The following is a 121,896-nucleotide window of genomic DNA, read 5'->3' as shown; positions in this document are numbered from 1 at the left end:
AAGTTCTCACCTTTAACTCTAACGACATGTATCTAGGCGACTGGAAATAAAAGATGTTACATACAGTTAGACAGCTTCACAACTTTAATACTGATTCTAATATGAACCACAGATACAATTTGTAGAAGGTTCCTTATAGAGACTGTGAACAACCAGATAACAATGATAACTATAATATATGATAACTTTTAAATGAAAAATGGTCAGGAGAAAACCATAAAAATCCAATGGAGGCAATTAAATGTTTTTGCAGATTTCAAATAGAACCAAGTTAAAAGAAGTAGAATTTAGAAATGCAAATTTTTGAAAAATGTATGCTCTAAATTCAACATTATATCTCAATTTTCATAAATTGACTATATTAACATGAATTTTAAACCACAATTTCCTCTTGTATTTATATTACATTCAAAATGTTATGCATTTTTAAAGGGCCTTAATGCTTACTGAAAGGCAATTTACAATGGGTTCTGCATGATAAAATAAAGTTATTTCTAAGCTCTTAGTTTTATGGGATGAGGATCACACGCATTCTGCCTTTTAATAGCTAGATGTAGATTTGCAAAGTCTAGAAGATGCTTAGAATATGCAATACAGTAAACTTTCCACCAAATATTTGAATCCATAAATGAGGCAATGACTTAAAATTCAGAGAATTGCAATTGCAGAACATCACATTTATTCCTTAAAAATCCAGTAGAAATTCGTAAGTTTCCCATTTACTGTTAGATTAAATGCTTTTTAAAGCTCAATTATTATAGCAGACCGTAGTTTTCTAGAATTAATAATGGTTTTGGTCCTTTCCCCATTCAATCTATTATCTGATAATTAGCTACTGCTGTAATTGTTTATCCCGAAGACATGAATCGCAGCAAGACAAATCCTATTTCAGTAGGCATCCATTTAAAAAAGGATTGCAGGAAGAAACAAAGGCAAAATTAAAGAACTCAATCCCTTGTGGCTCATATTAGATTTCTGCCCAAATAAAGGCACGTGCTAAAATCGCACTGAAGACAGATTTGCTGTTCTTATGTACACATTGCCGGGAAGTTTTGCAATTGCTGTCAACCTGATAGAAATAGCTTGGGATGTTCTTTTAATAAGTATCAGTATTTACATTGATAATTACTGCTCCCAGATTCTCTTTCTGGAAAGAGAAGATGTAGTAGATTTGTTATTGTCATTTACAACTGCTCTTGATCTAGTTTCTTTATTTATAGAATACTTACAGTGTGGAAACAGGCCAACAAGTCCACAGCAGCTCTCTGAAGGGCAACCCAACCAGACTCACCCATGCTATAACCCTGCATTTTCCATGGCTAATCCACCTAACCTACACATCCCCGGACACTAGGGGTAATTTAGCATGGCCAATCCACCTAACCTGCACATGTTTGGACTGTGGGAGGAAACTGGAGCCTCCAGAGGAAACCCATGCAGATATGGGACGAATGCGCAAACTCCACACTGACAGCAACCTGTGTCTGGAGTTGAACCCAGGTCCCTGGCACTTTGAGGCAACCGTGCTAACTACTGTGCTACCTTAATAAAATAAAGAATTATGGATGCTGTTAATCTGCAACAAAAACAGAAATTGCTGGAGAAACTCAGCAGGTATGGTAGCATCTGTATAGAGAAAACAGTGTTGATGTTTTGGGTTCAGAACCTGAAGAAGGATCACCGGACCTGAAACATTAACTCTGCTTTCTCTCCATAGATGCTGCCAGATCTGCAAAAGTGTTTCCAGAAATTTCTGTTTTAGTTTCTTTATTTGTCTGATCGTGCACCACCACACACTTTTACCTTGCACAATCACTCTGTTGTCAATTAATCATTAATAAAAATAGAAAATGTTGAAAATCTGACAAATATTGATCTAAAACATTAACTTGCTTTCTAGATACTGTCAGCCCTGTTGGGTTTTCCAGCATTTTCTACCTTTTTCTGTCAGACTGACAAAAATATTTTGCTCTAATATTAATCTCCAATAACTTCCACCTTCTTTTTTGTTTCCTTCCTCCCCGTAACACCCCCACCCTCCCACCCCCAGCCTTCTCACAACCCCAACACTCTTCCTAAATTCCCACCACCACCTTCCTTGGCTTTGTACAAACTGAAAAAAATATTATTCATTAGAGTTTCTAGTCTTGACCAAAGATCGTTATCTTGAAGCGTTGAGCAATATTTGAATGGTGAAAGTGGGTCAGTTTGACCAATTAAAGATCTCATCCATTTTCTTTCCACAGAAGCTGCCAAATGCATAAAACATTTCCAGCATTTTCTGTTTTTATTTCTGATTTTCAGCTCCTGCAATATTTGTTTGTTTTTTACATTGTGCCTTGTGTTGCTTTCTGTAACTCTCACCATTGAGGTTGCTCGACATTCAAGAGTAATTTATATTTTGAATGTTAAGAAATCTGACCACTTAGGGCACAAAGCTGGTATGATGGTCAATGCGAGTTAGAACATTTCATAAAAGACAAAACAAACAAGCTTTGGATTTGCAGCAGGAGTACAAATTGGTTGGAGTGGGAAGAATAACTTCGATTTTGATGGAAATTTAAAACTAACATTGAAAAGAACCGATTATAAGGAAACTATTTTGTGCCAAATGGTTGCAATAAAGTGCATGAGGTAATAACTTACTGCTGATTGTATGGTAGGCAGGCAGGTAGGGACCTTCCACCTCTCTGCATTTTGTAAGGAAAGGTCTTTGCTTCAAGTCACTGCTTTTAGTGAAGTTATTGCTTTCCACTGTAGGTAACTCAATTTATAATGCTGAATATAGCTACTGGATTGACATTCAAGTGAATTACAAAATTTTGATATCAAAAGCAATTTAAAGCAGCACCTTTGAAGTTCATTATTTTTGCTAAGACTGCCTACAGTAGACATTGTTGTCCTTGCTCTTAAAGATTATTAAGAATCCTTTCAAACAATGTTTCTCTGTTGCGAATGCCATTTATGAATGTCTTAATTTTTCCTACTCCAAGTCAACCAACTGAAAGTTAGATTCTTCATTTCCAGGAAAACGCTGTTGAGTTTTGACTGAAGTTGTTCGTAGATGACTGTTGCAGTCTCGCTACAATACAGCAACATGATCATCATCAGACTCAGCAAAATGACGATCAATAATTTACGAAGCAATGCCGGCAAATGGGAATTACAGCTGTTAGCTGGCAAAAATACAAATAGAACACAAAAATTTAATGTTACATCATTTCATATAGAGTCATAGAGATGTACAGCATGGAAACAGACCCGTCAGTCCAACCGATCCATCCCAACCCAATCTGGTCCCACCCGCCAGCACCCAGCCCATATCCCTCCAAACTCTTCCTATTCATATACCCATCCAAATGGTTTTTAAATGTTGCAATTGTACCAGCCTCCACCACTTCCTCTGGCAGCTCATTCCATACACGTACCATCCTCTGCGTGAAAAAGTTGCCCCTTAGGTTTCTTTTATATCTTTCCCCTCTCACACTAAACCAACGCCCTCTAGTTCTGGACTCCCCCATTCCAGGGAAAAGACTTTGTCTATTTATCCTATCCATGCCCCTCATAATTTTGTAAATCTCTATAAGTTAACCCCTCAGCCTCCGAAACTCCAGGGAAAACAGCCCCAGCCTATTCAGCGTCTCTCTATAGCTCAAATCCTCCAACCCTGGCAACATCCTTGTAAATCTTTACTGAATCCTTACAAGTTTTACAACTTCTTTCCGATAGGAAGGAGGCCAGAATTGCACATAATATCCCAACAGTGGCCTAACCAATGTCCTGTACAATTGCAACATGACCTGCCAACTCCTGTACTCAATACTCTGACCAATAAAGGAAAGCATACCAAATGCCTTCTTCACTATCCTATCTACCTGCGACTTCACTTTCAAGGAGCTATGAACCTGCACTCCAAGGTCTCTTTGTTCAGCAACACTCCCTAGGATCTTATCATTAAGTGTATAAGTCCTGTTAAGATTTGCTTTCCCAAAATGCAGCACCTCGCATTTATCTGAATTAAACTCTATCTGACACTTCTCAGCCCATTGGCCCATCTGGTCCAGATCCTGTTGTAATCTGAGGCAACCTTCTTCACTGTCCACTACATCTCCAATTTTGGTGTCATCTGCAAACTTACTAACTGTACCTCTTATGCTCGCATCCAAATCATTTATACAAATGATAAAAATTACAGTAATCTTCAAATGTCAGAAAAATAAGCATCTTGACAAAGGTATTCATGATTAGAATATGCATTATCATGTCAGTTTACATATGACTAAGCCAACACTTTGCTAGCAGGTGATGGAGAACTGGAGACTGACTGAATTCAACCATTGATTTCTAACCAGGCTTATGAGTTCAGAATATTCAACTTAATAGTATTAATTCTATTTTTCTCTTCTGGTTTTAAAGTTAGGGGGTGTGGCACAATGCCTCGTGGGGCTGCATGGTGGCTCGTGGGGTGGTACAGTGGCTCAGTAGTTAGCACTGCTGTCTCACAGCATCAGGGACCCGGGTTTGAGTCCAACCTCGGATGACTGTCTGTGTGGAGTTTGCACATTCTACCAATGTCTGCGTGGGTTTCCTCTCACAATCCAAAGATGTGCAGATCAGGTGAATTGGCCTTCCTAATTTGTCCATAGTGTTAGGTTCATTAGTCAAAGGGAAATGGGTCTGGGTGGGTTACTCTTCGGAGGATTGGTGAGGACTTGTTGGGCAAAGGGCCTGTTTCCACACTGTAGGAATCTAATCTTAAGTGGAAACCTGACAGGCAGTCTGACTTCACCTCAGGTGCTTTCCTCTCTCTCTTATAACTGTGTCGTGGCAAAATTATTGCTGCTGTAGAAAGCTGCATTGATAACATTGGTCAATTGCACACAATTTCAATGTAGTTATTTAATATGTTTCACACATTTCCATTAAAAGTAACACCAATGCTGAGCCATGAAGAATAATACAGCAGCACAATGAATTGTACACATACACGTGGAATTAAAAATTGTATCAGCTCTGAGGAATGGAATTCCTTCATAACATCTTTGTAATGCAACAAAATGCAAAATAAATTAATTTGTATCTTCTTTCCAATGCATTGCAATCCTTTTACTTAATGTTTAATCAGTTTATTCGGTGTCAGTTATGTTCTAAGTAGACAAATCATCACCAACTTATTTACTCATTGGTTATTCCTATCAGTTTTAAATGTGCTTTAGGTGATGCTGTCCAGGAGAATTGAGAAGCTTTGCTACTCTTTGTGGATAATAGAAGTGGCTTTTATTTATATAGCACCTTTCACAGTCTCAGGGTTTTCATGCACTTTGCAGCCAATGAACTATTTTAAACTTGTAGCCACTGTTGTAATTTAATAAAAGCAATGGTTGATATATGAACATGGAACAAGAGTAGACCTCTTGGACCTTTGAGTCTGGTCTGCCATTCAGTAAGATCATGACTGATCTGATTTTAACCTCAAGTTAACATTCCTGCATACCCCCGGTAATCTTTCAACTCCTTGGTAATGAAGAATCTATCCACCAGTGCCTTAAAAATATTTAAAGATTTTGCAACCACTACATTTTGAGGAAGGGAATTTCAAAGGCTCAAAACTCTCTGACAGAGAGTTCCTCATCAGTTTTAAATGGATGACCTCTTATTTTTATACTGTGACCTCTAATTCTAGATTCTCCCACAAGGAGAAATATGCTTACAACATCCACTCAGTCAAGTCCCTTTAGGATCCGATATGTTTCAATTAAGTCACCCCTGACTTTTTTAAAACTCCAGAGGATACAGATTTAGCCTCTCTTGCCTTTCCTCAAAAGACAATAAACTCATTCCAGATATTGGTCTAATAAACCTTCTCTGAGCTGTTTCCAATGCAGTAACATCCTTCTATGAGCACTGTGACTAGTATTACACACAATACTCCAGATGAATCTCACCTGTATAACTGAAGCATGACTTCCTTACTTTTGCATTCAATTCCTATTATAGCATTAGCTTTCCTGATTTCTTGCCATACCTACATACTGACCTTTGATTCATGCACTAAGACATCCAGATCTCTCTGAATCCTCTCACCATTTAGATCATATGCTTCCTTTTTATTCTTTCCGCCAAAATGGTCAATTCATATTTTTCCACATTGTCCTTCATTTGCCATGTCTTTGCTCACTCATATGATTTATCCATATTCCTTCCTGGGTCCTTAATGTCCTCTTCACAACTCACTTTCCAGCCTATCTTTGTGTCATTCCAAAATTTAGCTACTATCCTTCAATCTTTTCATACAAATCAGTTATATTAATTATAAAGAGTTGAGACCCCAGCACCAACTCCCGTGCGGTTGACACTCATGACATCCTGCCAGCCTGAAAAAGACCCATTTATTCCAACTCTCTGCTTCCTGTTAGCTAGCCAATATTCTGTGCCAGCCAATATGTTAATCCCCACACCATGAGCTTTTATTTTTTGCAATAACCTTTGATGTGATATTTTATCAAATACCTTCTGGGAATAAATGCAGAATTCCTGGAAACATGGCATTTCAACAAGAACTCTATCAACAAACACATCAAGTTAGACCCCATCTACCACCCCCTGAGAAGAAGAACAGAAAATGACATAATTACAGGAAATGTTGTCACTGCAGGAAATGACATCAGCAACCCAAAGAAACCCAAACATATGAATAGAAAGCAGGAATTATCAACAGTGATTTGCTTGGAGGCCCACTGAAGATGTTACCTAGCAGGGTGACGAAACATCTGGAAATGAACCTTCCAGCTCAGTGAGCAAATCTACATCCAGAACCACAACCTGAGCTACAAACCTTCTCAAATCTCGCTACCTTCTGGGAATCTAAGTGCAATACATCCACCGGTTCCCTTTGATCTACAGTACAAGTTACTTCTTCAAAGAAAGCTAATAAATTAGTTCAATATGATTTCCCTTGGATAAAACAATGTTGGCTCTGCCTGATTACTTTATGGTTATCCAAGTGCCCTCCAATACCGTCTTTAATAATAGCTTCAAACATTCTCCCTATGACCAATGTTAAGCTAATGGGCCTGGTGTTTCCTGATTCCTGCCTTCTTCCTTTTTGAATGGAGGAGTTATATTGGCTATTTTCCAATCCAAAGTAAGCATCCTCAAATCTAATAGGTTTTAGAAAATAAGAACTAATGCATTAGCTATTTCACTGACAACTTCTTTTAAGACCCTAGGATAAAATTTAACAGGACCTGAGGATGTGTCATTTCACAATTCCAATAATTTATGCAATATTACTTCTTTGATAATTGTAATTTTCTTCAGTGCCTTCCTCCATTTCAATCCCTGATTCATAGCTATTTCTAAGGAGCGAATTGTTTGCTCTTTAGTGAAGCCTGATGCAAAATATGTTTTCAATTCATCTTCCATCACTTTATCCTCCATTATTAGTTCCCTAGATTCATTTTCTATAGGTAACTTTTAGTACTACCACTATAATTAGATTAGATTAGATTAGATTACTTACAGTGTGGAAACAGGCCCTTCGGCCCAACAAGTCCACACCGACCCGCCGAAGCGTAACCCACCCATACCCCTACATTTACCCCTTACCTAACACTACGGGCAATTTAGCATGGCCAATTCACCTGACCTGCACATCTTTGGACTGTGGGAGGAAACCGGAGCACCCGGAGGAAACCCACGCAGACACGGGGAGAACGTGCAAACTCCACAGTCAGTCGCCTGAGGCGGGAATTGAACCCGGGTCTCTGACGCTGCGAGGCAGCAGTGCTAACCACTGTACCACCGTGTTGGTAATCTCCTATTCATGTTAATCCAAGCAACATATTCCACAGAAGGTCAAGTTCTGTTGAGTTGGATATCTTGAAGTTTATTTATAATATTACCTACTTACAAAATTATAATATCATAGACTTAAACATATACGCTGGTTCTATGCTTTCTGATGTTACTGTACCTTAACTGATTGATTACATAGACTCCATTAGACAGATAGGCTGATTGAAGCTGAGGTGGGTACTTTTAATCCAAAATGTCTTATGTCGTGATATCAGGTAACTGTCTTAAAATTACAGCTCTGTCTGTTCTGGAATATATGCCATTATACAACACCTATTTCATACATTCTTAAAACATATCTTTAGCTCTACAGAATTTAACTTTATTTGCATACTTGTAGCAACATCCTGTAAATAACAATGTAGTTAAATCTTTCACCCCATACCTTATTGAGTAGATTATATTTAGGGGAATCAACTGGTTACCTTAGACATTCCATCTACTACTCTTTTCTGAACTTTAGCAGAACTTACATCAGGGTTTTGCTAGCAAGAAACTAACTGAGGTCCAAGAAGTGTTCTACAAATAACTAATGACAGCAACTTATTTTTTAGGAGTCAATCATTCACTCTGACAATATTGTTTAACTATAGCATTTAAAACATTGAGAAGGAAATTAAAATACCTCATAAAATGATTCTGTGCTTAAAATGTATTAGTACACAAATATAAACCAACAGGAAGCATAGAAGAATTTATTTCGCAAAAGATTCAGACTATGGAAATTACAGCAGCTAATACAACTTATGGGAGAAGTATGGAGGCTTCACATAGCAAGATAAAATAAATTTTATGCTCAGCAGTTTATTTTGCATGAATAATGACATTGAATTTAGTGCAGACACTGTGAGATTATGGCTAGGATATTAGCTCAAGGCCATCTGGACTGGCTTCCATAATAAAACCAAGTTGCTTTTTAAAATGATATGCAGAGCCATGAGCACAGTTACAGACAAAAATTAATTGCAGAAAGGTGTTGTGTTGACCAGGCACTAGAAAGACAGATTCACGCATCTGGAGTGGTAGCACCAGAGGGCCTTTAAAAGAGAAAGAAAGCAAAAGGCAGAACCAGGAAATAAAATGACAAACAAAGAGTAATGTTACCCCTGAGAGCACAAAATAGATTAGTTTGAAGGAAAATACCCCTGTGGAGTAGTGAATTCCAAATGAAAATCAATAGTCAGCAGAATATTATATCTCTTTAAAAGTTATTCAAATTACATGCTGGAAGGTTACCTCATATTTAAACATAATTCTAATGAGCTTCCATTCAAGCCACTCCTTTCAGAAATGCTCTTATTGCATGCTATGCACTATTAGCATTTTAGTTTGTTGCTTAAAACAAACAATATTTCATTGTCACTACTCCCTATGCATATTGCTAACAAGAGGTTAGAATTCCATCATCTCAATAGCACAGAAGTAATTTAACAAGGAGGATGAAGAAAGTTCAGATCTATTTTTGCCACTCAACAGCTTCATACTGAAAGAAGGCAGCATTTGAAACATGAGATTCAGAAAGGATCTATGATCAGCAACAAATAGCTCATGCCTGAAACTTTAGAAAGTAACTTTGAGAAGAAGACACTTTAAAATGGCATGTGTAATATGCATCAGTACAACTGGGATTCCCATCATAAGTAATGACATTTCAGAAGCACAAACAAACAATCATCTTAAGTCATCAACTAAAACACCAAAAAATACTCATTACTGTGAATTTGATTAGTGTTACAAGAGTGGTTACAATGAAGTATTTTTATTACTAGCAGGAATTTACTAAAAACTTTAACATTTCTCTAATTTCAAATGGTAAGAAAAATATCCAATTTTGATTGAGATCTTGCTGTGCATTTTGATTTGTATTTTGTCTTTAATTTAAATTCTCTTTTTTAAACTGGCTGACTTAGATGAATCATGCTAAAATTCTGCTATTAATTGGAATTGAAATTCTGGTTAATGATCCAGATTACAAGATGTTGAGGCTAAATATTTTGGAATTTCTTCCTGCTCGAATTGTTTTTATTCAATGGATTGTGACCATGATTTACATCAGTAGTGATAAATTCAGGATTGCTGAATACAGATGGATGATAATATGCTTGCAAGAAAAACAAGCTGGTAATGTGGACCATTAGTAGGTGAAAATAGGTTGGCTCTATTGAAACTAGGCCATGTCATGACAGGGCCTGGAGTGTGGGGATATCTAACAGACATAGAAGAAGGTGTTAAGGTTCTAATATTATTGAACTCAATAAGTCCTGAAGGCTGAAGGTTCTCCAAGCAGAAAATGAGACACTGTTCTTCCAGATTGGACTGTGCTTGACTGGAGCACTGCAGCAGGCATGAGGTAAAAATGTTGACCAGGGAGCACAGTGGTGTGATTAAAGTGGTAGGCGACTAGAAGGTCAGGGTCATTTTTGTGGACAGACTGTAGATGTTCCTCAAAGGGGACACCCAGTCTGCAATCTCCTCTACTTCCCACACTCTGTCTACAGTATATATATATATGACCTTTTCTGAGTTGCTATCAGTTCTGAGGAAGGGGCAGTAGATTCAAAACATTAACACTACTTTCTCTCCATAGATCCTGCTAAACTGCTGAATTCTCCTGCAATTTGTTTTTTTTTTCAGATTTTCAGGATCCACAATCCTTTGATTTGTTTTACACTATGGTTGAGCTTATTGGAACAAGGACAAAGCTGAAGCAGATGAGCTGAGGAAAGGATGGAAGCTCGTGGTTTTAAGGAGGTAGAAGTAGGTAGCCTTGGTGATTAAGAATAAGAGTTCGAAAATTAATTTCAGTGACAAATAGGACATGAAGATTGTGAATGATTTAATTCAGCCACAAAGAGTGACCAAGGAGAGGGATGGAATCAGTGGCTAGGATAAATTGAGTTTCACCTTCACATTTAAGTTTTACATTAGTTAGTTTAATCTGAAATTAGAAAAGTCTTCTTTCTTACAAAAGTCAAAACACTAGAACAAGTCATTTGTCATTAAGCTCCACACATTTCAGCAAGTGCTGCTTCCCTTGTAAATCCGTCCATTGCTTCTGGAAGTTGAGACTGTATCATGATTGATGAACCATGGATATGTCCAATTGCTTATCATAAATCAAGTACAGCATCCTGCCTCTATGGTAGTCTAAACCTTGATCATTGTCCTACTACAATTTCTACCATGTTAATATTCATTGTGAGCATCCCAGTTGTGCAGATGCATCTTCCATACCATTTCTCAGTCTAACCTTTTAGACACTAGCTGCATTGTTACCGATTATAGAACCTTTCTGAATTTGATGTTTCAGATGTTCTCTGAAAGAAGTTTGAAGTTGGGTAAGTGAAAACGGATTTGAACTGTCTTTGACCCTCCTCCTTAATTTGCTATTGCTTTTGAGATAATGGAATTCAAACCGCTTGTTAGAAATATGCAGAGTGGATGAGAAGGATGAAATACTGATTTTCTTTAAATCCAAATTAAATTGTAATTATGCATAAAGACTTTAGGCAATGGCCTTGGCTTTCATAGGAAAATAGGAACAGGAGTGAGCCAAACAGCCCATTAAGTCTGAACAACCACTTAATACTACCATGGCTGATCAAACACTTCAGTGCTTTTAACTCACACTATTTGCATAACTCTTTATGATCAGAAATCAATCTCTGCTTTAAACATACTCAAAGACTCAGCTGGTGGCACCCTTTTGAGTAGAGAATTCAAAAACTTGACAAGCCACTGAGTAAAGGAATTTCTCTTTGTGCTATTCTTTTTATTTTTTAAATGGTACCCTTGACTCCTCACTGGGGAGAATGATCTTATCTACAACTACACTGTCTGTCTTTTTATATATTTTGTAGGTTTCAAAGAAATCACTTATTATTCTTCAAAACTCTTGTTGTTCTCCCTGTAGGTAATACCGTCATTTCTGAGTTAAGGAGACCAAGACTACACACACTATTCCAGATCCTAACATTTAGTTGAAGGAATATTTTATCATCCATTCTGGATATCAAACAAATCCAATTCAATTGATGGATTGAAAGAGATGGTGGTGAAGTAGAGCTGGCAGTCATCATGTGTAAATGTGGAGCCTGACCTTGTGTTCCTGGATGATGTTGTCAAAGGGCAGCATGTAAGTGATAAACGGGAGGGCTCCAAGATGGATCCTTAAGGGACACAAGAGGCGATGGTGAGGGAGCTGGAAGAGAAGATAATTCATTGCTAGGAATGCAACCAGACAGGGATAGTCCGACTCAACAGGATAATAAAGGAGAACCATTAGAGGAGAATGGTGTGGTTATCCATTTCAAAGGCCACTGTTCATTGAGAAGAATGAAAAGGAATAATTTATCAATGTCACAATCACAAATGATTACATCTACCAGAGACTGGCCACTCTTAGCTCAGAAAAGCTCCAAAAAAGGTCATTAACTCCCAGCAGCATTATTTCAAGTACTTCAGTTGCAGAGAAGTTCAATTTCCTTTCATCTACTATTTACTTACATTTTAACTTACTTTCATTTAGCTTAAGTAGAAAAACCTTCTTTATAACAAAGTCAAAATATTAGAACCAGCAATTCATGATACAGTCAAACCTCACAAACTGTATCAAATTGGTTTTTTTAAATTGCAAAAATATAGCTTATTCATAAAAAGAAATCTTTGGGACATTTACAGTTAATGAAGCCGTTCAGATCTATACTCTCTTTACTTACAGAAAACAAATTAAGTCTTTGATGTTCACCATTCTCTATATTTACAGTCAACCTCTTGGCATTTAGCTGAGGCATCTGTGGGGTCCAATTACTGAATGGAGCCCCAGTTATTCTTCAGCAGAAGGACCTTACACATAGTCTTTCCCCACTGCACCTTGATAGCAGTTGTTCCAAGCTTTAGAGTGTCCCTCAGCACATAGACCTGGATGTTGGAATGTGCCAGGTTGCAACACTCAGTTGGGGTCAACTCCTTCTACTGGAAGACCAGCAAATTTTGGGCAGAACAAAGAGCGTCTATCACCGAGTTGATGGTCCTCCAGGCACAGTTGATGTTCAACTCAGTGTCAGTCTCAAGAAACTGACCATAGAGCACGGCGTCCAATACATTACTCTCCAGACTTCATTTGCAGATGCACATTCCCGAAGGAGGTGTGCACCAGTCTCGCCCCCTCCACAGCCACCTCGAGGGCAGCGTGCGGTGGTACAGAGAGTCCGGGCATGTATAAAGGATCTGTCTGGCAGAGCCCTTCTCACCATCAGCCAAACGATGTCCTTGTGCTTGTTTGAGAGTTCGGGCAATGAAGCATCCAGACAGTCTGTGCAGGAACCGCTCGACAGGATCTGTCGTCTCCTTTTCCCCAAGGGTCTCAAAGACTACGTGCTGACCACTTCCTGATGGATTTGTGGTCAAAGGTATTTTCCTTCACAAATTTCTCCATGATGGACAGGTGATATGAAATGGTCCAACTACTTGAAGCATTCCATGGCAGCAAGGCCTGGCCCATCCTTCACAACAGCAGGGACAGGCAGAACTCAGTATGTAGTGACACTTAGTGTTTGCATACCAGGGATCCACTCACAGTTTGATGCAGCCACACACAAAGGTGGCCATCAGAGTGAGGGTCACATTGGATGTGTTTCTCCCTCTTTGTACAGGTCTTTGTACATGGTGTCCCATCGGATACAGTCCATCTTCGATCTCCACATGAAGTGAAAGATGGCCTGGGTGACTGTGGTGGCGCAGGTTCAGGGAATAGGCCAGACCTGTGCCATGTATAACAACACTGAGAGCATCTCACACCTGATGACCAAGTTTTACCCGCCTTGGAGAGCAACCGGTGCTCCACATGCCCAATTTCTGTCCCACCTCAGTGACATGCTCCTCCCAAGACTTGGCGCATGCCCCAACCCCTCTGAACCAAATACCCAGCATATTCAGGTGGTCAGTCCTGACGGTGAAGGGGATAGAGGATTGTCAGTCCAGTTTTCAAAGATTTACCTTGGCCCCGAGGCCTGTTCAAACTGGTTGCAGGTGCACATGAATCTGTGCACTGACAGTGGATCCGAGCAGAAAATGGCAACATCGTCCATGTACAGGGAGGCCTTAACCAGTTCCTGGCCCCCGCTACCAGGAATAGTCACCCCTGTCAGGCTCACATCCTTCCTGATGAACTCAGCAAATGGCTCTAAACAGCAGCACACACTAGGCAGGAGAGAGAGGGCAGCCTTGCCTGACTCCTGGTCTGATTGGAAAGCTTTCTGATTCCCACCCATTGATTGAGACTGCACTAACAATGTCGGTGCAGAGCAGTCGGATACAATTGCAGAAATTCCCCAGAGCCCATTTTGGAGAGATCATCTCTCATGTACGTGTACGAAATCCTCTCAAAGGCTTTGTCCTGGTCCAGCAGGTGTCCACCCCCTGTCCTGTATGTAGGTGATCGTATCCCTGAGGAGTGCGAGACTCTCAGCGATCTTCCTGCCTGGAACAGCACAGGTTTGGTCGTGGTGAATCACTGATCCCAGAGCAGACCTGACCCGATTTTGTAGCCCATCTTTAGCAGTGAGATTGGTCGCCAATTGCTAATTTCCTCCCTCTCTCTCTTCTGTATGTAGATGAGCATGATGATGCCTTTCCTCATGGATTCACTCATGGTACTTGCCCAAAGCAAGCTGACATACACCTCCAGAAGGTCCTGGCTGATCAAGTCCCATAGAGCAAAATAGAACTCAACTGATAAGTCATCACTTCCCAGAGTTTTCAAAGGACTCGAGGGCCTTGGTCAGCTCATCCAGAGATAATGGCTGGTCCAGCCTCTCCCGGGTGCTATCATCTAAGACCTCCGTGATAGAGGACAGGAACGACTGGGAGGCCACGCTGTCGGTTGGCTTCGTGTCATACAGATTGGCATAGAAGGATTTGCTGATCCTCATGATGTCAGACTGAGATGATGTTACTGAGCCATCTTCTTCCTGCAGGCTGCTGAGCATGGAGCCCTCCTTTTGCACCTTCTGGAAGAAGAAATGTGAGCATTTCTCGTCCTACTCCATGGAGTGGATCCTTGGCCAGAAGATTATCTTGGAGGTCTCCAAGGCAAAGAACGAGGCTTGCTGGCCTTTCATCTCCTGAGGTGCTTCGTGATATTGACCCTCAATCATCTGCAGCAGGAGTAGGTTCTGCATACCCTTCTGAATATTTGACAGTTTTTCCCACCTCTCTCTCACCTTCTGCACAGCTTTGAGAATAAAATACTTCTTGATGTTCACTTTGACTGTTTCTCACCAATCCACTGGAGACTCAAAGAGGAGCTTCATGGTTCTCCAACCTGTGCAATACCTTTGCAGCTCCTCAATGTTTTCTGGGGCTAACAACTCCACACTCAGCTTCCACGTTCCCTTGACCGCCGACTGGTGTGCCTGTAGGTGGCAGTCAGCCAGCAGGAGGCAGTGGCCAGAGAAGAACACCAGATTGACGTTGTTGGATCTGAGCGGGAACGCTCAGGACACAAACTGGAAATCTCTCCTTGAGCAGATGGACCTGACTGGCCATGACCAGGTGTATCTATGCTGCGATCTGTCTGCAGGGGTGTTGAAGATGTCATGCAACTTGGCATCTTTGACCGTTTCAATCAGGAATCTGGACGTGGCATCCAGTTTTTTTGTCCTCCCCACTGGATCGTCATTCTGCATCAATGATACAATTGAAGCCTCTGGTCAGAATGACTGGCCTGGATGTAACCAGCAACAGTGGAAGCTAACTCTTTCACACTGGGGCATACGCATTAATTAGTCTGAGGGGAGCGTTTCTGTACATAATGTCTGCTATGAGGAGGCCCCTGCCCACGACCTCCTTAACTTCAGAGATGGTGAAGTTGCCTCCTGGCAGCAGAATCCCCAGGCTAGAGGAGTGGTTATCATTTCCCCGCTGACCAAATTGAAGGCCCACAGGCCCACAAGCTCAATCATCTCCTGTAGCTGCTGAGCTGCCTCTCCTGTAACTGCCTCTCCTGTAGCATCAAATGCTCCCCACACTGATTATGACAACAAAACTGGGAAGGGGAGAAAATGAACCACTCAGTGGTCACGCAACATTGTCCAGGTGGGGAAACTAAACCAGTAACATGAGATCAGGTTTACTGAAAGTTTTACAAGACATTTGAAAAAAAAATAAGGATTCTGCTGACAGAAATTTATGTGGTCCTAAAGCCAGCTGGGAAAACCCAATCAGAAAGATAATGATATTCAGGTAATATACCTCACATGTTGATTCCTGACTAATGTGAGCCTAGAATCTTATTTTTGTTAGACACTGAATAAATTCACTCTCTATCTCATGACAATGAGAAGTTTTCGAAATGTAAGTTTGTCAGGTGCAATAAATCAACCCTTTCATCATGTACTAAACTGGATGTAAACAATTTGATATCAATAGAGGTGGCAAAATAACAGAACTGAGAATGTGGGACATTTTGAACAAAAATAAAAGTTTGGGAAGTGAACACATTGACCAGCATTTGAAAAAGAAAGATGTTTTGGATGTGACACATTGTTAGACTACTATAAATATTCCAACATTCTGTTTTTATGATAGTAGGTGGAATTTGCTTTGCATACATATGTGCACGGCTAGAAGACGGAAGAGTAACCTATTTTGTTCATGAAATTTAGAACAGCAGCAATAGGTCTGCTCAAATAAACATTTATCTAAAAAGTTAACATTTAGGAAATGTTTGGAACATAACTTATTGAGTGCTCTATTCTCAATGAATAATCCTTTTCCTGATCATAAAATTAACTCAAATTAAATTCTGAAATTCTAAGCCTGAAATAGCATTATACAAGAGAAGTTGGAGTTGAAAATAATTGTTCAGCTTATTGAGGCTTGCCCTTTGTTACATAGGAATATAGGAACAGAGGAGTAGGCTATGAGTTGGTATGGTGGCTCAGTGGTTAGCACTACTACCTCCCAGTGTTAGGGACCTGGGTTCAATTCCAGCCTTGAGTAACTGTTTTTTTTAAGATTAGATTACTTACAGTGTGGAAACAGGCCCTTCGGCCCAACAAGTCCACACCGACCCACAACCCACCCATACCCCTACATGTACCCCTTTTTACCTAACACTATGGGCAATTTAGCATGGCCAATTCACCTGACCTGCACATCTTTGGAATGTGGGAGGAAACCCACGCAGACACGGGGAGAATGTGCAAACTCCACACAGTCAGTCGCCTGAGTCGGGAATTGAACCCGGGTCTCTGGCACCGTGAAGCAGCAGTGCTAACCACCGTGCCACCCACAATATTAACTAATATTCTGAAATTAAGAAGTGAAATATGATGAACAAGGTTAGCCTCCATAAGAACGGAGTAGCAGGAGCAACCAATAAATTGCTCAAGCCTATTCTACAACTGATGACCATTTACAGTCAGTAACTTATCTGCACTATCCACAAATCCCTTCATGTCATGATTATCATCAACATGTCACATGAAGACCTTCTGGCAAAGTCAATAATTCACTACCTCTGCGCATATTGAAGTCTGATTGATTTTTTCTGCCTATTCTAAGATGACCACAAAACCCAGTGTGCAAATAAAATATTGGCATGGAACAAACTGCAGGGTAAAATTAAGTACATACAACTGTCTATGTGGAGCTTGCATATTCTCCCTGTATCTGTGTGGGTTTCCTCCCACAATCCAAAGATGGTGCGGTGAATTGACCATGCTGATTTGCCCATAGTGTTCAGGTTAGGTGCATTTGAAGAATGGGTTTGGGTGGGAGGATCAGTGTGGACTTGTTGGGCTGAAGGGCCTACTTCCACAGTGTAGGAATTCTAAGAGTCCATTGAACCTGTTTCACCATCTAATTCACTTTCACAAACACTTCAATGCCTTTATCTACGCAACATTTTATACCAATGGCAATCAGAAATTTATCAACATTTACTTTAAATATACTCAAAGGCTAAGTTTTCACAGCCCTCTGCAGTACATAATTCCAAAGATTCACAACCCTCTTTTTTAAAGACGGCCCATTGCCTATGTACAGTAATGTTTTTTTAATGTATTATTCCAATTCAGTTCAATCAATTTGTGTTAAATGCCTTATAATGTCCCTTATTCAAATGTGACTATCTCAATTTCAAACATGATGTAATATTCTACAATATTGTAGTTCCACATCCCAAAAGGTTAGCTCAGTTGGTGCTCCAGAATAGTGCCAACATTGTGGGTTCAGTTCCCACTTCAAGTGAAGTTACTACAAAGATTCCACTTCCTCAACCTTACCCCCATCTGAGGCATGATGAGCCTCAGGTATAAATACCACCAGTTATCTCTCTGTAATGAGGAAGTGGGACTATGGGGACTTTATCTTTACTGCTCGATTGGCTTGTGCAATCTACATTCAGATTGAGGTTACTCATATTTGTTGCATTTCCTATGCTACAAGCTTCTCTCATTTCCTGATTAATGCCTCTCTTCCCTCCCCCCCCCTCCCCCCCCCCCCCCCTCCTCTGCATCCCCCCCCATCTGTATTTGGTGGTCTATAAATAACTGTAAGCAATGTCTGCTGCACCTTGCTCCTTGAGCTCCACTCACACAGATTTCTCACACTGATCTGAGGTTCTCCCTTACTAATGTACTGATCCTATTTTATATTATGAGGGCAATTCCATCTCTTTTACCTTATTGTCTGTCATTCCTAAATATCAAATATTCAGTTCCAATGCTGATTGTGATGCAGCTAAGTTTCTGTCATGGCAATTAAATCAGAACAATTTACTTCTATTTGTGTCTTTTGATCACCTATCTTGCTGAAAATGGTGTATGCCTTTAGGTAGAGTGCCCTTAACTTTGTCTTTTTGACATAATTCTGTTTTTGAAGCATAATTGATGCTTTTTTCCTCCTGTTCCATAGTCCCCCCAGCAGCTTTTCTATTTACTGTTACCTACTTTACTTCCCTCAATTTGGGTTGTCCCTCAGGTTCCCATCCCCCTGTAAAGGTACTTGAATCTCACCCCAACAGCACTATCAAATCTCCCTGCAAAAATATCATCCCAGTCCTGTGCAGCTCTCTATAAACAAAACTTAATGTTGCTATCCATTTGCTTTATATAATATTAGATGGTCAAACATACTGTCAAAAATTATTTCATCCAATTCTTGAAATCGAACTCTTCGTTCAGCTCTTGCTCTGTGAGAAACATAACCATCTGCATTTTGTGTCATTTTGGATTTCCTCCTCAGTATAGATGCTGGACATTTAAGTGCAATCACCTGGTGGTTTAAAAATATTATTAAACTATCTCTGTATTCACCAAAATATTTAAAATCTCTAATTCTCTATTTGTGGTAGATATGATTTATTTTAAAAATATAGAGTTTTTAATCAAATGGCTGTAGATAATTAACTCCAATTCAGATATCCTTCCACTGGATTCCTAGATTTCTTTTCTCTCAGACTTCATGTCGTCTGTACCATATTGTTAAATTTTCATCAAAAAAGTAATTTTCAAGGAAAACAAGGTCAATATTGACCTTTAACTGAACTCTCGACTAACTGAAAAGATCTGATCAAGAAGCTAAGCGCTATTGAATCTTGTCTGATTTTTATTTAATGATGGGTATAAATATAAGTGACAGCTAACCTAGTCTGTAAGACTAGTTCATCTTCCTTAATGATAAGTTCAGAAAGACACAAATGTCCCACTGAAACACACATTGACATGCTAAGATATCCTACCTCCTGTGCATGACACATTTGTGAAGGTAATGTGTTTGTTTTAAGCCTTCTGACGTCTGGAGAGTTTTCAAATCTCTGTGGCAAAACCTTATTTGAAAGATCGAGCAGTCGATCAGCAGTAGAATCCTGGGAGACAGCTGAGTTATCTGTTTGTTTTGAATCTAGAAAAAGTTGGCAGATGTAATGTCACGTTTGTACAAACTTCACTTTTATGACCTTACATTTGTGTGTTTACTGTAGCTGCAAGCGCAGTTGTGCTAGTATGATGCTGAACTGATACCATGGGATGATCTGTGTGTTGACAGCCTGTGCAGCATGTGGAAGCAAGAGGAACAAGGTGTATACAGGACAATAGGTCCTGCTGACATTATTGGCATTTACCTTGCAACATTCCTATTCTTTCCCTGCTCTCTGCATCTAAATTTGTTGGTATGAATGAGGTGGTCAGTGATTTAGTGCAGCAACGTTCACTGCAAATAGGGAGACAATGCATTCAGGTTGCCAGGAATGAGGGACCCCACACCTCCCTGAATTGTACAGTACATGGGCCATTGTGCATTCTTTCCCCTTATAGGTCCTCCCATTCATCGGTCCTGCAGTCCCCTCCCTCACAGATCAAATCACCAACCCTGTCCACTGGCACGCTATCAACTTACAGCATAATGGAAGGTGACAGTGTACGCTCCTTGGCCAGTGTCTTGCAGCCTCCTCCTCTACATGTCAGTGAAGCCCTAAACATCCATACTCCGCAAACCCCAAACTCTGCTTCCCCTAGCCTTCAGCTCCAATCCTGAAGAATAGGCTCCCTTATCTACCACCAACATCCCCCTTTCTCCTTAGACACTGAGGATGGACTTGACAGACTTGACTGACCTAACCCAACAATCCTAGATGAGAAGTAGCCAGACCCCTGACTGGTGGCTGAACATTTCCCTGACCCGGTTAGCTCGACTCCTGGATTGGTCACAAAGGACTGACTATGACCCACTCCCCAGACTACAGGGGCATAGATCCTCTTGCTGAGAACATCCTGTCTGGATTGTGGACAATCCCCTGAACTGACACACACTGCCCTTAACTTACTGTGCTGTGACCCCTGACTGGCAGATGCCTATATGGATTAGGTGAGGACTAATGAGACATGGCAGCTTCCTTGTATTACATACAGTGTGTTTGCTGCATAAGATGCTGACACAATGTGCTGGTGGTAAGATTAATGTAGCTGTGATACAGCAAAAGTCTTCTCCCTTCACTAAGGACTGCTGTCCAGCAATGTAAGCTGCCTGATTGTGGCTGTACGAATTATCACAGCAAGGCAAGGGAAGGCAAGGGAAGGCAAGGAAAGGCAAGGCAAGGCAGAGCAGGGCAAGGCAGGGATGCTGAAGCAGGCAGGTGCTAAATGAGCAAGTGCTAAGAGAAAGCAAACAGCTCTGAGATGTAGCCTGGTCCAATCCATGCATTTAGCACCTGTGTATAAAGTGTCCTTGCAGCAGCATTTCAATGTGAGTTACAGGTCCATGCAGCAATGCAGGTCTGTTCTTCCAGAGTACTCCTCAAGTGTAGCAGCGAAATGCCATGACGGTTATGAATGCTTGACAAATTCAGATGCCAACGTCTATGGATGAGTGGTGCATGAGGCTGGTGCCCACGGATTGTGCCCTGAGGTGATGTTTCACACCGAGCAATACGGAGGTTCCTCACAGCAAACATTGAGCTAAAGTGGCCAGGTGTCCATTCTGACTTCCATCTCGAGGATTTTCCACATCTAACTTAAGAGATGTTCTTGGTAAAATAGGAAGCTTTCATCAGTTAGAATACAGTGATAGTTTCACTTCTTTCATGTGTAAATCACAAAACCCTTTATTTTAAAGTTGCATTCTCGGGTTAGCTGTTAACAATGGTGATAGCTAGACAATATGTTGAAGGTGTTAGCCCCCTGTGTTTTCTATCTATGACCTGATGTTTAGATTAATTCCAATCTAAAAAGTGAGATAACAGAGTTTTACATAAATTCATACAGTTTTTGAGCTCAGAGTTCTACAAGAATGTATGTGGTTTTTGAGCAAAGTGCAATGTAACTCTGAAAGTACCAAAAAAATTCACCACACAAAATATATGTGTGCATGTGGGTCTTTGTCTGTCTGTGTGTGTGTGTCTGTCTGGGGTGGGGGTTGTGAGTGTGAGAAAGTGTGTGTGTGTGTGTGTGTGTAGTGAGTGCAGAGTGTCTTAAGTCTGTGAAGGGGGTGCATGTGTGGAAGTCTGTGTGTCTATAAGGGTGTGTGTGGGTGTCTGTGTGCGCATCTGTGTGTATCTGTGTCCATATGTATGTGAGAGTGTGTGTACATGGCAGGTACTCATGTGACTCAGCCAACATTGTCTACGTTGCAGGCAGGGATGCCCGGAGCCATGGTACATTGGGGAAACCGAGCAAAGGCTACGACAATGGATGAATGGGCACCACACAACAATCAACAGACAGGAGGGTTCCCTCCCAGTTGGGGAACACTTCAGTGGTCCAGGGCATTCAGCCTCGGACCTTCGGGTGACCATCCTCCATGGTGGACTTCGGGACAGGCAGCAGAGGAAAGTGGCCGAGCAGAGGCTGATAGCTAAGTTCGGTACCCATAGGGAGGGCCTCAACCGGGACCTTGGGTTCATGTCACATTACAGGTGATCACCATTGCACTACACACACACACACACACACACACACATATTCCTACACACACACACACTCACATATACACGGATACAGATACACACAGACGCGCACACAGACACCCACACACACCCTTATAGACACACAGACTTCCACACATGCACCCCCTCACAGACTTAAGACACTCTGCACTCACTATATACACACACACACACACTTTCTCACACTCACAACCCCCACCCCAGACAGACACACACACAGACAGACAAAGACCCACATGCACACATATATTTTGTGTGGTGAATTTTTTTGGTACTTTCAGAGTTACATTGCACTTTGCTCAAAAACCATATACATTCATGTAGAACTCTGAGCTCAAAAACTGCATGAATTTATGTAAAACTCTGTTATCTCACTTTTTAGATTGGAATCAATCTAAACATCAGGTCATAGATAGAGAACACAGGGGGCTAACACCTTCAACATATTGTCTAGCTATCACCATTGTTAACAGCTAACCCGAGAGTGCAACTTTTAAAAAAAGGGTTTTGTGATTTACACATGAAAGAAGTGAAACTATCACTGTATTCTAACTGATGAAAGGCTTAACAGACAATCAATTCTTCAATGTATAATTTCAGTTACATCACACTGCAAATTTTTGCTATAAATTCTGTATTACGATCGAGCCGTCCACAATCACCTGATGAAGGAGCGTCGCTCCGAAAGCTAGTGTGCTTCCAATTAAACCTGTTGGACTATAACCTGGTGTTGTGTGATTTTTAACTTTGTACACCCCAGTCCAACACCGGCATCTCCGAATCATGACATCGAGAAAGGCTTTGTCAGGTTTCTTATTCAATTCTGCCACAAATCTCACCATAGCCCATATAGCTCAGATCCCAATAAGATTCCACCCCTTGCTTTTAATTAGGGTGGAGTCCAGGACAAAGAGACAATTCTTCAATCATGAGGTGATGTGTGTTTACATGCCAGTGAGAGTGAAATAGAAATATAGGCCGGCACCAATGCAAAAATGACAATTATTGTGACTGGTTAGAAGTGACTTTGAGAATCAGTCTGGAGTTAAAAATCAAGGTGATAGTGTATTTTATAGCGTTTATTATGAACACGCAGTTTGGATGTACTTAATGCCTAACAGACAGTCAGATTAAGTATTAGGAGCCAAGGGTAATGTTAAAGTGATAAACCTAGATGGTGTTGGCTGTCACTGAATAATAACATGCAAATCAGGGAGGACTGAATACAAGTTATTGCATCTTGTCACAGCGATAAAATTAAAGAAATATTTCACTTTACTGGTTACAAATTAAAATAAAATAATATAACAAAGTTCAGAAAATGTTACCTTTATATGATTTATCAATTCGAATTAAGTAAAATGCATGGGTTTTAACCTTTCCTTAAAGTCCAAAAACACATGAGAAGGGAACAGCGTCTCTTCAATGGCATTGCTGAGCTGTAGCAGTAAAGAGAGCCTAGTTACCTGTTTTATCGACCATTTTCCATTCGGAAGTCAAGAATTCAAGGCTTCTGGTAATAACTGGACTTTTAATACAAACACTTTCTAATATAGAGAAAAGAAATGAAAATTAAGAATTAACCCAGGTCACTCCTTCCATAGGTCATCTAAGATCTACTTATTAGATTCTGCGCAACCCATTTAATTTCCTGAGGATTGGTTCTGAAGAGTTTCTCTTTGTTCTTTCTCCCTACTTAATTCTTTCAGCAGCTGTGATTGTCACCGGCAAGGCCAGTATTTGTTACATCTTAATTGCTCTTGAACTGTGAATGGCTCACTAGGTCATTTCCAAGGGCAGTGAACAGTAGGACAGATTGCTGTCTATCTGGAACCACATACTGTCCAGAACTTGGAAGGATGATAGGGGTGGCACGGTGGCTCAGTGGTTAGCACTGCTGCCTCACAGCACCAGGGACCGTCTGTGTGGAGTTTGCACATTCTCCTTGTGTCTGCGTGGGTTTCCTCCGGGTGCTCCGGTTTCCTCCCACAGTCCAAAGATGTGCAGGTTAGGTGAATTGACCATTCTAAATTGCCTGCAGTGTTAGGTGCATAAGTTAGGGGAATGGGTCTGGGTGGGTTGCTCTTCAGAGGGTCGGCGTGGACTTGTTGGGCTGAAGGGCCTGTTTCCACACTGTAGGGAATCTAATCGAAAGAACATTAATAAATCAGATAAGTTTTCTTTAAATCAATAATTGATAATAGTTTAATTGTAACCAATATTAAGACTAGATTTCAATTCCAGATGTATTAATTGAATTTAAATTCCACCAATTACTGTGGTAGGATTTGAACCCACGTTTCCTGTGCATTGCGTCCCCTATAGTCCAATGGCATCATCTTCCCCTCAGTACATGAATTAGTTAAATTTAAAGCTTCTCCCCAACAAAACAAGTTCATCACAGAATTTTTCTTTGTAGCTTAGAATCAAAATCCCATTAAGAGGCTTGTTATCCTCTTTGGAGCATGTTCTTTGGAAGGTAGGATGCCCAAAAATGCACACAAATTCAAAATGAAGTATCACTAACCATCTTTGCAAAGCTCGAATAACTTGCTTTGAGCTGAAAGGTAAATATTGTGAAGCTACACTCAAAGATTTATCCTGCAGTCAAACTGCTTTGGTCGGAATCCCAGTGCTTCTTTACCTTTGTTGGTACAGCTGAAATTGACTTGTTACTCTCAACGAACAGCCACAAATAACTTCCAAATTTAAATTAGCTGCTTTTGCTGGATGCAGAACATAAATAACTCTTTTGTTTAGCTTATTTGGCAGATGCTGTCAGATGTTTTAAAATGAAGAAACACAGACTGCTGTGTTGCATTCCAAAGCAAGTTGTGACCTAGAAAACAAACAAAATTTAAGAAGGAAATAAGATATTGACTGAATCGTATGTTGTACAGAACTACTCACAAGGAATCACAAGAACAACAATACTGATAAAACTGATTGATAACATGAATGTTATTAAAACATAGATTCATTGGAATGTGCATTTGTCCATGACTATGCTTTCATTTGTAAATAAGGAAACAATGCCTATTATTCAATTCTCACAATATCAAACACTACAGAAAATTAATACCTCAATATGTTATGACCATTGTGTTCCTCATAATATTTCAGCTTGTACATCGAGATGCTGAAAACCTCTTTATTCAGAATCATAACAATGATGTCGAGAGGCAAAAGTAGCTGAATTACCATTACCATGTATGTTATTTTATATGTATATCGATACACACACACAGGTGCATACTTACATATTGAAAGCATTTTAAATCAAAATATAGGCAGTTTTTAGATATTTAAGCAAAATCAACTGTAGGACAAGCAATCTTTCCATAAATTGAGAAATCCTCTCTCACCTATTCCCCACCATTTTTCCCAGTTTGACTTTCCATAATTTTGTATCCATCTTTGTATCTAATGCATACCCACATGGCTTTTTTCACACTGGATTCGCAAACTTTGGGGTGTGGGGGTGGGGGGGGGGGGGGGGGGGGGGTGTGTGGGGGGTGTGGGGGGAAGAGAGAGAGAGAGAGAGAGAGAACATCCTGAGTGAGACATTGCATGAGTAAGAGTGTGTCTTCAGGAATTTGGAGCACCGTGGGAATTCGGTGCAGAGACGAAGGGGTGATTTTTGTTGTTTGTTGATTCATTGTTTGTAACTTGCAACTTTTTAGCAGAATAAATTAAAGCCCAAGACTGGATGCCCAGCGCAAAAAAAAAGTGTCATTGCAGGAAACTAAGGTCATTGACAGCTACAACCAACCAATCGATTGAAAAGTGCTTTCAGATTAAAGATAAATAGAAACATTTTACAGACTAAACAAAAGTTGGAAATTTTAAAGAAAACAAATTAAGCAGTGAGCTGATTGGATGGCAATGCTCTACCTTGACAGGCTAACCCCAAATAGCACTTATTTAAAAAGTGTAAAATCACTCTTGGATTAAGTGAAATGCAGCAGGGATAAGCAACAGTAAGAGACTAAGAAAAGGAAACTTAGTATAGGGATTTTTTTTGATTAAATAATTAGAAAAATTAGCTAGAATAAGTTAGTTTAATTATCATTCATGGCAGATGAGGGCAACCGAGTGGAATGTAGGATAAGTCACATTTGGGAAGTTATGGATTGAAGATGACCATGTGTGCAGGAAGAGCTCCCAACTGCAGAACCTTGAGCTCAATGCTTCTGCTGGAGACACTGCGTGTCACATTCATGAGGCTGAGAGTCATGGGGATAATATAGAGAGCTGGTCACACTGCAGCTTACAGAACTGGTGAAAAGAAGGGAGTGAGTGGCCATCAGGCAGTCCAAAAGAATCAGGCAGGTAGTGGAGGAGTTCCCTGGAGTCCTGTTTACAAATCAGTTCCCCTTTTCGACGTTGATTAGGGTGCCAGTTCCTCAAGGGAGTGCATACAGAGCCAAGCTTCTGGCTCCACAAGCAGCCTGACTATACAGAGGGTGAGGAAGAAGAAAGCAGGAGTGATAGCAATAGGGGATTCATTAGTTCGGGGAACTGACAGACATTTTTGCAGCCACAGATGTGACTCCAGGATGGTGTGTTGCTGCGCTGGTGCCAGGGTCAGGGATGTCAGTGACCAGCTGCAGAGCATCCTGAAGGGGAGGGTGATAAGACAGAGGTTGTGGTACACTTTGGTCCTTTAGGATTTGACCTGCTTGATCAGTAGTGGTGCTGCTGGGCCACTCTTGGAGGTAGACATTGAAGTCACCCATCCAGAGCATGTCTGTGCCCTGCACATTCTGGAACTAATGACAGGACATTGGAACAAAATTAGAAAGTGCCAGAGAAACTCAACAGGTGTGGAGAGAAAAACAGAGCTTTCATTTCAAGTCCAGTGACTTGAATCAAAATGTGAGCAGGTTTGGGAATATTTTATTGAACTCCCCTATCAAATGCATCCTGACTATACCTTACCCCAAGTTCTGGGGAAAATTGTCTTTGACTTACCAGGGTTTTGCGTAGCCTCATTTACCCCTTTGTATTATGTGGCTTAAACCAACTTTGAGTACATGACCTAACTTGGCCAGCTTCTAAGATTCTCATCATCACAGAAGCCACTCTTCAGCCAATTCCATCCATCCCATATGATATCTAAAAGCAACTATGTGCACTGAGAAGAACAAAGGCTATGGAGTTTGACATCATTCATCTGAAGAATCTGAGCTAGCCATGCCTCTATCCAAGATGTTAGGACAGCTACAACATTCTGACACTGCAAAAAACTGTCCAGATGTGTCCATTCAAAAACTGCCAATTACTGCTCCTTCAACCTACTTTCAATCATCAGTGGAGTGATAGAGGGAATCTGAAACAGCACTTACTCATGGTCTGCTGGGTTCAATTAGGATGACCTAGCTCCAAACTTCATTCATGTTACAAAGATGGATAAAAGAGGTAAATTCTTGAGGTGATATGAAAAAGACTACCCTTTATTTCAAGGTAGTATTTGATTGAGTTTTCATCAAGGAGCCCCTGTAAATTTGAAGTCTTTGAAACTCAGAGGAAATCTCTCTGCTGCCTGGTGTCATACTTAGCACAAAGTGAGGTGGTTGTTGTTGCTGGAGACAAATGATCCTTGTCTCACGACATGACTGCAGAAACTCCATGGGAAAGTGTTCTACATCCAACCATTTTCCGCTATTCCATCAATGACTTCCTCTGATGATAAAGTCAGATTCAGAGATGTTCATTGATAATTGTAGTTGTTCAGATAATGAAACATTGTATGCACAAACGCAACAAGATCAGGGCTTTACTCAGGCTTGGGCTGATAAATAGCTAGGAGCATTTCTGAAATACAAGTGTCAATCAATTATTATCTCCAACATGGCAAAATCTAATCACCTCCTTTCACATATAACATTACAATTGCTGAAGGAATGCACTTAAAACAAGGTGCTGTTGTGGTAACGGCACTGATGAGTAATTTGGGCCATGGCGTCCAATCTAATCTCCACCGTCAGCTCATACTGAGGCTCCCCTGATCTCTGATGGTTAAATTTATATTCAGTCTCATTAGATTAGATTCCCTACAGTATTGAAACACGCCATTTGGCCCAACAAGTCCACACCGACTCTCTGAAGAGTAACCCACCCAGACCCATTCCCCTACCCTATATTTACTCTTGACTAATTCACCTAACTATTCCTGCTCAATTCCTGAAGGGCTTTTGCTCCTCCGATGCTGCCTGAACTGCTGTCCTTTTCCAGCACCCCTCTACTCTAGACCCTAATTCACCAAACACTATGGGCAGTTAAGCGTGACCAATTCACCTGACTTGCATATCTTTGAATTGTGGGAAGAAACCAGAGCAAACCCATGCAGACATGGGGAGTATGTGCAAACTCCACACAAACAGCTACCCGAGGCAGGAATCAAACCCAGGTCCCTAGTGCTGTGAGGCAGCCGTGCTAACCACTGAGCCACCATGCCACCCTAGTCAGTTGAAAAAATTGTGGCATTGAAAACTCATCCCAGTCATAGTGACTGCGAAGTTGTCATTCATTGTTTTAAAACCTCTCTGGTTTACTAATGTCCTTTAAGGAAAGGAATTTGTTATCTTTACCTAGTTTGGATTACATGTGATTCATAGCATGATTGGCTCTGAACTGTTCTCATAGAGCCATTAGGGGTGGATAATTTTATCAGTGATACCCACATCAAATAAAAGAACAAAAAGAAAATCTCACCCCATCATTCTGAAGGCCACCATTGACCAATCAATTAATTGGAGTAATAATACAAATGCTCTGGCCACAAAAGCAGGTTAGAAGCTGGGAATTTGTTGGTGATTAAATCACTTCCTGACTTTCAAGGACTCTCCACATTGACAAGAACAGGTCAGGAGATGGGTACAGCTACAACAACACTCAAGAAGCTCAACACAATCTAATACGCATCATGCTTGATTAGGATCCATCCACCATCTTAAACATTCACTCTCTCCAGCAACTCCAGGCTATGTTACCCACAAGGCACACTTCAATAATTTGCCAAGAACTTTTCGAGAGCATTTTCCCAACCTGCAACTCTGCCATCTAGAAGGACAAGGGCAGTTTTGGCAAGAGAAAAAAATATTCATTTGCAAAGTTCCGATCCTGACTTCGGACTATATTACCATCATGTTGAGTATGAAAGCTGAAATTCCCTAAACATATTGTGTCTACCTACATCACATAGACTTCAGTGGTTCAGGAAGGCAGCTCACCATCAACATTTCAATAGCAATTTGGGATCAATGATAAATAACGATCTTGTGGAGAACCAAAAAAAGACAATATGTATTGTAAATCTATTGTACAATTTTGTCAGCAGATATGTAAAAGAGAGTATGAAGCAACCAGGCTAGAGAATGGCAGTGGTGATAGAAAGGGCAGGCATAGAATTGTGGCTACATTGTTGTTGCCCAATTTCTAGTCCAGGCTTACTTCTTTGCTGACAGTGCAGTTACCCTTTACACTGGGAATTATAAGAATTTCAGTAATGGTTGCACACATGCTAGCAATTGCTACTGTTTGTAGTCAATAATTTGATGACAGCATGTACAAGTGGCACAGAGGGCTTACAGCTGAACCTCACACATTGCATGCTGGCTACAACAAACTGCTGCAACTATTCATCACATTTTAAATAAACAAGGCAATTTTCTTCAAATCTTGAAGAGAAGCTGCAGACATTTCTATCACTGAAACATAGGCTATATTTCGTTTGAAAGACAATCATGCCAAATTAGTACAAGTCAACTAATAGAAAATATGATTAATAAATAAACACCAAGTCTAATGTTTCCTGTTATGTGAAAGAATATCTAATCTCTCGATGAGAGTGATTGGTTTATATTTACAGTATTTATTATTTAAATTGGCAGCATGTTCAGCACTGTCGGTTTGCTTACTTTGTATCTGCAACACATGATGATTATTGAAAAGCAATCTAAAAAATCATTTTGTATCTGAAAGTAAACTGTAATTAACTTTGTAAATAATTGTCCTTAGTGAAGCTATTTCACTAAATTCAAAGAACAAGTTTGATCCTCTTTGTCTTTAGAATTGGCTAAGTTTAAAGAGGTAAAACTACCTCAGAGATGATCATTTCACATTATAGGGTAGGTGTATAACTAATTTGTTCCCACAGAAATGTTTAGCATTCCTTCAGAGAGTTTCTTTGTGTAGACATTTAAAATAAGGAAGTTTAGGGTGACAGTGAAAGTTCGATACAGAGAAGCAGATTAAATACTTACATGGAAATGACAACAGGCAGAAATTACACTGTAGGAAGAAAACAAACATGTTTAATGATGTAAGATAATGTTATAAGATCTTGGTTCTGAACACGTTGATGTTTATGTTACATTCGCTCCACACATTCTACTGATGGCACTCACAGTCTAGTCTAGCTTTCAGAGGTAGCAGATGGATCTGTATCTGTTCCCTAAGATCATAGTGATTATGCCTGACCAAACGTAGAAGTATAAGTTTCTATAATGCAATAAACCTTTCTGTTATCTAAGATCAGCGTCTCTTACGTGCACTCTGTAGTAATGTATCCTCTACCATTAATCATTAGTAGTCTCAGATGAAGTAAAGACAGAAGAGAATTGGTGACAAGTGACTGGAAACAACACACACTGGTAAATGTGGCAAATACCACACATTGCTGGAAGTAATTGTCCGGTAAAATACCACAGTTTTTCCGATAACTCTTCTGATAAGGACTAAGACCCACAAAGATTGCATAAAACAACATAAAAAGCTTTAGTAGTTGAAATCGAACAAATGGGTTCACAGATACACAGAAATGCTCCTTCTATAAATCTAAAATTGAATTTTATTGCCAATTCTTTGGGTGATAATTAATCTTCCTTGCTATGATCTATAAAGATTCCAAAAATTATTCCCTAATGTTATTAAGTACAATTTGATAAAGTACTAGATAGCAAGATTTCATGATCATGTTGTAAGCAGAAATACAAAAGATGATGTTCAATGCTGAGAGATCAGAAGTAATGTATGTTGAAAGGGTAGCATAATAAATGTCATGATTTGGAACATTGTGCATGAGCAGAGAGATCTGGATGTCACCTGCAAACTTTTTAAATAAGGCAAGGTGAGTTAATTAGATGGTTTAAAAAAAGAAAAACCTGCAAATGCTGGCAAACTGAAGTCAAAATGGAAAATGCTGGAAATATTCGGTTTAGATTTTTTGCAAAGGTTTATAGCTCAGGTTGTGGTTGAGGTGATAGATTTGTTCTTTGAGGTGGTTATTTAGTATCTTTGTAGAGAATAACCGAATTAACCTTTTATTGATTAAGCTTGGATCAAAGCAAATTAAAACAAAAGTTACTTGAGTTCAGAAGTAGAGGTATAAAATATATAAAACAAAGAGGTCAGGTTATAATTTTATAAATCACTGACTAGGCATTAGCTGGAATATTGTAAACAGCTCTGGATACTATACTCCAGCAAATATGTAAGGGCCTTGGAAACGTACCAGAGAAGGTCAATAAGGAATTTACTGAAATGAGGGACTTCAATTTTGATGAGAAGCTAGAAGGGGTATGGGCAGAGAAACTCAATAAATGATCTAATAGAGAATTTCAAAGAGGATGCAAGGCATCATCGACCACGTGGAAGGGGAAATTGCCATCTTTGAAGAAGGAGGTTTCCCGCACCTCCGCCTGGTCGATGATGTCCTCCAATGTATTTCATCCACCTCCCTCATCTCTGCCCTCGGACCCCACTCCTCCAACCACAACAAGGACAGAACCTCCCCCGGTCCTCACCTTCCACCCACCAACCTCCGTATACATCGCATCATCCTCTGCCATTTCTGCACCTCCAGGCAGACCACCAGAGATATACTTCCCTCCCCACCCCTGTCTGCATTCCGTAAAGACCATTGCCTCCGTGAGTCCATCGTCAGGTCCACGGCCACCCCCCCCCCCTCCCCCCCAACAACCCAACAACCCACCCTCCCCTCCTGGGACCTTCCCCTGCCACCGCAGGAATTGCAAAACCTGCACCCACACCTCCCCCCGACCTCCATCCAAGGCCCCAAAGGAGTCTTCCACATCCATCAACGTTTCACCTGCACTTCCACACATGTCACTTACTGTTACCATTGCTCCAGGTTTCCTCTACATTGGGGAGACAGGGCGCCTACTCGCAGAGTGCTTCAAAGAACATCTCTGGTACCTCTGCCCCAACCAACCCCACCACCTCGTGGCCGAACACTTCAACTCCCCTTCCCACTTCAACAAGGATATGCAGTTCCTGGGCTTCCTCCATCGCCACTCCCTTACCATCCGACGCCTGGAGGAAAAATGCCTCATCTTCCACCTTGGGACCTTTCAACCCCACGGCATCAATGTGGATTTCACCAGTTTCCTCATTTCCCCTCCCCCACCTTATCCCAGTTTCAACCTTCCAACCTGGCACCACCCTCATGACCTGTCCATCTTCCTTCCCACTTATCCACTCCATCCTCCTCTCCAACATATCATTACCCCCACCTCTGTCTGCATATCTCACTCTCAGCTACCTTCCCCCCATGCCCACTCTCCTCTCATTTATCGCTCCACCCCCTCGGCTCACAAGCCTCATTCCAGATGAAGGGCTCTTGCTCGAAACATTGATTCTCTCGCTTCTTGGATGCTGCCTGACCTGCTGTGCTTTTCCAGCACCCCACTTTCAACTCTGATCTCCGGCATCTGCATATGAACAAGGAACGAGAATCTGCCTCTCAGCACTTTGAACCTGATCTTCTATTTCAATAGCTGATACATGGCTGATCTGATTCCAACCTCAACTCTTTATTCCTGTATATCCCTGATAATCTTACATCCCCTTCGTAATCAAAAACCTACCTATCTCGATGTTCAAAATATTCAAGGTTTTGAATTCACTGTCTTTCAAGCAAGGGAACTCTATGGACTAAAACCTTCTGAGGGAAAACATTTTTTCTTCATCTTGGTCTTAAATGAGCCACCCCTTATTGTTAAATAATAACCCCTCATTCTGTGTTCTGTCACAACTGGAAACTCACTTTTAACATCCATCCTGTCAAATCCCCTCAGGATTGTATATGTTTCAATGAACTCACCTCTGATTCCTCTATACTCCAGAGAATACACGTCTGGCCTGTCTAGCCTGTCCTCATAAGGCAAAACCTGTTCACTCCAAGTATTATTCTAATAAACCTTCTCCGAACAACTTCCAACATATTAACATCCTTCATTTAATGTGGTGACTAGTACTATAAAAGGTACTCCAGATCTGGTCTCATATTGCCCTGTATAATTGAAGCATAACCTCGCTACTCTTGCATTCATCCCCTCACAGTAAAACATAACATTCTATTAGCTTTCCTGATCACCTGCTGTATCTGCATACTAACCTTCTGTGATTGGCACACTTGGACTCCTAGATATCTCTGCATCCCAGAGCACTGTAACCATTCACCATTTCAATATGTTTCTCCTTATTCTTTCTGCCAAAGTGGAAAATTCACACTGTCCCGCAATATACTCTATTTGCCTCATCTTTGCCCAATCACTGAGCCTGTCCTTGTGTCAGCAAATTTTGTTACCATACTTTGGTCCCTTCATCCAAATCATTTTATATAACTTGTAAAGAGTTGAGGCTCCAGTATGGATCCTTGTGACACACTACTCATGACATCCTGCCAGCTTGAAACAGACCCATTTATCCCTACTCTCTGCTTCCTGTTAGCTCGTCAAACATCTACCCATGACATCACTGTGAGCTGCAATAACCTTTGATGTGACATCTTATCAAATTCCTTCTGAGAATCTAAATACTATATATCCACTGGTTCCCTTTTAGCTACATAAGTTACTTCTTTAAAGAACACTAATAAGTTAATTAAACATGATTTCCCTTTGTTAAAATCATGTTGGCTCTGCCTTATTACTTTGAACTTGTCCTGACATCCTGCTATAACTTCTTTAATAATAGCTTCTAATGTTTTTCCTTTGACAGGTGTTATCTTAACTAGCCTGTTATTTTCTGCTTTCTGTGCCCCTCCTTTTGAATAAAATTGTCACATTTGTGAATTTCCAATCCAAAGGAACCTTCCACAAATCTAATGAATTTTGGAAAATTCAAACTAATGCATCAGTCATCTCACTTGCTATTTCTCCTATGACCATGGGATGAAATCCGTCAACTCACAGTTCCAACAATTTACTCAATGTTATTTTCTTGTTAATTGCAAATTTATTGAAATCCTTCCTCCCCTTCAATTCCAGATATATCGCTATTTCTGGGACATTTTTTGTATCTCTGCTGGTGAAAACCAACACAAAAATCTGTTCAATTTGTCTGGCATCTCCTTACCTTTCATTTCTAATTCTCTGGGCTCATTTCTTTTTACAATCAACACTTGCCTTTTTCACTTTTTTAAAAAATTTAAGAGACATTTCCTATCTTTTTTTATATTTTTGTCTAATTTTCTCCTGTATTCTAATTTTTGCATCATATTAATCTTTTCCTGTTTCTTTGCTGGTTTTAAATGTTCTGTCCAATTTTCTGATTAGCCACCTGTCCTTGCACGATTAAATGCCTTTTCTTTGTGTTTAAGAGTATCTTTCACTTTATAGTTAACCACAGAGTGCAGGTCTGTCCTAATACTTTTATCTTGTTTTTTGGAATGTAGTTATTCTGCACTTTCTGGAATATCCCATTAAATATTTGCCACTGTTTCCACATCCCTAATTCTAAATTGCCAGTTCACTTTCTCTACTGACCCGGGTTCAACTCCCACCAGGGTAGACAATGGAACTCAAATTCAGTGAAAATCTGGATTTTGTCATTGGCAATCACCCACTAGTGAGTATGATTGTCCATCTAGGAAATTCCATGCCACTAGTCATGGGTTTTGTAGGTCCTTGTGGGGCTGATGGACCTGATCTTCGAGCCGCATCTTCAAATACACATTTGGCATATGTTTCCAAAAGGTAGAAGTCATCCTTAGCCTTTGCATTGCATTCCTGTCTCCAGTGCCTTTACTGTACTTCCTTTTGTCAACTGATGGTTTTGAAAAATTGTTTCCATTCAAACAGGAATTCTCTCCAAGTCATTTCCTTCTGAATGATGGTTTCCCATGCGTTGACATCAATGCTGCATTCCTTGAGGAAATGCTTCAGATAGTCCTTTTTCCTTGGTCCTCCTCTCATTCGAGTGCCATCATTGAGCTGAGCGAAGAATATTTGCTTTGGCAGTCGAGCGTCTTGACTGTTGCTGGAGCAGCACCCACCCAGGCAAGTGGAGAGTATTCCACCTCATTCCTGACTTGTGCTGTGTAGATGGTGGACAGGCTTTCGGGTGTCAAGGTGTGAGTTACTTGTTACAGTGTTCTTAGTCTCTGGCCTGCTCTTGTAGCCATGATGTTTATGTCATGTGTCCAGTTGAATTTCTGGTTAATGGTAACAACCCTCCTTCCTCAAGGATGTTGACAGTGATGGTAACACCATTCAATGTCAAGATATGCTGTTTAGATTGATTCTATTGCAGAGTTTCATGCCTGGCATTTGTGTGTCACGAATGTTACTTGCCACTTGTCAGCCCAAACCTGGATATTGTCCAGATCTTGATGCATTTGAAAATGGACTGCTTCAGCATCTGAGGAGCTGTGAATGGTGGTGAACATTGTGTAATCATCGACAAACATCCTCACTCCTGCGATCATGATGGAGGGAAGGTCATTGATGAAATACCTGTAGATGGTCGGGCCCTAGGACATTACCCTGAGAAAGTCCTGCAGAAATGTCTTGGAGCTGAGATGACTGACTTCCAACAACTCTAACCATCTTCCTATGTGTCAGGTATGATTCCAAGCAGTGAAGAGTTTGCCCCCTGATACCAATTGATTCAAGTTTTGTTAGGACTCCTTGATGCCACACTTGGTCGAATGCAGCCTTGATGGCAAGGGCTGTCACTTTCACCTCACCTCTGGAATTCAGCTCTTTTGCCCATGTTCGACTCATGATTGTAATAAGGTCAGGAGCTGAGTGGCCCTGGCAGAACCCAAACTGGGCATCACTGACCAGGTTATTGCTGAGCAGATGCTGCTTGATAGCACTGTTGATGACACCTTCCATCACTTTATTGATCTCTGAGAGTAGACTGATGGGGTGGCAATTAGCTGGTTTGGATTTCTCCTGTCTTGTGTGTACAGGACATACATAGACAATTTGCCACATTATTGGATAGATGCCGGTGCTGTAACTGTACTGGAAGAGCTTGGCTAGGGGAGTGGCAAATTCTGGAGCACAAGTATTATTGTAAGAAAGTCGTCAGAGCCCATTGCCTTTGCAGTATCCAGAATCTCCAACCATTTCTTCATACCAGTGGAAGAGGCCAAGATGGATCACCCACTGGGCACTTCTGGCTGAAGATTGCTGCAAATGTTTCAGCCTTATCTTTTGCACTGATGTGCTGGGCCGTTCCATTTGTGGAGCTGCCTCCTTCAGACCGTTGTTTAACTGTCCATCTTCATTCATGACTGGGCATCACAGGACTGCAGAGCTTAGATCTGACCTGTTGATTGTGGGATTACTTTTTAATTCCCTTGTGCGGTGAGCTTTTCTGACTGGTCCACATTTATTGCCTACCCCTAGCTGAATGGCTTGCTAGGACATTTTAGGAGGAAGTTGAGAGTCAACTGCATTGTTGTGGGTCTGAAGTCACATGTAGGCCAGATCAGGTGAGGATGGCAGATTTTCTTCATTATAGGACATTAATGAGCCAGGTGGGTTTTTGTGACAATCGGTAATGGTTTATCAGTAGATCCTTAATTCCAAATTTTTTTTAAATTGAATTCAAATCCCACTATCTGTCATGGCAGGATTTGAACTCAGATCCCCAGAACACTGGCTGAGTTTCTGGATGAATAGTCTAGCAATAATACCATTGAGCCATCACTACCCCACTGATGTGGAGAATCCATCTCAAACAATGTTGATAGGAACCATCGCAGGGTCTTCAGGTAAAGTTCAAATTTCAGAGCCATACTTACTGAGGCTACTTAAGCAGGTCAAAGGTTAGGAATTCTGTAGTGAGCAATTCACCTTCTGATTCCCCAGAACCTGTCCACCATCTACAAGGTACAAGTCAAGAGTGTGATGGAATACTCCCCACTTGCCTGGATGAGGGCAGCTCCAACAATACTCAAGGAGCTTGACACCATCCAAAACAAAGCAGCGTCTTCATTAACACCACATCCACGATCATCCACTCCTTCTACACTGATGCCCAGTAGCAGCTGTGTGTACAATCTACAGCCTACAACCTTTATGCCATGGACAGACCCTAAAACCATTCCCCTCTCCTTCCACACAATATGTAGGGCCCAATGTATTGAGTCAGTGTGGCCCATTCCCTGATGGACTTTCCAGGCAGACACAACTGACTGCAGCCTATCTTTCGGACTGAATTTTCACCCTGACTGAAAGACGAGTTAAACCTGGGCTCATTTTGCTTGACTGCCAGGACTGAACATGACCAAAATCTGAGACTTTAATCACTGGGATCCTGGGCCTTGTATTTGAACAACTACCTTATCAAATGTCTTTAACCCCAAACTCAAAATGACCCAGCGCTGCCTTCTGCACTAAAGCTTCTCTCTCAGCCACAATCCACGTGCCTTGCCTTCGACACTAAGGTACCACTGTGAGGCAATTTCTTCTGCCTGAGTACACCCACTAAGTTGCCATTTGAGAGGCAAAAGCTGCTGGTTGAGCCTGTGCACTGAAGTGCCACCTGAGAAGTTGATAGAACATAGAACATAGAACATAGAACAATACAGCACAGAACAGGCCCTTCGGCCCACGATGTTGTGCCGAACATTTGTCCTAGCTTAAGCACCCATCCATGTACCTATCCAATTGCCACTTAAAGTTTGGCAATGATTCTGACTCTGCCACTCCCACAGGCAGCGCATTCCATGCCCCCACCACTCTCTGGGTAAAGAACCTACCCCTGACATCTCCCCTATACCTTCCACCCTTCACCTTAAATTTATGTCCCCTTGTAACACTCTGTTGTACCAGGGGAAAAAGTTTCTGATTGTCTACTCTATCTATTCCCCTGATCATCTTATACACTTCTATCAAGTCACCCCTCATCCTTCTCCGTTCCAATGAGAAAAGGCCTAGCACGCTCAACCTATCCTCATACGACCTATTCTCCATTCCAGGCAACATCCTGGTAAATCTTCTCTGCACCCTCTCCAAAGCTTCCACATCTTTCCTAAAGTGAGGCGACCAGAACTGCACACAGCACTCCAAATGTGGCCTAACTAAAGTCCTGTACAGTTGTAACATCACTTCACGACTCTTGAATTCAATCCCTCTGCAAATGAACGCTAATACACCATAGGCCTTCTTACAAGCTCTATCCACCTGAGTGACAACTTTCAAAGATCTATGAACATAGACCCCAAGATCCCTCTGCTCCTCCACCTTACTAAGAACCCTACCGTTAACCCTGTATTCCGCATTCTTATTTGTCCTTCCAAAATGGACAACCTCATACTTGGCAGGGTTGAACTCCATCTGCCACTCCTCAGCCCAGCTCTGCATCATATCTAAGTCCCTTTGCAGCCAACAACAGCCCTCCTCACTATCCACAACTCCACCAATCTTCGTATCATCTGCAAATTTACTGACCCACCCTTCGACTCCCTCTTCCAAGTCATTAATAAAAATTACAAACAGCAGAGGACCCAGAACTGATTCCTGCGGAACTCCACTTGTAACTGGGCTCCAGGCTGAATATTGATGCTGGTGCCTTGCCATTGCCCATCTAGGTAAGGTTATGGGCAAGGGGTACATTGTGCCTTCATCAACATTGAGGCACCTATTGCAATTGTAGCCATTCCAGCAAAGGTGAGGAGATGAAAAACTTTCAGGTTTCAGTCAAGGAGTGAAAGCTGTGCATTCTCCTGGACTGGAAGGATAGGAACTAATCTATCAGTTACACACTTAGTTTATAGAGTTAGCTTCTGAAACATTGAGTATCCAGATTAGACAGAAGTTCATGAAAGGGGAAAGTTAAATACAGTGAGTAGGGTAATTGATGAGATCCAAATGCATATATATAATTTCTTGCTACCTAATGGTGATAAACTGAACTCATCATCTAAGGAAGGAGGACTGAATTGTGAAAGGTAAAGTAGATGGCAAGGATTTGATCATTTGTACTCTTGCGCATTTCAGTCATCATAATTGTTTTTCCGTTCCCCAGTGAGGGGAATGTTCCATACAATTGTCGGGATCTGGAATGCCTGAAAGGTGCCTCAAATCAATTCTACATATAATTTTAAAAGGAAGTTGAAAAGATCACTGAGGATAAGAATTTTATAAATGTTATGGATAAAAATGAGAGTCTAGCTTCAAGTGTGACTTGTTTTTCAAACGACTGGCATGTTTGAAAGCCAGCCGTTCAAAAGACCACGTTCTATACCATTTTTGATTTTAATCCCATGCCTTCATTGTCAGGGCTGTGTGATCTTTCATGTCAGTGCAATGTATTCATTAGTGTAACAAAGCTGAATGTGCAGTGTAGAGTGCTGATTTAACAGAACCTGACAGTTAACGTTGACAGCAAGACACATTTGACACAATGACCTTCAACCTAATGCTGTGTAACATTCGGATTAAAGTTCTCTTGAAAAACTGTTGTGGTACATTGCAGTGGGTTTTAAAAAAAACTTAATGACTAAACAGCTGCTTATTTTATGTTACTGCGTTATATAAGTGGGATTATTTCTACTGAATCCAAGTAAACTGAGATTTATTGCAGTTTTTTTTAATTATAAAAGAGGAATTTAGTTGAGTCTTTTTGATTTAAAAAAAAGCAAATTCTTAACTTTTAATATTTCTGAAATATTACAAGGGAACAATGATGTTATTAAATTAGTAATTCAGAAGTCTGAATGAATGCTCTAGAGACATAAATACAAATTTCACCTTGGCAGCTGGAGGAATTTATATTCAATTAATTTATTTGGAATAAAACAGTATTCTAATAGTTCACTCGTGCCTTTCAGGGAAGGAAATCTTCCTTTCTGAGCCAGTTTTGCCTGTATCTCACTGTCGACACACATCAGTATAGTTGGCTCTTAACTGTGCACTAAAATGGCCTAACAAGCCACTCACCACCTGTTCACAGGCAATGAGGAATAGCCTTACTGGTAATGCTGACATCCAAAGAATAATCAAAAATAAGCAGCGAAAAGGATGAGAGTGGACAACTGGATCAATTTTGTCCTTTTTTTGGTTCATTCACAGGATGAGGGTATCAATAGCTAGGCCAATATTAATTGCCCAGCACTAATTGCCCAGAGGTATCTAACAGTCAACCACATCGCTGTGGATCTGGAGTCATGTAGGCCAGACCAGATAAGAATGGCAGTTTCCATCTCTAAAGGAACTTAGTGAACCAGATGGGTTTTTCCAACAATTGACAATGGTTTCATGGTCATCACTGGACTCTTAATTCCAAATTTTTATTAAATTCAAATTCCTCCATCTGCAGGATTCAAACCTGTGTCCCCAGAACAGTGCCTGGGTCTTTGAATTAACAGTCCAGCAATAAAACCACTAGACCAGCACCCCCCTGTTGCAACCTTAATGAGCAGTGAGATTGCTCAGGCCTCCACTCGAGAAGGCATCCTCACTATTGCCACTTGCCATCTGACATTCCAAGGAGTGTTAATTGAGATGAGATTGATGAGATTTTCATCCCTCACTTGGGTGGAAGGCCAGCCTCAATATTGCTAAAGACCAAACTAACTGACTAGCTACTCCCAGTTAGAAGGGCAGCAGGAGGAGGCTAATTTGATGTGCACCCCCTGACAATCTGACGCCTTACCACTGTTTCTCTCTCAGCAGTTACTGCCAATCCTGCTCAAAAGTTCCAACATTTTCTGTTCTTATATGATGCACTAAGTAGATGCTGTTTTAGACTGAGTACAAGTACAATGGATTGAATGGACTCCCTCTGTATTGTATGATTCTATGATGAACATAAACATTTTTTTCCTCTCTTACATCTTCTCTTTGGAAGATTTTGTTATCTTGGTGGGATATAGGTTTAGTATGCAGTGTTTTTAATTCAGAAACATTACTGCAACTGCTAATGGGGACTATTAGTAGATGACAATGGGTAGTGTGTGGTCGCAGCCCATGTGATGACAAGGCTTGGTGTGTGTGTGGGTAGGGGAATGCACAGGGAAAGGTGATCAAGCCCAAGAATCGTTGAACTCATTATTGAGTCCTGAAGGCTGCAGGGTGCCCAGGTGGAAAGTGAAGTGCTGTTTTTCCAGCTTGCCCTGAGCTTTGCTGAAGCACCAGGGAACAAGATGGTGTGTTGAAGTGCAGGCAACTGGAAGCTCAGGATTGTTTTTGCAGGCAGAACGTAGGTATCTTGTCAAGCAGTCACTCAGCCTGCACTTTGTTTCCCCAATGTAGGGGAGAATACATTGCAAGCAGCGAATGCAGTAGCTTAGATTGAGTGAAGTGCAGGTAAAGTGCTGCTTCACTTGGAAGGTGTGTTTGGGGCGTTGAATAGTGACAAGGGAGACAGCTCTTTACTGACAGTGGTGGAATTCCCTGACTGACAACTGTTCACCTTTTGACTTGACTGAAGGAACATTCCCTGGAAACTTGGCAACAGGATCACTTGGCTGAAGCACATGCAATGTGTTTACCACATAAACTGTTGGCGTTGTTGTAGGTGTGAGATTGATCTCGTATGGTGCTGTGCAGCAACATGTTCACCTTCATGACTGATCACATCTAATCACCATGAATGGCTGCCTGGCTTTCTGTCTGTGCTAAACAGCAAGGAAAAACAAACTACTGTGAGCCTGTAATTCTGAAAGAGGCAGCAAAACTGCAGGGAAGGGAAGGCAAAACTGAGATGCTGTGACCATCCAAGTAATTGTGAAGTGAATTAGCACTATGAAAATAAACCAAAAGGTGCACCCCACTCCAATCCGTTAGTTGGGCACAGTGCATAAATGGCTTGGCAGTAGCATTCCAGTAAATGCTATTAGTGCATTCCTAAACAATGCATTCAAGTGGATAACTGCATTCTAAGTGAGTCAGAGATGTGCCTGAAATAAGTCCACAGAGGCTGGTATCTCATCATTAAGTCTACCTTTATTTACACTTGAGCAATCTGACTTTAGTACTGCTGCATTCAGAGTGGGTATCAGAGTGTCAGTATCTCTGACACTCAATCTTTTTATCTGTCAGCCAAGGCTCCTTGATTTGACCAGATCAACAACCCCAATCAAGGAACTCACACTCTATGATGTCCAGTTGGCTGATCTCATTACAATCACCACAGTGCCATGCTGATGTGCTAAGGCTGCTGCATGACTGATGTCAACATGGACGGATGGGGAGGTGCAAGCAGTCACTGGTCATGCAGCACAGCCATGATGTTTTTGAGATTTCAATATGGGGCCTGGAGGAACAAGTGGTGAAGGGAGCTGGCAGGCACCCACTCTATCATGTCAATTATTGTCACTGGCTAATTTCTGTCCAGTGCATAGGAGAATAGCAAACTGCTCGTAACTGGGTTGGGAATAGGTAATAATGAAATGTAAAAGACAAGCAAATAGGCTTCTCATTACTAATTAGTGAGTTGAGTGGAAAAATGCAACTTTCACTTCTTGATGTTGACAATCTCATTTTTCCAATCTTGATGTGTTTTCTCTACTGATGTGCCACTGCCTCTGTTGTTCAGAAGCTGGGAAAATTCAGTTTAACATCTCATCTAGAAAACAGCATCCCTGACAGCCTAACACTTCCTAAGTTGAGCTAAGTTGAGCTATGGATTTTAACCATTTTCATTAAAACAATGTATTATACACGTTACATAAGAATACTTCATTCACATTTTCTTGTCAATACCTTTGTACAAGTCCCTGTAATTTCCATGATTATCCTTTTTCCACTAGATTCTCACAGCATCCTGATTTTCTCCAACATTTCTACACTTTAATGCCAGAAGGATTGAATGTGATACTGCTGTATAAATTATTTAGAAACTGAGCACATTCTTTCCTACACTTGACATTTGTTAGCTTTGTCTAGCCAACAGTGACTGCACTCTATAAAATACAGCACACTACTGTGCAATGTGAAAACATCATTCTTTTAATTTAGGAAACACACTTTATTCCTAAAAATAACTTCATATACATACATAGTCACTAAAGTAGTTTGGTTCTGTACAGTAGCATATGAAGAAACAAATCAACATTGGAGTTTGTTATATCCAACAAACAATCCAAAGACATTTCTTACTTGTACAAGATTATATTTACATATATTTGAGGCACCAGGAGGGTCCAAAAACTTGAAAAGACACCCATTTACCTTCACCAGAAAGACTTCATTGTTATATAGGAGCTGCAGACTGAATGCATTCAATTCAGCAGCAATAAAATAAATAAGCTTAGCTTGGATTAATCATTTTTATCACTTGTTCAGTACCTTATCTTTTATATTATCCCTTCCAATTTTTTATATTTATTCCCTTCCCTCCTGTTTCTCATACCTTAAAATTAGTAATGCATCATACATTTCCACATGTAGCAGCAGCATACATTGATTTTACCCATACGTGGATTTCTCATGGATATTGAATTATTAGTCAACATCACAACCAATGCATATCGGTTTTAAACACAAAACACAAGCACCCTTCCAACAGGACTGGGCAGTGAGTGACAGGAAAGAGAACCATCATCAGTTTCCCAGCTCCCCCAAGTTTGTCCTGAAGGGAGGTTATCACACTCTGAATACTTGCCTGACTGAAACCAGAGAGAGTTCTACTCCCTTGTTCATTACCATTTTACACATGCAAATTCAACTTTTATAAAACTTAGGCTCTAGGATTTTACCTTGGCAGTACATCTTTCATAGAGTCATAGAGTCTTGTGCTCTGATCAACGCTCAAAGAGTAATAATATTTTTTGGTTAAGTGGGTGGGGTGAAAGATAACAAATGGAGCATGATAAAAGCAACAACTTCTTCATTTGAGAACAGTGAAGGTAAATCTCTATCCAAAACACCAAAATACTTTAGACATGAAGTATTCAACGGCTTATTAATTTATTGTAACCGTGTAAAGGATATTTAGTAAGTTGAGGCCAATTTAACTTCTAGCCAGAGTACATCACATGCCAAAGAAAATCAAATAATTTCAATCAATGACACTACTTATTCTTAAAGTTGACCAACTTTGGAAGGTTAGTCAGTCTTTACTACTTAAATATTTAAGTAAAACCACAAAAAAGCAATGACTGGCATTAGCTAACTTACCTCGGAAACTATCTCCTCAACAAGTGCAAAAATTCAACAATTTATATTTATAAAGCAGTGCTCAACAAGTTCCAAAAAATTTGAAGCTTTTCAAACAGGTATCTGTAGTGCTATATAAATAAAGAGTACCTTTGTATCAAAACAGAAGCCTGGAAATGCACAGCAAGTCAAACAGCACCTGTGGAGGGACAAACAGTTAACATTTCAGGTCCAACAAATTTAGATGAAAGATCATTAGCCCGAAAGGTTAGCCTGTTTCTCTGTCTACAGATGCTACCTGACCTACTGAGTTTTCTGTTTTTACTTCAGATTTCTAGCATTTCTGCATTATTTTACTTTTGGTCTTATAAGTTGGTATCATGGGGTGGACGATATTCATAGGCATGTACAAATGGATAAGCTTACAGGAGTGTGAGCTGAGGAAGTTAAACCGAAAATATTAATGCCAGTTCTCAGATATGGAAAGCCAATGGAGGTTGATGATAATCTGGACATTGTGTGAGGGAGGACACAAGTCTAAATGTTTCAGATGAATTAGTATTTGTGAGGAAACAGTGGAGTGGCCAAAAAAGTGATCATAGGAAAAATAACATTCTTAAAATAAATAATGGTGCCTTTATATCGTAGCTAGCAGTATGATGTTAGTGCTAGCGAGTGACTATCCTACTGGCTCTATAGTGGTCTATATGAAAAGAAAGCAGAGCTGTGAGCATACACATAAATGCTCATATAAAACTTTGGTGCTAAGGTTCCGGTGGAATTATAAATTTTTTTTGTGTTACAAAGTGTCATTGTTACCAAGATAAAATTGGATTTTTTATGTAATTGCTAATAAGCTGATGTATTAATGTTGTACTGCAACTTGTAAGAATCGCAAACAGATTGAGACATTGCTAAAGTACATTCAAATACTGGTTACAAAAATACTTATTGTGCAACCACAAAATAGAGATAAATTGTGTTCCTTACATCAGTTTAAACACTGTCCCATCAATGCAAAAAATACAGTTTAACAAGCTACGAAAAGCTTTTCAATTGCCGCTTATATTTGTAATGCTCACAATATAACAACTGAATCAGATTTACAGATACTGGCCTGTCGAAATCATAGCAAAAGATGTCTCCATTATGTCAGTAACAATTTTTTAAAAACACCAAAAGTTTAAAATTGTAACGCCCTGCTGTTCTTTAGCCTTACCTGTTACATATGAAGCAAGGTTTGCTCAGTTTCTCATAACCTTTGGTAAGTTGGGCCTGTGCTGAAGACTGATCTCTGGAGTTCCAACTTTGTCCTTCATCTGAGGCTATTAGAAAAGTCTATCAAACTACGATGTCATTAACTCCGTTCTCAGCTGATAGGAAAAAGAGATGCCAAAGATTGGCATATTGCCACGTTAGATAAACACCAAAAGCTGAACTGGAAATGCCTGTAAAGGGCTCTATATTTAATATGTAATGATGTAATAATTGGTAACTGGCATTTAATGATAATCCAATATCTGAAACATCTGGAAGAAAACAATGAAGAGGTATTCAATAACTTAATTGACACAAAAGAACTGTTTATGTTTGTGAGCAGGAGACAAATGCTAAACTTAATGTTTGCTCAAGGTAGGTGCAGTTAAGCGTAGAATAATGGTCAAGCCCCATTTTGGTAATTTAGCTTCATTATGCTATTGAACAGTATACAGCATCAACAATACCTGCTGATATTCTCACACATTTAGAAGTAGAACTAGAGGGGCAAGGTTCCAGGAAAGTTACTCCTACCTTATTTTATATCTAGTTTATATCATTGATGAAAGATTCCTGTTCACTGGTATGAAGACTGACATGGCTCTCTCTGTACCACTCTAATACAACCTCACAATGTGGTGGTAGTACTAAAAGTTGACAAAATCTTCCTTTAGAGCAATGGGAGTGATGCCCACCACTGGCACAAACATTGAAAACAAAGGTGACGGGCAGCTGTTAGGTTCCTACTTTGAAGCATTAAGTTAGATCAGCACCCTTCAACATGTGAGACCCCAACAACAGTTGAAAAGTAGGCAGTGCTCCAAGAGACGACAATCATGGAAAGGCAGACCTTAACATCTGCACATTAAAATGCAAGCTACAATAAAAGGTCAGCAACAATAATCTGATCACTGGACTGACTTTGTGGAGTCGTCAGGGGCCCAGAAGAGCTGAGCAGTGGCCGAGCTGCCAGACATAATACAAGACTGAAAGAACATCACACCAAAAACACGGGTTTACGCTAAAAAAAATCCCCAACTGCTCTTTTACAGTCTCTCAAAGCAGCATTTAGAGGAAATGCAGTTGGAAGAAAAGCTCTGCCACAAGCTATGTCTGTACTAATGAAACTCCTCATTCATCACAGAAGATTCTTGATGTAGGTTTGCTTGCTGAGCCCTACTAGGTAGCATCTTCAGTGGGCCTCAGGTGAAGCACTGTACATGATTCCTACTTTCTATTTATATGTTTGGGTTGGTGATGTAATTTTCTGTGGTGATGTAATTTCCTGTGGTGATGTCATTTCATGTTCTTTTTCTCAGGGGATGGTAGATGGGGTCTAACTCGATGTGTTTGTTGATAGCGTTTCGGTTGGAATGCTGTGGTATTCATGGGTGGCGGAAAGGTTATGATTGCCTCTTTGTACTCTAGAACTGCCACTTTTCCTATTGCCTGAACCACATGGCTCAAGAATGCGTCTAGGAATTCTCGTGTGTGTCTCTGTTTGGCTTGTCCTAAGGTGGGTGTGTTGTCCCAGTCAAAGTGGTGTCCCTCCTCATCTGTATGTAAGGATACTAGTGACAGAGGGTCATGTCGTTTTGTGGCTAGTTGATGTTCGTGTATCCTGGTGGCTAGTTTTCTGCCTGTTTGTCCAATGTAGTGTTTGTTACAGTTCTTGCACGGTATTCAAAACTCGCTGATCACAGAAGATTGCTTTAGAAACAAACATGACATCCTGTAGAAAAGACCCACCTTCAATGTAAAATCTGGCTGTTAGAGAAATTATTGGCCAGGATGATAACACTGAACCTCAGAGATTTCCATCAATGGATACTACACACATGTTATTTGGATATAGGAGGTGCAGTTATTCTGTTGTTTAGAAGGCTTTACATAGCTGAAAGAAGTTACCTTCCATCTTGAACTTTCCAACTAATTTGGCCCTGGATGATAGAACCTTGTGATAAATGGCTAGCTTTAGGAAATGTTATGGCACAAAGGCAGACAAATTGTGGAAATACTGAACATTTTTGAGAACCAGCTATTTAAGTTAAGAATAAAGTCACCATGATCCCAAAGGCTGCTGAGTTTAAACTGAGGGACCCACATCATAACCTCAGCTAGTGCAGGAATTGAACCCACATTGTTAGCATCACCCTGTATTACAAACTAACCATCCAACCAACTGAGCTAGCCAACAACTTAACTACAACTTAGTAGGAAAGCCTGAACGGCTCTCAACCTCATCCTTCAGGCAAACACAGCTGTCAGCTAGTCAACCACAGTGAGTTTAGATAACAGTTTCTGAAGCTCTTCTCATAGCTCAGAAAGCTCAGTGCTGTGTATCACGTCATACTCAAAGCAGATGCCAAACCCTTGTGTTTGTTCACACCCAGGGAGGATCCACATCCACCTTGGTCAAGGCAAAAGAGAAGATTGAGACAATGCTCAGGAAGAGAATGATTTCAAAAGTCTATCAGCTGGTGATATGGTGCTCAGTTATGGTGTCATTTCCCAGAACGGAGCGTTTTATTCAAATGTGTGTCTTATACATTTGAATATTGCAGTGCATTGTGAAGTATATCTAATGGTATCTGTAGATGAGAGCCTGATTAATCTTGCTCAGAGCACACTTTTCACTAGGTTAGATAGCAACAGTGGCTTCAGGAAATCTCTGTTAAATGAGAACATCAAACTGCTCACCACATTCATAGCTTGTCATAGACATTATTGCTTTAACCACCTGCAAAATTGGTGTCATATCCTCAATCTGAGAGTTTTCAGTAGACAATGTTCAATATATAAGAAGGCATGAAAGGTGTTACATGTCACATGGACAACATTCTCTACTACGGATCCACTAAAGATCAACATAACAAGACAGCATGGAGAATCTTGTTGCATAAGTTACAGGATGCTTTGATGTCACTCAATGACAAGTATGAGTTCTCCAAGTCTACAATCAAATTATTGAGCCATGTGGTTCAGGCGATAGGAAAAATGGCAGTTCTAGAGTACAAAGAGGCTATCATAACCTTTCCACCGCCCACGAATACTACAACATTCCAACAGTTCATGGGAATGGTGAACCAGGAAGGGAAATTCTTACCTCATTTAGCCCAATGAATCTCAGACAACTTCTGAAGGGAGATCAGATCTGGTATTGATGTGAATATCAGCAAAACTTGATTGATCAAATAAAAGAAATGCTCATTTCATCTCAGGTACTTGCAAATCATGACCCAGCTCTTCCAGCTGTAATAGTGGAGATGCAACATCCACAAGTCTAGGAGCAGTCTTATTTCTGATCCATGATGGGATCAGATGACCAGTTTACTATGCTTCCAGTACTCTTGCGGAGCGTTTCAGAGAACACCTCTGGGACACCCGGACCAACCAACCCAACCACCCTGTGGCTCAACACTTCAACTCCCCCTCCCACTCCACCAAGGATATGCAGGTCTTTGGACTCCTCCATCGCCAGACCACAACAACACGACGGTTGGAGGAAGAGCGCCTCATCTTCCGCCTAGGAACCCTCCAACCACAAGGGATGAACTCGGATTTCACCAGTTTCCTCATTTACCCTCCCCCCACCTTGTCTCAGTCAAATCCATCGAATTCAGCACCGCCTTCCTAACCTGCAATCTTCTTCCTGACCTCTCCGCCCCCATCCCAGTCTGACCTATCACCATCACCTTGACCTCTTTCCACCTATCACATTTCTGACGCCCCTCCCCCAAGTCCCTCCTCCCTACCTTTTATCTTAGCCTGCTGGACAAACTTTCCTCATTCCTGAAGAAGGGCTTATGCCCGAAACGTCGATTCTCCTGTTCCCTGGATGCTGCCTGACCTGCTGCGCTTTTCCAGCAACACATTTTCAGCTCTGATCTCCAGCATCTGCAGACCTCACTTTCTCCTTCCAGTACTCTTATACATATAGAAGAAACACATACCTTTAATGAGAAGAAAGCATTTGCAGTAGAAGAGTTGTGTAAGAAATTCTTTGATTACCCCTTAGGTTTGCTGATCAGAATTGAAACTGACCAAAAGCTATTGATAACTTTATTAAACACAAAAGAATGGGTAAAGAGTCCCGGGATTCAATTTGCAAATGATGCAATATGAAACCATCATAGAGTACATAGAAGAACAACAACAAAGTAATAGTGATGCTCTATCAACACTCCTGACGAGGACAAAAAATGTCATTCTTGCAGTTGAGACCTTCACAGCCATAATCACTCACTGCTTGTCAGCCATATTGAAGAAGATGCCGGAATGTTGAGAAGCTCAGTTATGTGGTGAACAATTTGTAAAGATCTGTATGATCTATTTGGAGGTTTGACCAGAGTATGTTCCCAATAACCCAGTCATATGGAGGTATTTGAAACAATGCAGTTCCATCTGCATTATCATCAATGTTTAGTTGCTCAATGGTGTACAATGTTGGTAGTCTGCTCCTCCAGCTGTCAAAACCCTCCAAGTTCCTCCAGATCTGGAATTTCCTTTTTACATCTTTCTCTCCTTTACAATATACACACACAAAAAAAAAATCTTTTTGACCAATTTCTCTTACTACATTCTGGATTCCTATCAGGAGACTCAGACAGTGGTGTGAGCCGTTTAACTTTTCCAGAGTTCCAGAAATGTATCAATATGGACATTACCAGGTAGGCAGTAATCTTCTCAGAGTGGAAGCTAGTATGGATAATACGTTGGTCTATGTTTGTGAGAACACAATAAGAAAAAACAAGCAAATCACAATCAGAATCTAATGCAAATGCTAGACAGAGCTTACCAGATGAATTGGAAGCTGATTAAGATTCAATTGAAGATGCCTGAAATCAAGTGTACTGACAGCAAAAAGACTTCACCTGAATCCTGGCAAGGTAAGAGTAGCAGCAGTGAGGCAGTAACCAAAAGATATAACATACAGGCCACTTCATAGCACCATCCTCAAACTGCTCCTATCTGTTACAAAGTGTCTTGTAGTGATTGTAACAAGTCAAGTGTATCTCCTGGATTACGAGTTCTCTGAGTGGGGCTGTTCATCTGCTCCAATTGGGGAGCCCTGGCAGACAGTTATAAAGAGGAGTCTCAGAGGTTCTGTTCACTCTGAGAGCTGGCTCTGAGGGAGCAGGATCAGTGTCCAGGACTCTCCACATGAAAATAAAGGGTGACTAGGTGACGGAATACTGGCCTTTGGACTTATTTCATATCTGTTATTTCATTTGCAGAGATATCAATGAGACATGATATACAAACAAGGAAAACAGATATACATTTCCTATAAAGAAACTTTAGAATGCTAGGACAGTTTGAGATTCAATAAGAAGCAACAGTTTACTATGTATTGGTCAATCCAGCAGAGACATTGACTCTGAAAGTCTTACTTAAAGCAAGCAAATTATCAAGGAGATGCAACTCTTGCAGGAAGTAGTGATGAAAGGATGTCTGAAAGCATTGAGACATACCTCTTGCTATGCAAGACTATTGGACATAGAAAGTTGAAGTTAAAGCTCAAGATGTCATCTTTTTGAAGTAAGTAGAGTTATTATCCTTAGGAAGATGTGGAAAGAGATGCTGTGAAGATAGTCCACACAAGGAACTCAGACTTACCTGAGGAAGGCAAAAGAGTATTCAACCGGCTAAATATGAGTAATGAGATTAAGGAGCATATTAACCAGTTGAGTGCTTTATTGAATTCCAAGCCAAGCTATAAAGAGCTACTTCTGACATGCACCATCACAGACAGACTACGGAAGAAGCTCTTCACAAAGCAACTGCTTAACTTGTCACCATCAAGTTCTATTTTTTTTTTAACCACCTGCACACACCTCTGGAGTAGGTGGGACTCAAAACTGCATACCCTGGGCAACGTCGATTTTCCTGCTCCTCAGATGCTGCCTGACCGGCAATGCTTTTTCAGCACCACTCTAATCTAAATTCTGGTTTCCAGCATCTGCAATCCTCATTTTTGCCCCGTGGGATACTACCAGTGCAGCACAAGAACCCCCTACCATCAACTCCTATTCTGACTCCGAGGAGTGAGGCCAGCTGACTTCAGTGACCAGCAGTGTGACTGAAGAATCCAGTGCATGTGCAGAGAGAAATGAAAGTGGACTAACAAGAGTTGACATTCGCTTTGGTAATGAATATTAACTTTCTGTGACCATGTACATTGACAACTCATATAACCTGTAACTGCAAATTATATTGTATGCATTTTGTTTTAAAAAAAAGGGCAATGCTTGAAGAGCAATGCACTTAGTACACAGGCTGACTTGCTGTAGTTATGTGACCTCTGCCTCATCGGTAAGGACATCCATGTGCAGTCTGTGGCAGTCATTTAAATACACATCATTTGAAACCTCCCACAAACGTTCCCTGTGAAATAACTCTTGATGTCCTAACCTGCTTACCAAATTCAGAGTCAAAAGGAGGTTTGGCAAGGGAGGGAAGGGGGGTGTGGATGGGTGTAAAGAGAAATATTACTGGTTAAATATTAATAGGAAATAATAGTGATTTAAAGGGCAAGAAGAAAAAACTTGAGAAAGGAGTAGAATAATGGCTAGGTGAATGAATAGTAAACACCACCCGTTATGTCTGCTGATGTTCCCTTGCATTTGGAATTAGGAAAAAGCCAGCATGGTTCGAGGAGTTCTCTCTCATACCTAACTCTGTATGTCATGCATATAGTTAATGAAAGGTTCCTGTTTACAATTGTGAAACATGACTCGCTTCTCTCTATGCAACCTCAGTAAGACCTCACAGTATCAAGGAAATGCAGTCTTGTTTATTTTTTTATCCAGTGGGAATAACGAGCTGGCAAGGATGCAGACAAAGTTTGGGGATCCCAAAAATAATTCAAGTTATCACTGAGATTGTACAATAACAGTGCCTGGTAGTTAACTAAGTTCTTAGGAGAGGAATTGAGAGTATATCTCAATCGGGGATGGGGAAGGGGACCTCAAGTTAGGAAAAACTCAAATTTCCTTCCTGGGCTCCACGGGAGCAATCCTGCTCTTATTGCTCAACAAGGAAAGAGAAAAACATTTTAAATAGCCTGTGACTCTTGACCTCTCATGGCCCAGGATCAGTTTTATTGCCTGTTAGGCTGATCTGGTTTACTAACACAGGCCTCAAGTTCAATGTTCAAGATGGAGGCAAATCTCCATCCTTAAAGAAGGGCTGTCCTGTGCCAATTGCTTGGTGTTATGCTCACCTGTTCAGAAACAGATGAGGATAGCAACCCACAATAAAACAGCAGGAACACTGGAGATAAATTGCTGTAGCTATTTCAGCTTAGATGTTTTGTAGGTTAAAATTGGGCTTAGCATTTTAGCAAAGCCTGACCAAAGGGATTAATTTACCCTGATGGAGAATGCAGGAAGTGGGATAACGCTATGGATTTAGAGTTATTCTCGACATTATATAACTAGTGAAAAGGCTCTATTATGAATATAAATTATCTTGTTTTAATAGGACTTCCTTACTCATACTATTGAGTACAGAAAGCGTTTTCCTCCATATAATTCTCTTGTTGACAATGAGCAAAGCAGAGGAAATCTGCTGATAAGACTTTTAAAGATCATATGATTTTCTGGCCAGTGACATTCCTGTGAATGTTTGTGAGAGTGAGACAAAAATAACATCAATTCTCATGATACGTCTGGTGTAGACAGACACAAGCAGGAATATATAAGAGAAAGAGATGGAGGCGGAGGCAAGAGAAAGACTTTGCTCATCTGTTATTCTTTCGAAATCTGTAAGCAGCCATGACTAACCTGTTAACTCTGCTTGACTTATAGAGTCCAATGCCTTGGCTCCCTTGTGTAATGCCATGAGAGATGAAATAATGCCTTTAAAGTTTGCTTACAATGTTCGTGTGCACTACAGGCACACATTCATTTTATATCCATAATAATAGAAAATCTATACGTCAAGATTTCACAACCTGAAAGCAGCTAAACTATGCAAAGTTGCTGAGGCCACCAGAGAGATTTGGGTCCAGGAAAGCTAACCATAATCATTTAATACATTTTGTATTAACCACAATTAACTTTAGTGTCTGAATTATTGAATGTTCACTTCAAGTCATTATTTGAAATCTACGTTGAACAATCATAAAAAATGAAATGTAAAGTTGCGCCTGCAATGAAGTATGAGATAATCAACTCAAATTTTATTTGATAAAAATATCCCAACTGTGTAACATCAGAATGCTTTAAAACTAAAGTTTCAAATACAATTATGAAATCAAAATGCATTTCTTGCAGAAAACAAGTTATAAATTCAGCATGTCTTGTACAAGTTGAAGGCACTGTAAGGAACTTACCTAATTCTTCCGTCATTGCAGAGAGATTGAGCAAAGCTGCTTCATAGTACTTTCTTCAGCTGAACTAACTTCAGAGCTCAGTTATCTGTTTATTTAAGGGCGAAGTTCTTTAACCCTGGTGTTACTTGCCATAAATTTATATAAAAATAAATCCATGCCCACAAATCTCCTTAACAACTGACAGATTAATGATACTTTTCTGTACACATAGACATCTGTATTTTTCGTAGTTTACATACATAGAATTTTGGTCTCATAAATTGATTAACTTTACAAAACTATATGCACTTCTAAGAAACACTTTGTTCTGGGTTACGGTTTGGCAGGGTAGGACACATCAATTCCTATAATGATCTTTAGCTTCATAAAGGGAATGAAAGAGGGAAAGAGAGAGCAAACAAATTAGATTGAGAGAGTGACACATCTTTTCAAGGGCGATAAAGTGCAGCTTAATTTTATATGGTGACAAACATCAACCTGGAAGCAGTACAGTTAGGCAAAGCTGGAATTTCTTTAAAGGTGTGTAGAGTGTGTTCTGTGTTTTAGAAGCTGAATCTTTACATTTGTTTTGAATTGCATTGAGTTTTTTGGGAGGGATATTTGCTACATGGCCTAGTAAGTTCTCTAGCTGCACATTCCCAAACTCATTACATGAATTACCTGCCTCAGTGATGTCTTTCATGCTCGATTCTGGCTCCATCATTTTCAGAACAACTTACCACTCAGCAGCAATGTTCTCTCGAAGCTGTGTGGCTATGCGCAACTGCTGTAAGGCTCCGCACTCAGCAATCGGCATCTGCACACGGTTCTGGAAGTTGTTTGCGTTCATTGACCTTGGAAGTCTGGGCAGGCAGAAAGAAAATCAGAGAGAATACTGCTCCAGCAGAAATCAGCATGCCATGCACCCACATCATCTTTTAAAGGCCTCTGTACACCCAAATAAGCACTGGCAATCCGACATTGTCCCTCACTGCCCACTTACTGGCAAAGCAGCCAGAATCCATTCTACCCATGACACAGATGACATGACTAACACTCCCTCTTACATACAATCCCTTACTAACACCCTACTCGCTGCGTAACCACCAGGTCACACACATTACCTGTTCCTAGCTACATTCTGCCTGAACACCCTCTATCTCAGTGCTACCCTGTCCCCATAACCAACTGTAGACCTGCAGCTCATCACTGTCCAGTAGAGGCCTCTACAAATCATTGGTCAGACCACATTTGGAGTTTTTTGTTCAGTTCTGTGCTCCTCCTTTAAGGCTAAAGCCCTGAAGAGAGTGTGAAGGAGATTTACTAGAATAATGTGAGGAGTGAGCGATTTTTAGGTACAAGGAAAGCTCAGAGGAATTAAGTTTATTCTACTTGGAGCAGAGAAGATTAAGAGGTGACCTTTTTTCTGGTGTTCAAAATTATGAACAATCTTGACAAGGTAACAAGCAATCCAGTGACAATGCCACTAGGTCATCACCTCCCCTAATCTTGGCAAGTCAGTAAGATTAGGGGAGGTGATGATGGCCTAATGGTATTGTCACTGGATTGTTAATCCAGAGACACAAGTAATGTTCTGGGGACCCAAGTTTGCCATGGCAGATAGTGGAATTTGAATTCAATAAAAATCTGGAACGAAGAGCTTAATGATGATTATGAATCCATTGTTGATTGTCAGGAAACACCCAACTGCCGTCCTCACCTGAAATGGTTTCCATGTGAGTCCAGACCCACAGCAAAATGGTTGCCTCTTATCTGCCACCTGCGATGGGCAATAAATGCTGGTCTAGCCAGCGATGCCTCATCTTGTGAATGAATTAAAACAAAAGCTGTGTACTTCTTTCGGGATGGGTTGAATGGCCTCCTTCTGTACTGTAAATTCTAAGGGAACATCACATTCAGACAAGGAATCAGACAAATATAAACATGAGCTTCCATTTACAGGCAGCAAAAGACTGAAGCTCACACCCACAACATATATTGGTTTTTTGGCAACATGATCAAAAAATATTTTGTAGTCCTCAAATTTCCTTGCACCCAGCTCTCACCTACTGGAAGTGGGAATCAATCCTGTCCTGCCTGGCCCATAGTACCAGGCATGTTCTGATATGGGTAATGCCAGCTTTCTCCTCCCCGCTCTCCTCCTTGGTAAGCTCCTCTCATCTCCCTGATTGCTCAGCATCCAGCACATGGCCTTGTTGCCTGCTCCAATCTTGCTGAATAAAGCACACCAGATGATGCAGCACTCTCTGTCCTGACTATATTGGAGGGCTTGCCCAGAACGCTCCATGCAGCAGAACCACATCTGCAGCAGCCCTATCGTCTGCCCATCAATGGCCCTAGATCAAGCCTGGGTAGCTCTGTATCTGTGTTCCCCTCAGTTTGGGGGCTGCGCAAAGAAGTCATGAGCCCTGGTTACAGAGAGTATCTCTTGTCCTCCTGCAGTCTGCTTTGGACCCTCAAATACACCAGGTACTTGCGAATGTTCTGGTATTTATAAGTCATGGCAGCTTCCAAGGTAAGGGGCACACACCTCCTGGAAGTGTAATGGTGATCACATTTGTCATGTCCATTAATGGAATGGAATCCCGTCTTGTTGGTGAATTCTGTAGGGTTCTGATATGTCTCATCAGTGCCACACGTGAGCAGCGAATGGCGCCCTGCAAGCTGAATCCCAGGGCCCGGTCTGCATCACTGACCCTAGTATCGGGAGAATCAAATGACCCGGGGTGGTTATATACAGGTGTCATTGTCCTGATGCATTTGGGAGAACTCAACTGCTAGATTCTGCAGAGGTTTCCTGTTGCTCCCTGGACGGAGCCAGTCATATAGACATTTAATGTCACAGTGACTTTCATAACCACTGGGAAAGGATGGCCTCCCTCTTCTCCAGCTCTTCGATCCCTCTGCAACATCCAATACAGTACCATCACAGTGCCCTGAGCCATACGAAGCCTGCGTCTACATGACACCTCACTCATCCTCAGGAAATGGGAGTCAGGGAGACCAACTCCATTCAGGGGGGCCATGTGGCAGCAATTGCCACCTGACTGACTACTCCCCACCCTCCACACTAGCCTGCTGCTGCTCCTGGGCTTGCCACAGGTCTTGCTCCTCCCCCAGGCAAAAGTGAGGACTGCAAATGCTGGAAATCAGAGTCCAGGTTAGAGTGTACAAAGTTAAAAATCACACAACACCAGGTTGTAGTCCAACAGGTTTAATTGGAAGCACACTAGCTTTTGGAGTGTTGCTCCTTCATCAGGTGATACAGGTCAGGCAGCATCCGAGGAGCAGGAAAATTGACGTTTCGGGCGAAAGCCCTTCATCAGCTCATGATGGACACTCCCACCACTGCGCTTGGACTGGTTACGAGGCATTTCCCCAAAACCCCCATGTCCCCTATTATCTTGCACGACCCACTTCCACTCATTCCTCCCAGATTGGGTTCCACCATATTGGATCTTATCTCCCACTGTTCTCCCTGCCCCCTGAACCCTGGAATTGCAGCTGAATGTTGGCCATGCCATTCCTTAATGCTCTCCATGTAGGGAGTAGTGGTGGTCACTGACAGGAAGCAAACACTTTGCTTGGGCATACTATTGACCTGTGAACTATCAAGGCGAGACAGAAAGACAGGTTAGCAGGCAAATCTCAGAGAACTGAAAAATAATTGGGTAATAATGGTAGGAGATTTCAAATTTCTCAATATTAACTGGGATAGATAAAATGTGAAAGGCTTAGACGGGTAAAATTCTTAAAATGTGACTGTGGTACTTTTAAACAGCACGTAGGAAATATTACAAGAGAGGAATGGTGCTGGATGTGAGCACTTCAATGATAGGGACCATAATTCAGTAAGATTGGAAGTAATTATGGATAAGAACAATGATGGAACAGAAATAATGGTTCTGAAGGTGGTGGAAAGCTAATTTTAATAAGACAGGATCTGAAAAAAATGTAACTTATGATAGATACTGAAGGTTTAAAACAGTGGATGCCTTAGAGAAACACAGAGTGTTGCTTAAAAAGAAATTATCAAAGTGAAGGGAGGACATGAAAAAGCATTAAAGAAAATTCAAAATCATTTTATAATTTTATTAGGGCTAAGACATTAACTAAGGAAAAAGCGGTTTTAACTGGCTTGAAAGTGGATGAGTCCCCCTGTCCAAGATTAAATGTATCCTAGGCTGCTGGGGGCAGCAAGGGGAGGAAATTGTTGGAGCTCTGACATTAGTTCTCAAGCCAGCTCCACCCTCAGGAGGAATGCTAGAGGACTGGTGGACAGCTAATGTGGTACCATTGTTCAAGAATGGTCGGAGGGATAAACCAGGAAACCACAGACCAGTGAATCTAACATCTGTGCTCGGGAAACTATTGGAAAAAAAATCTAAGGGATTGAATTAATCTTCACTTGGAGAGGTAAAGATTGATCAAGGATAGTCAACACAACTTTGTAAGGGAAAGATCAGGTCTAATAAATGCGATTGATTTTTTGAGTAGTTGGCTAGGTAGTGCAGTGGATCTAGTCTACGTGGATGTCTGTCAGGCTTTTGATAAAGTCACACATGACAGTCTGGTTAAGAAATTAAGAACCCATGGCAAATTGGACCGAAATTTAGCTTAGTGGCAGGAAGAAGAATGTTATGATTGAAAGATGTTGTTGTGACTGGAAGCGTGGGCTAAGCTGGGAGGCCAGTCACAAGCCAGAGCCCAGAGAAGGGAACAAGTGAGCACGGTCTGAACTGGGAGGTTCAGTGCTGGCTCCCTTGCTGTTTGTTGCTTACATTAATGATCTAAACATGAATGTAGGAGGTATGAACAGTATGTTCCCAGATGACATGAGACCTGGGGGTGTGGTAAATAGTGAGGAGGAAAGCCTTAGACTACAGGACAATAATGGAACAGAATACAGTAGCCTTTATTGGCACATGCACACTCGGTGGTAACTTAGGGATAGGATACCTAGGTATTGACACTTTAATGTTCTCACAAAATTGAGATTGTAAAATAAAGGACCAACATGGCAATGCAGAGTTTAGAAGTCTAGAATGAGAATAAAAAGTTATAGCTCTTTTCCACTGAGTCTGTGACCACTGGGCTTCAGAACACGAGGCCTCCCAGCCTCCATGCACTGGCTTTTAATGTGAACTCGCCTCCAGAACCTGAGCCCCAGCCAGCCCGCTCTCGCTTTGCTCCATGTTCTGGGCTCTGACTTGTGACTGGGCTCCCAGCTTGGCCCACGCTTACTCTGCTCCCTCCTCTGGGCTCTGGCTGTGACTGGGCTCCCAGCTTGGCCCACGCTTACTCTGCTCCCCCCTCTGGGCTCTGGCTGTGACTGGGCTCCCAGCTTGGCCCACGCTTACTCTGCTCCCCCCTCTGGGCTCTGGCTGTGACTGGGCTCCCAGCTTGGCCCACGCTTACTCTGCTCCCCCCTCTCGGCTCTGGCTGTGACTGGGCTCCCAGTTTGGCCCATGCTTGCTCTGCTCCCCACTCTGGGCTCTGGCTGTGACTGGGCTCTCAGCTCGGCCCACACTCGCTCTGCTCCCCACTCTGGGCTCTAGCTGTGACTGGGCTCACAGATCGGCCCATGGTCACACTGCATCCCACTTCATGCCCTACCCTGTGACTGGGCTCCCAGCTCGGCCCACACTCACTCTGGTCCCTGCTTCGGACTCCAGCCTGTGACTGGAGTGAGTCACAACCTTGGCCTACACTCACTCTGCTCCCCTCTCTGGGCTCTGGCCTCCCAGCTCAGCCCTCGCTCACTCTGCTCCCCTCTCTGGGCTCTGGCCTGTGCTTGGAGTGAGTCACAGTCTCGGCCTATGTTCACTCTGCTCCCCTCTCTGGGCTCCAGCCTGTGACTGGCCTTCCAGCTTAGCCCACACTCACTCTGCTCCCCTCTCTGGTCTCCAGCCTGTGACATGCCTCCCAGCTTAGCCCACACTCACTCTGCTCCCCTTTCTGGTCTCCAGCCTGTGAGTGGCCTCCCAGCTTAGCCCACACTCACTCTGCTCCCCTTTCTGGTCTCCAGCCTGTGAGTGGCCTCCCAGCTTAGCCCACAGTCACTTTGCTCCCCTCTCTGGTCTCCAGCCTGTGACTGGGCTCCCAGGTCAGCCCATGCTTGCTCTGTTCCCTGCTCTGTGCTCTGGTCTGCAACTTGGTTCCCTTCATTGAGCCTTCATTCTCCAGATAGGGTAATTTAAAAAGTTAAAAGTTAGTGGGATGGGGTGGTGGGGTGGGATGGAGGGGAAATGCAAAGGATTGGAAAGACCTTGAAGACAGCAGGACAGGTAGATCAGGCAGTTAAAAAGGCATGTGGAATACCTGCTTTCCTTAACGGAGGAGCTGTATATAGTGTTAGTTGGGCACAGTTGAAGTGTGTGCAGTTCTGGTCACCACACTATAGGAAGAATGTGATCACATGGTCTCGTTTAGATGCATACATTTTTGAGAGGTATAGATATGGTAGAAAGGGAGAAATGTTTCCTCTTAATAGAGAGGCCCAAAACCAGGGGAAACAGTTTTAAGAAGCAGAAGGTTTAGAGGGGATTTGAACATTGTCACCTAGAGAGTTGTGGGTATCTGGATCTCACTGCCTGAAAGAGTGATGGAAGGGGAAAATTCTCAAGATATTTGAGATTTACTCAGATATACCCTTGAAATACATTGCATTCAAGGTTACAGGCCCAGGGCTGGAAAATTGGATTATAACTGTTTGATGCTTGGTCCAAACATGATGTCATGCTGTAAAAACTGGATGAGTCTTAGGAAGCCATGTGGTCAGCAGACACAAAAGGAAGCAGCCAACACAAACCAATGCTAGAACAAGTCACAGTCATCAAGTTCAAAGCATCTTTCTGAGCAAGCCGAGTTTTCTCTAAAAGGTTAGTATTCTTTGATAATCAGAACAAGATTAAAATTCCAGAAGCTCTTGGTGAAGTGACGTGTGACAAGTTAAAAGGCACTGAAATCCAAAAGTGAAGTTGTTTAGGCACGAAATATGCTGACAGTTTGTATCAGATGACCAAATTATGAGCCATTGACTGGTCAGCAGAAAAGAATTCTTAAAAAGCTACGCCATTGGGAAAGTTTAGAGATCATATGTTTCCGGAGTTGTCTTGGAAAGTTGGCACTACATTGGTACAGAGAGTGATATAGGTGCTTGTAATTGAGTGAGGTTGCAGGGTCTGTTCATCTTTTGATGATCATTTGCTAGTTGATTCATACATCATTTGTGTTGGGTCTGATCATTTTAAAATAAACGATACAGGAAGTAGAATCCTGTTTGTAATTTCTTCATGTAGTGGTCATTCAGTGAATGAATACTTTTTAACAGTTTCAAGGACTGTAACAATCCCTGTAACAGACCATAACTTTCTCATGGCATCTGAAATGCCCAAAAATTAATTTGAAGCAAAGTACTTTTGGAGTTAATGTAGGTTCTAATGTTTTGGTCCAATCACTTTTAGCAGCTTCATCAGTGATCTCTCCTCCATAATAAGATCAGAAGTGGAAATTTTCACTGAAGTTTTCACATCAGCATTCGTGATTCCTTAGCTACTGAAGCAACCTATATCCATATACAACAAGACCTGGACAACATTCTGTCTTGAACTGATTAGTGGAAAGTAATATGTACAACACACAAGTATCAGGTAGTCACCATCTCCAACAAGAAAAAATGTAAGTTTCTTCCTTTGACATTCAATGGCATTATCATCTTTGAAACACTACTATCAATGTCCTGAGATTACCATTGAACAGAAATTGAATGAGATCGTTGATATAAAGAAGATATCCACAAGAGCAGGTCAGGTGCTAGGAATTTTATGGCAAATAACTTATCACCAAATGACACAGTGCCTGTCCACCAAACACAAGTCATAAGTCAGGAGTGTGATGGAATACTCACTACTTATGAGGATGAATACGGTTCCAATAACACTCAAGAAGCTCCAAACCATTCGAGACAGAGCAGCCTGCTTGACTGGCACCTTTCACACCACTTTCAACATTCCCTCCCTTCACTACCAACACACAGTGGTGATAGTGTGTTTCACCAAAACTCCTTTGCAACCTTTCAAACCTGTGATCTCTTGCCTTAGAAAACTTGTTTTCTGTACTTGCAAGGGCAGAAGATACATGGAAACATCACCATGTGCAGGTTTACTCACCATGCTGCCTTGGAAATATGTCAGTATTCCTTCAGTGTCAAAACCTGGGAATTTGTTTCCTGACAGTACTATGGATGCCTCCAGACTACAGAAACTCACAAAAGTACCTTTCTCCAAGGCAATAAATGTTGGTGAGCCAGTGATGCCCACATCCCATGACTGAATAAAGAAAATGTAAGTGCTCATCTGACTGCCAACTGCAATGTTCAATATTTGGTGCTCATGCCAAGGGAGGAATGCTTGCAAGGACAGATGGAGAACTTCTCTGTTATGTGAATAGTGCCATGGGGTCTTTTACATGCACCTGAACAAGAAGCTAAGAGTTAACATTTCCTTTGAAAGATAGTACCTCAGGCAACACAGCACTATCTTAATAATGCAGTGAAATATCAGCCTAGATTATGCCCTCAGGTCATAAGCACAAGAAAGGAATAGGAAAGTATGACCCCCTTGTTAATGATCAATTTCAAATTAAATCTCATCTACTCAATGTTTTAGCTGCCCTTTTCGTGTTTCAAATCCATTAATTTAGCTGATCAGTAAAATATTTTTGATTTTAAAAAATTAAACTTAAATTATTTATATATCAGTGAATATAGATTGAAAATGTGACTTGAAGCAAAATATTAAAGACATGAAAGGCAACCTTGAAAAATTATACATATCGCAGCCATAGATTGTGCACAAGTACCTGAACTGCACATAATGAGTTTGTAAAAGAAGATCAGATTGGTTATTTGACAAATCTGAACAACACCTTTAGTTTATTTACTTCTCTATTAGCATTGTAAACTGGTAACAACATGGGCAGAATTTGGTTGCAGGTAGCATTAAGCATCACAATAAAACATTACTGTCATTGTCTTAGTGATAAATTTCGATCTGAAAACGAAAAGGACTGTTAGTGAGTGTTGATTTTCCATAAAAAAAGCAGTAACCAACTGTCAATTAGGCAAAATTGTCTTTTTCCCTAAAACAAGTTCTGCCAATGAGTCTAAAATAAGAAACTAATTTTGGAAGATTTTTTGCTGCATCAGACATATTTTTGTGTATTGGTAAATACTATAATGGGTTCTTCAGTTTGCATCCCATTCTGAAGTGCAATTATGTGCTCTGCTAATCAATGACTATAGACTTATGACTTTTCTCAATAAAACAAATAAGTATATTTTTATATCTGATTATTTCACTGATACATTTAGGGGTCGTGTTCATTTACCAATTAGGAGGTTGAAGTTTTACTAATCTACATAGTAATTGGATGATTACCGAAGATGCTGAAGATGACCAATGGCAGAAAACTCTATTGCTATTAGCATTAATTTTTCCTTGACTTTGCAATTTTGAATACCATAATGGACATTATTTTAAATAAATGTTTTGAATATAGTGTGAGTAATACATTTGTTTTGCAGTATTAGTAAGCTTTGAAAGAAGTTGTCATGAGTGGATGTCATGTCTTAAAGAAAACAGGTAATAGCCAAAACATTTTGTTATGATATTGGAAAGAAACAAAAGTAAGTTCAATAATGGTCCAAATGATGATCTTCACCTGTGGATTTCCTGTTCTCCTATTTTGGCTAATGGTTCCTATTGAGTGGAGCACTTTAACTGTTTTATTGCATTGTCCTTTTTAGTTTTTCACTCTTATAAATCCGTCTATTTGCATCATTCATTCATTATATTGAGGCCAGACTCTTAAAATTAGTTCAAGCTTTCAGATCATTCTTGGTAAACTAATCTGATACAAATGTGTCCCTACAAATGTATGTTTTATAACTGCTTTAATGTCACTGTACTGTCTTTATTGCTTTGTTTTATCACTTGCTTTATCACTTAACCACCTCCACAAGCTCTGCCTCGTGATCATCCACAAGCATGACTCTTCGCAGATTTGAGCAACAGCTCCCATGTAGATAAAAGGAAAAGGAGCACAGACAAGAATATGAAAAATGTTTATTTTCACCTGTCAACCTCTATTTTAACCTCAAATGATTGTATATGTCCAGTATAATATTGCTAGAAAGAAAGTGAGGTCAGGCTCAATTATGATATTAATCACAAAGCATATAATTTTCTTTAAAAATGCAATTTAATGATTATTAACAGATTCAACAACGTGAGTTGCTGCCTTCAGGGCATGAATAGGAGAAGGGTTTTGAAAAGCTTCACTTATAGAGTTATCTCACTTATATCTAATGGGAAATATTTATTGCTGAATGTCTGCTTTGTGCTATATACAGTCATTAAGCACATTTTCCAATGAATGTAATGTTCTGCAGAGACAATGTAAACTAGCAATTGCTTTAACAGCAGAGTAAAAATCAATTTACCTCCTTTGCCTTTGATTAATGTCTTGATTGCTCATGTTTCTCAACTGTACTGCACTGATTGGTGTACATCTGAACTGAGAGGACAGCTCCAGAGCCTTGAATCCTCTGACTTGACATGGTTAATCACTGTTAAATGCTCAAGAATAATGAGACATAATAATCGGCCATTATGAACTGCTTCAATTACTATACAGATTTAAAGTCATTCTCAGCTTAGACAGTATTATCAAAAAGGTATGTTAATTAAAATTAACATATCAGAGAAGACAGAGGGTGGTGGTTGATGGGAAATGTTCATCCTGGAGTTCAGTTACTAGTGGTGTACCGCAAGGATCTGTTTTGGGGCCATTATAGGAAGGACGTGGAAGCATAGGAAAGACTGCAGAAGACGTTTACCAGGAAGTTGTCCGGTTTGGAGGGAAGCTCTTATGAGGAAAGGCTGAGAGACTTGAGGCTGTTTTCATTAGAGAGAAGAAAGTTAAGAGGTGATTTAATAGAGGCATGCACGAAGATCAGATGATTGGATAGGGTGGACAGTGAGTGCCTTTTTTCTCAGATGGTGATGGCTAGCATGGGGGGACTTAGCTTTAAACTGAGAGGTGATAGATATAGGACAGATGTCAGAGGTAGTTTCTTTACTCAGAGTAGTAGGGGTGTGGAATGCCCTGCCAGCAACAGTTGTAGACTCAAATTTTGGGAAAAGGTTTGTAGCTTGGGTGCTCGTTGTTGTGGTTCTGTTTGCCGAGCTGGGAATTTGTGTTGCAGACGTTTCGTCCCCTGTCTAGGTGACATCCTCAGTGCTTAGGAGCCTCCTGTGAAGCGCTTCTGTGATGTTTCCTCCGGCATTTATAGTGCCGGAGGAAACATCACAGAAGCGCTTTACAGGAGGCTCCCAACCACTGAGGATGTCACCTAGACAGGGGACGAAACGTCTGCAACACAAATTCCCAGCTCGGCAAACAGAACCACAATAACAGTAGTAGACTCGCCAACTTTAAGTTCATTTAAATGGTCATTGGATAAACATATGGATGAAAATAGAGTAGTATAGGATAGATGGCTTCAGATTGGTTCCACAGGTTGGTACAACATCGAGGGCCAAAGGGCCTGTACTGCGCTCTAATGTTCTATGTTCTTTAATGGAATAGTGTAGGTTAGATGGGCTTCAGATCAGTTTCACAGGTTGGTGCAACATCGAGGGCCAAAGGGCCTGTACTGCGCTGTATTGTTCTATGTTCCATGTTCTGTTTTGATGTATCAACTAGCTTACTTTAAATAATTAGGAAAAACTTTCTTAATAGTCACATTAGAATGTGAAGCTAAACAGCATGCAGTCGTCACTGGTAGAAATATAAATTATGAATCAACATTACCTGAGAATAACTGCCTGAGGATTATAAATGGTTCTTCTATTTTAGAACTTGTATATATGTAACACATAATAGGGCTTGATTCCCCATCACCAATCATGAATGAGCAAAAACAAGATTAACCTGATGTATGCAATTTACATTCCTAACTCATGTGTCCTCATTTTGCAGTGTACTGATTAATGCAGTTACTCTTAACTTCAAATATTAATGTATGCTGAAATCTAATAACAATGGCAGGACATGGTCATAAATTACGTTTTGGACTTTTGCATTTGTCTTATAGATGCTAGTGAATCTTTCCCTGTATTATTTATGGAAAGTCAGTTTGTGGTTTAGATAGGGAGATGAGGAACACAACAGGCAGTAGGTAGTATGGACATGGGAGATGTGGAGTGGAGCAGTTATGTGGGCTCATGCACTAAGCTATATGGTGCAGAGATCAAGCTGAAGAATAAGTGGAATACAGAAAACATAAAGTCTACTTGGCACTGGCATCAACGCAGTGTAGATTACTAGAAGGCTTTAGTTGCCGAGAGAGAGGAGACAGAAGTATTTTTAGGGTATGAAATAAGAAACAACAGTGTTAACCGGGGAAATATTGGTTGTTTTTTTTTAATGCAATATGAGTGTTGAAAATTTAACCTTTCAGCAGCCTTAAAAAATGACTCTAATATACATTGAACAGAAAGTATTGTACAGATGCCACAAGCTTTTTCCTCATGGGAATGTGATGACATAGTAGTGACATCACTGGATTAGTAATCCAGTAGGCTCGGGTTAATGCTCAAGAGACGTAGGTTCAAATTCCACCACAGCTGATGGAATTTAAAACCAATTAATAAAAATCAAGAAACAAAGACCTGTTTTAACAGTAACCAAGAAAGCATTCCTGATTTTCATTTAAAAGATCATTGGTTCACGAATGCTCTTTAAGGATGGAAATTCGCTGCCCACAGCAACATGATTGAATTTTGAATGGCTTCACAAGCCACTTGATTGAATCAAATTTCAGCAATGACGAAAATGAATGAAACCAGAATGTCTACCCAGTATTGGCCTAGGAACCTGAATTGATAACACAAGCACAGTCCTGTCAATCCATTGAAGCAATATTAAAGATGTAGTATACATGGAATTCCAAAAAAAATTTCCATCAAAGTTAAGGCCCATGGTCGAATGGGAATGAAATCAGTTGCATAATTTACCAAGGGTCCTTAGACCACATTTTCCAACCCCACAATCTCTACTATCTGGAAGGACAAGGTGGCAGATAGGATGCATCTCATCAGGTCCTTGGGGCATAACAGTCTTTATCCCATTAGTTTCCCTAGCACTTTTTCTCAAGTGATTGTTTCCTGGAAAATGCAAAGGCAAACCCAAAGGGTTTATAATTCATGTTTAGAATATATTATTCTCTTACCTCTATCAAGACTTATATTTGACATTGAAAAACATCAGAAAGAGAATAAATAGCTGGATCAGAGCATATCAGAGTCAGCTGGAGCACTTTATACAGATGGCGGTGTTGATCCAGCAGACAGAGTTGCAAATGTAGCAAAGTGTACACATCTGCTAAAATTGGCACACCTTATTTAACTGGCATAATCAACAGGGGCCACGGCAGGAACTAATTATAACTAACCCTCATTCTTTCAACATCGGCAAAACTACACAAACTTTCCTGAAAGCTACAGGCCCCCAAATCTATTAAAATGCATCACTAACAAAATGGCATTGCCGATGACCATGATTTCATTGTCCTAAACTTTGCTGGATTTATACTTTTAGAATTATGATATTATGATTCCCATCTAACTCATGTGCATAAACATGATGATCATTCCTGAAATAATTATGCAGAGTCAAATATTCTATTTACGAATAAATAATGGTTGTAACATATGAAATATGATAAACTATACAAGCACAATAAAGATAGATACTTAACATATTACATTAAAAAGCAATGTCATTAACCAGAAGATAAGATCCAGCATTTCAGTCCTAACGTGGAAACACTCTAGCATATATTATTCCATCCAAAATGTTTGAGTGCTGTTTCAGAGAATATTTGATCATATTTGAATACTGTTTATTTCTTGCTGATTACAAACCCCTGTGCTATTGATTTCTGTAAACCACCTATATTGCAGCTGAACAGAATTTTCTCCTACAACACTCCAAATTGGCAGTAAGGAGAGGCATATATGTTTGGAAGCAGGTGCCTTTTCCCTCCTCATAACAAAGAGAAGAAATCAGTCCCAAATGAACACTCAAGTCAGTCTGAGCAGTACTGCAAAGTCAGACATATTGGGATTTCAAATACTGTGTTGTTGTAATGCTTAGGTTAAATTACATTAAATGTTACAGAACAGAAATCCACTCAAGCATACATTTTTTGCATTGAGTGCCCAGTAGGTGAATTGCTTCACGGAAAATTCTGGGAAGCTATGCTTTAAAAAAAATTTGAATTTTATCCACCTATTCAATACATGTCATTACAGAAGAGAAAGGTCCTGCAGAAGAGAAAAGGATGAACTGGTTATTCATCCCATTCATTCCTTGTTGTGCTTTGTTGCCACGTGGTAGTTACTCCTGTTTTGTTTTTGATAATTAACTCAAAGCAATTATAACATTAGAACTTGCTAAATGCTTCCCATGCCATTTTGTTCCTTTTTTAAAAATATTCATTCATAGGCTGCTAACAAGTTTTAGTTTATTCCCCATTGCAATACCAGCAACCTTTGAAAGCATTCTAAATTCATAGAAAGAGATCCATGTTACAAAATATATGAGGTTAATTGATGTTCAGAATTTGAAACATTTGGTAAAATGTTTTCTATATCAACACTTGGTTACTAAAATGAAGCAATTGTCAGAAACAAGCTGAAAATCTTAAGTTTTAATTTTATTCTAACCACATAGGGTTCGAAATTATTGTTAGAATCTTCTCATTCACAATTAAATTTTTGACTTATTTAAGATTGGAGCAAATCTTTCAGCAATATATGAATGTCTTGGATGTGGTGATAGAAAATATTACAGCCAAATTTTCAGATGACACTAAAATAGGTGGTAAAGAAATTTGCAATGAAGAAATAAGGAATGTACAAACAGATACGAATAAATTAGGTGAATGGGTCAAAATTTAGCAGATGAAGTTTAATGCAGATAGGTGTGATGTAATCCATTTTGGTCAGTGGAATAAAAAGCCAACTTATTATCTCAATGGAGAGAAATGTCAGATTGAAGAGGGATTTGGGTGCCCCCTGCACAGTACTGGTGAGACTGCGCTAGGATTATTGGATACAATTTTGGTCCCTTTACCTGAGGAGAGATGTAGTTGTATTAGAGGCAGTTCAGAGGTGATTCATTAGACTGATTCCAGGGATGAGGGATTTGATTTATGAAGAGAGATTGAGCAGTTTAGGCCTATATGCTCCAATGTTTAGAAAAATGAAAGGAGATCTAATTAAGGTACATAAAATGCTAAAGGCAATTGACAAAGATTTCATAGAATCCTTACAGTTTGGAAGCAGGCCATTTGGCCTATTGAACTCACACCAATTCTTGGAAAAGCATCCCATCCCCCCCCGCCCCCCCCCACCCCCACCCCCACCCCCACCCCCACCCCCAGTACATTAGTCCCGTAATCCCACATTTAACATGATTAATCCATCTAACCTACACATTGCTGTGGACAATTTAGCATGGCCGATCGACCTAACCTCTGCATCTTTAGACTGTGAGAGGAAGCCGGAGTCACCCAAGGGTGGAATCAAACGCAGGTCCCTAGCACTGTCAGGCAGCAGAGCTAACCGCTGGGTCACCATGCCCCCTCTGGAGAGGTTAGTTCCTCATGTGAGGCATTCTAAAACCAGAGGTCATAATTTTAGGATAATGGATAGCAGATTTAAAATAGAGATGAGGAGAAATTATTTAATAGACTTCCTACAGTGTGGAAACAGGCCATTCAGCCCACACTGATCATCCTTGGAGCATTCCATCCAGACCCATCCTATTCCTGTATTTTCTAACTAGCCTACACATCCATGAACACTATAGGCAATTTCGCATGGCCAATCCACCTGACTGGCACATCTTTGGACTGTGGGAGGAAACCCATACAGACACAGGGAGAATATGCAAACTCCACATGGACAGTCACCCAAAGCTGGTATCAAACCTGGGTCCCTGGTGCTGTGAGGCAGCAGTGCTAACCACTGAGCCACTCTACTTCTCACAAAAGGTTGTGAACCTGTGGAATTCACTAGCCCAAAGTATAGTGGATGCTTGGATATTGAATAAATTTATGGGGGAAGTAGGAAGATTGAAAGGTTATAAAAAGCAGACAGCAAAGTAGAGTTGAGGCCGAGATGAGATAAGCCTTGTTTGTATTAAATGGTGGAGCAGACTTGAAGGACTGAATTGACTGTTCCTAGTTCTTATATTCTTATTAGTGTGCAGAAAGTGGCACATATGTACCGTATGGATGTACCCATTTTGTATTCAAAATGAACAGTCAACATTGGTGAGATCATGGGAACTGGTATTAATTTAAAGTGTACACACATGACAAGGGATTTTTGCCTTAAGTGCACTATTAGAAAATATTATCATCTTTCAGAGGAAAGCATGGATCACTTCTTCATTCTTTTGAAAAACTGGTAACAGAGAAGTACATACGCACGCGTGCACACATATGAAGATACCCATGTGTGTATATGCACAGACATGCACAGACACAGACAGACATGCAGTCACACCAAGTAAAATCAGGGGTTAAATTTTCCAATTTGCAATAAAAACGTGGTGGTAAGTCAAGTTCATGGTACCTGGCCAGTCTGTCATGGCTGGGATAATTTTTTTGTGCAACCTTCCACTCTTCACCTCATTAATTATGCAACTGAACTATTGGATGTGTTTTGCCAGAAATCTCAGGGTGAATGACAAAGAAGTGGTTGGCATGGCTGGGATATTCTGGTTTGCATACCTCTGACACTATATTTAGAGACTAGCTGTACACCATTCAGATGCTGCAAACCAGGAACTACCTCTCCAGCTCCAGTGCTTGACTCTAAAATTGTCACAAAGGAAAGGAATGCTCACTCCCTGCTTCCAGGTAAGGAGGTGGAGGTGCTGATGGACGGGAAGTGAGAGGAGGTCAGTCCTTTTTCCAGCTAACTGCCAAAGCAGGCCACATCACTGGTCCCTGCCAGCTGGATCAGAAATTACAGCATGGATCAGTGCTGAGTCCCATGTCTAACAGATACCCAGCAATCCTGCACCACCAGGGTGCCATGTCTAACAGATACCCAACAATGTTGCATTATTAGAGTGTCATGTCGAACAGATACCCAACAATGCTGCACCATCACAGTGCCATGTCTAATGGATACCCAACGATGCTGCACCACAAGTGTGCCATGTCTAACGGATACCCAATGATGCTGCACCACAGGGTGCCATGTCGAACAGATACCCAACAATACTGCACCACCAGGGTGCCATGTCTAATGGATACTCAACAATGCTGCATCACCAGGGTGCCATGTCTAATGGATACTCAACAATGCTGCATCACCAGGGTGCCATGTCTAACGGATACTCAACAATGCTGCACCACCAGGGTGCCATGTCTAATGGATACTCGACAATGCTGCATCACCAGGGTGCCATGTCTAATGGATACTCAACAATGCTGCACCATCAGAGTGCCATGTCTAACGGATAACCAACAAAACTGCACTACCAGGGTGCCATGTTTAACGGATACTCAACAATGCGGCATCACCAGGGTGCCATGTTTAATGCTGTGAAATTTGAAAGGGTTCAGAAAAGATTTCCAAGGATGTTGCCAGACTTGGAGGATTTGAGCTAAAGGCAGAGGCTGAACAGGCTGAGGCTGTTTTCCGTGGAGTGTCGAAGGCTGAGGGGTGACCTTATGGAGGTTTATAAAATCATGAGGGACATAAATAGGGTAAATAGACAAAGTCTTTTGCCTGGGTTGCAGAAGTCCAGAACTAGAGGGCATAGGTTTAGGGTGAGATGGGAAAGATATAAAATAGACCTAAGGGGCAACTTTTTCGCTCAGAGGGTGGTATGTGTATGGAATGAGCTGTTAGAGGAAGTGGTGGAGGTTAGTAAAATCGTAGCATTTAAAAGGCATTTGGATGGGTATATGAATAGGAAGGGTTTGGAGCAATATGGGCCGGGTGCTGGCAGGTGGGACTAGATTGGGTTGGGATATCTGGTCGGCATGGACGGGTTGGACCAAAGGATCTGCTTCCATATTGTGCTCTACACCACCAGGGTGCCATGTCTAACAGATACCCAACAATGCTGCACCACCAGGGTGCCATATCTAAAGGGTGCCCAACAATGCTGTACAACCAGGGTAAGAGCCACCTATCTTTTCCTGCTGCTTTTTACTCAGATGGACAGCACTCATGCTAACTCTGCCACCTTGCAGCACTGTCACCAGAGCTCATGGACGACAGAATTACATGCATTGTGACCACTTGAAGGCAGTCACCAGTTTCATCCTCCCAAGCGACAAACCCTTCCTCTGCACTTCTTACTCACTCAATGGTGACAACTCACCACCTCTCCTGCTCCTGCATCACAAATACTTGCTCTTGCACTCACTTCCATCAGTCTCAATCTCTCCTTGTGTCTCATTACAAATAAAATAATCTCACCCCAGACCAATGTCTCAACAGCGCTTCCCAATGGATCTACTTGTAATCCCCAGACAGCTTGCACTTGATTGGTAAAGGAAGAGAGAATTGGAAGTGGGAGCTAAATCAGGTGAGTTTGAGATTTAATGAAATACAAATAAGTGGAAATAAGGTCAAGGACGAGATTCTGAAGTTGACGTTTAAGACTTGACAAAAAAACTGTGTCTGAATGATAAAAGACTGATTTTTCATTCTTATTCTATTTGTCACCATATTACTTTCACCAAATGAAGGTGTGGAAAATTCTGCCCATTGTCTCCTTATGTGATGTTTGTGGCGTGTGAGCATTGCTGGTCAGGCTGGCATTTACTGCTTATCTGTCTTTGCCCTGGATAAGGTGGTGCTGAGCTGCCTTCTAGAGCCACTGCAGTTTCTCAGAGTTTCAGGGATACCCATAGCATTGTTAGGAAGGGAGTTCCAGTATTTTGACCCAGTGACAATGAGGAAAGGCGATATGGTTCCAAGTCAGGATGGTCTGTCACTTGGAGGGGTCCTTTGAGGTAGTTGCATTCCTATGCGTCTGCTGCCTTTATCATTTTAGGTGGTAGAAGTGGCAGGTTTAGAAGGTTTGGTCAGAGGGGCCTTGATGAGTTACCACAATACATTGTGTAGGTGGTTCACACTGTTACCATTGTGTGTCAGTGGTGAAAGGAGTGAATGTTGAAGGTAGTGAATAGGGTGTCAATCAAGCAGGGTTTTTAACAAATGGAATCGAGCTAGCATATTCCACATGTTTAAACACATGTGAGGCACAATAAAAAGTGACGTCATTCATGCCACTAATGTGCCCTTAAGATTTTTCCTTTTCCTTTCGTTCCCAATGCATCTAAATGCAGGCCTAGGTTCTGCAGCTGGGCTGGAGGGAAGCTGCCTGATAGTAGAAGCCCTGTTGGCCTTGGAGACTATCAAGGTGGCCCCAGTTGTGGATTTGCGTAAAGGGCCCAGACTTGCTGAGTGTGTCCTTGCCAGAGACCAGGGTAGCCTCCTTGGTGGAAACTCCCAAAGGTATGAGGATGACAGGCAAGGTGGAGGTAGAAGGCCCAGCCACCTCTGGAGTATCCTGGGAGGAGATAAGTCAGGTTGTTCCTCTGGCTGTGTGCTTGCTGGTAGGTACCCTGTCCCCTTGTAAGAGGGGAGCAGCTGGAGTGAGGTCAGGGTTCCCCTTGTCAACTTGCCACTCATGCTGCAGACTAATGGATAGAGCCATGGAGTGCTGGTCCTTTTGTATATCCAGCAGACCCTTAGATACTCGGCCTAGCTTGTCACAGCAACTAGAAATCAATCCATACAGGCCGCCAGATGATTGCTTGCCTGAGGCAGCAAGGTTCCCATGGAGTAGCTGCAGCCCTTCAGCTCCTGGGCTATGAGGGCCATTGCCTCCCACACACCTGACTACTGCTCCTGTGTCTCCTTGAACACCCTTATTGGTCAGAGTATTGATTACAGGAGTTGGGAGGTCATGTTGCGGCTGAAGAGGACATTAGTCAGGCCACTTTTGGAATATTGCTTGTAATTCTACTCTCCTTCCTATTGGAAGGATGTTGTGAAACTTGAAAGGATTCAGAAAAGATTTACAAGGATGTTGCCAGAGTTGGAGGATTTGAACTAAAAGGAGAGGCTGAATAGGCTGGGGGACTGTTTTCCCTAGAGCGTTGGAGGCCGAGGGGTGACCTTATAGAGGTTTATATAATCATAAGGGTCATGGATAGGATAAATAGACAAAGTTGAGAACTAGAGAGCATAGGTTTAGGGTGAGAGGGGAAAGATATAAAACAGACCTAAGGGGCAACATTTTCATAGAGGGGGTGGTACATGTATGGAATGAGCTGCCAGAGGAAGTGGTGAAGGCTAGTAAAATTGCAGCGTTTAAAAGGCACTTGAATAGGTATATGAATAGGAATTGTTTGGAGCGATATGGGCCAGGTGCTGGCAGGTAGGACTAGATTGGGTTGGGATTTCTGGTCGGCAGGGAGAAGTTGGACCTGTTTCCATGCTGTACATCTCTATGACTCTATGTGCTCAAAATCTCTTATTGCCAACAGTGTAGTGTTCTACCCTGCCAGGGAGCAGTAAGCACCTGCACTCCAGTAGGCTAGGGCATTACTTTCTCAGCTAGAGGCAGAGATGAGGCAATGAAGTCCTCACTGACTCTCAACTCCTTTACCCGCCACCACTGAGATGACAGTTTCTGAGCTGGTGGGAGCACAGGAGCAGCCTTTCCAATGTCTCTTCTGAGGCCTCTGAACTCTCCTCCTCTGAGGTGCTCGAGGTTCTTCCTTGCAGAGTGGCTAAATTACATGGGCATCCCACTTTTAAGTGCAAGACAGAAAAGAGAGAAACTTCAAGGTTTTGAGTTGTGTGCAATAAATGACACTGACAGTGAAATTAATGGAAGAGCTGTATTTGAATGAACAGTGGTACTCGGTATCCCTGCAGGAGCAATCCCCTGATTCTCCTAAGAGGGCCAGGATTCTTTCCTCATAGGGGATAAGGCACATACGGACACGCATCCCACCACTGCCTGGACCCTTTCTGCCCTATCGCGTGATGTTTTCTTCTGGAATGAGCAAAAGGGAGTGAGGTGAAAGTGGCTGGCACCGAGAGGAAGCAGTCATCAATTTTTATTATGCTTGAAAGATTAAACAGGAGTTTTGCTTTATTCATTCACAAATTAAAGGTAACACTGTCTGGGCCAGCATTTATTGTTCCACAGTGCTGTTTGATAATAAGCCTCAGGATGCCACACCAACGAAATAATTACATTTCTACAATGCATTTTCATGAAAGGCATGTACAACGTGGATGACAATATAAGAGATTGTTGTATCTGGTGTCTTTCTAAATGCTAGAGGTGCTGCCAAATAAGCCTTGGTAACTAGTTGCAGTATATGCCATTTTGTAGATGGTATATACTGTTGCCACAGTGCACTGATAGTGGAGGAAATGGGGGGGTAAAGCCAATCAAGCAGACTTACTTTGTTCAAATTAGCATTGAGATTCTTGAATGTTGTTAAGCGTTGCACTCATCCATGGAAGTAGTGTGCATTCTGACAATCGTGAATTGATTAATCCTGCATTTTGTGTGAAGGACGTACCTGGACAATTTTGTTGGGTTACTGCCAGTGCTGGAACACATTGGTTAGCAGTTTGCTTTGCTCGGGAGTACAAGTTCTCAGCACTGTTGTTGGAATGCGATTCGGGCCTTGTAACTTTTGTTGTCACCATCACATTCAGCTTTTTCTTGCTGTCACATCGTTTTATTTACAGTATGGTTTTAAAACATTAAGTATTTTCATGTCTTTGTTGGATGTAAATGGAAAACTATGGTTAGCATGTGTTGCAAAGGATTTTTTTTGCAATTATGATAGCTTTCCATACTCTTATATTTCAAAGGGATTTAATTCATAAATTGAATGCTTAAATTAATCTTAGCTTATGGTAATTTTGATCTGTTTTGTAAATTTCATCACAGCCTAAAAGTTGATTGATATAGGATGCTTTAAAATCACTGTCTGGATTTTGGTTTTGCTGTCTGGGCCAACAGTTATTGCCCATCCCTCATTGCCCTTGAGAAGATGGCTGAAATCTTGTACAGTTGTACTCCATTTGGTGTAGATATGCCCACAGTGCTATTAGGAAGGGAATTACAAGGTATGGACTAAGTGACACTGACAAAATCGAATAGTTTTTTCAAGTCAGGATGGTGAGTAATCTGCAGGTAATGTTGTTCCCATATATCTGCTCCCCTTGTCCTTCAGATGTTGGTGATTGTGGGTTTAGACAGTGCTGTCTGTGGACCCTTGGTGAAGTTCTGTCATGTATCTCAGATGGTGCACACTGCTGCTACTGAACATTGGTGGTGAATGTGATGCCAAACAAACAGGCTGCTTTATCCCAGATAGTGTCAAGCTTCTTAAGTGTTGCTGGAGCTGCAGTCAGACAGACAAGTAGGGAGTATTCCATCACACTCCTAACTTTTACCTTGCTGTTCAGGTTTCAGGTAGTGAGGAGGTGAGTTATTCACTGTAAAGTTCCTACCCGCTGATCTGATCTTTTAGCCACAGTCTATTGTCCAGTTCAATTTCTGATCAATGGTAATCCCCAGGATATTGAAAATGAAGGATTCAGTAATGGTGATACAATTGAATGTCATGGGGCAATGGTTAGATTATCCCTTGTCAGAAACTATCATTGCCTGGCACTTATGTTGCACAAATGCTACCTGCCATTTATCAGACAAAGCCTTGATATTGTCCAGATCTGTGATAGGGTTAGGATTGTTGCATTTGGGCAAGGAGTGATTCAGTTTCTGAGGAGTTACAAATGTAAGTATCTTGCAAAATTTATGATGTTTATTACTGCACCGTCATCGTCAGCATCGAGTAACATTTCATCTCCAAGGGCAGGTTATTGAAAAGTGCTTTTTTTGTTGTTGTAAAACAAAGTTTACTTCAGGACAAAAGCTGTGATGTCACTAAGAGACCACACGAAGGCCTGAATTGTGAAAAATACTTTAATAGCATATTCACAATGTCGTTTTTCATCCAAATAAAGCTACTGATTTTTGCATACAAAAGTTGTTCTCCTCATTCTGAAGGAGTGAACGTGCATGTTATATTGGTTCCACCCATTCTGTTGATGTCACAAACAGTCCATGAGTGGAGACAAGGTGTTCTACTCTAATGTTTAGAGGGGGCAGATCTGTTTGTACCAGTTCCCTTATATCTTAGTAATTATGTCTGGCTAAAGGTTGTTTTACTTATTGCTATCATGCAATAAGCCTTCTTGTCATCTTAAGAGATATGTCTTTTCCATAGATATTTTGGTATAATCTCTGTCATTAATCACTAGATTAGCCCTAGGTAAAGCAAATATAAATGGAGAATTGGTGACAGCGAATTCTCTCAAACAGACCTTGTTCAGTACTTCATACTGTTGAAGGTGGTAAAAAAACACCAGGTACCCATGGCCATCTTGGAAAATGCCACAAGAATATTTTTAGAATAATAGGATTACTGGGCAAGAAGAGAAAAGAAAATAACCTCACTGTGAACGAATTCCGAATTTGTAACCTTATTTTTGTGTAAGGGCATTGAGCTATTCCCTAATGTGAGCCTTTGAGGCAGTGAGCTTTCAAATAAATCTTTTCTTAAATAAATGAAGCAAGGTTTCACAGTGCTCTGACCATGGTTTAGTCTGTTGCCAATACCAGATTAACTGCTCAGTCTTTAACTTGTTGCTTTTGAGACCCTACTGTGAGTGAATCGGTTGTATTTGTCTATAAAACAGCAGTGACAATAATTTATTAGTTATGAAACTCTTTAGAACATTCTGAAGATTTCAAAGGCATTTCATGATGGGAGTCAACAAAGCAAGTTTCAGTTTGACAAAAAATATCGGCTCAATGTAAATATACACAGCACAAAATGGCAGACCATGGTTGTGTGCTTATTATTCATATTGATAGCTCATTGATAGTTGGTCCGCTAGTGATAGATTTTACTGCAAGGATAAAATATCTCTGTATTCTGGAAGAAAAAATAAGCATATTTTTGTAATGGTGAATGAGGGGTAATTGTTAGCTCGGAGGTAACTCTCCTGCTACACTTTAATTTAGTGCCATAATGTTGTTCAAATCCACCTGCAAGGGCAGAAAGAGCCTCAGTTTAACACCTTTTGCATGAGATACTAAGCAAAGGCTCTGCTGCCTTTTCAGACAGGCACAAAAAATCTTTCTATCCAGCTAAACTGATTTCGAATTCACATTGCTGCCTCCCATGTTGTAAATGTGCAGCTAAACTAAATCTTGAGTAGACAAGAAGGCCGGAAGAGCACAGCAAGCCAGGCAGCATCAGGAAGTGGAGAAATCGACGTTTCGGGTGTAACCCTTCTTCAGGATTTCTCCACCTCTTGATACTGTCTGGCTTGCTGTGTTCTTCCAGCCTCCTGCTTGTCTACCTTGGATTCCAGCATCTGCAGGTTTTTTTTGTCTCAAACTAAATCTTCAGGGGACCAATGCGAAGAGTATTTTGTATGGTCACCCAAAGGGTATATTTGCTATATATTCTTTTTCAGTTGGGATCTACAGGGCCTGTTTTGTCGAATGTAGTAGAAGCAAACCTCAAGGTGAACAGAATAGACCTTGAGGCATGATATATTTTATCACATGGCAGCAATAAATATGAATGTTGGTGTCATGGACATTGTAAAAACACTATGATGAGACCTTTAAAGTGGATTTGTCTCCTTCAAGATCCAGGGTTCTTCCGCCTTTCCCTCCCCACATCTTTACTGAATCATCAAATTGGTTGAGTTTAATGTCGTCTTCAGCATTAAGTCTTTCAGAACCACTATCTTACACATCACTTGACCCCATAATCCTGTCTGTGCTCACTTCCCATGGTTTCAAAAAACAGTACTCATCAGGAATTAGGCATCCTTCAAAGTGAATCTTGACAATGTTTATACAATCAAACACTGTTATAACAAATCTCCAACATTTTCATTCAATTCAAATTCCCAGCTAAACTCACTGAAGTTTAATTGACCTGAACGTTTACAGCAGTTCAAAAATATTTTACTGGTGCTGTCCTAAATAATTCAAAAACCATAACGTAGGACATAGGACAATAAAGGAGTTTGTATAAACCCAAATTCTCATCATGCCAATAAATGCGACAGCACAGAGAAAATAGGGACCGAGCACTTCTGTAGAGTTTGAAAAAAACTTTGTGGAATCAGTCTCAGTGTTGTGATTGGTTGTCCAAGTATCATGAGAATCTTGTAACAATCGGATTGCTGATTACAGAACACTGACTTTCACATTCTTCTCTTTGAAGGTCCTGCCTTGCTTGCTGATATGACTAAACATTATTTTAGGAATAAATCAGTTCTGTAAATTATTTAGGTCAGAAATGTGTTAAAATTTTCATTTAAATTGGAAACTTTTTACAATGATGGTTTGAGTTGCCTCTAGTGTGTATCAGTAATGCATAAACTGCAGTTTACAATTTTCTCACAAGCACTCAGACCAACAAAGAACAATACTGTGAGCAAATACCCAGAACATGTCGCCCTGTTGTATGAAGTTGGTGAAAATAGACATGTTCGCCATTAATGAGCGCAGATGGGTTACAGTTCAGAGATTTCCTTTTCAACAAATTACTATTTGTTCCAATATCTTTGCCTAATTCCTACGAATGTAGGACTGAATTTGTCTTTTGAATATCTGGTCGAAAGTTACCAGCATTCCCGGTTATCCAATCCATTCTGCAGGGAGCTTTCTAAGACTGTTCAAATACAGAGGAAAAAAATCATAATCCAACCATTCTGGTCATTATAAATGATCAAGACACTGTGGAATGCATTATAATCAAGGCAATATATATAATGCAACACTGTATTACCTTCAAACTTCAGGATATTAAAGAAAAAAATGTTTTAAAGCACAAGTATAGTGGCAATTATCGCCTTGGCAGTTCTTGCATTCACCACAATTTGCATATTTATGCACCACCCTGTGATGTTCCATTGAATATACTGAGCAGTGAGATGTAAGAACAATTAAGGTGGGAAACAGGATGTTTGCTTTCAAAACTTTCACTCTCCACTCACATAGAAAATAGCTTTTCTGACAAAAAGCAAAACCAAATATTGACTTTTGGTGTTAAAAATGAAATAAAATATTGCAAAGGTGTTTTTGTTTAATGGAAGCTGTGCTCCAGTTTAAGGGCATTACATGCCTTTCTGTTGCAGTATTTCTTTAACAAGAGTTTCTCTTCTGGAGTGAAAACATATTTAAAAAATCAAATTTTAATCAACCTATTCAGAGATGTTATGATACGAGACTTAAACTCAAAACTTCTGACCCAGAGATAGAGACACTACCACTGTGCCACAAAACCTTTACTTATGGCATAGAAAAGCAAAATACTGTAGATGCTGGAAACCTGAACTAAAAATAGAAAATGCTGAAGAAACTCAGGAGGTCTGGCATTTGTAGAGAGAGAAAAACAGAGTTGACATTTTGAGTTTGCTATGACTTATTCAGAAAGCATACATTACATTTAAAATGATATTCTACACATGACAATAATTTTCCAAGTATAATGTGTATTTTCCTGACTTTTTTCCTTTTACTGGAATACATAGATCACATGCTTCTCTGATCAGTTGGCAAACGAGGAAGTATAAACACTTGCGCGAGATGACAGCTACTTGTTTCACACTTGTAGCACACCAGCTGTTTTAATGGTCAGCTGGTGGCCATCATTTGTAACTGATTAGTCACACCCCTGGAATAATGACAAGATCTGTGTGATTATTGTCTATGATATGTTTAAAGCTTAACATTCAATGACATCTTAAAGTGTAGAGGGCCAGCATCCATAATTCCCAAGTAGGCCCTTTGCACTATGTGCTATACAACGAGTCTTTGGCCAAATCTTCAGCTAACCAAGCTTTTTCATGTTCATGAATGATCAGTCCTGAGGCCACCTGATTATTTTAGGAGAATATTTTCTTTGAATGTGATATATCATGGCATCTTTATCCCATCTCCATATGCTCTGAGCATGACAATGAAACAATTGTTTGCATTGTCAGTTGACCTTAAGGTGATCATTTTTTCTCGTTTGATAGCCATGGTTTGACTGAATACAATGTCAGACTTCAGGGGTGCCTGATCCAAGTTGGCAACATGAGATACACTGCATTGATGATGATTTTGTACCCTTATATATAAAACAATGGAACTCACATAGCCTTTTATCAAAATCATTAGGAATGCAATGCATGACTGAAGCACATCAACGTATGAATACGTAATTCCATTTTGGGCATGTTTTAAAGGTGCTATGGGGATACAATGATTTTGTGATAGAAAGGGGACTCAAACCAAATTTCCGTCATACTGATAGTATATCTATTAGCTTAACATTGATGAGTATATACCAGAAGTTGCTCATCAAACCCAAGATACTGAGCCTTTGTTTCATGTTCGTGGCTTTGGCTAATTTAGGACTTTACACCGTGAGTTTCACCAAAGTTTAACACTTACTTGATTAACATTGAATATCTGATTTGTTGGCATGGTTTTCAGTAACAACTAGCCTATGTTTGAAAGTTGCAATGTGAACGTAGTAAAAAGAGTCACCAATGTGTGTTCCACTAAACTGACCATCGAACACTACCAACACATTCAATATACTTGAATATCACAAGTTTTGCTTGATCTAGGAGTTGAGTTGGGCACTTAACAAGCTAGAGTGGGAACAGACCTTTGAGCTTAGTTGGTTTGTTCACAAATTTTGCCAATAAAGGATTATTTTGACAACAATGTTGCAAGCATTCAATTGCGCATATTGCATATAGAAACATAGGATATCGGTGCAGAAGTAGGCCATTCAGCCCTTCGAGCCTGCACCACCGTTCAATACGATCAGGGCTGAACATGTAATCTCAGTATGCCTGAAACCCTCGATCCCTTTAGCCACAAGGGCCACTCAAGCCGGTGGGAGAGACTTCCACAGGTTCACAACTCTCTGAGTGAAGAAATGTTTCCTCATCTCAGTCCTGAATGGCCCAACCCTTATTCTGACACTGTGACCCCTCGTTCTGGACTTACCCAGAATCGGGAACATTCTTCCCACATCTAACCTGTGCAGTCCCATCAGGATTTTGTATGTTTCTAAGAGATCCCCTCATTCTTCTAAATTCCAGCGAATACAAGCCCAGTCGATCCAGCCTTCCCTCATATATCCGTCCTGCCATCTCAGGAAGCAGTCTGGTGAACCTTTTGCTGGACTCCCTCAGTCGCAAGAATGTCCTTCCTCAGACTTTCTTCACCAATGCATATGGTTTCAGAGCAAATTTTACTTTTTGCCGATGCAATACATGGTGCGCATTATATTGTGGTCATATTTACCATATGAAACTTGTAATTATGCATTCAGATCTGGATGTATAAGATTCCATAACAATTTTTCAACAAGAGGGGAATTGTCCCTCAGTGTTCTGGCCAATGTCCTTCAACAACTATCACTAAAACAAATTATACAGAAATTATTTCATTTGCTTTATTTCATTATTTGTTGAAATCTGCTGTGTGCAAATTGATTGCAATATTTCTCTTAATTGTAACAGGAATTATATTTCACAAACCATAAAGCACTTGGAGATAATCTGAGGCTGTTAAAAAAACCTTTATAAACAGTTCAATTTGTAAAATAAAGAACATTTCATTCTAGAGCTGACAAGCATTTCCAACAATGATTACAATAGGACAAAAGTCTATTTGCCTTAGAAGCTGAAAATCTGAAATTCAAGCAAAAAAGGCTGGCAAAGCTCAGGTAAGGGTCCAACTATAGAGAGTGAAACAAAGTCAGCGCTTCAGGTGAGTGATTTTCAAGTCTTACAGAAGACCATCATTCTGAAAAAGCTTAAAAATGTGTTGCTGGAAAAGCATTTTAACCTACTGCGAATCCTCTTGCAAGGATGCCTTCCTTTAAGAAGCTCTCCTCCCCCTTTTCCAGCAACACATTTTTAAGCTCTGATCTCCAGCATCTGCAGTCCTCACTTTCTCCCATCATTCTGAAAAGCCCTAAACAGCAATGCAAAGCAGAAAAGCCAGTAGCTGTCGTGGTCCAGAGCACTGAGTAGAAAAGGGAGTCGATCTATTGCTATATGGCACTATGCTACAGACAGTCATAGAGTCATAGAGATGTACAGCATGGAAACAGACCCTTCAGTGCACCCCGTCCACGCCGACCAGATATCCCAACCCAATCTAGTCCCACCTGCCAGCACTTGGCCCATATCCCTCCAAACCCCTCCTATTCATATACCCATCCAAATGCCTCTTAAATGTTGCAATTGTACCAGCCTCCACCACATCCTCTGTATCACCCTCTGCGTGAAAAAGTTGCCCCTTTTATATCTTTCCCCTCTCACCCTAAACCTATGCCCTCTAGTTCTGGACTCCCCAACCCCAGGGAAAAGACTTTGTCTATTTATCCTATCCATGACCCTCATAATTTTGTAAACCTCTATAAGGTCACTCCTCAGCCTCCGACGATCCAGGGAAAACAACCCCAGCCTGTTCAGCCTCTCCCTGTAGCTCAGATCCTCCAACCCTGGCAACATCCTTGTAAATCTTTTCTGAACCCTTTCAAGTTTCACAACATCTTTCCGATAGGAAGGAGACCAGAATTGCACGCAATATTCCAACAGTGGCCTAACCAATATCCTGTACAGCTGCAACATGACCTCCCAACTCCCTGTACTCAATACTCTGACCAATAAAGGAAAGCATTCCAAACTCCTTCTTCACTATCCTATCTACCTGCGACTCTACTTTCAAGGAGCTATGAACCTGCACTCCAAGGTCTCTTTGTTCAGCAACACTCCCTAGGACCTTGCCATTAAGTGTATAAGTCCTGCTAAGATTTGCTTTCCCAAAATGCAGCACTTCACATTTATCTGAATTAAACTCCATCTGACACTTCTCAGCCCATTGGCCCATCTGGTCCAGATCCTATTGTAATCTGAGGTAACCCTCTTCGCTGTCCACTACACCTCCAATTTTGGTGTCATCTGCAAACTTACTAACTGTACCTCTTATGCTCGCATCCAAGTCATTTATGTAAATGACAAAAAGTAGAGGGCCCAGCACCGATCCTTGTGGCACTCCACTGGTCACAGGCCTCCAGTCTGAAAAACAACCCTCCGCCTCCACCCTCTGTCTTCTACCTTTGAGCCAGTTCTGTATCCAAGTGGCTAGTTCTCCCTGTATTCCATGAGATCTAACCTTGCTAATTAGTCTCCAATGGGGAACCTTGTCGAACGCCTTACTGAAGTCCATATAGATCACATCTATTGCTCTGCCCTCATCAATCTTCTTTGTTACTTCTTCAAAAAACTCAATCAAGTTTGTGAGACATGATTTCCCATGCACAAAGCCATATTTACAGCATCTATTCACAGCTTACACAGCAAATACTCTGCATATGCTTCAACTGAATGACCATGTCAGAAATTCAAAGGGGGTGACAGTCCTTAGTGGAATATAGGGAATCTATGGTCAGTCCGGGAGTGCACCTCACTCAGTCAAGAGTTTTGTCTGATTCCAGTGCAGGGGTTTGGCTGTGGCTGGTGGTTAGTTCTACCAGAATCCAGGGATCCACAAACTAGCAGTATGGGAATTGGGCCACACTTTACCCTGCCGGTCAAGTGCAATCACTATAGGGTTTATGTGTATTTCCTTCAGCTGCTATGCAGACATCAGTTTGGGATGAGTCAATTTTTCCAGCATTGACACAAAAGATTTGACTGTGATGGCTGTGATGATGAAGGGGCAGGAGAGACAATGTTCCCATTGAGTGAGTAGAAAGTGCAGACAGAAAGAGGGGTTGGCAGTTTCAGAGGATGAGGTGAGAGCTATTGACTGGACATGATGCAACAGTGAGACTGGGAATCCATGAGCCTTGCTAAGAGCTATGTGCAATGGCAGAATCGGGGTGAGTGGTGGGCTTGTGAGTGTGAGGTAGCGAGAAAATAGTGGTACTTATTCTTACAAAGCACAGACTATCACTTACTTCCTTTAAAATAAGCTATTTGCATTATTCTTGAGTTGAAAAGTAAAGGTTGTATGAAAGAAGGTGACACAAGACATGGTGAACTAGACATTATGACTCTCACTTGAAAAAACACTTAGCCAAAAATATTGAGACCATTGGATTCCTTCATACTATAGACATGGTGTTGTTAACCTTTACACAGATATGTATGCACCGGAATTCCAATAGTGTGGCCAATTCTAAAGTATACTAACCTGTTGATTTATGTTATGAATGAGGATTTCAATGAGTTTTTTCATACAAGAGGAAGTTTCTCCATTCCAGTAGAATGATGCATGTAAAAGTCGCATCTTCAATAATTTAATGTAAATAGGGTGATTTTCATATAAAGGATATAAGTCCTGAAATGCCTATTAATTATACCAGCACCTCCTTGGCAATAAAGAATCATAGACTTTTATGGTATTGAAAAAGGCCATTTGACCCATCATATCTGTACTGGACATATCAGGATAATGTTTTTGTATCATCATTACACATCTCGCCATCTTTAACAGCAAATTTTCCACCATGCCGCCCTGAGGTTAGCACTGCTGCCTCACAGAGCCAGGGACCCAAGTTTGATTCCAGCCTCGGGCGACTGTGTGTGTAGAGTTTGCACATTCTCCCTGTGTCTGCGTGGGTTTCCTCCAGCTGCTCCGGTTTCCTTTCACAATCCAAAGATGTGTAGGTCAGGTGAATTGGTCATGCTAAATTGCGCAGAGTATTCAGGGATGTGTAGGTAAGGTGCTAAATGTAGTGTAATGGGGACTGATTGTGTGGGTTACTCTTTGGAGGGTCGGTATGGACTTGTTGGGCTGAAAGGCCTGTTTCCAAACTGTAGGGATTCTATGATTCTATTTCCAGAGAGCAAATGTTTAGGCTCCATTCCCAAATTTATTTTTATTCATCTGTGGGGTGTGGGCATCAATGGCTAGGTCAGCATTTGTTGCCCATCCCTAAATGGACTGGAGAAGTTAGCAATCAGCTGCCTTCTTGAACTGCTGCAGCTCTTGATATGTAGAGACTATCGTGTAGGGAGTCCCAAAATGTTCATCCAGTGACAGTGATGGAACCACAAAGGGGTTCCAGGTCAGCATAATGTGTGACTCTCACCGGGGGGGTGGATGGGTTGCAGAGGAGATTGTGCAGATGATCGTGTTCCCTTTATTCTTCCAGGTAGTACAAAGGAAGCCCTCAGAATCTGCTTCAAAACCATTACTCAAAATGTTCAGTATTTTCATACATACACCCTAGGGAAATGGACTGCCTTTATAAACCGCACGAGACTGAGTGCTCAGTTCCCTTTTGATTGATGCTAGGCATGTTTCAGTCTACATCCTCTTGACACAACAAACTTCTTTTTGCATCCAAATTGCCTTGACTTTCAACATGAAAGGCACTGAGTCATTAGTCTGAAGAATAAATTGCCAAATTAATCAGCACAAGCATAATGTGAACATTCACTACTTCAGCATGAACGTTACCCCAGCAATCTATCACAACCTGTTTAGGTGAACACCCACTCTGTGTCTATATGTATCAAGATCACCGCTTACCGTTGTAAACTTTTCCGGATCAATCCCAAATATTATTTTCATAATCTGATGAAAGCAGTTTGCATCTTTGAAGCAAGGATCAACAGCTCAGATGATAATGATTATTTATAATGGTTTCCCCAGGCTATGCCAATTGTTCCAGTCACGTCACTGGGAGACTGCCATTATCAAGGTTTTCCACTGGTAGGAGCAAACACAGTGTTCTCCACATAAATAACAAATATCCTGAGCTGACAGCTCACTGGTCACCATTCACTTACAATCCCTGGAAAACCAGATCATCTTTGACATGTTTTACACATCCTCTGTTCCATGCAGGTTTTCTGCAAAGTCTGACCCCAAGAGGTCATGTGCCCCTTCCATTTGAACCTTAATATGTCCCCCTCACCTTACCTGGCCAGGGGAGCTCAACCCAGCCAGTTAGCTTTAATGCCTTTTTTTTAAAATTAAGCTCCACATTCACTTTCAGGGGTAAAGTTTTGGAAAGTCAGCAATAAAAATGAAATAACCTAAATGCTAGGAAGGGTATTGTGGTGGTGCGATAGTGTCAAGTCCCACTTGTGCCTCTAGTGTGTCATAACAGATTATAAGGTGATTAGAAAATCCGTACATTCTACAAATCAAGGCTTACAGAGTGAAGCTGGAGCAGGGTGCATGTGATATGAAGAGAGTGAGGGGTGAAGGAAAATGGGTAATCGACCGGGATTGAGGTGGGTAAGTGAGAGAGGAGATGTGAGGAGGAGAAGGGTGGGGTCAGACGGTTGGGAATTTAAAAGGCCAGAAGATTTATGCTGCTTGGGGGAAGGTTAGAAAGCCGAGGAGTGAGTGAGTGAGTGAGTGTAAGGGAGTGTGTGAGAGTGTATGTTTGTGCTGGTGGGGCTGGAGACCAAGGGGAATAAAGAGTGGGAAGTTAGAAAGCCAGGAGGTTAAAGAATGATGGAGGTGTTAGCAAGAGGGAAGTTGAAGAACAGGGAAAGTTGGAGAGTGAGGTGGGTTGAGGGGTGGATGCGTGGGGAAAACCTGGTGTCAACACTTGCTTGTTTCTCCCTCCTTTCATCTTGAGTCTTTGACCTTGTTTAAAACAGTATGCAGCCCCCTTCTCTGCAGTGTGGGGTTGCCCCAGCAGCAGCTGAGCTGGGGCCAGGGGTGGGGGCGAGGTGACTGTACTTCATTTCACTTTTCATAAGCTGCATTTGTAAACTGTAAGGACTTGGCACAGACAAACCAAAATGCTGGAAATTATAAATGTTCATGCCATTTTAAATTATCTGAAAACTGTTTGACTTAACCTGGGAACATACCAAAGAATACTTAAAAATTCAACAATGTTCATGTTTGTATATAAGTTACTGCATGTTTTCTGCCTGTTAAAAGGCAAAGCTTTTCAAACAATCAAGTTGTTCCAATAAACTGACAGTCAAGTGGCCATTTAAACAGAACCTTTGATTGAAGGGAATAAATTGAGATTTTCTTCCTTTCACAGGATTCATGATATAACAGAACAGCTACAATCTACTGATTGCAGAGTCAACAAAGTGGTCTTGCAAAATTATACCACATTCTTCATCACCACTGGAAATCCAATTCAGCTTAATGACAGTTATTTCTTGAAGTTTACTCACCATTGTTATCATCGAATTACCAAGAAAGCAGCTAGCCATCTGCAAATGCAACTCATCCAGTCCCCGATCTTTTCCCTATAACTGTGCAAACATTTTCTTTTCAAGATCATCAATAAATTGTTTGTTGAAAGCCGCAACTATATCTGTCTCCATCCTAGTCACAGGCATTCCAGATCCTAACCACTCATTGCTTACAACAGATTTATTTTTCTTTTTTTAAGTTTAGAGTCAGTCCCCTCCCTAACACAAAATGGAAAATCCTTCACACTGCTCCAGCTCCCTCAGAGGCAGCTCTCAGGGTGAACAGGATGTCTGACACTCCTGTTGGTTTTTCTTTTTTTGTTGTTTGTTAGAGTGAACAGGATGTCTGACACTCCTGTTTATTCATACAACAGGTTTATCTAGTCTTGCTTTATTCTTAGCTGAAAATGTGTTGCTAGAAAAGAAAAGCAGCAGGTCAGGCAGCATCCAGGGAACAGGAGAATCGACGTTTCGGGTATAAGCCCTTCTTCAGGAATTTATTCTTAACCAATCACCTCACATTAGTATCATCTGGACTGCTAGGTGCTTCCATCCAAACACGTAAACAGAACAATTACCAAATATAACCAGAAACCAGACTGTCGGGCTGCCCTACCATTTTAGAGAGAGACAGAGAGAAAGAGAGGAGAGTAACCTCTCCTTAGGACATCAGCTGGTTTAGGAATTGAACCCATGAGTTGGTACTACTCTGCAGCACACACCAGCCATTCAGTCTGACCAAGGGGTTCTACACAGTAATAGCCCTTCAAGACATTAAGGCAGAAAGACCTTAGACAGGGAGTGATTGGAGTATGGACTCTGTGGAGCGTTGAACCATCTTCCTGGCCCTTCTTGCCCGACAGGCAGTCACAGATTCCATCTCTGACTGCAAACCTTTCAATGTAGAGTGCACTTGCATGTCTATAAACAGGCTATCCACAAAGATGCATTGGGATATAGACAGATTAAGCAAGTGGGTAAAAACTTGGCAAATGGAATATTATAGGAAAACGTGAAATTTCAGCAGGAAGAATAGAGGAGCTGAATATTAGTTAAGCAGAGACTGCAGAAAGCTACAGCACAGGGGGATTAGGGAGCTCTTGTCCATGAATCACAAAAAGCTAGTATCTAAGCTCATAAGGCAATAGACAACGAAGATGGAACATTGGCCTTTCTTGCAAAGGAAATGGAGAAAAAACATAGTGAAGTCATGCTAAAACTATCCAAAACACCAGTAAGTCCAAACTTCGAATTGTCTATAGAGTTTTGGTCCCCTTATCCAAGGAAATAAATATTGGCATTGGAGACAGACTCGGGAAGGTTCAATAGATTGATCCTGGGTATGTAAGTCTGTTGGCTAAAGATAAATTGAGTAAGTTGGGTCTGTAGAAGAATAGAAGTGATCTTATTTTAAAAAAAACAAGATTCTTTGTGGACTCGACAAGGTAGGCTTGCAAAAGTTATTTCCGCTTGTGGGAAAGTTGAGGACCAGAGAGTATTATCTCAAAGTAAGGGGTGACCCATTTGGGAAAGAAAGAGAATACTCAGAGAGTAGTGAATTTGTGGAATCTTTATCACAGAAGGCTGTAAAGACTGACTCATTATCATATTCTTGACGGGGATAATAAGGGAATCAAGGCTTATGGGGAAAAGGTAGGAAAGTGGAATTGAGGATTATCGGTTCAGCCCTTGATCTCAATGAGTGGGGAGGAGAATCAATGGATTGAACGGTCTATTTATGATTTTATGGTTTTATTTTCATGAACCTCAGCTTCAGGAATGCATGGTAGCACTCAATAATATCTCATCCTTCAATGATCTGACAGACGATTATTGATTTGGAACATTAACACTGCTTCTCTCTGCACAGATGCTGCCTCTCGTACTGAGTATTTCCAGCATTTTCTGTTTTCCTTCTCTCTGTAGCATGTTTCTTTTTGCTATAATTATTTTAATTATGCAGTGCCATAATATTTGCCAGACCTTTATAGTTGAGGAATTCTTGACAAACAAGCTGTCTCGCCAACTGAGTGTACCAACATGTAGATTAAAGCCATTGGAACAGCCAAAATGGGGCCTGTCAGTACTAACTCAAGTGGTCCTCATGAGTTTGTGTTTCCTGCCTGTATGACTCATGCCCTACCCTTCCCCTTCTGACGAATATTGGAACTGTCTGAAGTGGGAGCAGAATTTTGCATCCTTGTCCTGCCCATCAATATTAAAGATTCGTGAAATCTTTATCACTATGCAAACAGCTAGTTCAATTACTGTGCATTAAATATACACAATAGATCTACTCCCTTTCAATTCAATAAACATCCCTACTCAAGTTAAAGTCTGTTGTGACATTCTTGCCCATGCGAAAAGAAGTCACAGTGCACTTTTACTACCATTAGTTAGTCTCAGCCCTGTGGCTGTCTCAATAGTAAATTTCATCAGAATCCTGCCCATCAAAGTTAAAGGTTTGCAGAACCTTTGTGACTCAGCTAAATTCTGGCTCATTGTTTCAGTTAAAAACCACCATTACCTAAGAATTCCGAGAGTGGTCAGAAAATGGAACTTCTTGGAACAATTGCAGTGAATAACATAGATGGATGTAAGGGGAACTAAATGTGACCTTGAAAGATCGGATTTGGTGAAGTAGAGATAGAGGTCTGCCCCTGGTGAATCCTGGTGGTATGACAAGCATGCAAAAGCATGGGGTGTGCCTGGGAAAGATGGAATGACATATGAGGGATTGGGTAGGATAAGTGTGAGTGTTGAGGGCTTGAAGCCTTAGCAGTTTCTAAAGCAACTGGAACCCAGTTCCAGAAGTTGCGACAGACCTTCTAACAAGGCAGAAGTGGGTGCTGCAAATGCTGGAGGTTAGAGTCGAGATTACAGTGGTGCTGGAAAGGCACAGTAGGTCAGGCAGCTTTATAATGATTAGAATGCTATCCACCACGAACAGTTAAACAGGAAATTTAATGGGAGCCCTTGGGTTTTTGCCCGAAACATCGATTTTCCTGCTCCTCGGATGCTGCCTGACCTGCTGTGCCTTTCCAGCACCACTCTAATCCTGAGGCCTTCTAACAAGCCTGTCTTGATACCCTCTCACCCTCTGGCTGCAAACAATATAGTTCTGGGTTTAGTGGACCTGACTCAATGCCACCACCATGCTTCCCCGCCCCCCCCCCTCCCATTTCCCTAAATTGTGTCTAATAAGACCCTTCACACTGATGCTGCTGAGACTGGAAATCTCCCCACTTGAGCTACCCACATTGTTAGCAAAAATCTAGTTCTGTATGTTGGCACATCATTCAAAATCTTTCAGTCTCTTAATGAATCTATCACATCTTCTAAAGTTAATTGTCACAACTATCACAATTGCCACTATGGGTATATAGCATTATTGATTCCATTAAATTTCCTGTTTAACTGTTCGTGGTAGATAGCATTCTAATCATTGTAATGCTGTGATTAGTAGCTGCTGAGATGAGGATGGGAAGTGAAAAAATTTGATTATAATGATTTTTTTTCATTTTTATCTTAAGGCCCTGTAACCATCAGAATGATTAAAAACCTCTTTTTATTTATTGGCAGCCATTCCACATTTGTTTACAACTTATTTCAATTCAAAGCAGCTATTAAGACCCGTATGACTGGACCCACTCTCAGCATGCAACTGGAAAATAATCCAGCTATAGATTTACATAAATAATCATTATTGCATTTGAATAATTTTTATAATTGAACTGCTTTTGATTTTTGTATCTCATAAAGTCCAGACGAGGAATGAAAAAAAGATTTTTCTTAAATCATTACAGTAAATCTTCAATTTTTTTCAATCTCTGTGAAATTCTGGTGGTTCGTCTTACAACTAGAACATTAATCTCTTCCTTATAACAGATGTATTTGTACCAGTTTACGTTTTTGTTTCAGTTTCCCAATAATACTGTTTTGTTTTTATGTTTATACTGTGGATATTGTACCTTGTGCAGTCACAAATCACTTTTTTAATGTGCAGTGTCACAAATTCCATTGTCTGTCTCACTGAACTGTCCCTACTTGCTACTGACATTGAAAATTTGACACATTCTGCTCCAATGCATCTCTTTGTTTTCACCTGGTTCAACTTTCAACAAACTGACTGTAGCCAGAGCATCTCCAGGAATGGTTTCTATTCCCATCAGAAGCGTTTGGAGCTCACTCTCCAACCTCCTCAACTACTTCTGTATTTTTGAGATATTACCTGAAAACATGTGGTCAATTTCTACATATGACTTATCCATGTATTTTCAAATTGCTTGTCAAATATGAAATCTAAGATGAGCCAGTTAAACTCTGGAGGAGTAAACCCATTAACTTTAACCGTCGTATGTAGCACATTCGCCAATGATTTTAAGTTGAACAGACCAGGATGGTCCACTTTGATGGGAAGGGAGGGATGGAGATACTGGAGTGTAATGTGAACCTCAGGCCTATACCAGATTGCTCCTTTCTCTAGAGATCCCCAGATCCTCCTCCCTTCATATCAACCTCACAGATTTTGGCCTCAAGCTCTAAACATTGCCGGTAGCTATATAGACTCTTACAGTTCTGGTCAGGGATCAGCTCCGCTAAGCCCTTTAATTTGCCTGCCAAAGCCAGATAATTCTCAGACAGAGAAACAGACAGTGCTGCTGCTCCATTGTTGCTGAGCTAGTTTGGTGTTTGTGGAGAAAGTGAGGACTGCAGATGCTGGAGAGTCAGAGTCAAAAGTGTGGCACTGGAAAAGCCCAGCAGGTCAGACAGAATCTGAGGAGTAGGACAATCAATGTTTCAGGCATAAGCTCTTCATCAGGAATATTGGGAGGTTGGGGGAAAGGGGCTGAGAGATAAATGGGAGGGGATCGGGTGGAGCTGGGGGCAAGGTAGCTGGGAAGGCGATAGGTAGATGGGAGTGGGGTGTGATGGTGATAGGTCAGAGGGGAGGGTGGAGCAGATAAAAGGGAAAGAAGATGGACAAATAGGACAATTCAAGAGGGTGGTGCCAATTTGGAGGGCTAGGTCTGCGATGAGGTGGGGGGAGGGGAGATGAGGAAACTGGTGAAATCAACATTGATGCCGTGTGGTTGGAGGGTCCCAAGGTGGAAGATGAGGCAATCTTCCTACAGGCTTTGGGTGGCTTGGATTTGGTGGTGGAGGAGGTCCAGGACTTGCAGGTCCTTGGTAGAGTGGGAGGGGGAGTTCAAGTGGTCTGCCACAGGGCGATGGGGCTGTTTGGTGTGTGTGTGTCCCAGGGATGTTCCCTGAAATGTTACATGATTTGCTGTCCTGTCTCCTCAATGTAGAAGAGACCACATTGAGAGCAATGGACATAGTAGATGAGGTGTTTGGATGTGCAGGAAAATCTCTATCAGATGTGGAAGGATCCTTTGGGGCCTTGGGTGGAGGTGAGGGGGGAGGTGTGGGCACAGGTTTTACACTGCTTGTGGCAGCAAGGGAAGGTGGCGGGAGTGGTGGGTGAGTTGGTGGCGGGCATGGACCTAATGTCAGTGTCGCGGAGGGAATGGTCTCTGTGGAATGCTGATAGGGGTGAAGCGGGAAATATATCGCTGGTGGTGGGGTCTGACTGTAGGTGGCAGAAATGGCAGAGGATAATGTGTTATATTCAGAGGTTGGTGGGTTGGAAGGTAAGAACCAGAGGAGTTCTATCCTTGTTGTGGTTTGAGGGGTGAGATTCAAGGTTGGCGGTGTGGGATGTGGAGGAGATGTGCCGGAAGGCATTGTTGATCACATGGAAGGGAAAATTGCTTGAAGGAGGAAGCCATCTAGGATGTCCTGGAGTGGAATTGCTCCTCCTGGAAGCAGATATAGCAGAGGCAAAGGAATTGGGAGTAAATCGCTGTTTGTGCATTGCAGCAAGGTTGGTAAAATGCTGTGAGAAAATTCATCGAGTCTTGTGACTAGGTCCCCTCCAACAAACTTGATGTAACTTGGAGTTAGCCAAAAGTAAGTAAGATTCAGACCCCGGTGTTGATTGTTGGTGTAGTCTTGTTTTCTCTCTGTACCCCTTCCTGCTCAGAATAGCTTTACCCTTCTTTCCTATATTGCTTATTTCCTTTTTTAACATGTCTCTATTTTTCTATTGATCACAATTGATCTCTTTCCCCACTATTTTGTTTAAAACCTTCTCTATGTCACGAGCTATAAAGTTCTCAAGAACACTAACCCTGTCATGATTTAGAGGTAAAAACAATGACTGCAGATGCTGGAAACCAGATTCTGGATCAGTGGTGCTGGAAGAGCACAGCAATTCAGGCAGCATCCGAGGACAGGCAAAATCGACGTTTCGGGCAAAAGCCCTTCATCAGGAATAAAGGCAGAGAGCCTGAAGCGTGGAGAGATAAGCTAGAGGAGGGTGGGGGTGGGGATAGAGTAGCATAGAGTACAATAGGTCAGTGGGGAAGGAGATGAAGGTGATAGGTCAGGGAGGAGAGGGTGGAGTGGATAGGTGGAAAAGGAGCTAGGCAGGTCGGACAATTCCGGACACGTCAGGGGATCGTGTTGCTGGAGGTTAGAAACTAGGATGAGGTGGGGGAAAGGGAAATGAGGAAACTGTTGAAATCCACATTGATGCCCTGGGGTTGAAGTGTTCCGAGGCGGAAGATGAGGCGTTCTTCCTCCATGCGTCTGGTGGTGAGGGAGCGGCGATGGAGGAGGCCCAGCACCTCCATGTCCTCCGCAGAGTGGGAGGGGGAGTTGAAATGTTGAGCCACGGGGCGATTTGGTTGATTGGTGCGGGTGTCCCGGAGATGTTCCCTAAAGCGCTCTGCTAGGAGGCGCCCAGTCTCCCCAATGTAGAGGAGACCGCATCGGGAGCAACGGATACAATAAATGATATCAGTGGATGTGCAGGTAAAACTTTGATGGATGTGGAAGGCTCCTTTAGGGCCTTGGATGGAGGTGAGGGAGGAGGTGTGGGCACAGGTTTTACAGTTCCTGCGGTGGCAGGGGAAAGTGCCAGGATGGGAGGGTGGGTCGTAGGGGGGCATGGACCTGACCAGGTAGTCACGGAGGGAACGGTCTTTGCGGAAGGCGGAGAGGGGTGGGGAAGGAAATATATCCCTGGTGGTGGGGTCTGTTTGGAGGTGGCGGAAATGTCGGCGGATGATTTGGTTTATGCGAAGGTTGGTAGGGTGGAAGGTGAGCACCAGGGGCGTTCTGTCCTTGTTGCGGTTGGAGGGGTTGGGTCTGAGGGCGGAGGTGCGGGATGTGGACGAGATGCATTGGAGGGCATCTTTAACCACGTGGGAAGGGAAATTGCGGTCTCTAAAGAAGGAGGCCATCTGGTGTGTTCTATGGTGGAACTGCTCCTCCTGGGAGCAGATACAGCAGAGGCGGAGGAATTGGGAATACGGGATGGCATTTTTGCAAGAGATAGGGTGGGAAGAGGTGTAATCCAGGTAGCTGTGGGAGTCGGTGGGTTTGTAAAAAATGTCAGTGTCAAGTCGGTCGTCACTGATGGAGATGGAGAGGTCCAGGAAGGGGAGGGTGGTGTCAGAGATGGTCCAGGTAAATTTAAGGTCAGGGTAGATTTAAACCATCCCAATGATACAGCTCTCTCTTTCCCCAGTACTAGTGCCAATGGCCCACATACAGAAACCCACTTTTCCAACACCAGTCTTTCAGCCACATACACATTTCTCTAATTTTCTGAAACCTGTGCAAACTTGCACGTGGCTCAGATAGTAATGCAGAATTTATAACTTTTGAGCTTCTGCTCTTTAATTTAGCTCCTCGCTCCTCATACTCCCCATGTAAAACATCTACTCCATGATAACTCTACCTATGACATTGGTATCTACATGGACCATGAATGCTGGATCTTCCTCCTCCCACTGTAAATTCATTTCCAGCCTTGAGCAGATGTCCTGAACCTTGGTACTGGGCAGGAACCACCACTGTGGAATTTAGCCAGGAGGGGTGACTGATCAGAGATCAAAGGAATAGTCCCTGCATCTGGTTAAGTTACAGGGAATAGATCGCAATTACAAGGGCCTTGATTGAGAATGGGGGTGACACAGGCAGGGCTTGATCTTTCTGTATGAGACCTGAACTTCCTGTTGGTGAGTTATTTCCTGATGAACAACTTATGCTCGAAACATGGATTCTTCTGCTCCTCAGATGCTGCCTGACTGGCTGTGCTTTTCCAACACCACACTTTTTGACTCTGATCTCCAGCATCTGCAGTCCTCACTTTCTCTTACTGTTCCATTGTTGAGTTGAATGAACAGGAAACTGGAGAAAGACTAGCCTCATTTGCTATTATGAATTTCCAAATATCTGATGTAATGATTAGGAAATAGAAGCTGAAATGTGTTTACATCCTTCATCTTGAACCGCAGAATACACATATCATAGGTGGCTCGATGACTCAGTAGTTAACACTGCTGCCTCATAGCACCAGGGACTCTGTTGTTACTCTGAGTTCAATTCCAGCCTCGGGCAACGAACTGTGTGGAGTTTGCATATTCTCCCTGTGTTTGCATGCGTTTGCACCAGGAGCTCTGGTTTCCTCTCTCAGCGCAAAAATGTGCAGGTTAGGTGGATTGGCCATGGGAAATGCAGGGTTACAGGAATAGGTTGTTGGGGTGGGGAGAAGGTGAGTCTGGGTGGGATGCTCTTCGGAGAGTTGGTGTAAACCTGTTGGGCCGAATGGCCTGTTGCACACTGTAGGAATTCTATGATTTAATACAGTAAACGCCCCACAATAATGCTATTCAAATCTGAGCCATAGAAACTGTATTAGGACAGATAAGCAAAATCTTGGACAGAGAACTAATTCATAAGAAGCACCTTTGAGGAGAAATGAGAGGTTGAAAGTTTTATAGAAGAAACATGGTCAAGTGATTAAACCAGAGAATCTCAAGAGATTTGAGGAGTGAAGTAATTTGTGAGTTCTAGAACTGTACAGGTTATAGATATAGGGAGGTACAAGACCATGGAAGGATCTGATATGAAGGATAAGAATTATAACATCTCATGTGTAAAATGTGACTATTGCCTCATTTGATACTCTGAGTTTGATATTCAGTCCAGGATGAGGAATCTGATTCTCCGATACTTTCTGGGTGCTTCACCTGCACCAAATCTGTGTCTATCACATGATACAACCTTCAAACATAGAAGCCTCAGTTTTGCTGGAGATGAACTAGATTCCCAAAGAGTGGCATTGAGTATCACCAGGGGATGGGAGCAGGCTGCACAGCATGAATGGCAAGGGCAGATGGAGCCTCATCACACACAAACATGTTCAAATGATACTTTGGAAATTTAGAGTTCTGCACCCAGTTTGAACAAGTCCTCCATGGACAAATATCTTTCATTATTTAAAAAAAGTTACTTAACTGAATTTGACAGCTTGCTTTAAGAGGCACTTTCAGTTTTGGTGACCTGTGATTTGAAAATTATTTCATCATTCTCCCCAGCCCATTGCTAACTCATCAAGGACTTTTGCAGGCAGGTAATTGACAGTGAGTAGGTATTCAAATACCACCCCACCCTCGGTTTACAAATTCCAGCATGTTCCAAATGTGTCAAGATAAGGACACACCACCAAGGAACTATTTACAAAGTGCAACTACTTGTGTTTGCCATTCAATGGATAATTGCAAATGCCACCCTTTTTGTTACAACTGACTACAATAGTGCCAGTTGACTATGTAATGCATGTATGCTTGGATCTTGTCCTGGAATGGTACAAGTGTGCAATTTGTACATTCGGCGTATCTGCATAAATTATGTTCTTCATTAGTCCTTCGAGATCATTTTCTTTAACCCCAGCTAATTTTGTTTTTACTAAAGTGCAATTAAATACACATTAGTCAATTTGTCATCTTCGTTGCAGTTTCATGCAAATTTAAAATGTGGATTTATACCAGCTGAATAGTAAAGCATGCACATAATCAAATTAAAATTATATTAAGCTACTGCTTCTTTAACATGCCTGCCTTTTATATCAAGTGGATTAGACTATAACTTATACATGAGCTAAATAAATTAGAACTTTCTAAATGTTCAGTTGCAATACCTGAGAAAATAATTACTTTTGTAAATATTTGCTTAAGCAAAATTGGAGTTTGAAAAATTGGTTAAATAGAAAAGAAAATTATTTTGCTACATTTCTATTAATTGGACCACTTTGAACATTTAAGTGGGCAGCAATTTACCTCCTTCTGTGGAATTAATCAGTCCTGCAGCATTAAATAATGAATCTGTGAAAGCCCATGTGATTGCTGGGTGATTGTGAGTCCATCATGTATTTTTCAATTAAGTCACTACTTCATATTGTGCTTAATTTTGTTTTATTTCTTCACCAGCTTGTTTACAATAAGCAACAATTACAGATAAATGTGCCATTGACCTGGTTAAATCTGAAAACTGGCCTGAGAAACACACCGCAGGTGTTCTTTTGCAAACATTCAGGAAAACATAATTAAGCAGTTAAACAAACCGTTCTGCTTGCATAAATCCATAAAGGAAGTTATGGCATCATTCTGACTGGTCCTTTGGGCATGAACAAGGGGACAGTACAAACCATGCACCTTATATTCCAATAATATCTGATAGATTCAGGTCAATTGGCCTGTAGCTTGCTCTTCTTTGGCTTTTGTTCTTTAGACTTTAAAAGCTGGCACAAAATTAGCAAAACTTGTCAAATTAAATTGTGCTGCATGGGATTACCCTGATACATGTAGTTCACCCAATAAGAGAGCAAACCACCAAAATGTGAATCATATAAAGCAAAGTGAAATTGGTATGGTACGTCCATAACTAATGCATTATCATACACAAAGCAGATCAAATTAGTATTTAAAGTTATGTAATACAACACTGTTCTCTGTATGGATTTGGATTTTCACTATCAGCAGGGGGAATTGGATAGAAAAGAAGCAGAACATGATCCTATTGACTGCCACTTTCTCCATTTCCTTCACATAATACTGGATTGGCTTTGATAATTGATGTCAAGTCCTTTGTATCCAGACTATTTTCTCATGTTTGTTCTAAACCAGTAGCACTGAATCTCCATTTAACCGAGTCCTAGACTGTCATGTTTAATAGTGGTCTAACAATGATGCAATTCAGAAGAAAGTGCTAGCGAGTCCTCATCTCCCAGGCTTAAATCATGAGTTGCAAAATTAACAACTTGCACCTGCAGTCTGATTTTGTAATATGATAATTCTGAAAAAAAATCATTTTCTCCCTAATGGCATTTGCGTCATTTGCAGCTGTGTTTTCTTTGAAGTGAACAGTTGGTGATTTTCAAGTTAGTCAGGCGAAGTGGAAAAATAATGATCGATTCAGCAGCTCTTTGTCACTTTAGGTTGCAGCTTATCTTGTCTGTGGGACTGCTGGCAATACGTTGTCTTTCAGCTGTGAAAACATATAAATAGAGCACTGTCTATGTTGTGGTTGACATCTCAAGCATTGCTATCTATGTCTTACAGATAAATAAGCACACAAATGTCTCACTGTGTTACTGTCCCTCTTGAGATGCAAACATGTGATAGTGCCAAAAAAGGTATTACTTCATCTTTAAACTGACCATTGACAGTTAATGTCTATATTATAATCATTGTAAAAGGGATTTCAGTGGTCCCATAAATTTCCTGACTGTAGCCAGTGGCCACACCTATTCAGTGCTTATGATTGTACAACAGCCCAAAATCAACAGCAAAAGGAATATCAATGTTAAGTGTTCAAGATTTTAAAAAACAATAAAATAAACATTCTGACCAGCTCAGTTTATTAAGCAACTTTTCTTAATAATCTTCATGGCCCAGATTGACAATGTCCATCTTGCCTCTCACCATCTAGTGCACTGAAGTTTCTGTGTTTTGTTGCTCTAAATTCTTCCTTCTTTCTAGTTGTAAATCACTTCCATTGTGTAGACACTCAGCACTGATAAAATAATCAAAGTGACTTGCACATTTACCTTCCGAAGTTGATGGAGGGTTTCAGTGAATGGAGGTGTAAATTCAGTATATTTGTAGTCTGTAGTCAAACTTTGGGCTAAACACTGAAGTCATGTGGATGTGACAGAAATATTAAAGCATTTAGCTGCCTTACCTAAATAAACAACCAACTGGATCAAATCTTCTATCTCACAACATGTGGCTATCGGTACAATTTTAACCCTATATCATTCAGCTCCATTAAAATGGGAGGAGTAACTAGTTGGGAAAGCAAGTGCATAGTGAGGGTAATGTGGTACCTGGGACATCCATGAAAAACAGGATCAACAGTGTGTCTTCTTAACAAACTTAATTTAAGCATTGCAAAAGAAATGGAGGAACGGCAGGGAAGAAAGATGTATTACATTCAGATTGATATAGAAAGAGAAATAAGGTGGCTGGGGAGAAAAATTGGTAAGGAGACAGGACAGGAAAAAAATGGAAAGGAAGGAACGTAAGAAAAAATCCAAGTTCATTCTTTAAAAAATCTTGAACACCAACTTACTACATACAGGAACAATATTGTTTAATTTAAATTGTTCTAGACCAGAGGGACTAAATGGCATTGCGTTAGCAATTAAGATGTTAAAAGCGTACTTCTGTTACTAATTGTAATTCCCAACTTTCTGCACTTCTTTTAATGGACAAATACTGTACAAATCAAAGAATTTTGCAGAATGGAATAATGAATGGAATAATGAATGATAAAGTACCATTTGAGCAAAGCAAACAATAGTATGATATTAAATGAGACCTTGAGATCTTATTCGGATAATCTGTATTTTGGATAATTGAGGTTTAGATAACTGAGGTTATTCTGTAATTCGTTGTTGCAATAAGGACCTCAGGCATCACCAAGTTTTTGCATCTCCTAATTTATCCAATTGTTCCTTTGATTCTCTAAGCACCTTCACTAGGCTTATTATTTTTCTGTAGCTCTTAAATGACTTCCTAGCAGTTAAAACAAAACACACATTGTTCATTAATATCCGCAAATTTTGTAGATTGAATATTGGAAGAATGGTTGGGGAATTACAGCAACCCATACACCTCTCTAAGAACACATTGATAAAAGCACACACTCTCAAATTATCTGGTACCATGCTATTATTTTTTTCCTCAAAGGGTTAAGATTTTGTTTGGCCTGTGATGTTTCTCGCTGTATATTCTTTTTTATTTTACTGCAGTGCAAGACCATCAGAGCAATGTTAGCTTATCAACCAGAGAAATAGGGTGCACATTAACAATAAGAATAACCCAAAATATTTAGACACCACACTGGACCATTTAAGCATCATTTTATCCTGCATACTGTGAAAAACAATATGAAACACAATTAGAAAGATCATTATCATTACAAAAGTCAACTCATAAATATTCTATGAAACAAGACTATGTTTCAAAAAATTAACTACCGATGTTTGGGTGGAATTATCACTGAACTAGAAAACATTTATATTTTTGGCTGACAAGAAAGCTGATGATTGTTATGCTTTTAAGATAAACCTTATTGTAAAAGAGCCTGGTAGATGATAGCAGAATATGACAGGAAGATGAATTGAGGTCTCAGAGTATCAGAAATGTATGACAGACCTTGGGAATTGAATACTAACCCCTATGGTAAGCTTCAGAGAGCAGCTGGACAGATTTGTGCAACGAAAAGCACAGAGGAGATAATTGCAATGCATGAACAATATTGTCAAGGATTAGCTTTTGCTGTCATTTCACATACACACGTTGTGCTAGGATAAAAGTTCAGTGTTCTAAATAAATGTTATCATTGTGTGAGGATTTCAGAAGGAATTAGTCCAACCTGTAAGAATCTAATAATCTCCATTTTGATGTTTATTTTTTAAACATCAGCTTATACATTTTGTTTTATCAAGTGCTACACCGTGCTGCACCCTACCAGTGATATCCAATGCTGAGTCTAATTTCTCACAAAACCTCTGGTTGCAGAGGGAATCTGCTCTTTATTACCACCTGTGATTTGTCAATCACATTTTAAAAATATTCATTTGATACAGTGGCCATTTGCATTTTGCTTTACTTGTTTCTGTTCAGCGACTTCAATCTGATTCTCAGCTGATGTTGGCATGCAGCATGATAGGAATTTCAGTCTTCAGATATAACAAAACAGTTTTGCACACACGCAGAGCAGCTGCAGCCAACAGACATGAATGCTTATGTCTTGCAATAAGCTTCAGACTCCCAGTGAGGCTCCTATGCTATGTATTATTATGAACCTACATATAAAGGACGTTGTGCTTTCGCTGTAGGAATACCATTACAGTCAATATCATTACACTATTAAAGTTTAAACATGTTTATGCATCAGAATGACTTTGAAATTCAGTTTTATATTAGGCTCACAGCTGTGGCATTTGAATGCCTGTGTCAAATAAATGCTCAGGATTATGCCTAACTATTCTGGAATTTTTTTCACTGTGCCTTGTAATCTCATACAATATTCCTGGCCTTGACAAATGTGGATCTTTCACACTAGCAGGAAAAGATTCTTAGTAATGTGGGGCACAACATTAGTTTAAAGAATAAATTCTACTTACCTGTAACATGTGCAATCCAAGATGAAAGCAACTGCATTGTTTGATTAAATTGAAGAAGGAAAAAATAACATAAGAAAGTTCAAGACTGGAGAAATTATTATGCCCATTAGACTAGATATGAATATTTTTAAAAATTGTACAGCTACCTAGTTCTGGTATTTATTAATTTCGAATTCCTCCAAACAACTGTCCTACTTCCGCTTGAATGTATTATGATTACCCATTTCCATATATTCCCTTGCAATGTGTTTCACATGCAAATCATCTTCTTGGTGATTTTGGTCCACTGACTGCTCTCCTTCCCATTCTGAGCTTAGTTTGGGTTTACATGGTGAAGCAATTTATTCAGATTTAGCTTATCAAACACCTTGTGCGATCTTGAAAATCTGATTAATTCTAGATAACGTTATTTGTGGCATGATGTTGATTCCAAGCTTGAAAGTCATTGAGTGACTAATAGAGAGATTGGAAGTATTGACTTCAAGTATAAAATAACATTCATAGCTTAAACAATTAAACCTAAGCCTCAACGTTAATGTGCCATAGGAAGTGTAATGCACCTGAAATGGTCAGGAATTGAAGACCCAGCTTGCATAAAGAGGCTTTAAATAGATAATGTATCAGAATGTCTTGTTTGCATTTGGTTTGCCTAGCACTCAATAAAAGTTCAAACTGCTCAAACACATTGTTTAACCATAGACGTTACTTTTATTGCTGTCGCATATGGATTCTGGTATGATTCATGTGTATTCTATAAATTAGTGTAAACTCATGATTTTTTAAATACAAATGTCATCGACATTATAACTACAGTCAAACATATTATGTGGGACATTCCTCACACATGGTCCATGGCAATGGTGGCTAAATCAGGAAAATACAGCAAGAATGAAAAAAACGCCAGGATCTTTATGTTCAGAAAAGGTTTTCCAATTTTTTTCCCCTTATGATGTGAATGGTGACCTCATTGAGTAGCTCAGTTCCAAAGTTTGCAACTTTTTAGCAAACCACCTTGCCTTATTTATATATCATTTCTGATTCTCCACTCCCTCTCTGAGAAATGAAATGCTATAAATTGCTGCTCATGTGAAATCAGAGCAGTAATCTGGAGGCTGCAGCTCATCGAATGCCTATCCCATTCATTATTCAACTGCTCCTTCACAGCAACATCCCTACATGCTCCATGGTCACCATTCTTACTGACTCACATCAATTCACAATGACAAACTACTGTATCACCATGCCTGCTCATGGACTAACTCACAGAACATCTCAATCCTCAAACACTTTGGAGCTCAGGAACACCAATGACCCGTATGCTTCTGCCAGGTCACTTTACAAGCATCTCATACATCTCCATGAATCTTTTGGCTCTTAGCTTGCCTTCTTCATGTTCACTCACTTTGTGCTTCCTTGGAGGATGCCATGCCCTGTGGCTTTGATTGCTTTAAACGTACAGGGAGTGGCACACAGCTCATCTTGATGGGGAAAACAGAACAGGCAAAAGATGGGCAAGTTGTAGTATGGCACCATGCTACAGCATGCAACAGCAATGGACACAGCAAACTCACTGCATGGGCTTCATGGAAATGGTCATGTCTGAAAGTGAAAGGGGCGCAATCCTTAGTGGGGACTGCAGTAAGCCAAGGAGCTTGTCTGAATCCAGTCGTTAGTCCAGGATGGTCTGTCGTGCAATTGAAATGCTACCAGTCTGGGGATTAAAGGGAGGTCAGTCGGGGTACTGCTGAGATATCAAACCAGAGTGTGAGCTGGAGGTTTCTGCAATTGCACAACAGTAGGGATTGAGTCTGATGGAAGCGGTGATGCAGGAGCAGGAGGGATGGTGAGGAGAGTGAGTAAGAAGTGCAGAGGGCAGAGAAGGTTAGCAGTTTGGGAGAATGGGCTGGGTAAGAACATTTGAGTGGTCACATTGCATGGGATAGTGAGAGATGTTATCCATGAGCTTTGCTGAGAGGTATGAGCCATGGTAATGTTATAGTAAGTGCTGGCCTTGTGAGTGTGAGGGCAGAGAGAAGATGGTGGCACTTACCTTGGCAGAATGCTGATTTTTTTGGTTGGTTTTGATTTGATTTGATTTATTATTGTCACATGTAACTAGGTACAGTGAAAGGTTAGCTTTGTTGGAAGTACAGGCAGGCATGCCATACAAAGTAAAATAGGATTGTAGAACAGAGCCAGGAATACGATGTTACAGCTGCAGAGAAGGTGCACAGAGAGTGAAATCAACATTAAATTTAAAATTTGAGAGGTCCATTCAGAAGTCTGATGACAGCAGGGAAGAAACTGTTCTTGAATCTGTTCATACATGTATTCAAACTTTTGAATCTTCTGCCTGACAGAAGAGTTGGAAGAGATTACAACCCTGGCGGGCGGGGTCTTTGATGATGATGGCTACCTTCCAGAGGTAGCAAGAAGTGTAGGTAGACTCAATGGATGGAAAGTTGGCTTGTGTGATGGACTGGGCTGTGTTCACACTCTCTGTAGTTTCTTACAATCCTGGGCAGAGTAGCTGCCATACCTAATCTTGATCCAGTGACCTTCTTCGTTCACTGCTGCCCATTTCTTTTAATCTGGCACTGCTCTGGGCTACCACCTGGGTCCAGACTGGCAACGTGTGGTGGTGGGGCACCCTCTGACAAACAGCTGGAAGGAAGACTCTACTCCTTTACACCATCACCAGCCCATCCAAGAAACTGGCTGCCAGCTTTTCTTTCTGGGTCATATCCACAATGCTAATGGTCAAGAACCACCTTACGTGGGTCTGAAGTGATGTGCAACTGGGCTTTAAGTATGGAGCTAGTAGCAGTGGCAAGCATCCTACCCACAATTCCATGAGAGGAGCACTGACAAGCTTCAATGTATAGTTATTGAGGTGGACAGTGCAAGAAATGCTACTGTGTGCCATGATGGACTGGGCCACAAGTCTCGCTCAACAAAACCCTTCAACTGAAATGGGAAAAATTCCACCTAATCATCAGTGCAGTGAAGAAAACAGTGTTGTTGCTGGAATCTTGTGGCGAGTTGGGAGAAGGGAAGGGCATTTAGTTCGACCAAGTGTGCTGTACCTGAATGCCACTGTCCCTCCTGCTCCACCAGAATGATGCTTTACGCAGGGAGACCCTGCGTCTACCTTCCCACCGCACAGCGTTAGTCTCTCACCAGCAAAATCATATCATCACAAAGGTTCCACCCATTCGTGTATTTGGAAATTCATCGAAAAATAAGTTCTGACTTAAATCCAGGAGCTCAATTTAAAAACACCTTCAGCATCTGTGCTCGCTGACCAATAAGAGGGAAGAAATCAGTCTTCATTTAAAGAGATTATCAAAGTTTGCATGTCACCACATTGAGATATAGCCATTAGGAGTTGTACAGGAAAATACTTGACACAAAAGTAAGTTAATCATGTGTAAAAAGCATAATAGCATTAATGGACTTGGGAAGAATGTCAAAATGGTATTGTTATTGTAAATTTAAAGATCAATTGGAAGTAATTGAGGAGAAATCAGAAAAAAAATAACATATCATTATGCAAAGTAAACCCTAATTATTACAGCAACTCCAGGTAAAAGGTCCTATTTAGATATTTACTTTTCAGTGACAAATTTGCTGTCAACTGATTTGAAAAATGAGTTGAGACAGAATTATCCCACTGCACTGTTCAATATACTGCCACTAGATGGCAATATTGTCAATTAATACAGTCCAAGTATTCAGTAACAATAAAGTTAATGATACATCCTGTATTCATTCACATTTGCACGTTAGTTAAAGAGTAACATTATTCTTTAGATGTGTACCACTAAGGAGTTTGATGTAATGTTCATCACTGTACTGTATGAAATAAATTTTGCGCCTTTTCTGCGTGGCAGCCTTTCCTATATCACATATTGACAGTATTCCTATAACCCTAATTCATTCTCAAATGCCATGGCATTTTATTATGAGTGTAGCATAACACTATTAACCATTGAGTTGAAAAACAAGCAAATGACCATGAAGATCCCATTAACAGAATGTGTGACTTGTATAGGTAAAGAATGTACAGTTAAAGCTTCTACAGTTTGTGAAGGACAGGGGTCCCATTAGAATGTAGAAAGGCAGGAGATGGAAATCCCAAATGAAGCAGGAAGTGCAGGAAAGACACAGCAAGTCAATCCACAACAAAAAGCGGAAAACTGGGCTTAGTAGTTCTGATTGTAAGCCTAAATCAGGAGTAGTAAATTCAGATGAAGGATTATACCTGAAATGCTGCCAATTTTTCTCCATTCAGATCCATTCTGCATGTTCATTGTTTCATGTTTTCATTTCAACTTTACCGATGTTCCTTGATTAACAATACATGTTTTCTTTTTGCACTGTTCTGCTGTCCTAAGGAGGATCACTGACCTGAAATGTTAACTCTGCTTTCTCTTGATAGATGCTGCTGAGCTTTTCCAGCAATTTCTGTTTTTATTTCTGATTTCCAGCTCTTTGTTTCTTTTTGCACTGTCGTGTTTAAACCTAGTTTGGATTATGCTTCTCATATCAGAACTGAATGTGATCACATAACCACAATGTGATCACATCATGAACTGATTATGTTGATTAGATTCACAGATGCTTTAAAATCCTGTGATTAGCATTTGAGGCCATTAAAGAAATTGTATCGAAGGAAGAAAAGCAAATGGAATTTTCATGATTTGGAAGCTAATTAAATAGGCAACTGCAAAGTGTACCATAGAGCAAGGTCAGCAATGAGAGTACTAGAAACAAAAGGCAGCATAAAATTAGTTTATCATAAAATCTTTGATTTCTGCCATAACTTTCCTTGTCAGTAAAAGGCTGTATTTCATCATTAAAAAGCACTATCAATTTTTATGGCATAAGAAAATGTGATTCTAATTCTATATTCTTGGAATCTTCTCACTTTGGATAGAAACATGAATAATGTACTGAGGGATTAAACTAACATTAGCTGCTCTGATCATTTACCTGCAGTCTCTCCTTCTGCCGCTTGTATCTTGGAAATCATGTAACAAAGAAAATTGAACATAATGGTTCAAAATCCAAATTAAATTAAGTTACTTGGCAGATTACTTACTTTTATTCCAGTTTCTTTCTATTCCATCATCACTTGTCCCAGGTGCAGTGGTATTCCATTGATCCTGAGAGTGATGCCATCAGGAGTTCTCGACTCCTAGTCAGGTCACCATGATGATAAGGTCAGAGGGGAGGACCCAGGCAAAGCACAATCCAAACAAGTCCTCACAGCAATCCAGACGAACGATATGTGATCAGTTTGTACTGGCCACGGGAGCCAAGGTAAATTGAGGCAAGAGTGAGGCCATATTCTTTGGGAACTGGGCTGACAGATCCTTTATCTCCTTCACCATCAGGACAGATTACTTGAAGTCTCTGTGAATATGGTTTGGAGCAGCCGGGGCATGTGCAAAATCTTGGGAAGAGTGCATCGCCAAAGCTAGGCAGAAGCTGGTCTTCTGGGAGCACCGCTCCTTTTCCATTAGACATTTTGCAAAATGTCACCATCTATTTCTCTACAGTCTATATCTTCCATATCCTTTTCCACAGTAAATACTGATGCAAAATACTCATTTAGTATCTCCCCCATTTTCTGCGGCTCCACACAAAGGCCGCCTTGCTGATCTTTGAGGGGCCCTATTCTCTCCCTAGTTACCCTTTTGTCCTTAATGTATTTGCAAAACCTCTTTGGATTCTCCTTAATTCTATTTGCCAAAGCTATCTCATGTCCCCTTTTTGCCCTCCTGATTTCCCTCTTAAGTATACTCCTACTTCCTTTACACTTTTCTAAGGATTCACTCAATCTATCCTGTCTAAACCTGACATATACTTCCTTTTTTTTCTTAACCAAACCCTCAATTTCTTTAGTCATCCCTATAGCTACTAGCCTTTCCTTTCACCCTAACAGGAATATACTTTCTTTGGATTCTTGTTGCCTCATTTCTGAAGGCTTCCCACTTTCCAGATGTCCCTTTACCTGCGAACATCTGCCCCCAATCAGTTTTTGAAAGTTCTTGCCTAATACTGTCAAAATTGGCCTTTCTCCAATTTAGAACTTCAACTTTTAGATCTGGTCTGTCCTTTTCCATCACTATTTTAAATCTAATAAAATTATGGTCACTGGCCCCAAAGAGCTCCCCCACTGACACCTCAGTCACCTGCCCTGCCTTATTTCCCAAGAGTCGGTCAAGATTTGTACCTTCTCTAGTAGGTACATCCACATACTGAATCAGAAAACTGGCATGTGCACACTTAACAAATTCCTCTCCATCTAAACCTTTAACACTATGGCAGTCCCAGTCGATGTTTGGAAAGTTAAAATCCCCTACAATAACCACCCTATTATTCTTACAGATAGCTGAGATCTCCTTACAAGTTTGTTTCTCAATTTCCCTCTGACTATTGGGGGGTCTATAATACAATCCCAATAAGGTTATCATCCCTTTCTTATTTCTCAGATCCACCCAAATAACTTCCCTGGATGTATTTCCGGGAATATCCTCCCTCAGCACAGCTGCAATGCTATCCCTTATCAAAAATGCCACTCCCCCTCCTCTCTTGCCTCCCTTTCTATCCTTCCTGTAGCATTTGTATCCTGGAACATTAAGCTGCCAGTCCTGTCCATCCCTGAGCCATGTTTCCATAATTGCTATGATATCCCAGTCCCATGTTCCTAACCATGCCCTGAGTTCATCTGCCTTCCCTGTTAGGCCCATTGCATTGAAATAAATGCAGTTTAATTTATTAGTCCTACCTTGTCCCTACCTGCCCTGACTGTTTGACTGGCTTCTGTTCTCAGCTGTAGCCATCTCAGGTTGATCTCTTCCTCACTATCTTCCTGGGTTCCACTGCCCGCCCCCCCACCTTACTAGTTTAAATCCTCCTGAGCAGCTCTAGCAAATTTATCTGCCAGTATATTAGTCCCCTTCCAATTTAGGTGTAATCTGTCCTTCTTGTACAGATATTTGTATCATTGATAGTCACAGGTGAGGTGCCGGAAGACTGGAGGTTGGCTAATGTGGTGCCACTGTTTAGGAAGGGTGGTAAGGACAAGCCAGGGAACTATAGGTCAGTGAGCCTGACATCGGTGGTGGGCAAGTTGTTGGAGGGAATCCTGAGGGACAGGATGTACATGTATTTGGAAAGGCAAGGACTGATTAGGGATAGTCAACATGGCTTTGTGCGTGGGAAATCATATCTCACAAACTTGATTGAGGTTTTTGAGGAAGTAACATAGAGGATTGATGAGGGCAGAGTGGTAGATGTGATCTATATGGACTTCAGTAAGGCATTCGACAAGGTTCCCCATGGGAGACTGGTGAGCAAGGTTAGATCTCACGAAATACAGGGAGAACTAGCCATTTGGATACAAACTGGCTCAAAGGTAGAAGATCGAGGGTGGTGGTGGAGGGTTGTTTTTCAAACTGGAGGCCTGTGACCAGTGGATCGATGCTGGGTGCTCTACATTTTGTCATTTACATAAATTATTTGAAGCGAGAAATAAAAACTCAGCAGCATCTTTCAAGAGGTACAGTTAGTAAGTTTGCAGACGACACCAAAATTGGAGGTGTAGTGGACAGTGAAGAGGGTTACCTCAGATTACAACAGGATCTTGACCAGATGGGCCAATGGGCTGAGAAGTGGCAGATGAAGTTTAATTCAGATAAATGCGAGGTGCTGCATTTTGGGAAAGCAAATCTTAGCAGGATTTATACACTTAATGGCAAGGTCCTAGGGAGTGTGGCTGAACAAAGAGACCTTGGAGTGCAGGTTCATAGCTCCTTGAAAGTGGAATCACAGGTAGATAGGATAGTGAAGAAGGAGTTTGGTATGCTTTCTTTTATTGGTCAGAGTATTGAGTACAGGAAGCGGGAGGTCATGTTGCAGCTGTACAGGACATTGGTTAGGCCACTGTTGGAATATTGCGTGCAATTCTAGTCTCCTTCCTATTGGAAAGGTGTTATGAAACTTGAAAAGGTTCAGAAAAGATGTTGCCAGGGTTGGAGGATTTGAACTATTGGGAGAGGCTGAAAAGGCTGGGGCTGTTTTCCCAGGAACATCGGAGGCTGAGGGGTGACCTTACAGAGGTTTACAAAATTATGAGGGTCATGGATAGGATAAATAGACAAAATCTTTTCCCTGGAGTCGGGGAGTCCAGAACTAGAGGGCATAGGTTTAGGGTAAGAGGGGAAAGATATAAATGAGACCTACGGGACAACTTTTTCACACAGAGAATGGCACGTGTATAGAATGAGCTGCCAGAGGATGTGGTGAGGCTGGTACAATTGCAACATTTAAGAGGCATTTGGATGGGTATATGAATAGGAAGGGTTTGGAGGGATATGGGCCGGGTGCTGGCAGGTGGGACTAGATTGGGTTGGGATATCTGGTCGGCATGGATGGGTTGGACCGAAGGGTCTGTTTCCATGCTGTACACATCTCTATAACTCTATGACTCATTGTGGGTAAAAACCTGATCATCGGGTGTGAGGTATTTGTCTGTTCTTGTACGTGGCACAGGTCTGGCCCATTCAAAAACCTGCACTATTACAGTCACCCATGTCATATTCCACTTCATCTGGAGATCTAAAATGATCTGTGTCTGCAGGGACACCATGTACAAAACTCTGGATAAGGAGCGGGAGGAGAACATACCCAATGCCGTCTTCATCCTGATGGCCACCTTTGTGTGTGGCTGCATCAAGCTGTGTGTATACTCTCGGTACACAAATACTAAGTGTTACTACGTAATGAGGTTTTACCTGACCTTATGTGGTGAAGAATGGGCCTGACCTCGCTGCCGTGGAATGCTCCAAGTAGTTGGACTATGCCATATCACCTGTCCTTTGTGGAAAAATTTGTGAAGGAAAACACCTTTGACTCACAGTCCACCAGGAAGTGGACAGCATCCTCGAGACCCTGTGGGAAAAGGAGAGGGTGGATCCTGTCGCGTGGTTCCCTGAGCAGACTGTCAAAGTCATTGGCAGAATGCCCCATCACCAGAACTTTCTAACAAACACCACAACATTACTTGACTGGTGTGAGAAAGGCATTACCTGTGAGATCCTTCGTCTGTGCCCAGTTCGTCTGTGCCACCACACGCTGCCCTGAAGTGGTTGCTGGTGGGTGGGTAGAGACTGTCACACACCTCCTTCTGGAATGTGCCTTTGCAAAGGAAGTCTGGAGAAAGATGCAGTGGTTTGTGTTGAAGTTCCTCCTGAGCAGCTCCGTGATGTGGGACTCTGTGCTCTGCTGTCGGTTCTCCAGGACACACACTGAGGCAAACATCAATAATGCCTGGAGGACCATCAACTCGGTGAAAGATGCTCTTTGGCCTGCCTGAAACTTGTCTTCTAGAACAAGGAGTTGCCCTTGACTGAGTGTTGCAGACAGGCACATTCCAAGGTCCAGGATTAAATGCTGATGAAGGCACTAAAGCTTGGGCCAGCTACTGCCAAGGTACCATGGGGAAAGACTGCGGTCTGAGGTCTTCCTGCTGAAGGTAAATGGGGATCCGTTCAGTTATCGGACACTGCCAATGCCTCAAATATACATAAGTATAATCTTGGAAAAGTAACAAATGTCTTGGGTTTGTTTGCTAGATAAAGTCAAACTTAATGTTGCTTGTTTATTCATATACTGTCGTACAGAACAAAACTGCCTTAAGTGATATTTTTATATGATATTTTTATGAATAAATGTGTTTCTGAAATTTAAAAAAATGTCAATGTCTGTGACAGTGGTTGAAGGTTACAGTAGTAGGGAGATCCTCAGTCATCAAGATTTCCTTGCCACTGAAACTGGATCTACCTTCCATCAAGGACTGTGTATCTGCTGATGTGCATCAGCATTCCCATTTTAAAAGGTGACTCATCTCCCCAGCAGAACTCGACCACTCGCCACAATGGAATTTCCCAGACTGACAATCATACCCATTGCCAATGAGGATGCACCCACTAATCAGCTTACTTCTGGTGTACCTGCTTTAATTAATAGTTATTATTAACCTATAGTGTCTACACACTCAAAAGTTTTCATTCATGTTTGGCATGTGAGCAAAGTTCACTTTTATCGTCCATCTTGACTTTGCCGTGAGGCAGTGCCAGTGAGCTGGAAATGTGTTGCTGGAAAAGCGCAGCAGATCAGGCAGCATCTAGGGAACAGGAGAATCGATGTTTCGGGCATTAGCCCTTCTTCAGTGCCAGTGAGCTGCCTTTTTGAGCCACATCTGGCAGTGAGTGCTTTTTATCACATGGTCACTTTATCATTGGTTGTGACAGAAGGCAACTGGAGTCAATGACATTGTTGTACAGCTAGAGTCACATGTAGACCGGAAGTGGATAGCTGGGCTCCTCTCTAAAGGTTATGAATGACCTGGATGGGTCTTCACAACAACTTGATAGTTTCATGATCATTTATTATTCACATCACATCAACTTTTCATTGCCGCTTTATTAACTAATTAAATGTAAAACCTCTGTTGAATTTGAACGCATTTCTCTAGAGCACTAATCTGAGATAATGGATTAATAGTCCAGTAACAAAACCATAGTGTTCCCATTCCCCATTTCTTTAATGGTATTGTTGGTTGGAACTCATTTACTTCTTCTGGAATTGAGTTTGATTTCGACACATGCTGTAAGGGTTAGGGTTATATTTTAAACCTTCTCTTTAGAAATAAACTAACCTTGTTTACACAAACTAAATCCTGAAAAAGATAGGTTTATCCCATTCCATTATTGCATATATTCAGGAATTCACACCATCATTAATTCCCTCTTAGTCTTACATTGAATGGATTATGGACATGCTGAAGATGGAACGTCATGGGTGCTAGCTGATGCTGTAAGATAGTGTTCAAGGTGTAGTGTCTCTATGGGGCTCATCACATCATATGAGATGTTTAGCTCCTGTTCTGCCCTTCCCCTTCCTGGTGGACATTCAAAATTATATAATACAATTCGAAGGAAAGATAAAATGTCACCTGTCAATATTAAATCATCAGCAAAATTAATGTATTGGTTATTCATCTGGAGTTGGTTGGAGATTGCTAGGTGAACATCTTGGGAGACAGCATTTGTGGGCGGCACGGTGGCACAGTGGTTAGCACTGCTGCCTCACAGCGCCTGAGACCCGGGTTCACTTCCCGCCTCAGGCGACTGACTGTGTGGAGTTTGCACGTTCTCCCCGTGTCTGCGTGGGTTTCCTCCGGGTGCTCCGGTTTCCTCCCACAGTCCAAAAAGATGTGCAGGGTCAGGTGAATTGGCCATGCTAAATTGCCCGTTGTGTTAGGTAAGGGGTAAATGTAGGGGTATGGGTGGGTTTCGCTTCGGCGGGTCGGTGTGGACTTGTTGGGCTGAAGGGCCTGTTTCCACACTGTAATGTAATCTAATGTAATCTAATGTAATCTAATCTAAAAACTAGACCAGTGATATCGATATGGTGAGTACAAGAGCAGGTCAAAGGTTAGAATTTTGGTAGTGACTAACTCAGCTCCTGACTCTCCAAAGCCTTTCCACCACCTACAAGGCACAAGTCAGTCGCAATTTTCCCTCTCAGTTTTGGGGCTACACATGCACACAGCTGCTGCATGGTTCCACACACAGTGATGTCAGCACGCTGACCACGGCATTGACCTCCGCTTCCAGAGGTCGCTGCCCTCAGAGACTCAGCGACCTAGCATCTGGAAAGAAAATTAGTGGAAACACTGGTCAGGGGTGTAGTGGCATACTTCCCACTCACTTGGATGAAGACAGCTCCAACAATACTCAAGAAGCTCACAATATCCAGCACAATGCTGTCAGTTTGAGTAATCTCCATGCACCACCTTTAACATTCACTTCCTTCAGCACTGATACTCAGTGGCAGCAGTGTTTATTGCACTACAGTACCTCACCAAGGCTTCTTTGGTAACACCTTTCAAACCACAGTCCCTACCATTTGGAAAGACAAGGGTAGCAGATACATGGAAACGCTATCACCTGCAAGTTCCCTTCCAAACTACACATCTTCCTAATTTGGAAATATAATTGCCATTCCTTCACTATCTTTCATGCATGCATTGTGAATCTACTTACTTACCATGGGCTGCAGTGGTTCAAGAACCACCTTCTCCAGGGCACGTCAATAAATGTCAGCACAGTGAGCAGCATCCACGTCCTGTCAATTAATAAGCAAAAAGTGCAAAATAACTTCTACATATGTCTCCAGAAGATTGCATTTGATTGCATCCTTTATTGGTCAGAGTATTGAGTACAGGAGTTGGGAGGTCATGCTGCGACTGTACAGGACATTGGTTAGGCCACTGTTGGAACATTGCGTGCAATTTTGGTCTCCTTCCTATCGGAAAGATGTTGTGAAACTTGAAAGGGTTCAGAAAAGATTTACAAGGATGATGCCAAGATTGGAGGATTTGAGCTACAGGGAGAGGCGGAACAGGCTGTTTTCCCTGCATGTATAAGCGTACATCCATGCATTTATTACTGTTTTAGCCGTAATTGTAACTGCAGATGTAAGATCTAACCCACACAAGTTATCCATCCTCAGCATTATCCCATCTCCGAACCCTAGTGAAGTGAATGCTCCTCTTTCCCTAACATCTATTGTAGTATGACATCACGTCATTGTTCATTGTGGGGTTATCACACACTGGAAAGCTTTCAAATTTTTGAAGCTTTTACTTTTATTGAGCAATAGCAAAAGTGAAAAAGAAAACAAGTGGACAAACATCATGTTTGCTTCTGTGAACAGATGGAGTCTGCTTTCCTTTTGTTCAACAACAATCTTGTGGTCAATGAGTGAACGTTGCACCCAGTTCATGATTGTTGGAGTCAATTTAGTCCTGTTCAGTTTGTGGTGCTCAACATTGATGGTTGTATTCCTCCCACACAATTTGATTAACACAAGTTGATTGAAGATATGGAGAGGTTGTCATGGGAGGAGAGGTTGAGTAGATTGGGCCAGTAGTCAGTGGAGTTTAGAAGAATGAGAGGTGACCTTATTGAAATAAACAGATTCTTTTGGAGACTTAACAGAGGACAAGCAACAAGATTGTTTCCCATTGTGATATAGTTTAGGACCAGAAAGAATAACCTCAGAGTAAGGGATTACCCATTACAGACACAGATGAGCAAGATCCTCTCCCAGAGGTTGGTGAATCTGTGGAATTCATGTGAATCTATGAACAGACATCGACTGGAACACTAAAATCTCAATTCGATTCCCGACAGTGTGGAAATAGGCCCTTCGGCCCAACCAGTCCACACCGACCCTCCAAAGAGTAACCCACCCAGACGCACTTCCCTCTGACTAATGCACCTAACACTACGGGCAATTTAGCACGGCCAATTCACCTGACCTGCATATCTTTGAATTGTGGGAGGAAACCCATGCAGACCTAGGGCGAATGTGCAAACCCCACACAGACAGTCACTTGAGGCTGGAACTCTGTTGCTATGAGGCAGCAGTGCTAACCACTAAGCCACCGTGCTGCCTCACTGGTCAGCCTTATGCTAACCACGTAACAGTTGCTAATTGTTATGAAAACCCATTGAGTTCACTAGTGCCCTACAAGGAAGAGGAAATTCTACCAACCTTCCCTAGTCTGGCTTACATGTGACTCCAAAACTACAGTAACATGGTTGACTGAGTGTTCTCTGGGCAATTATAAAAGAGTAATAAATGCTGGCCTAACCAGAGACACCCAAGTCCGACGTACGAATAAAAACAAATGCCCCACTGTGGTAGCACTGGACCTGCAGGTCTGACCACAGTCTATTCCCAGATTGTAGTGATGTGGACCTCCTTGATGTTCACTGCCCCAAATAACTGACTGACTGTCTCCAAGTCCTGGACTATTATCAGATTTTACTTTGCAGGGACCCCCTGACTGATGGCCTGACCGAGGACATTGAGACATGTCCCGTGGGTTGAACCACATAAAATGTGTTACCCACATATCATACTGGTACATGCTGCAGGTGTGAAATGCCTCTAGCATGATAAGGTAGCAATGTATTCACAACTGATGACTGCCGACACCCGTTTGTTCTGAGAAGCTGCTTGATCACAAGACCATAGAAATGGAACAGGACGAGGCCATTTGGCCTCTTGAGCCTGCTCCACTATTCAATAGCTTCGTGGCTGATCTGACATTTCTCACATTCACCTTTCTGCTCTTTCCCCGTAGCGCTTGAGTCCTTCACTGATCAAGAAACTGTCTATCTCAGTATTAAACAATCACAAGGACTCTGCCTCAACAGCTCTCTGAGTTCCAAAGACTCACAACTATGTGAAAGAAGAAATTCCTCTTCATCTCCTTCTGAAATTGGCACCCTTTTATTCTGAGACTCTGCCCTCTGGTCCTGGACTCTCCCATGAGGGGAAACATCCTCTCAGCATTTACCCTGTCAAGCCCCTTAAGAATCCTATATGTTTCAAATGAGATCGCCATCTCATGCTTCTAAACTCTAGTGAGGAGCGTCCCAACTTATTTAACCTTTGCTTGTAAGACAATCCCTCCATACCACCAGTCATCCTAGTGAACCTTCTCTCTGAACTGTCTCCACTGAAATTATATCTTGCCCTAAATAAGGGGACCACAACTGCTTGCAGTATTCCAGATGCACCCTGTACAGTTGATGGAGGACCTCCCTACTCTTATGCTCCAAACCCCTTGAAATAAGGGTTGACATTCCACTAGTCTTCTTGATTACCTGCTGCATCTCTGTGCTAGTCTTCTGTGTTTTGTGCACCAAACACCTCCAAGTCCCTTTGAGTTGCAATTTTCAGCAATTTTTCTCCACTTAACTAACGTAGCGTTCTTTGAGTATGGCTAAAAGCCAAGGAAAGACAGAAGTATTGTGAGCTTTTAAACCGAGGCTGAGATGGCCAAGCTCAAAAAGGCAAGCTAAGCAAATCAGTGGCGCTGTAAGAATCCAAATAGGTACAAAGTGAGTGAAAGCTCAGACAGTAAGCAAGGACGGTGAAGGTGGACACTGGTTGAATCTATGAGATAGGTAAAAACAATGACTACAGTTGCTGGAAGAGCACAGCAGTTCAGGCTGCATCCAAGGAGCAGCGAAATTGACATTTCGGGCAAAAGCCCTTCATCAGGAATAAAGGCAGAGAGCCTGAAGCGTGGAGAGATAAGCTAGAGGAGGGTGGGGGTGGGGAGAGAGTAGCATAGAGTACAATAGGTGAGTGGGGGAGGGGATGAAGGTGATAGATCAGGGAGGAGAGAGTGGAGTGGATAGGTGGAAAAGGAGATAGGCAGGTAGGACAAGTCCGGACAAGTAATGGGGACAGTGCTGAGCTGGAAGTTTGGAACTAGGGTGAGGTGGGGGAAGGGGAAATGAGGAAACTGTTGAAGTCCACATTGATGCCCTGGGGTTGAAGTGTTCCGAGGCGGAAGATGCCCGAAACATCGATTTCGTTGCTCATTTGATGCTGCCTGAACTGCTGTGCTCTACCACTAATCCAGAATCTATGAGATAGGTGCCTGGTCCCTGCTCTCAAACTGTCCTGGAAGCAGTATTCCAATGTATGGTGCTGATGGATTTTATTGTTCAGCACTGAAGTAGGGAACTGTATTGTAAATGGCTCAGGGATATGTCATGGTGACGTGATGAGTGTGCAATGCCAACCTTCATGAATGGAGAAGGGTATAGGTGGTCACTGCCCATGGAGCATACCCTGAGACATTGAAGACTGATGTTCAAGGTGGAGGCCTGCAGGAGTGTGGCAGTAACTAGGTTCCTGCTCTGAGTTCCATATCAAGAACTGTCACCATCTAGTTCCTCTCTGGCAAGTGGGAGAATAGAAAAATGCATATCAATGAAGTGAGATTAGGTATGAATGACATTTTCTATAATTCACTCGTGGGACATAGGCATCACTAGCTAGCCAGCGTTTATTGCTCATCCATAGTTGCCTTTGAGAAGATGGTGGTGAGCCGCTTTCTTAAACTGCAGCAGTCTATGTGCTTTAAATAGACCCACAGTGCCATTCGGGAGGGAATTCCAATGCTAATGCATGCAAATAGGCATCTCAAAGCTCACTAGCAAGATTTTTGTCTCGCTGTTCAAAATTAGTTGCAGAATTGGACATTTTTGTTCTCAACAATCGAGACTCATGTTTTTGTCAAACACGCCATATTTTTCCAATTGACTCACAATTTCCCATGTTATTAAGGGGCTCGGAAGATTCCACCCAATATCTACAAAGTTATGACAAATATTTTTGAAGTGCAAGTCCCTCAGAGTTAGATTTCTTTTCTCAGTTAAATAACTAAATATAATCAAAAGATATAATCATAAATTGTCTCTAAGATGCCAATGGAAATTTTAATGATTGTGTATTTTTTGTCCTTTGTATATAAGTGTCAGAGTTCTGCAAACAGGCTTACATTGATAAATTCTCTACTATAAAGCTTTTGCTGAGGAATGACATTTCATCTTGTTTATATATGCTGATTTAAACATGCTCCCTGTGGTGCCATAGCATCTTGTTAAATATCTTCAAGAATTCTCTGCTGACAATAGATAAAACAGCTCCCTCTTCAGGATATTCTGGCAGGTGTTGACCTTTCTCTTCTGAATCCTTTTCGTATTTATCATTCAATGAGCTTCATTTAAAGTTTTAGTGAACTACTTAGCCTGTGTCCCAAGTTTACTGAACACTGATACTTTGAATACTCAAGCTTACACCTTCCTTTTAGCAAACATTTACTAAAACACAGCAAATATTCACTTTTTTTTATTTAGTAAGTCCGAAACTACTGTTTTGAAGTGTAAGGTAATAGCTTTGACTTGTATCAGTCCAGTATATTCACTCCTCCCTTTGTAGAAAAAAAAGATGTATATTGCTTTAAAGAATGGTCCCCTAATAAATGCAGCATTTGAGACTAGGACTCAGCTTTTGGTTGAGATGTTAAATCAAGGCCTCTGTGATGAATGTGAAAGATCACATGCCACTATTTTGAACGGTAGGCAAGGTATCCTTAGGCAAAGTGAGGACCCCAGATGCTGGAAACCAGAGTTTAGATCAGTGTAGTGCTGGAAAAGCACAGCAGGTCAGGCAGCATCCGAGAAGTAGGAAAATTGACGTTTCGGGCAAAACCCTTCATCAGGAATAGAGGCAGGGAGCATCCAGGGTGGAGAGATAAATGGGGTGGGGGGGGTGGGGGTGGGTGCTCTGGGGAGAAGGTAGCAAAGAGTACAATAGGTGAGTGGGGGTGGGGATGGAGGTGATAGGTCAGAGGGGAGGGTGGAGTGGATAGGTGGGAAGGGAGATTGGCAGGTAGGACAGGTCATGGGGACGGTGCTGAGCTGGAAGGTTGTAACTGGGGTAAGGTGGGGGGAAGGGAGATGAGGAAACTGGTGAAGTCCACATTGATGCCCTGGGGTTAAAGTGTTCCGAGGTGGAAGATGAGGCGTCTCCCTCCAGGTGCCGGGTGGTGAGGGAGCGGCGGTGGAGGAGGCCCAGGACCTGCATGTCCTCAGCAGAATGGGAGAGGGAGTTGAAATGTTGGCAATGGGGCGATAGGGTTGATTGGTGCAGGTGTCCCGGAGATGTTCCCTGAAGCACTCTGCTAGGAGGCGTCCAGTCTCCCCAGTGTACAGGAGACTGCATCGGGAGCAATGGATACAATAAATGATATTGGTGGAAGTGCAGGTAAAACTTTGATAGATGTGGAAGGCTGCTTTGGGGCCTTGGATGGTGGTGAGGGAGGAGGTGTGGGCACAGGTTTTGCAATTCCTTCGATTGCAGGGGAAGGTGCCAGGAGGGGAGGGTGGTTGTTGGGGGGGCCGTGGACCTGACCAGGTAGTCACAGAGGGAATGGTCTTTGTGGAAAGTGGAAAGGGGTGGGGAGGGAAATATATCCCTGATGGTGGGGTCTATTTGGAAGTGGCAGAAATGTCGGTGGATGGTGCAGTTAATGCGAAGGTTGGTAGGGTGCAAAGTGAGGACCGGGAGGTGGGGGTGGGGGGGGTTCTGTCCTTATTATGGTTGGAGGGGTGGGGTCAGAGGGCGGAGGTGTGGGATGTGGATGTGATGCATTGGAAGGCATCTTCAACCACATGAGAAGGGAAATTGCGATCTCTAAAGAAGGAGGCCATCTGGTGTGTTCTGTGGTGTAACTGGTCCTCCTGGGAGCAGATAAAGCAGAGGCGGAGGAATTGGGAATACAGGATGGCATTTTTGCAGGAGGTCAGGTGGGAAGAGGTGTAATCCAGGTAGCTGTGGGAGTCGGTGGGTTTGTAAAAAAATGTCGGTGTCAAGTCAGTCGTCATTAATGGAGATGGAGAGGTCCAGGGAGGCGAGGGAGGTGTCAGAGATGGTCCAGGTGAATTTAAGCTCAGGGTGGAATGTGTTGGTGAAGTTGATGAATTGCTCAACCTCCTCGCGGGAGCACGAGGTGACGCCAATGCAGTCATCAATGTTGCGGAGGAAGAAGTGGGGAATGGTGCAGGTGTAACTATGGAAGATGGACTGTTCTACGTAGCCAACAAAGAGACAGGCAGAGCTGGGGCCCATACGTGTGCCCATGGCTACCCCTTTGGTCTGGAGGAAGTGGGAGGATTCGAAGAAGAAATTGTCAAGGGTGA

The 121,896-nt window shown here is 41.4% G+C and overlaps 1 protein-coding gene across 11 annotated transcripts; it reads right to left on the bottom strand.

Annotated features, from left to right (window-relative positions):
- Positions 1-2,057: 2,057 nt before the first annotated feature.
- On the bottom strand, positions 2,058-88,891 carry LOC148149397 (uncharacterized). 11 transcript variants are annotated; one of them, XM_087989822.1, is made up of 10 exons: positions 54,985-55,075; positions 45,890-46,043; positions 44,821-44,869; positions 30,571-30,598; positions 24,831-25,142; positions 23,770-23,850; positions 19,604-19,764; positions 18,999-19,137; positions 11,957-12,058; positions 3,043-3,176 (listed from the first exon to the last, which is right to left on the bottom strand). In XM_087989822.1, exons 6-9 carry the CDS (start codon positions 23,783-23,785, stop codon positions 11,979-11,981), a joined length of 396 nt encoding a protein of 131 aa, XP_087845948.1. In that variant the 5' UTR covers positions 23,786-23,850; positions 24,831-25,142; positions 30,571-30,598; positions 44,821-44,869; positions 45,890-46,043; positions 54,985-55,075; the 3' UTR covers positions 3,043-3,176; positions 11,957-11,978. The 11 variants fall into 11 exon arrangements, with proteins under 11 accessions (XP_087845938.1, XP_087845940.1, XP_087845939.1 ...); XM_087989812.1 differs by lacking the exon at positions 11,957-12,058 and having other exon boundaries at positions 2,058-3,176; XM_087989814.1 differs by lacking the exon at positions 11,957-12,058 and having other exon boundaries at positions 2,058-3,176; positions 24,948-25,142.
- Positions 88,892-121,896: the final 33,005 nt, after the last annotated feature.

Source organism: Chiloscyllium plagiosum, unplaced genomic scaffold (genome assembly GCF_037043375.1).
Source record: "Chiloscyllium plagiosum isolate Xiang-an unplaced genomic scaffold, Cpla_swu_hap1 HiC_scaffold_8, whole genome shotgun sequence".
NCBI classification, from domain to species: Eukaryota; Metazoa; Chordata; class Chondrichthyes; order Orectolobiformes; family Hemiscylliidae; genus Chiloscyllium; species Chiloscyllium plagiosum.
The sequence above is the reverse complement of the archived record's forward strand: the minus strand, read 5'-3'. Positions and strand labels throughout refer to the sequence as shown.

What these genes read in the sequence shown, in the direction of transcription:
- LOC148149397 (XM_087989816.1), bottom strand. An exon ending in AAATGTGTCATGCACAGGAG is followed by an intron (nt 19,138 to 19,603) that starts GTAGGATATCTT and finishes TTAAACCACCAG; the next exon opens with GTGATTGCACTTAAATGTCC. An exon ending in GGATGAAATAATTTTTGACA is followed by an intron (nt 3,177 to 18,998) that starts GTATGTTTGACC and finishes TATTTTTGCCAG; the next exon opens with CTAACAGCTGTAATTCCCAT.